Raw genomic sequence first — 144179 nt, 5'->3', positions numbered from 1 at the left:
GTTCTGTTGTGTTTTGACAACCCAGTAACTTAAGTTTTTCCTCTGTTATCTAGTATCATCAAGAATTCGAAGAACAGAGTCTGTACCATCTGATATAAACAATTCTATAGATAGATCTGCGGAGCCGCAGTTTGGCACTCTTCCAAAAGCACTAAAAAAGGTAACACAAACCAGCTTTGTTGAATTGAGCGTGGACAACTTTGTAGCTTTTCAAAAATAGTGTAATGTTGATTTGTAGACAGCTTACATTGGTAATAAATGTCATGCTTTAGTGCATAATTTACTTCTGTTCAAACCTCAAACCATGCAGTACAGAAGGTGGTCACTTGGCCCATCGTGCCAAAGAGCTATCCAATTAGTTCCACTCATTTGCAGGACAATGGGAAGAGCAGACTAATGTATTTTCAAGAGTATATACTTTTTATGTACGATCCGACCCTTCCAAGCACACTGTTTCTGTTAAACAACTTTACCTAGGTTTTATTCTGTGATAATGGCCTATTCACCAACAAGTTTAAAAAAGAAAACAAGACTTGCATCTATATAGCGCCTTTCACAACTACCGGATATATCTAAGCTTTTACAGCCAATGCAGTACTTTTGAAGTGTGGTCACTGTTGTAATGCAGGAAACCGGACAACCAATTTTCACACAGCAAGCTCCCCCAAACAGCAGTGTGGTAATGACCAGATAATCTATTTTTGTGATATCGATGGGATAAATATTGGCCAGGACACTGGGGTTAACTTCCCTGCTCCTCTTCAAAATAGTGCCATGAGATCGTTTGTGTCCACCTGAGAGAGAAGACGATGCCTTATCCGAAAGACAACGCCTCTGACAGTGCAGCCCTCCTTCAGTATTCCACTGAAGTGTCAGCCTTGATTTTTGTGCTCCTTTGCTTGAACCCACAATCCTCTGACTCAGAGGCGAGAGTGCTACCATCTGAACCATGGCTGACACTAATGCAACATAAACATGTTCAGGACCAGAAAAAACAACTGCTGTCTATTTGGCTGGTCCCAAAGATTTTGTAAAAAAAAAAGTTATACCTTCAATTGCTTCTTTAACCATCTCCCTCTTGAATTTGTTGAACTAGGAACATAGGAGTAGGCCCGCCATTCAATATGATTATGGCTGATCATCCATTTCAATGCCGTTTTCCCACGCTATCCTCATATCCCTTCATGTCATTGGTATTTAGAAATCTGTCAATCTCTGCTTTAAACATACTCAATGACTGAGCTTCCACAGCCCTCTGGGGTAAGGAATTCCAAAGATTCACAACCCTCTGAGTCAAGAAATTTCTCATTTCTGTCTTAAGTGGCTTCCCCTTTATTTTGAAATTGTGTCCCCTGGTTCTAGAATCCCCAACCAGGGGAAACATAGAGTCATAGAGTCATACAGCATAGAAACAGGCCCTTCGGCCCACCGCGTCCATGCTGACCAAAATGACAATCTATACTAATCCCACCTGCCTGCATGAATATCATATCCCTCTTTGCCTTGCTCATTCAAGTACCTGTCCAGATGCCTCTTAAATGTTGCTCCTGTTCCTGCCTCCACCACCACCTCTGGCAGCTCATTCCAGATACCCACTATTCTTTGTGTGAAAAATTTACCCCTTTGATCCCCTTTAAACCTCCTCCCTCTCACCTTAAATCTATGCCCTCTAGTTTTAGTCACCCCTACCATGAGAAACAGACTCTGGCTATCTACCCTATCTATGCTTCTCATAATTTTATATACCTCTATCATGTCCACTCTCAGCCTCCTTCGCTCCAGGGAAAACAGACCCAGCCTATCCAATCTCTCTTTATAACTCAAACCCTCCAAACCAGGCAACATCCTTGTGAATTTTTTCTACACCCTCTTTAGCTTAATCACATCTTACCTGCATCTACCCTGTCTATCCATTTAAAATATTTTGCAGGTTTCAATGAAATCATCTCTCATTCTCCGACACTCTAGTGAATATAGGCCCAGTTTTCCTCAATATCTCTTCGTAGGACAGTCCCGCCATCCCGGGAACAAGTCTGGTGAACCTTTGTTGCACTCCCTCTATCTCCATAATATCCTCCCTAAGGTAAGGGGACCAAAACTACACACAGTACTCCAGGTGTAGTCTAACCAAGGTTCTATACAATTGAAGCAAGACTTCACTACTCATACTCAGATCCTCTTGTGATAAAGGCTAACATACCATTAGCCGCCTTAATTACTTGCTGCACCTGCATGTTCGCTTTAAGTGACTTATTGACCAGGACACCCAGGTCCCTTTGTACATCTACACTTTCTAATCTCTTACCATTTAAGAAATACTCTGCACATCTATTCCTCCTACCAAAGTGGATAACCACACATTTTTCCACATTATAATTCCATCTGCCACATTCTTGCCCACTCATTAAGTCTGTCCAAATCCCCTTGAAGCCTCTTTGCATCTTCCTCACGACACACATTCCCACCTAGGTTTGTGTCATCTGTGAACTTGGAAATATTACATTTGGTCCCCACATCCAAATCATTGATTTTTATTGTGAACAGCTGGGGCCCAAGCACCGATCCGTGCAGTACCCCACTAGTCACAACCTGCCAATGTGAGAATGACCAGCTTATTCCTATTCTTTGCTTTCTGTCTGTTAACCAATCCTTAATCCATACCAGTATATTACCTCCTATCCCATGTGCTTTAATTTTGCTGACCAACCTCCTGTGGAGGACTTTATCAAAAGCCTTTTGAAAATCCAAGTATACAACGTCCACCGACTCTCCTTTATCAATTCTGTTAGCAACATCCTCAAAAACCTCCAACATGTTCTTCAAACATGATTTCCCATTCATAAATCCATGTTGACTATGCCCAATCAGATCATTATTATCCAAGTGTCCATTTATCACATCTTTTAGAATAGATTCTAGCATTTTCCCAATGATTGACGTAAGGCTAGCAGGTCTGTAATTTCCTTCTTTTCTCTCTCCCTCCCTTCTTAAATAGTGGGGTGACATTTGCTACCTTCCAATGAGCAGGAACCATTCCAGAATTTATAGCATTTTGGAAGATGATCAATGCATTCACTATCTCCATAGCTACATCTTTCAACACTCTGTGATGTAGAATATCAGGTCTCAGGGACTTGGTAACCTTCAGCCCTATCAATTTCTCAAATGCAACCTTCTTACTAATTTCCTTCAATTGCTCATTTTCCCTAATCCCTTGGATCTCTAATTCTGGGAGATTTCTTGTATCTTCCTTAGTGAAGACAGACACAAAGCAATCATTTAACTTCTCTGCCATTTCTTTATTCCCTGACTCCTTGGACAGTTCCACACATTCATTGCAGTCTCTGAAATACTTAAATTTGAGCTGTCTTTTCATGTTCCCTCTTCTGAGTTTGGGTTCTCTGCTTTCAGTTGAAGATTTCTTCAAAAAGGAAAGTGCTATATGAGACATGAACCCACATTCCTCAAATTTAAAGGTTTCTACCCCGAAATGTCAGGGTAGCATCTGTTTATGTGCCCATCGCATTAGAAATGCATTGAAAAAGCAAATAGCTATACCCCATTTTTGTTAGGTCCTATAAGACTGAATACTAAAAAAGGATTTTAAACAAGTTTTTAAAAATTCCTTCATGGGATGTGGGTGTCGCTAGCAAGGCCAGCATTTGTTGCCTATCCCTAATTGCCCTTGAATACTGAATGGCTTGCTGGACTATTTCAAAGGGAAGTTAAGAGTCAACCACATTGCTGGGAGTCTGGAGTCCAATGTAGGCCAGACCAGGTAAGGACTGCAGATTTCCTTCGCTAAAGGACAGTAGTGAACCAGATGGGTTTTTATGATAATAGTTTCATGGCACCATTACTGAGACAAGCTATCAGTTCCAAATTTTTATTAATCATTTGCATTTATCAATTCATTGCCTTTAAATTCCAGCAGCTGCCATGGTGAGATTTGAAGTCATGGCCCCAGGGCGTTAGCCTGGGTCTCTGGATTACTAATCCAGTGACATTACCACTATGCCACAATTTCTAATGCATGGTAATAACACTGAAATTAAATTTTTTTTGAACATCTGTATCATTTAGACTTGTTATGAACATGAAATTGTGCACTGTTCACAGAAACCTTTAATGTAGCATATTTTGGAAGGTCTCAACAAACAGATGGAAATAAAATTCCAAAGTTGAGCTGTGTTGCAAATCAGTGCTTCTTGTATTGCAAATTAGTAAATATACAATGGTCAAATTGAAGTAGAAACTTTTTTTTGCAGGATCATGCACCAGTTCCTTTGGATTCCAGCAGCAACCCATCTTCAACAACTTCTTCAACTCCTTCTTCTCCAGCACCTTTTCAGTCTTCCAATCCACCCAGTGCTACCCCGCCTCTTAACTCATCACCAAAAGGTCTCAGAGACAGGTTTAAATTTCCAGGTAAGTTTTTAAACAATATGGGTGAAAAGCTCTAGGCCCAGATTTTGTGCTTTTAATGACCGTTTCACTGTCAGCATGTGTCATCGTTACTGTGAATCTGACACAACTTCTGGCATCCACACGTGCACAGTTAAACATGGAAATCTGGAAGTCAGGGGTACCCTGCTCCTCCACAGGTTGTGCTATTTCAATCTTCATATCCAATCAGCACAGAAATAAGTGATTTTGATGCGACCTTTCAACTTTCTACGCAATACTTTCTGTAAAAACAATTGAAAATGTTACATCTTGTTAAATGAGTTGTAATAGAGTTTTTAAACAGTGTACTAAGCCATAATTACTGCTGAACAGCCACTCTAGCTCTGAAAAACTAATTTTAAAAGTCTGGAGTTGTTGTTCCCTCTATTCAATGTTAGTCCCATAGATTTTTAAATGAAAAATTAATTCAATTTTTTTTATAAAGTTTAATATTTAATACCTTAATCCCAATCTCTGTATTTTGCTGTCTGTGAAGTCATTAAAAACTGAAGAATAATCAGTGCTTTTTACTTCCTGGTTTATTGTCTGTGAGAAAGCTTCAGTCTGATTGGCTGCTCAGCCTGCTTGATGATTTTACTGTTCCTGGATGCTGCAGGCCCCTTAAAGCTGGCACCAGAATTAAATTAATATTGTAAGAGGGGAAATCGACACCGTGGAGCTCACTAGGTCTTTGTCGGCAGCTTTCTTTAAGATCAGCGAGCGCCATCCCTTCGCTGCTATATATATATATATATATATATATATCTTGTCATATATGTATCATTCATATAAAGAATGACTACATATATTTCCAATATTAAAAAATAGTTTTCATTTGGATTTTACAATTCCTCAGGTCGTTACGTATTTTGTTTTTAAAATAGCTCTGGGTGGGGGGAGGTGTGTGTGTGCACGAATATATAAAAACACTTTGTTACTTCTCCCCTTGACCTTCCTTGGTCTGCAACCAAACTGTTTTCTTTCAATTAAGAAGCCAAGGTCATGTGGGCTCTGGAATCATCTCAAGCCCAGTATCATCCAACAATAAGTGCTTTTGTAAAATGTATAGAGGACCCAATCTTTGTTTCTCGCCTTTCCCTTTTCCCCACACTCACATCTCCTCTGCCCACCATCTTGATGTAATTCAGGAGCTGTTAATTCCCATTTTGTAACGTTTTCTGACTTGGCACATTAGATAGGGAAACATTTTCTTGCAACAAGTTACAGGTTTTTAAAAAAACCACAAACAAATTTTCCCTTCAAAAATGCAATCCTGTAGTTTAACAGACATTAAGAAGTTGATTGCTGTCCTCCAACAAAGTAGAGTTGGAAGTATCACAGAATTTAAAATGTGCAAATATTAGAAGACTAATATGGGAAAAGATTAAATATGGATGATAAAATGAAGTCTCACCAATTTGTACCAAAAATCATGTGGGAATACTGAATTGATAGGAGGCAGCCTATTAGATTTCTGACAGCCATTCCCCATTATTTCTCGGGTAGATCACAACAGTTTAAATATGCGGTTGAAACAAAAAGTTGTCTTTTTAGAGATGATCAGTAAGAAATGCACAGTGAGACTATTTAATAAGAAAGGTGAATGCTGGCTACTATCCTACAGTTTCTGAACTGATTTGTAATCTATTCTTCTGCCTGTGTGACCTTTTCCCCAAGCTGCATACTACTTTCATCATAGACAACAGTTTATCTTTCCAGGTGAGTAACAAACCTAGTCTTTTCTACCAATGTCCGTTCTCCCTTCACCTTTTTTTCAGTCTTTATACTTGTTTCTTAAGGGGGGGGGGGGAACAAAAACCTCAACACAAGACTAACCTGTATGAAGTAGTAGTAACAGCACACTGTTAGTATTTAGTTTAGTCATTTTCACTTAGCTATTTTAGTGGCTCAGCTTATGTAGAACCATACAATCAAACAAGTGTTGCATCTTACTGACTGTTATTTTAACTTTTTGTCATTTAGATGTTCCTAGCCCATCGTTGCCTGTCTCTTCACAACACGACAGCTCTGAAGACACTAAGTAAGGATTTACTTTCTCCTTTATTTCTGCAAAGTAGTATGCAAAAGTTTAAAAGATTAGACAGCAAAATTCAATGCATTGATAACTAAGCTGTGCCACAGAGTGCAAGGCAGGAGGCTTATACCAATTATTTCCCTGTATTGCATGTTTCTAGTACCAGTCGTGTGTGGCAGAACTGAAAATAGCCAGCACAGCAACTCATTTGCTTTCCTATAACAAATATCAGTTGCATATTGGCAGAGGCCTGGGAATAGGTTTTGCCCTGTCCGGCTTCCCGACCAGAGAATGTTAGATCATGATGTGGGAAGAAGTTTCCGCAAAAAACAAAATAACTTTTTTTAAAAACTGCTAGTTTAAATGTTTACTATTGAATTTTATTAATTTTTTTGAAGGTGAAATAAAAGTGCAAAATTTTGTTCAAAGCAAACAGTTCCAGTGTGTTTGTTTTTTTTTGCCTTTTTTGTTTTGCTCCTTCACCTCTCCAATATTATTGCCCTATTATAAAGGGAGGCACAGTATATACAAATCTCCATCAATATCACTTCTTTGTAACAAGTGTTTTGTCTAATGCCTTTCTCGGATTGCTAATTATGCTCCAGTCCATTATATTGGTTAGACATCTATGCAGACGTCAATATTGTTGATGTTGACCGTGAACTGGAAACAGAACCAAATCGAGATTTACTGTCGGTTTGAGATGCAACAGGCTTTTTGCTGTCGGGTTGCTTGCATATGATCAATTCTGTAATGGGATGGAGTATTGGATTTCAACTTTGACCAATTCGGAAGTTGAGTTTCATTGCACTGTTTGTTTTTATTTTAAAGATTACAGTAAGTTTTTTCTCAATGTTAAGAATCATGCACCGAGTCACGACAGAGTTTACTTATAGTCCATCAAACATTATAGTGTTCCACATTGCTGCCTATAGTGCTGGACATAAATATTGTTGCCATGGGTTAAATATTAGGAAAGTTTTGGATAACTTTGTTGTGTGAAGGTGGATCATTTTAAAACATTCACAAATTTCAGTGTTGCACAGTTGAACTGTGTTTCTAACTAGGTAAACAAGATGAAAAAGTTATTCAGAGTTATTGCTAAGCACATTGAATTTAAGTGTAAAAATAGTTTTTATGCCCTATAGCATGGTGCGGCTGTTCAGTTTCAAATATCCAATCAGAGTTAGATTTTTGGTTCTGCTTGCCTGCTCCTCATTCAGATTTGAGTAGAATTAGACTTTCAGCCCCTCTATTTCCAGGTTGTTATACAGGTATGAAAGTACAGATTATGTTCTTTCTCTTGCAGTACTGTCGAGGAAACTGAGCCAGAAGCAGCTGAAGATCTCTATGTGGAGGTATGTTGGCATGAAATAATCAGGACAATGTAGTATTTTTGTATGCTGCTGTGAAATTTTGTTGTGCAAAAATCTGGTCTTGTTTTTGGATGCATCTGCACTTAAAAATGAAGCTTACACCCGCATCTAAGCTGCCAGGAAAAATAACATTTCATTTAGACTTTTTCTGAAGGCTTTGCAAAAAGTATAATTAAAATGACTAATTCTATCCAGATTGGGAATTACTGGAAATAATTAATTTGTAACTGCAGAATTTAAACGTTGCTCAAAATATGCATAACTGATCAACAGTTGCTGTCATACATGTTATTTTTGCTTGAAATAAAATGGTGAATGATGGAGTCATATTAAAACTAAACATAAAGCTTAATGCAAGAGGCAGTAACTCTGTGTTGTAGTGTTCCTGTGCTGCAGTTTGGTGGATTGCAGGTTTAATGTTAAGAATTTTGCTTGGCACGTTTACTGATTGCTGTATGATTGATGAGGAATAAAGAGACTGAGCACTGCTGCTCAGGAAGTGAGAAAATAAATTCATGTACGCTTCTTGATCGATTCAAGTCAGGTTAGTGAAAGCCTTAGAGTGGACTATCCAGTAGCCTTCACCACAGTACTAGGAGTACTGGAGAGGCGGGGGGGGGGGTTGCCAAAGTGCATTACAAATAATTAATTTAAAATTAGTTCAATACTTCATTCACATTAAGTTGTTTTGCTTCTATTTCCTTTCAGAATGAAGATCAAGCACTTGAGGATGAGGAGGCTAATAAATCAGAATCAGAGTGTGAGACTGATGAGGTGGATGACTTGCCAAATACTAGGTCCCATTGCAAAGGACCAATGTCTCGCAAGCCCAGCCAAACAAGTGTCTTCCTACAGGAATGGGACATCCCGTTTCATGAATTGGAAGTTGGAGAGCTGATTGGCAAAGGGCGATGGGGCAAAGTTCATAAAGGACGCTGGCATGGAGAAGTGGCAATTAGGTTGTTAGAGATTGATGGGAACAATCAGGATCACCTGAAATTGTTCAAAAAAGAAGTCATGACATACCGGCAAACGAGGCATGAAAATGTGGTACTTTTCATGGGAGCTTGTATGCATCCTCCTCATTTAGCCATTATTACAAGGTAAATAAAATGTGAACGGTCTCGATATATTTTGTATTGTAATCTGCTGTGTATGCATCAATATACAAGAATTCAGACACTGCATGGAGTTTATTTGTGCAAAATAGCACTTATTTTCTAATACCCTCCCAAAAGTACTCATTAGCTGAGCAGGGTAAAAATACATGGCAGTCATGTCTCACGAAATGTAGGTGTAGTGCACTTGCATGACGCTGATCCTAACTGATGTTGCTCCATCTTAATGGAAAGTTCCCTTGTCCCGGTGCTGAGTAGAGGAATATCTCGAGCTCTGCGTGGCATGGTGTTTTGGGATGTCCTACTCGCTGCCCACAAAGAGATATTACCAGAAGCTTTAGGAGAATTTTGCAATTGTGTGCCTCCTCTCTGCCATAGTACATGGCTAGACAGAACTGAGCATTTAGCATGTTTAACCCACCTTCTCTTGCTTGAACAATTCAAAGTCTAAAAGTTAATTGAAGAAATCAGAATATTGTTTAGCTAAACATACATGCTTGTAGTTAATAATCTTCATCCTTGTTTAGTTTGCTTTCCCAAAAAGCCTAATTCCTAATTTTAAGTGATCCATGATAATTTCTGATTATTTGGTATCTAACCAAATATGTTTGTATGTTTTAGCTTCTGTAAAGGTCGAACACTCTTCTCATTTGTCAGAGATTCCAAAATCACACTGGATATTAACAAGATGAGACAAATTGCACAGGAAATTATAAAGGTAAGTTTATGTAAAAGGCTTTTAATGGAAATTTTTCTCTGTTGAAGTAAATTTTTTTTTGCATTTTTTAAAACTATTTCAAGAATTAAAATTCTGTCCCTTTGATAAAAGTGGTCACTGTCCGTGTTCAGTGCTTGAAGAGGGGGCCTCAGCTTCTTATCCAAGAGCCGATCTATAATGAGTTTTACCAAAGGACTAGGATTGCCATTCTACTAAAACAGTGGGTGTGATTTCTGTTCTCGAACAGTGTGGTGATCATTCCACATATTCATAACTTTTTGAAAAGGGCATACTTGTGTTTTGCCATGGAATGGTTAGACTACTGATTGCATTGGCGTAGCTACCCGAAGTGATTTCATTGTCTTAGGGGTCTGCATTCATTCTCCATCTGCTTCAATGTTTGTGCTTCTGCCATAGTCTTGCATCATTGTCCCTTTCCTTATTTCCTGCAGATCTCTTCCAATTTAACAAAGCAGAACTCTTGTAGTGCTTTAAAGCAAGAAGTATTTTTCTATCCAAGTAATAACACTAAATTCTTCAATCTACTTTTATAGGTTTTATGTTACAGAAGTCTCCAGTTGACTGCTATTTTATTCCTTTCTCTTTATTATACAATTTAAAGCACCTCCTCTGCTCCTCATGCCTGGAGGACCAGACCGAATGAGCTCCATGCATCAGTTCGTTGCTTTCACAAGCACTCTTGATGTTTTACATTTGTGTTCTACCAAACACTTATACTCTTGTTTTGGTATTTGTATTTATTTATCTATGCAGTTAATTTCCTCCCTTATAAATCAAATTCCGCCACTGTACAATTGTAAATTCTTTTATTCTAGGGAATGGGGTACCTTCATGCAAGGGGTATTGTGCACAAGGATTTGAAGTCAAAGAATATTTTTTATGACAATGGAAAGGTTGTAATCACAGACTTTGGACTATTTGGAATATCTGGTGTGGTACAAGAGGACAGGTGAGACAAGAATTCACTTACTTGGACAGTAATTGTCAGCTGTACAAAGGATGTGTTTATTTTCTTGAAACTTTCGTCTACTAATTCTTTTCCTTCTCCCTCATTTTTCACGTTGGCTTCTTGTAAGGATATGGTTCCACAGGCACTGGCTTCCTCTGGTATCTAACTTACATTGCTAATATTCATGCGTGAGCCTCAGTTGTAAGTGTGAGAGTCTGTTCTTGCAGAATGGGCAATGCTGAGTTCGATCCTGTCCTCACCTGATTCCCATGCATGTTCTCCCAACGGCGGATATTGGATAGTGATTTGGGAGTGTAAGCATTAGGTGATTTCCCAAACGGGAATGTTGCAACAATCGTAGGACCTCTATGATGACTCCAAATGGACTGGAGATGTACGGTTTAGCTACAAAGGATAATATTTTGAAGACATCAGGGGCCCATGTGCCAACAGTTAAACAGTAGTCTCCTTAAGCAGTCCAATTAATATTTTGAATCAAGTCTATCAACCAAAGTTGATGAGCTTAAATGCAAGTTCAGATGAAATGTTGGAATGCATTAATTAATAAAAAATGCAAAGTTTCCTTAATTCAGCATGATTTAGCTCCTAAATTTTTGTGTTTTGAAAGAAAGTTATTTTAATTGGTCGTGGATGACGAGGTTTCTTTAGATCAATTGAAACCATTGGCCAATATTTCAAGATGGCTGTGAATCACAGCCATGTGATGGGCAGAGGGTAATTTTCATCCTTGTGACTAAGAGGACAATAATGTTGACCCCTGAAGGACGGCAGTAATATTTCTGAGCTACAAGATTAGACTATTGCAGAAGTCCTATCCCACACTGTTCCTTCTGAACATGAATCCACATGTTTATTGTGGCAAAGGTTTCACTGCCTGTAATTTTTTCTCTGAAAATTGCAGGTTTATTTATCTCATTGAAGTACCATTTTTTGTATCTTGCTGTGATGAGGTCAGATTTAATTAAAGTCATTTGTTTGATTTCTTTGATTATTTGGATAAAAGCATTGTACTGAATAAGACCAAAACCCTCCCATGTTATGTGCTGATTTTGGATGGAATGGCGATGAGGGCACTACAATTGGGTTTTGTATCACTTTTCTGACATCTAGTGGTTTGGGAATCTTGCAGAGGTATTGTTCCTAACATTAGCCCGCTGGAAAATCTTTGTTTCAGCATTGGGTATGGATGGGATGGTGCTTGACAGTGATGGCTCATGTTGTCAGATATCCTCAAGTTTGCATTTATTAATGAACACTTGAAAAAGGTTCAGAGGATCACTAGTGCTTATTAAATTGTATCCTACCATGAGTTGGTGCTTTCAAAAGAGGGGGAATCTTAAATATCTCTCTTTCTTATTTGGACTTACCAGGGTATTCAAAGCTAGTAATTTTAAGAGAAAATAAACTTCTAATTTTATTATGAAATCATGACAGGAGAGAGAATGAGTTGAAGCTGCCAAATGGATGGTTGTGCTATGTAGCTCCTGAAATAGTCCAAGAAATGTATTCAGGCAAGGATGAAGACAAACTCCCATTTTCAAAGGCAGGAGATGTATATGCATTTGGGTAAGATATATTATGCCTTTATATTGTAGCTGATATTAGAAAAATAAATGATTTCTATTTTTAAGGTGTGTTTCTAAAGCTTATAATTTTTGGGGGGGAAAATGTTAATTTCCTGCAAAGCAAGGCCCCACAGTTTTATCCATGGATCTTTGTACTTCATGAGGTTTGTAATTTTATGAGGTGTAATTGGGATATATTCTAAGTAAAATAGTTAGTTCAATGTTTCAATATAACCTACAGTATTGATATAGAATGGGATAGGGAATTTTTTTAAACCGATGCAATTTTATGTAATGTACATTTTGGATATTCAGTTAATTTCCTAATTCTTGCAGGACTATTTGGTATGAACTTCAAGCAAGGGATTGGCCATTTAAGAACCAACCTGTAGAGGCAATTATCTGGCAAGTTGGTAGTGGGGAAGGAGTTCAAAATCTTCTTGCTCAGATTTCCTTGGGAAAGGAAGTGACGGTGAGTAAGGATTATCATGGAACAGCAATTGGTTTGTGCCAAGTGTTACATTAAGTTAATACAAAAATAGTAGAATCTCTGCCTTTTAGTTTTATTTAAAAAAAACTTCCAGTATAGAAAACATTTTGAAGTTGTAGGGACTTGAGCCTCCTATTAATATGACTCCTTTTATCTGAATGAAGAAATGTAAGGAGAAATTGGATAAATGTATTTGAAAACCTATGCTTTATAGTTAGAGTTCTGTGCTCACTATTTTGGGATCACTAAAATTGCAATCATGTCATCTTTTCCATGTTATGAATAATGGTCCGCCTTCCTCCAATGGCTTCATGGGTAAACCACTAAACCCATGGGGAGCAGAGGATCCAAGGTTCATTTCCTGCACTCTGCACAGTTAGCTGATCTCCCAGTTGGAGCACTAAAATTAGCCTCAATGACACACACAACCTTCAACCCATCACTAACTTTTTAGAAATAAAAACAGAAAATGCTCAAAACACTCACTAGGTTTGCTGTGAACAGAAGTTCACTTTACAGGTGTAAACTCTTGGTCAGAGCCGAAAGAGATTACAGACGAATAGCAATTAAAAGAACAGAACAAAGGGAAGTGGGAGGGAAATACACACACATGTATCAAAAACAAGGTGATTAAATGGCTGAAATGATATTGAAGATGTTTTGGTGACAGGGAACATATGAAGAACTCTGGCATTGGGATATAAGTCGAGTAGTAATTGAAGTGGTTTAAAAACTCCAGGAGCCTGGGAGTAGAAAAAAGCTCATCGACACTGGGGGTCCATGGTGTTCTGATGGTGGGTTCCCACCTCAAGGACCAACCCCTCCCCACTGATCAAAATCTCATCAACAAAGGAGTAACTGAAACACTGAAAACTTGTTTTGCTTGCTCTTAGGAAATTCTGTCTGCATGTTGGTCTTATGATCAAAACGAAAGGCCAACTTTTACTCAGCTGATGGACATGCTTGAAAAACTGCCAAAACTCAACAGGCGACTTTCTCATCCAGGTCACTTCTGGAAATCTGCAGAGTTAGTATCTCATAATTTTCAGTTTTTTGCCTTACTTTGTCATGATTTAATCTGCTTGGGTAGCATTCAATTTTTATCCCGCAACTCAATTGGTAGTTGTCTGTGCCTGTGCTTACTGGGAAAACAAACAGAAAATGCTTGAAATCTCAGGTCTGGCAGTATCTATGGAGTGGGCAACAAAGTTAATGTTTGGAGTCTGTGACCTCTCATTAGAAGTGGGAAAAGTTAGAAATGTAATAGATTTTAAGTGAGTGAAAGGGGGGGAGGGTGGGAAAAAGAACAAAAAGGAAGGTCAGTGATAGGGTGGAGGGCAGGAGAGATTAAATGACACAAGGTTTCATGCTGCAAGACCAAAGGGAGTGATATATAAGGTGATTTAAGGGGATTGACAAAATAGACGTAGAGAGGATGTTTCTTCTGGTGGGGAAATCTAGAATGAGAGGTCATTGTTTTAAATCTGCTACCCCTTATCCTAAAACTGAGATGAGGAGAAATTACTTCTCTCAAAAGTCTGTGGAATTCACTACCCCAGAGTGCAGTGGATGCCGGGACATTGAGTAAATTTAAGGAGGAGATTTTTAATTAGTAATGGGTTGAAGGGTTATGAAATCTGGGCAGTAAAGTGGAGTTGAGCCCAAGATGAGATCAGCCATGATCGTATTGAATGGCGGAGCAGGCTCGAGGGGCTGAATTGCCTACTCCTGCTCCTAGTTCTTATGTTCTAAAGATGTATCTAGAGGAGGTGTGAATGGCAGGATCCTGAATAGCTGCTGTCCAAAAGCGGAGGAAAAGAAATGAGAGAGAAAAACTAAACCAGCAAAGAAAAATGAAACAGAATAGGGCAGACGTCGATATCTAAAATTGTTGAACTCCGTGCTCAGTTCAGAAGACTGTAAAGTGGCTAGTCAAAAGATGAGTTGCTATTCCTCGAGCTTGCATTGAGCTTCATTGGAACATTGTAGGATGTCAAGGACAGAAAGGTCAGACTGGGAGCAAGGTGGAGAATTAAAACAATTGGAATGTGATAGCTCAGGGTCACACTTGTGGACTGAAAGGTGCTTCACAAAGCAGTCACTCAGCCTGCATTTGATTTCCCCAATGTAGAGACTACATTGTGAGCAGCGAATATAGTACACTAAATTGAAAGAAGTATACGTAAATTGCTGCTTCACCTAGAAGGAATGTTTGGAGCCTTGGACAGTGAGAAGGGAGGAGATAAAAGGGCAGGAGTTGCATTCCCTGCGCTTGTGTGAAAAGGTGCCTTAGGAGAGAGAGGGGGTGTTGAGGGTGATTAAGTAGTCAACTAGGGTATCGTGGTGGGGGGAGAGGGGAATATGTGTTTGCTGCTGGCATCAAGTTGGACGTGGCGGACATGGTGGAACATGATGCATTGAATACGGAGGCTAGTGGGGTGGAAGATGAGGACAAGGGGGAGCCCTATTTGTGGTTCTGGGAGGGAGGGGAAGGGGTGATATAGAATGGACGTAGTTAAGGCCACCGTAACCACAGTGGGGGGTGCGGGGGGGAGAGGCGGGAGGAGGAATCTTTGGTTGAGGAAAAACGAAGACAGATCGGAAGTGCTAGTATGGAAGGCTGGAAGGTTGCATTGGTGGAACAGATAAAATGGAGATGGAGAAACTGGGAGAGTGGAATAGAGTCCTGTGCTTACTGGTCTAGCTTTTCAGTCCTTTTGCTGTTGGCATATATTTAGATTTCTTTGGGCTGAAAGTGAGCATTTAAACTGCAGATGTTTAATTTTGAGTTTTGTAACTTTGCTTTAAGCACTTGTTTATCAGCAAATCAAAGTGGGTTACTTAATCTTTTAATTACTTTATTTGCTTTGTTTATAACGAAATTAACTTTCTGTGCTGGCACAGTCATAAGCTTAAAGGGCAGGCGGTATGGTATGGTACCAGGTCTCTCTTAACACTGCTCTCCATACAGTTACTGGGCAGTCTGAGAGAGGGGCTCACAGTGACACTTTTTTGTTACTTCCCATACCGAGGCATCCGGCTTTTGACATTCTGCCAATGTCCCAGCTGAGATTGATAACCATTAAGAATCAAAATTGGGTACTTCATAGTGTGTCATGTTAAGTTATGTAAAAACTTTTTGTCCATTGGTCCTTTTCATACTAATATTGCTTTAGTTGCAGAAATCAAATATAAAACTCTGATAATATGTATATAATCATTTTTCTAAAAATCTCAAACGTGGGACTTATTTTGGGCATGAGTGTATGCCATATAATTGGTACTATTTGTTTTCAACCTAATTGCTTTCTCTGGTATTTTATCATTTCCATAGCAGTCTTAGAGTTGTTACAACCGACCGCTCCTGTCAAAGCCCCCACTCAAAATATATGATTCTGATTGTGGTGGGAAAAACGCACTGATAATTCAATCCCGTTGCTCCACAGGTCACCTAACATACCATTTAAAACTTTCCAAATTAAAGAAAGACCCAACCAAATTGTACCATCTATTAACCCCCTGAATGAGGCTAACCAAACCAGGTGTCTTTAGGTCAACAAATTAACACTTTAATTAGAAGAACTAAATTCTTAAACACTATGAAGATATAAACAACATTTAAAATAGAAAAAATTAGAGTCCTTGCCAATTTACAGTCCAATGTTGCTTGAAGTCCTCACGGAATGTTGCTTTCCTTCTCCAGGTAATTTCAACAATTAATGACTTGCAAACACTTTCAACAGAATCAATCTGGAGTTTTGAGGCATAAAAGTCTAACTTGCCTTTCTTCAATTTAAATTACCAGAGATCTCTGTTTTGGTTTGGTGTTTTAGAATTTTGAGATTTAAAAATTAAACAGATTAAAATCCTCTTCCTTCAGTTTAAATGGTTGGGTGCTCATTTTCCAGGTGCTGTCATCACAGCTCTGTGTCTGTTAGAACAAACTATCTTCAACTAAAAGACCGTTCAAGAATGAATTGTAACAAATGTATCGCATGAGACTCACTCCCAGTGGTTGTATCTATGGTAACGAGAACACATCCTTTGATTCGCAGACTCCAAATGGCTGTTTCTAACGGCAACCGAAAATGTACCTTTCTAGAATTCCTGAGGCTTGCCGGTTCTTAAAGCAATACTGATCCTTGGCAAGCCTTAAAGGCAAACTGCATATTCCCGAAAAAAAAACACTACAGCACCATGACAGAGTATTTAGATAAATAGACATGTCTTAACACTTGCACTGAGAGACTTTAAATTTAAAGTGACCTCCTACTCATCAGTCCCAACAATGAATCAATGGCACCAATGTTTCAACCTGACAACTCAAGCCACATTTTATAGTGCAGATTTTTCAGTCATTAGAAGGTTGATAAATCGTCACCTCACAAACCTAAAATAATGCACAGCCAGAATGTAGATAAGCTGATGTTTGTTGTGGCAAATTTCATTGTGTGCTACTTGAATGAAATATTTTTCTTGGGCATTCAATAGTCACAAGAAACAATTAGGTCATTTTTTGTTTTCAGCACACATTGGGTGGGCAGTGGCGGAATGATGGGGTTGCCTGCCCGTTGGCATCGCTGTGAGGTCCAATCCACTTTTCTGGTCTTAAAACGCTAATATTGACCAGCTGCCAGTGCTGGTCAGCAGTATGTGCTCATTCAGCAACTCGCCATTTGAAGGCATGGGAAATCTGGTGGCTGCTCCACGTAGCCAAGCTAGAAGTGGGACCTTAAGGGGAAGGAGGGAATCTGGGGGTGGGGGTGATGGGGAGATGACACAGAGAGACCAGTAGCTGATGTGAACTTTGAGGGCAGGAGGAGAGTGACACCACAAAATTTCTTGGAAAGTGAATTTTAAACTTTTTTGGAGTGGCCGGCAACAATTCCTTTAAGGACTGCTGGCTCAGTCACTTAGTTTCGCTGGTCTAGCTCACTCTATACCTCGCGGAAGACTGCAATTGCATCGTAGGAACCAGAGTTCTATGTTTTAATGAGGTTCCTGCCTGTTTTGGGTGGGAGTGCTGACCGCCAATTTTGAGGCCTGCTCAAAAATTGCTGAATCAGTTTAATGTTTCAAAAATATCAACTTCAAATATTCCAGAGAAGGACGAGTGTAAATCTCTAAGTGGTATGAATTGTACATGTTCAGCAATGTGCCACTCGTCCAGAAAGTGTCATTTCGAATGCTTTTTTTAATGCTTGCTTTTCCACAAATTGTGCCAGTGTGTGACAAAGCTTCCACCAACTGGGTTCTGCTTGAGAGCTGACATCACATATCTGTACTCTGGAATGTGTAACTGATATGTATGAATGTGAAAGAGTTGAGATTTGGCTACTTTATTTATCTTTTTTAACTGTATTTTTTTTATGACTAAGTTATTTCTAATACTTATTTTCTCTCTCTCTTTTTGGTTTGTTCATTGTCTTTCTCCATCTCTCTTCCTGTACTTGTGTGAACACTCTGGTATCCTGTTGAAACTCCTTGGACATCCATTACCCTGGCCTATTAACCTACGACATCTGATCTTTTATTTGAACACCTCACCATTCACCTTGTATTTAAACTTTGAATACTGTTGAACCTTGATATTTCTATTGTCCTTTTATCTTCAATGCTTTTGTGAATATTTGAATCTTGGTGACTGAATCATATTCTCTAAGATGTTGGTACCCTTATTCCTTCCACAGCCACCACTGGCACCAAGCCTTGCATCACCACCCTGCTTTGTGATTTTCAGTGAAATCTTTGAAAGACTAACTTGGATCTTATGTACCTTCTACTGTTTATCTGGAGTATTTCTCTTTCTGATAAAAGTAGCCTTCCTTTTGATTAGTGTCATTTTTCTGGTGGTGGCAGTAAATAAAATGCTTTGGCAAGGCTGTAACCAAGCTACAACAATGGAACTCCTTTCTAAAACGTTTTGGCTGTTTTTCTATGAGTCTCCTTGGGATTCGGGTGAAATTACCAAATATTACACTTATTATATAGATCTATACATGTGTTCGTCAACCCTGCCGACAGAGGTCTCCAGTGGTATTTTTCTCCATGTTATGATGCTGTAAGGCAGGAAAATAATTTTAAAAGCTAATGGAATGTCAGCCTTTATCTCAAGGGGGGAAGTTATGTTAGTTATGTAAAGCTCTGGTTAGACCCCATTTAGCATACTGAGTTCAGTTCTGGGCACCACACCTCAGGAAGGATGTACTGGCTTTGGAGGGGGTGCAGCCCAGGTTCACCACAATGATAACAGGGCTGAAAGGCTTGGACTATGAGAACAGGATGCATAGACTAGGCTTGTATTCCCTTGAGTATAGAAGATTGAGGTGATCCAGTCGTGGTGTTCGAGATGATTAAAGGAGCTGGTGAGGTAGTTAGAGAAAGACTGTTTTCTCTGGTGGGGAAATCCAGAACAAAGGGCCATAACCTCACAATTAGAGCTCGGCCATTCAGGGGTTATGTCAGGAGGAACTTCTTCCCACAATGGGAGGTGGAAATCTGGAACACTCTCCCTCAGAAAGCCATTGAGGCCAGGTCAATTGAAAATTTCAAAACTGAGATTGATTTTATTAGGCAAGGATGTTAAGGGATATGGAGCCAAGACAGATAGAGTCAAGATACAGATCAGCCACGATCTAATTGAATGACGGATCAGGCTCAAGAGGCTAAATGGCCTACTTCTGTTCCTGCGTAGTAGGATGGCGCCCCTAGTGTATTACACCATGGAGTGTTTGGGTACAGGTTTGCACCCACAGGTCCCTGTGCATCGTGTGCCAACATGGCAGGAAGAGCACAAAGGAGAGGCCAAGTGCTTCCCCACAAGGAGGAAGGGAAAGTTTTCGGGAGCATTACCCAGGCCACATTTGGACAACCCGCCTCCTAGATGTTCATTATAGAGCATAATTGGGATAAGGTATAGGCACAGGTCTCCAAAGCCATGAAGGTTCGGAGCAGACAGACTCCAAAGATAGGTTGTCCAAATGTGGCCAAAGATAGGTGAAAAAGCTTACAGAAATATTTAAATCCTAGAAAACACAGTAACCTGTTGCATAATTCTACATTCTCTTGAACATTGGAAAAAAAATTATCTGATATTGTGTACTATTTTGAAATATTGTAAATAGCAAGTTCTAAACAGGTTATTGTGAAGCCCAGTTTAAAAAAAAAACTTCATCCCAGTCTCCCAACACAATTTGTTCTAGTTAGTGCAGAGCCTATTAATTAGAACACTTGCTTAGTTGATTCATTATTTGCGTGATTTGAATAACTGAATAAAGAGGTTGCTCTCTCCAAGGATATTTCTTTTGAGAGGTTTCTAATTTTGATAGTTTGAAGGCTGAGGCAAGCACAGGACACTGGGGTTTACATTGAGAAGGAATAGCCTCTGACTTATCTTGACATTAAAGAAAAGGTAATGTAAACATTTTAATTTGAGAACAATATAAAATACCTCCATGGCTTGTTTACTGTTTAGTGGTACAGTGAAAGATTTGAAATGGTTTCCATCACCTGTATGTACAAAGTTTAGGAAAAAGTAGTTAACTTACTGTTTAACAAAGCTGTTATTCCACTAACTATAGTTTAATGCTATAATAGTATAAAGAAATGGTGTATTTGAATATGTTGCTGATCAATATTTTGGAACTATGCAAATATAGAACTAGGGCCAATTTGTTAGTTGAAAAATGCCATGTGACTGGTATTAATTTGTAATAAACTGTAATTGGGAAAGATTTTAAAATGTGTTGCTATTACATTTGGCTTCAAACATCTGTCTCTTCATTCTAAACAATGTACTGTATCTCATTTAGGTTGTCATTCTGAAAAAAAGAGACCGCAGCAAGTAGTGAGTAACTGCTTTCACTTTTAGATACACTACCTTCCTTCCCAGTTTCAAAATTTTATGTAATTTTAATGTATCCGATTCTTCCTTGTAACCTGTGATCCAACACATAATCTATAACTGATTCAAATATTTATTACAATAAAAAAGTTTTTTTTTAGTTAAGCAGTCATTTCCAGTGGCAGGATACCAAAATGAAGTTTTCAGTGTTTCAAAACTCATTACAGGAATTTACCCAACATTTACAAGTTGATTATTTGGTCTATATTTACCTGGGCTAAAATATTCCAGTAATATGACTTTTGATTTATGGTTTTTGGATGGTCCAGCTTTGTTGAACAGTAAGACAGCAAACACCTCTTCCACTCATATAGGAATGTGCAACAAAGATTTTACTTCAAAATAGTTTGTATGCCATGGTCAAAATTGTGTTGTAAATGTGCCAATGCACCACTTTATTACAGTGCTAAAATCATCAGAAGAGTTGAAATTTAAAAAAATCAGTTACCCAAAGCTAACACTGTTACTTGGGTTTAAAGATATGGTTTCTAAAATGATCATATCGCTGAATCTGTCTTCCCATAGTATACCCAAATCATTCTCAATCTATTCTTTCTTCAGCCTTTCCTGTATATAGTGTGCTTTGACACCTTGTATGCTATATTGCCCCCAATTGTAGAGCTATTGCTGCTCACTAACCCTGAAAATAAACACAGTAAACCTGTATACTACCAAGTTTCCATGCCTTTCCTCTGTCCTTCAGTATGCATACTGAAGAGGTAACTTTCCAGATCGAGCAGCAGTACTCAAGACAATTGCATAGGGCTTGTTTAGCATTCCAAGTTATAAGTCTGTCTGCAGTGTGTTTTCAAAGAACTATTGGGCTTTGTATGGAAGATCATATTTAATTTGAAGTCTTGGGTTTGTTGTGATTGAAATCTAGAAACCGATGTATGCATTAATTTATCCATTTGCAGAAAAGTACAAAAATTATATACTTGAAAACATAATCCTTAGGTCTTGATTAGAGCATGGGTGATTGTAGTAGTGTGGAAAATGGGACAATATTGTTCAACCTTTTCCTATTTCCTATTCCTGAAGATGCTTTTATTGTATGACCCTAAAAGTGAAGTTCTCCACTTCCAGGTAAATTTGGTGGTAGGATTTTCGAACACAGTTGGCATTAGAGCTGGTCTTGTATTCAGGATTGAGCATGTTTTTCCTTGCTACTCTATTACCAGTACTAATGAAGGAAATTAATACTGAAAGCTTGTGATTTGCAGTTTTTCACCATGCATGGTTTGAATTGGTTTCTTTTATCTTAACTGATTAACTTTGAATTCTCCTGTGTTTTTCCCTTTCCAGGTTGTAGCTGTGGGTGCAATATCTGGGCCTGCCTTGCATGCATCCAAGCTTTCTCCCCTGTGCTGCAACAACTTTGGCAATCATTTCCATCGTTCAATCTTTCAAACTTAACCCTTGGACACAATATAACAGTAATCCCTAACTCTCCCAAGCTTCTTTGTCTTTGATTTCCTTTCTCTGGGCTATTGGCTTCAAAGATAACATCGTTGTCAGAAAACCACCCTTCATACTAACGAATGAGCCTGGTTACTTGGAAGTACTTCAAACAAAACACCTGCCACTGAACTGGGTCTGATTTTTACTGCTGACTGTATTAATACTACACACATGCTGAAGAAACAAAAAAACATTTTCACTGTGATTTTCTACTTTTGAAGTCTTTATTTGACCATTTAGCTCTGGTCCAGATTTTAATTTTTATCTGGGCTACGCAGTGACAGTTTGTAGGTAGGAATACAGTTGACTTGTTTTTTTCTGCGCAGTCACTATCCCTGCTGTGATGGAATTGGAAAAAGAAGTTAACCTGTTTTATTTCTCCTGTTTTCTTTTCAGCATTAATAGTAGCAAAGGTCTTGCAAGGTTCGAAAGACTTGACCTGGGAATTCTGGAACAGCAAAGCAATCAAAAGCTTTAATGGGGTTTCTCACTTTGTTTTCATGGGCTGTATTGCAGTGATACGTCGAGTTCTGTTCCTCAGAATATTTCCAAAAAAGTTTCAAGATTCACCAAATTTTTCTGCGACAGTTGAGGTGCCCAGTGAAAGAGGAAAGGATAAGGCTGTTGAGTATTGGGAGACCAGAGGCTTAACTCTTGGTCACCTACTTATAAAATTGTTCATTAAATAAGTAGTATAAAAAGAGCTGTCTCATATGCCTTTTAATTGCTGGAGAATTTGCAGCTTCAGTTCATCAGAACTTGCATGCACACTTAAACATAGTGCTTCATAAAAGCTCCTGTTGAATCCACAGAGAACTAATCTAGTCAAAGAGCAGAACCTTAGTTTAGATATTTATGTAAAACTATTTCACATTGATTGGAGACTCTTGCATGTTGGATTGTTCACAATATGCTGCTGATGGTGAAAATATGAAAGGCAAGTTATGGACAGCTTGGATGTAAGTCTTATAATCAGGGCCAAATTTCTTTATCCTGTAAATTTGTAGGTACTGTGGGTACAGAATTAAAAGGGGAACGGGAAAGGTGGGGTTAATTCTTCATCCAATTCACAATTTGAGCATAAAGCAGTAAGTGCTTTTGATAAAACAATAAGTAACAAAATGTTAGCAGAACATCTATTAAAATGCATGCACATGGAATCAAAATTAAAGTGATAGAACCATCAAGGAACAGGTGATGCAAGTAACTGGTCTGCACAAAAACTTCCTGTAGGAGAGAGAGCAGCACAGTGAAGACTTGCTGAAATGCTTTAAGTGGAACATTGTACCAGTCACAGCGTCATCGCTGGTCTCTTGCTAAATGTACTGATCTTGATCTAATGGGCCATTGTTACTTCCAAGTCTCACATGAGCTATATTGACACAAGATTGTGTCATTTTAATGCAGTCTATTTAGTTTACCTTTGTTAGCTAATAGAGGAGAAATTTTAAGTATGTAACCCCCAAAAATCCTAAATGTGTATTATTCTCTCACAAGTGCAGTTATTACAAGAAATGAAGAGAAAATGGAAGAAAAGCATTCTGCTTAGACCCTGTTTCCTCTATTAGCACAACTATGAGATAAACTACAGTTGAGAATGTGGGTTTTGTTTTCTTTATTTTATCTTAATTTGTGCCCCTTTTTGAACTATTTATGCCTAACTAGTTACTAAAGGAAAATCCTTGGACCTTGTTTGCTGACTGAATCCATGTAAAGATCCTTCATCTCACTCTGCCCTCTTTGCCACCCACTTAGTTGACCAGGGGAGGAGGAGAAGGAGACAGCTTGAGAAATCCCTTGTCTGACTCTGTGTTGCCCAATGTGTACTTTGTCAGAGATTGTCTAGTTTACACAAACACGAGGCTGCATGAATCCTGGTCCCTGGATGAAGAGTTCTAACATAAAAAAGCTCTGCATCCTGGTGAGCTATTCAGGTTGCGGAGTCAAACCCTTTTGTATTTAACATGCACTCAAGGTTCCATCCAAATAGCCTACATTTGATTTAGGTGTCCAGGAAAAGCCCTCTAGTAATTGGATCCTGTATCTTTGGTCCAGGCTGATGCTGAGGACCACTCTGTAAATAGAGCTGCATTCTATGAGTGTTTACATACAAACTGAATTCTTGCTAATGTGAAACAGACAATTGTTTGGATAATGTTTTTCATAGATTTTTGAACTACAAAGAAGTGGTAATTAGAAAAGAGACCTCTGTATTGTAACTACTAATTTGCCATGAAGGCCACAGATTCTGATATTTAAGTTCTCCTGTGTTTGCATGAACTTATTGGTTTGAATGAGATTTGCATTGAAATGTGTATGTAACTGAGACGATCGGTATTTCTTAAATAATTCAGATTTTATATAATTAATGGTATATTCCCCTGTACGTGACACCTATAAAAGCCTTTTTTTTAAATTTGCAGTTTAGTTTACGTATTATGCTTACGGTGCATAGTATTGCAAACTGTGTCACTGTATCCAGACAATATGGGTGGAAATATGACTAAGTTGGATAACTGAACAGATGCAGTTTCCCTCAGTAAAAGACATTATGAAAATACCAATCAAAATAACATTGCATTAAATCCAACTGTTCTCAATAAGTCAATGTGCAGTACCATCCATTAATTGTAGAACATTTTTGTGGAATACACATTTAAAAAGTTTTGCACCATGTGTAGAATTTTGGTGTTCAGGCATATAATTGATTACGGTTGAAATTAATTTTAAAAATTAGATGTTGAATGTTGTATTCTATGAAACATATGAATCATTGAACCTTGACTTGTATTTGGAAGCCAGTTCCAAAAGTGGTTATTTCAAACTGACCAGTTTGCTTAGACCTTGAGCTCTTTGTTCATTCGTCATTCTGACACTGTCGATGTGTTGTCATGTTTCAACCAGCAGCTCAAATTATTGGCTATCCCAAGCTATGGCAAGATAACTAGAATCATAACTGGATATAGAAGAAAAATCACCTTGGCACACAAACAAATGGAATGGACTGCCACCAGACACCATGAACAGCTGAGTCAGCTATTGCAAAAGGGAATAGAAACATTTAGTATTAAATACAGTGAACAAGCTCATACAGGGACCAGCAAAACATACAAAATGGTGGAAGTTGTTCTCAACAATAAGGAATTACAGGTTTTGAATGAAGCAGGAAGATATTTTAGGTAGATTTCAGCTTTTTCTTCCAAGGAAATTCAGGGGAAAAAATAAACAAATGCTTCAAATGCTGCCCTTGAGTATTGCTGGAGCATTTGGTGAACAGCACGTAAGAGGCATTATGTGTAACCATCTGCACTAGATGCACTTGTACATTTGTTTCCAGTTTTTCTTGTCCTAACTTGCACAGAGTCATGTTCACCCTTCATCCTTCTGCTCGCTGACCGACATGGGCTACCGGTCCAGCAGTGCCTCTCTTAAAAAATAAATAAAGCCCTCATCAAATCCCTCTGTGGCCTTGCTCCTCCTAACTCTAACTTCCTCCAGGCCTACAACCTGCTGAGTACTCTGCATTCCCCCAACTCTGGCAGCTTGTGCATTTCCCACTTTCTTTGCCCTACCATTGGCAGCTGTGCCTTCAGCTGTCTATGCCCTAAGCAATGGAATTCTCTCCCTAAACTTCGCCACCTCTCAACTTTTAAGATGCTCCTCAAAACCTACTTCTGACTAAGCTTTTGGCCACCTGCCCTAATGCCTCCTGCTTCATATCAGTGCAAATTCTTTTATGCTCCTGCGAAGCACCTTGGGACATTTCTATTATGTTAAAGGTGCTATATAAATACAAGTTGTTGTAACTTTGTATGAAAGTTTGCAAGATTCAAAATTTAGAAACCGTATACCAGTGTGCTGAAATTATTTACCCGGGGTGGGGGTGGGGGGCAGGGCAGGGTTCTGCTGATATTCTCCTCAACCCTGGCAGAAGAATGATGAATGCCCTGGAAAATGGAAGTGATAGTGGAAGTTTTTGACCTGCTATTAAGAGGTGGAATCTCTGCCTGCACCTTAACAAGGAAAATGGCAATGATGTGCAGACACCCTGGGCTGGGAGTTCCTGCTCCATTTGCTAAGTCAGGATCCACTCTCTCTCTGGAGCCCAGCACATTGACCGAGTTGAGCCATCCCCATTGTGGGGCATGGTAGCACAGTGGTTACGTTGCTGAACTAGTAATCCGGAGGCCTGGCCTAATGATCCAGCGATGAGTTCAAATCCCAACCTGGCAGCTAGGGAATTTAAATTCAGTTAATTGAATAAAATCTGGAATAAAAAACTAGTTGTCAGTAATGGTGACCATGATACTACCAAATTGTCATACTGATTCACTAATGTCCTTTAAGGAAGGAAATCTGCTGTTCTTACCTGTTCTGGCCTGTATGTGACTCCCCACAGCTGTCTTCTGAAATGGTTTTGTAAGCCACTCCGTTGTATTCAAGAAGGCAATTCATCTCCACATTCTCAAGAGCAATTAGGGATGCGCAATAAATACTGGCCTTACCACATCACGTGAACGAATTTTTAAAAAGGAGCGAATATAGGCCCCACCCAGGAAGAAAAATAAAATCTTTACTTGGGACTCGGGAGAATGTGGCCTGGGTCAGGAAGGGTGGACCTAGTTAACACATTCCCGTTGCTACAAGTCTTTCGTTACATGGGGCAGGTGGGTGCCAGAGTTGTGCCCATAGTGGTGCTTTTGCATAGTTACCACTATTTTGTTCAAGGGTCCTCTTGCTATCCTTGCAAACTCCAATGGAGTTGGTGCTGGAGAGTATTGGCAGAGATGCAGCCACAGCATTGCATCCAAAGCATTTTTAACTCCCAGCTTTCCAGACTCTTCACTCCTTTCAATGTGTTACGATGTTATAGTTTAAGTTGAACTTATAACGGAAATATAAAGTTAATGACAAAGTACGCAACTTAAAATTGAAGCCTACATTACATCTACATCCTAATCCAATTGTCCCCTGGTCTAACTCTGCTTCACCTGAAGACCATACTTGGTCTCCACTTCCTGTGTGCAACACCATGGATGATTGATCTTAAATATGTGATATCCTGTGGTGGTTTTATGCAATGTGCTTTTAAGAATTACATAGAATATGCAGCATACAAAACAGGCCATTTGAACCAACAAGTCTATGCTGGTGTTTATACTCTACATGAGCCTCCTCTCATCCCTCTTCATTTAACGGTATCATCATAACCTAGCCGCTCTAGTATTAAAATAATCTGTTATTCCTGAAGTAGTTATAAAATCATTGCAACCACCATATTAAGTATTAATCTCACTGAAATACTGTTGCACTGCAGGGCTAAAGATTCCCAGTTTTAACAAGAGTGAAGATCTTAAATTAGAGTTGAGAGTTGCAAACTGTAGTCGCAGGTGCATTGGACTTGAAGTTTTAGCGGTTAGCCCAAAATGAAATTTGGACTCGTCCTCATTGGGTGGCTCCTGCAATTCTTGCTAAACCCTCCCAATGGAGTACTCGTTGGGGTTTTAGTTCTCAAGTCTCTTTTCCCCCATCCCTCCAAAACGATCAAATTTAAAGCCAGTGTTGATAGTTGCAGAGAAATCTGTTCCACCTTCCTGGCTGAATGATGAAGTATGTGACCAGGGGCAGGAGTGGTGGAGTTGAAAGGCAAAAAATAAAAATAACATCTGAGAATTCTGCAGGGTGTGACTACTTGGCATGTCCATTTAGTTCCAGTGATGAGAGAAATTGAAGGTCAGTTGATGCGAGAGAAAATTGAGGAATGTAGGTGAAGAAAGGAAAAAACTTAAAAGTAGAGCAGCTTGAGAAAGGTTATAAAAACCAATAGGAATTTGACGAGTCTTTGTTTGGTACAGATCTTGCATGTAGAAGTAAATGAGAAATCAGGAATAGTGCCATGATTTGTTCTATGAATGATAAACCATGTAACTTGCTAATGCAAAATTTGATTATAATCCAGTGGTTAAGAGCTAACTTGGAGAAATATTTATATTTTTTTCATGGAGATGCATTGATGACCATATCATTCTGGTTCTTGTAGCTCTTTGTTTTAAGCTGGTATAATTTCAGTTAACAAATCCTAGGAATGGGAGGGAGGGACTGTTTATCTCTGATCTGACCATTGTCAGATACGTACTTATTCCATATCCCTGTCTTATTATGTACCATTATGTCTTCCTTTCCGCATTGAATGCGTTTGCAGCTCTTTTCAAATTATGTTATTTCATTAATCTCTGGGTGGCTTCCTATCCCACTTAGTAATTTGTCATATCAACCTAATTATAACTTATTTCCGTTCCATTACTCTGTTTGGATTTAAAAAAAAATAAATGTTTATTTAGAACCACTAAAGGGATTTTCATGGTGTCAGCCTGGTCTCATTGCTCACACTTGCCTCTGTCTCAGAAGGTTGTAACTCGAGCCATGCTGCACAGACCTGAGTGTTGAGGCAGTGCAGCCTCGTTATATTTCAGATGAGATGTTAAACCAAGGCTCTATCTGCCCCCTGAACTAGACACAAAAGATCCTGTGAAACTATTTGAAGGGCCGGGTGTCCTGACCAACATTGATCACCAATCAACATCACTAAAAGAGAGTATCTGGTCATTTATCACATGGCTGTTTGTGGGATTTTTTTTTGGCTCGTTACTTTTCCAGACATTAAACAGTGACACCATTTAAAGAAAGGCTTGCATTTATATAGTAAAGGCCTGCTCGGGTCTGGAAAAAAAAAGCCCGACCCGACCATAGTGCACTCACTGTACTCACCACTTTTGGATAGATGGAATGGAAGGAAGCTGCACTGCTGCTACATGAGCACAATGACATCATCGAGATGCTCACTCGCTCACAGCGCAGACTCAGTCTGTGGAGTACTGTGTGTGTCCGACCCGAGCCCGAAAGCTGGACCCGGAAGAGCAACCCGACCAGAACCTGATACATGTCGGGTTCGGGTCAGGCAGCAGGCCTTTATTATATAGTGCCTTTCACAAGCATCCGATGTCTCAAAGTGCTTAACAACCATTGAAATACTTTTGAGGTGTAGTCACTATTGTAATGTAGGAAACGTGGCATCAATTTGTGCTCCCACAAGCAACTATGATAATGATTAGATAATATGTTTTTGATGTTGCTTGAGGGCTTGCCAAATAACTCCCTTGCTCTTCAAAACTGTGCTATGAGATCTTTTAAGTCCACCAGAGGGGCAGGCAGGGCCTCGGTTTAACATCTCATCCGAAAGAACTGCAGAACTGCACTGGAGTATCAGCCTTGATTTTTGTGCTCAACTGAGCCACAGCTGACACACTTAATTGGCTCACCTAATTGGCTGTGATGAGTTTTGGGATCTGCCAAGGATGAGAAAAGTGCTATATAGATATCAGTTTTCTTTCAATTATTAAAATAATCTCTGTCACGGCCTTAGTTTTGCAAGCTATTAATCTCTGCACTGTTCACCACTGGAAAATGGAAGATGCTTGGTTTGCAGGTCTTTGCCAATCTTGAGTTAAACTAAAGCCCAACACCCCTTCCCTCTGGGACAGCACCCCCTTCAAATCGCCCAATTGGAATTAGGAACGCGTATACAGAATTGCAATCTCGATGGGACTGCAAAAGTACATCTTTGCACAGGGTCCTTTAAATAATATATTAATCAGAGAATGCAGAGCAGGTCAGGCAGCATCTGAAAGGGAAACAAATGTTTGTGTAGGATCCTCTGTCAGACCCATCCTGAAATGTTGAGGTTGCCACTTTGTTTCGGATACTGACTTATCCGTAGTGTGACTCCAGCATTTTCTGGGTTTTTGTTCATTTTCTGGTTCTTTTTCATGTTCAGAATTATAATTTTTAAAATGAATGTTTTATTGATACGCTGGTAAAACTGATAACACAAGCTACTTTCCAAGTTCTGAAAACAAATGATCCCATTGAATGTAGCCATATTAAGGTATGAGTGCAACAATAATTGAAAACCATTCTAAGTTCATAGTGTTCATACGGTACTATAGTATAGTTGTTGTGTTACTAGACTAGTAATCCAAAGTCCTGGACTAATAATTTGGAGACTTGAGTTCAAATCCCACTAAATCTGAAATAAAAACTAGTCTCAGTAATGGTGACTATGAAACCACCAGATTATGGTTTAAAAAAAAAATAAATTCATCTGGTTCACTAAGTTCCTTTAGGGAACTAAATCTGCTGTCCTTACCTAGTCTGCCCTATATGTGACTCCAGACAACTGCCCTCTGAAATGGCCCTGCAAGCTACATAATTGTATGAAAAAAAAAATCCTGGCACTGTGGGAATACCTTCACCATATGGACTGCAGTGGTTCAAGAAGGCAGCTCGTCACCACCTTCTCAAGGGCAATTAGAGATGGGTAATAAGGAATGGGCAGTAAATGCTGGGCCTTGTTAGTGATATGCACATCCTCTGAATGAACGAAAAAAAGTAAAAGCAAAATCGGGATTGAAAAGATGTGTACTATTTGGAGTGGGTTCTATATTTTGGTCTATCTCTGTTCATAAATAAAACAATATTAATTGCTCTCATGGTTCAAAGATTCTCTCAGTTACACACATGACGCATTTTTTATTTTTATTTTTGTAACAATTGTGGAGGATTCCTTCAGCTACTTTTCTTTGTACTGCACCTGAGATTGAATGTAATGCAAATGTGTTATAGTGGCACCGAAGTATATTGAAGCAGAGTAGCATTGTAAGCACGCTGGTTTCAGTGCAATCTTAAACATGTATTATGAATGTAAATTACATTTTATATTGGCTTCCTGAAGCTAGGTGTAGCATTTTGGTACTTTAGAAATTCTGTACATGGATTCTTTTTTTGTGTGTGTGTGTGTGTGTGTGTGTGTGTGTGTGTATGTATGTGTGTTTTTAAAAGGGGAGTTTTCGATAATTTATTGGTGGCTTAAACTTTAAGGATTGGGTGTTTTAGTGTTGGATTCTTGCACCTTGTACACTGGTGCTGTTTAAGTTTAGTGCTTCCTTTGAAAAATATTATGTATGTTGCTAAGTGGAGGACGCCATTCTGCAGTATTTTGCAATAAGTGGTGTGTTTTTTTTAAAAAAATATTATGGGATGGTTACACAAGGGAGCAGATGCAACACAAGTTTTCACCCCCAGAAAATAAATTAAAATGTGAAAGACGGCTGTTCTGATTGTAGAATATTGCAGCAGTAGGTGAAATGCAGTACTATATGTAAATGGTGGCTATTAAAGAAAGCAACACATTTGTGTAAGCAACTTAATTAGATTTGAATGTGATGTAAATTTGTACAGTAAAATTATATTTTCTATAAACTGGGTTTGTCTTCCAGGAAACTGCAATTAATTTATATGAGAATCTGTTAGTATTAACCAAGGTCTATGTTTAGTTTATGCAACCCCAAGAATCTCTGTATGCTGGATGAATCCTGTATCAGACATGTAGGTTTTTGTGTAGACAATATTGTCTTAATGCTCATAATAAAAATTTCTGTTTACCAATTGTGTTGTATTTTATTAAACAGAGGATGCAAAGTAACACTTAATACACCACTGTGACACATACAGGGCTAAAGAGGTGCACAGGAGTCTAGCGTAAGCTGCCATTCAGTGTCAGCTGAGGCTCAGATGGTAGCATTCAGCTCTGAGTTAGAAGGTTGTGTGTTTAAGTCCCACTCCAGGACTACAGCACAAAAATCAAAGCTGGCACTCCATTGCAGTATTGAGGGAGTGCTAAACTGTTGGAGGTGCCATCTTTCAGATGCTCTCAGGTGAATGGAAAAGATTGCATGACACTATTTTGAAGAAGAGTTATCCTTGGTGTCCTGGAAAATATTTATCCCTCAATCAATATTTTAAAAAAAATTATCTGGTCAATATCCCATTGCTGTTTGTAGGCTGCCTAGAACAATCGGCTCCACTCGGCAAAACTCTGCATTGGGAGGCAAGCCTCAGAGGTTTTTGGAAATTCGGAATAATACTGCTTTCCTGTTGGGAAAGTGCCAGAAATCAAGCTTTTTACTTTATATATCAATACTTTAGAGTTAAATGTAGGGGGTATGATTAAGAAGTTTAGGAAAGTGGTCGTGTGGTTGACAGTGAGGAAGAAAGCTGTAGATTGCAGGAAGATACCAATGGACTAATCGAGTCAAGCAACCTCTGTGGAGAGGGAAACAGTTAACGTTTCAGAGGCATCGAAGCCAGTAGCCTGGCACTCAGGAGAGGTGGAGGAAGAGTGATGAGAAGCAATATAGCCCAACACTGACAAGCAACCCACAATCCACCTACATTACCAGGATAGGGGGCAGAGTTTAGAAACACTCACCAACACGATTCCAGTAAAACATCCCAGGAGGAAAAGGGGGACCAGTGTGTGTGCCTGCCTGGTTATCCTGCAGGCCCATCAGTCAAACCCTCCACTCCTCCCAAGCCACAGCTCAGCTTGCAGCTTCCTGCACCTTGAGCCAGCCCTGCCCAGGTGTGGCACAGTTCAAGGGTAGTCTTTGGGGAATCAGGGAGGGGTAACCTCTTGCTCTGTGCTGTGTCCCAAATGGTTCCTCTCCTCCCCTCTGCCTTTAAACTGAACAAAGGAACCAGATTTATGTAACAATGGAAAAACCCACCACAAAAATGGTAAAAAGACAATTAAAGGCTCTGTATCTGCGCACAGCATTCATAGCAAAACTGATGAATTGTCAGCACATATAGAAATAAGTATGTATGACCTGATAGCCATGGTTGCAAGGTGACTGTGGCTGGGACCTGAATATTCAAGGCTATTTGACATTTCACAAGAACAGGAAGCTCGGAAAAGGTGGTGTAGCACTGTTAATGAAGGGTGACATTCATACAGTAGTGAGAGATAGCCTTCATTCGAAAGATACAGATATAGAATCAATTTGGGTAGAAATAAGAAATAGCAAAGGAAAGAAGTCACATGGGAGTAGTTTATAGATCCCCAACTGTAGGACAGAGTATACAGGAAGAAATAATGGGGGCTTGTAAGAAAGGTACTGCAATAATCATGGGTGATTTTAATCTACATCTAGATTGGACAAATCAGATTGGCAAAGGTAGCCTGAAAGATGAGTTCACAAAGTGTATTTGGGACAATTTCTTGGAGCAGTGCGTTCTAGTGCCAACCAGGGAGCGGGCCCTTCTAGACCTGGTAATGTGTAATGAGACAGAACTAATTAATGACCTAGTAAAGGAGCCTTTAGGCAATAGTGATCATAGCATGGTAGAATTTCACATTCACATTGAGGGTGAGAAGTGTGGGTCTATGACTAGTGTCTTAAACTTAAAGCAATTAGTAGGATATGAAGACAGAGGGCTGAATTTTATGAGTGCGCGCAATTTGTGGCGGTGCACTCTGTTGGCGGTGTGCATCTGGATGCGCAGTCCCTGAGCCCCTGTGATATTCTGCGCGGGGGCTCATTTAAATAGAGGAGGCCTGTCAAGGCCTCTAAGGATTTTATACATTTCAATGAGGTCATCTGTTATTCTCTAAACTCTAGAGAATATTTATTTATTTAGAGATATAGCACTGAAACAGGCCCTTCAGCCCAAGTCTGTGCTGACCAACAACCACCCATTTATAATAATCCTACATTAATCCCATATTCTCTACCACATCCCCAGCATTCTCCTACCACCTACCTACACTAGGGCCAATTTACAATGGCCAATTTACCTATCAACCTGCAAGTCTTTGGCTGTGGGAGGAAACCAGAGCACCCGGCTGAAACCCATGCAGTCACAGGGAGAACTTGCAAACTCCACACAGGCAATACCCAGAACTGAACCCGGGTCGCTGGAGCTGTGAGGCTGCGGTGCTAACCACTGTGCCGCCCTAAATAGTGACTCATTCTACTCAATCCTGCCTCACAGAACAACCCTCTGATTCCTGGGAATGAATCTAGTGAACCTTTGTTGCACCCCCTCTAAGGCAAATCTATCATTCCTTAGGTAAGGAGAGCAAAACTGCACAAGTACTCCAGGTGCAGTCTCGCCAAAGCCCTATATAATTGCAGCAAGACTTCCTTACTCTCATACTGCAACTGCCTTGCAATAAATACTCACATGCCATTTGCCTTCCGAATTCCTTGGAACTATCTTACATCTGGCAGCATCCCACCAGAAATTGTGACTGTGGCACTTTATTTGATGCATTTTCAGGCACTTTGAAGTGGACTGTGAAGCAGCAGCTAGTAATGCTATCATTTATTGTAATTATTATCTGGAGCCACTTGTTAGGAGGTTGCATCTAGGCACATTTTTCTGTGCTCTGCTGCTGAGTCTTTACATATATCACTCGCCCATGCCTTATATCTAGGCCAGTAAAGCAAATTATCTAAAGTTTAAGAACACAACACACATGCATGCCAATGATCCCTCTGAATTCTCTTTGCTGTGCGCAGCCTGTTTATTTCAATGTGTGGTACTCTTTTTTTGTGTGTGGCCACACACGTGCGGTGCCTCACTGGGCACAGCTTGTGAGTGGCCTGCGTGGGACCTTCACCATTACACCATGCAAGCAAGCAGCTTGGAGGCAACATGGAAGCATGCTATTTGTGAGGTGTTGTCAGTGGTGAGTGTCGGAGCTCTTAGTCACTCAAACTACAGAACAATTTGAATAAACTGAGAGCTGGGTCCCCGAGTTATAGTTTAGGTTAGTTACTGCCCTCCTTCAATTGATGAAACAGTGCTTCTACAACTTGGAAGAAGCACTGAGGGAAGCAAGGGCACAGAATGTATTCTGGGTCAGGGACTTAGATGTCCATCACCAAGACTGGCTTGGTAGCACCCCTATTGGCCTAGTGCTGAAGGACATATATGCCAGACTGGACCTGTGGCAAGTGCTGAGAGAACCAACAAGAAAGAGGGAAAAACCTACTTGACCTTGTCCTTACCAATCTACCTGTCACAGATGCATCTGTCCATGAAAGTATTGGTAGAAGTGACTGTTGCACAGTCCTTGTGGAAACCCCCTCTTCACGGTGAGGACATTCTCTATCGTGTTGTGTGGCTCTACCACTGTGCTAAATGGAATGGACTCAGAACAGACCTAGCAGCTCAAAACTGGGTATCCATGAGTCGATGTGGGCCATCAGCAGCAGCGGAATTGTATTCAACTACAATTTGTAACCTTATGGCCTGGCATGTCCCCCACTTGACTGTTACCGTCAAACCAGTGGACCAACCCTGTTTCAATCAGGAATATAGGAGAGCATGCCAGGAGCAGCAACAGGCATACTTAAATATGAGGTACCAACCCGGTGAAGCTATAACACAGGACTAAATGCATGCTGAATAACGGAAGCAATATGCTATATAGCCAGAACTAAACAATCCCACAACTCAGATCAGATCAAAGCTCTGTAGTTCTGAGGGAGTGCTATGCTTTTTGAGGTGCTGATTTTCAGATGAGATGTTAAACCAAGGACCTGTCAGACCTCTCTGGTAAAAGATCCCAAAGCACTATTTCAAAGTCCTGGCCAATATTTATCCCTCAACCAAGATCATTAAAACAGATTATGTGGTCATTATCACATTGCTGTTTGTTGGAGCTTACTGTATGTAAATTGGCTGCCGTTTTTCCGACATTACAACAGTCATTACATTTCAAAGGACTGGCTGTAAAACACATTGGGATCTCCTGAGGCTGTGAAAGGTGCAATATAAATGCAAGTCTTTTTTTTCCTTTCAATCCCCCTTATGACAATAATCAATATTAACCTCTTGTTCGATGTTTTAGAAAGTAAGCACCTACATCACCACTGTATAATCTTTCTTCACATACAATCATACAAATTAGGAGCAGGAACCGGCCATTCGGCCCCTTCAAGCCTGCTCCGCCATTTAATAAGATCATGACTGATCCGATTGTGGCCTCAACTCGACTTTCCCGCCTACCCCTGATACCCTTTGACTGTCTTGTTAGTCAAGAATTTATCTACCCTGCCTCCACCACTCTCTGGGGAAGAGAGTTACAAAGACTCACAACCCTCCGAGAAAAGATTTCTCCTCATCTCCATCTTAAATGACTAACCTCTTATTTTTAAACTATGTTGCCTGGTGCTAGTCTCTCCCACAAGGAGAAACATCCTTTCAGCATCTACCCTGTCAAGTCCCCTCAGGATCTTCAATGGTTCAATAAGATCACCTCTCATTCTTCTAAATTCCAATAGATACAGACCCAACCTGTCCAACCTTTCTTCATAAAATAACCCCTCCCCTCCCTGGTATCACACAACTCTTCCTCTTTTCACTGAGACTAAGCATTGTCATTTTTTGTACCTTTTTTGGGAAATGACAACCAGAACTGAAAACAATACACCAGGTTAAAAAAAAACTGCAAATGCTGGGAATATGAAACAAAAACAGTAATGCTGAAAAAAACACAGCAAGCCAATCAACATCTGTGAAGAGAACAAAGTTAAGGTTTGGCGCGGCGGTGCGGAGGAATGGCCCTTCAACATCACTCTTTCAGTTTTCAGTTTCAGTTCTGTAAACTGTAAACTTAAAACATGATTTCCTATTCAGAAATGCTGCCAGACTTTGTGTGCATTTTGAGCATTGCCTGTCTTTTCTACAGTTCCTTCAGGGTTGTGTGTCCACTAACATTACTTAATTTGTAAGCTGAGACTATTTTCTTTCATTGATTGAGACATTGAAAGTTGTCCTATGATTCCTGAGTCACTTTCCAATTATTCTTGTGCCCATTCAGTTCCCTTTATTGTATATGCTTTAATCAACAACCGATGGTGACATGTACAAGGCAGTTCTCGCTGATTAAGTGTAGTTAAGTCTTATTTAGTCACTTGTTCTTAAAGGGACAGAATCCTGGTGATTTCTTTCCACCCCCTCCCCCCAGATCTCTCCACCCACTCCAACATTAGCCTAAGTTGGTCAGTATCAATGATTAAAGTGGGCGGCACAGTGGCGCAGTGGTTAGCATCGCAGCCTCACAGCTCCAGCGACCTGGGTTCAATTCTGGGTACTGCCTGTGTGGAGTTTGCAAGTTCTCCCTGTGTCTGCGTGGGTTTCCTCCGGGTGCTCTGGTTTCCTCCCACAGCCAAAAGACTTGCAGGTTGATAGGCAAATTGGCCATTATAAATTGCCCCTAGTATAGGTAGGTGGTAGGGGAATATAGAGACAGGTGAGGATGTGGTAGGAATATAGGATTAGTGTAGGATTAGTATAAATGGGTGCTTAATGGTCGGCACAGACTCGGTGGGCTGAAGGGCCTGTTTCAGTGCTGTATCTCTAAATCTAAATAAATCTAAAGTGGTTTACTCTAGTGTTTGGGCTCCTACACAGCAGTAAGTTGTATGGTCCAGGTGGAAAGGGTAAGGTGAAAGAACCAAACTGTTACCATGGTGGCTCAGTTGTGCAGGGAGGGAGGAGAAAGGATAAGACAGCAATAGTGATAGGGGATTCTGTAGTTAGGGGAACAGAAAGGTGTTTCTGTGGTCACAGATGTGATTCCAGGATGGTGTGTTGCCTCCCTGGTGCAAGGGTCATGGATAAGACCGAGCGGCTACAGAGTATTCTGGAGGGCGAGGGTGCACAGCCAGAGGCCGTGATCCACATTGGGACCAACGATATAGGAATAAAGAGGGATGAGGTCCTGCAGGCTGAGTTTCGGGAGTTAGGAATGAGATTAGCAAGTATGACCTCAAAGGGAGTAATCTCCGGATTACTCCCATGACCACATGCTAGTGAGTATAGAAACAGGAAAATACACCAGATGAATGTGTGGTTGGAGAGATCGTGCAGGAGGGAGGGCTTCAGATTTCTGGGGCATTGGGACTGTTCTGGAGAAGGTAGGACCTCTACAAGCTGGATGGTCTGCACCTGAACAGGACTGGGACAAATATCCTTGCAGGAAGGTTTGCTAGTGCTGTTGGGGATGGTTTAAACTGGTTTGGCAGGGGAATGGGAACCTGAGCACAATCTTATTTAGGATAATTACAGGGCAGGGAACAGGAGGTAGAAAATTAGTGAAAGACAGAAGGAGCAAAGGTTAAAAAGTGTGCAGCACAGGAATTTGGCAGTGTTAAAGGGTATTTATTTAAATGCAAGAAGTGTGGCAAATAAAACCAATGAGCTGAGGGCACAGATAGACACATGGCAACACGATATCATTGCTATAATGGAAACTTGGCTTAAAGAGGGGCAAGAATGGCAGCTCAACATCCCTGGATATAGAGTTTTAGGTGGGATAGAGAGGGAGATAAAAAAGGAGAGGGTGTAGCATTATTAGTTAAGAAATCTAAGAGGAGTGTACTATAGATGCCTAGGTAGTGAGAGCGAAATAGAAGAACAAATATGTAGGCAAATTTCTGAGTGCAAAAACTATTGGACAATAATAGTTGGGGATTTCAACTACCCCAATATCAGCTGGGATACAAACAGTGTGAAGGGCACAGGAGGGACAAAATTCTTGAACAGCGTTTAAGAGTACTTCTTTAGCCAGCACGTAACAAGCCCAACAAGAGGGGGCACAATTCTAGATTTAGTCTTCAGTTATGAAGCTGGGCAAGTGGACGAAGTAACAGTGGGTGACCATTTTGGAGATAGTGACCATAATACAGTTAGTTTTAGCATAATCATGGAAAAGGACAAAGATAAAACAGGAATAAAAGTTCTAAACTGGGGGAAGGCAAATTTTACAAAACTGCAAGATGACCTGGCATAAGTTGACTGGATACAGCTACTTGAAGGAAAATCAGTGGCAAACCAGTGGGAAGCATTCAAAAGTGAGATACTACAGGTACAGTGTAGGCATGTCCCCACAAAGATAAAGGATGGTACTACCAAATCTAGAGCCCCCTGATTATCTAGAAGCTTACAGGGTAAGTTAAAGCAGAAAATGAAAGCTTATGACGATCACAAAAATCTCAATACTTTAGAAAGCCTCGAGGAGTATGGAAAGTGCAGGGGTGAAGTAAAAAAGGAAATTAGAAAAGCCAAGAGAGGGCATGAAAAATTATTGGCAGGTAAAATCAAGGAAAACCCAAAGATGTTTTATCAGTACATTAAGAGCAAGAGGATAACTAAGGAAAGAGTAAGGCCTATCAGAGATATACAGGGGAACTTATGCGTGGATGGAGAAGATGTGGGCAGGGTTCTTAATGAGTTTTTTGTCTCTGTCTTCACAAAGGACAGGGATGTGCAGACATTGTAGTTAAAGAGGAGGAATGTGAAATTTTAGATACGATAAGCATAATGAGAGAGGAAGTACTAGAGGATCTGACATTCTTGAAAGTGGATAAATCGCCAGGGCCAGAAGGATTGTATTCCAGGTTGTTAAAGGAAGCCAGGGAGGAAATAGCAGATGCGCTGAGGATCATCTTCAAATTCTCAATAGGTACACGCGAGGTACCAGACAATTGGAGATCTCTGAACGTTGTACCATTGTTTAAAAAGGGTGTGAGGGATAGGCCAAATAATTATAGGCCTATCAGTGATGTGTAAGTTGTTAGAATCAATTCTGAGGGACAGGATAAACTGCCACTTAGAAAAGCATGGATTAATCAGGGATAGTCAGCATGGATTTGTTAAGGGGAAGGTCATGTCTTACTAACTTAATTGAGTTTTTTGAGGAAGTAACAAGGAGGATTGATGAGGGTAGTGCAGTGGATGTGGTCTACATGGATTTTAGTAAGGCATTTGACAAGGTCCCGCATGACAGACTGGTCAGTAAAATGAAAGCCCATGGGATACAGGGGAATGTGGTGAGTTGGATCCAGAAATGGCTCAGGGACAGGAAATAAAGAGTAGTAATCGATGGATGTTTTTGCGAATGGAAAACTGTTTCCAGTGGCGTTCCACAGGGCTCAGTGTTGGGTCCCTTGCTGTTTGTGGTATATATTAATGATTGGACTTAAATGTGGGAGGCATGATTGGAAAATTTGCTGATGACACAAAAATTAGCCGTGTAGTTGATCGTGATGAGGATAACCGTAGACTCCAGAATGATATCAATGGTTTGGTTGAGTGGGCGGAAAAGTGGCAAATGAAATTCAATCCAGAGAAGTGTGGGGAGGACAAATAAAGTAAGGGAATACACAATAAAGGGGAGGATATTGAGAGGGGTAGAAGAAGTGAAAGACCTAGGAGTGCATGTCCACAGGTCTCTGAAGGTGGCAGGACAGGTAGATAAAGTGGTGAAGAAGGCATATGGAATGCTTTCCTTTATTGGCTGAGGTATAGAATACAAAAGCAGGGATGTAATGCTAGAACAGTATAAAACACTGGTTATGCCACAGTTGGAGTATTGCTTACAGTTCTGGTCACCACATTACAGGCAGAACATAATTGCTCTGGAGAGAGTACAGAGGAGATTTGCAAGAATGTTGCCAGGGCTTGAAAGTTGCAGGTATGAAGAAAGATTGGATAGTCTAGGGTTCTTTTCCTAAGAACAGAGGAGGCTGAGGGGTGACAATTGAGGTGTACAAAATTATGAGGGGCCTAGATAGAGTAAACAGGAAGGACCTGTTTCCCCTAGCAGAGAGATCAATTACCAGGGGGCACAGATTTAAGGTGATTGGTAGAAGGATTTGAGGGGACATGAAGAAAAACCTTTTCACCCAGAGGGCGATGGGTGTCTGGAATTCACTGTCAGGAATGGTGGTGGAGGCAGAAACCCTCAACTCATTTAAAAGCTACCTGGACATACACCTGAAGTGCTGTAACCTGCAAGGCTATGGACCAGGTGCTGGAAGGTGGGATTAGATTGGGCGGCTAGTTTCTTTGGCTGGCACGGACATGACGGGCTGAATGGCCTCCTTCTGTGCCGTAAGTTTTCTATGTTTACCTTTTCTTAAACAGCTAAACTGAAGAAGTATTTTGAATCAAGGACAAACGGGCACATTCTACCCTTGTGTACACTTCATCACATGTTACACCACAGTTAAGGAACTATAAAAGAGCTGACAGTCTGACATTATACTCAGATGTTTGAGAAATTCAGCAATCTCTTAATTGTTCTCTCTAAAATATTGCAACAGCTCATGAAACCAAATATCCTTTCTTGGTTTGGGAGTGCGGTGAGGGGGAGGGGGAGGGGAGATGATTCTTAAAGGAGCACCATCTGCTTTTTTTGGTTAGAGTGACAGAGAATTACAGAATGGTACATCACAGAAGGAAGCCCTTCGGCCCATCATGCCAGTGCCGGAACAGGTTGCTTCAATCCATTTTTTCTCAGACTGGTGGAAAAATATTTTGCTTAATATTTTCGCCTGAACGCAATTCCCCTTCAACTGCCATCCTCCCCTCAACCAGAGGACACTCTCAGATGTGGAACGAGAAGTACAAAGTGTTTTGATGCAGTTTCATTGCGTACAACTTTATGGAAGAAAAATGGTTGTTAAACGAGATATGAAAGCACACTACAGGCTAAAGAATTATTGGAGTGAATCTTGCTGGGAAAATAACAGTGTGTTAATGTGCACATTATTATTAATATGCAAATTGGCCAGAAAATTCTGGGGGGTTTCCCAGAGATGAGCTTCCGAACTCATATTCGCGCCATCACTAAGACCGCCTATTTCCACCTCTGTAACATCATGTGAGATTGTCCCTGTCTCAGTTCATCTGCTGCTGAAACTTTAATTCATCCCAGAAATAGCTGTAAGTCAGGAAATGGAACAGAAGGAGGAACTCAAGAAAATTACAATCACCAGGGAAGTGGTACAGAGCAAATTGTTGGAGCTGTGGGCTGACAAGTCCCCGGGTCCTGATGGATTTCATCTAAGGATCTTAAAAGAAGTGGCTAGTGAGATAGTTGATAGTTGATGCGTTGGTTTTAATTTTCCAAAATTCCCTAGATTCGGGAAAGTTTCCATTAAATTTTAAAATAGCAAATGTAACTCCTTTGTTCAAAGAGGGAGACAGAAAGAAGGAAATTACAGGCCAGTTAACTTAATATCTGTCATAGGGAAAACATTAGAAACTATTATTCAAGCCATTATAGCAGGGCATTTAGAAAAAATCAATGTAATCAGGCAGCGTCAACATGGTTTTGTGAAAGGGAAATCATGTTTAATCAATTTATTGGAGTTCTTTGAAGAAGTAACATGTGCTGTGGATAAAGGGGAACCAGAGGATGTACTGTACTTAGATTTCCAGATGGCATTTGATAAGGTGCCACATCAAAGGTTATTTAGGAAAATAAAAGCTCATGGTGTAGGGTGTAACATATTGACATGGATTGAAGATTGTATAGCTAACAGGAAACAGAGAGTAGGCATAAATGGGTCATTTTCTGGTTGGCAAGATATAACAAGTGGTGTGTCGCAGGGATCAGTGCTGGGGCCTCAACTTTTTACAATTTATATAAATAACTTGGATGAAGGGACCGAAGGTATGGTTGCTAAATTTGCTGATGACACAAAGATAGGTAGGAAAGTAACTTGTGAAGAGGACATAAGACATAAGCTACAAAGGGATATAGATAGGTTAAGTGAGTGGGCAAAGATCTGGCAAATGGAGTATAATGTGGGAAATTGTCCATTTGACAAGAAGAATAAAAAAGTATATTATCTAAATGGTGAGAGATTGCAGAGCTGAGATGCAGAAGGATCTGGGTGTCCTAGTGCATGAATTTCAAAAGGTTAGTATGCAGGTCGAGCAAGTAGTTAGGAAAGTTAATAGAATGTTATCATGGGGAACTGAATACAAAAGTAGGGAAGTTATGCTTCAGCTATACAGAGCATTGGTGAGACCACATCTGGAGTATTGTGTACAGTATTGGTCTCCTTTTTAAGGAAGGATGTAAATGCATTGGAAGCAGTTCAGAGAAGGTTTACTAGACTAATACCTGGAATGGGTGGGTTGTCTTATGAGGAAAGGTTGGACAGGCTAGGCTTCTATCTGCTAGAGTTTAGAAGAGTAAGAGGTGACTTGATTGAAACATATAAGATCCTGAGGGGTCTTGACAGGGTGGATGTGGAAAGGATGTTTCCTCTTGTCGGAGAATCTAGAACTAGGGGTCTGTTTAAAAATAAGGGGTTGCCCATTTAAGACAGAGATGAGGAAAATTTTTTTCTCTCAGAGGGTCCTGAGTCTTTGGAACTCTCTTCCTCAAAAGGCAGTGGAAGCAGATTCTTTGAATATTTTTAAGGCAGAGGTAGATAGATTCTTGATAAGAACGGAGATGAAAGGTTATTGGGGGTAGGCGGGAATGTGGAGTTGAGGTTACAATCAGATCGTCCATGATCTTATTGAATGGCGGAGCAGGCTTGAGGGGCTGACTGGCTTACTCCTGCTCCTAATTCTTATGCTTGTATGTTACCTCTAGACCTGACTATTCCAATGCATTCCTGGCTGGCCTCCCACATTCCACCCTCTGTTATGCACAGGTGGTAAGTGGTGTGGGTGGCTTCCACTTTTCACCTCCCAACTGACTGCAATCGTGTTTTGTTAAAATGGTGTGTTAGTCTCTGAGTGTTTTTAGGGTCGAATAAAAAGACAAATGACAGATTGTCTCATAGGTTAAAAAAAGGAAGATAACTATTTTTAAACATTTCCCAAAATGGTTGCAATCTTCACCCATTCACACATTTACACACATACATGCATACACAGGAATATAAATTAGAGAGAAAAGGGTAGGATGCAATTTAAGCCCAAGGTAATATAAGAGTTTGTGGTTCACAAAGTACTGTTGGGCCTTTTTGGGAGGAAAGTCTTTTTAAAGGTGCAGGCCTGGATGTCTGCAGTCTTGAACTTGCTGCGGTTTTGTAGAGTTCTTGTGGTAAAAACTCAGTTTAAAGTCTTTGCAAATGGAGAGTCTCAAAGTTCTCTAATTTCTCTGCTATAGTGGTTGTTCAGTTCTTGTGCAGCAAGATTCTTCTGTTTAGCTGGATCTCTCCCTCATAGTCTCTGGCTGAAAAACTGGCATTCTGTGGTCTTGGCTTGATCGCCCCTCTCTCTCTCTCCAGAGGACTACCTTTTAAGGTCAAAAACCATCACATTTGTTTTTCTGTAGGTGACACATGGCCCTTTCCCCTGGTGTAACCACACAATGGACCAGGATAGGGAAACCATGACGATCTATTGTTGTCTGAATGGGGAACCATTCTGTTATAATGGTGCTACTTTACACCTATTGATTTTGGTTTGGGCTGTGAGTTAGTCTGTCTCCAGAACCTTTTGTTAATCCATTCATGTCGATTGGAGTCATCAATATGCAATGGTGCTCCTTTCAATTTCAGTGGGTTCTCCCAGAGCTATTTCAGATGAGGTTAATAAGTTTCATCCTCAACAGATGGAGGTGAGTATTTTCAGTACAGGGGGGTCACGTGACTGCTTCTCCATTTTGTCTGTGGTACAAGTGACCATGTTATTGTGGTTCAGTTTAACAGTTGACTTTTAATTTTCATAATTGCTTCAATTCATTATTTCATCACGGTTCCTTTCAAGCATGACACCTCTGAAAAATTGATGTCATCCAAAACTCTGCTGCTCATGTCTTAACTTGCACCATGTCCTGTTCCCCGATCATCCCTATGCTCACTGACCTACCTTGGCTCCTGGTGAAGCAACGTCTTAATTTTAAAATTCTCATCCTCGTTTTCAAATCCCTCCATGGCCTCACCCCTCCTGATTTCCTGATATATATTAATGACCTAGACCTTGGTGTACAGGGTACAATTACAAAGTTTGCAGATGATACAAAACTTGGAAGCATTGTGAATTGTGAGGACGATAGTGTAGAACTTCAAAAGGGTATAGACAAGCTGGTGGAGTGGGCAGACAGGTGGCAGATAAAGTTCAATGTAGAAGAACACGGAGAGACAATATAGAATAAAGGGAACAATTCTAAAGTGGGGTGCAGGAGCAGTGGGACCTGGGTGTATATGTGCATAAGTCATTAAAGGTGGCAGGACAGGTTGAGAGAGTGGTTAATAAAGCATACAGTATCCTCGGCTTTATTAATAGGGGCATAGAGTACAAGAGCAAGGATGTTATGTGAAACTTGTATAAGACACTAGTTTGTCCTTGTTTGGAGTATTGCGTCCAATTCTGGGCACCACACCTTAGGAAAGATATGAGGGCATTGGAGAGAGTTTAGGAAAGATTCACAAAAATGGTTCCAGGATGAGGAATGTCACTTATGAAGATAGATTGGAGAAGTTAGGTCTGTTTTCCTTGGAGAAGAGAAGGCGGAGAGTTGATTTGATAGAGGTATTCAAAATCATGAGGGGTCTGGATAGAGTAGATAGAGAGAAACGGTTCACACTCAAGAAAGGATCAAAAACAAGAGGGCACAGACTTAAAGTATTTGGTAAGAGAAACAAAAGTGACATGAGGAAAAACTTTTTCACGCAGCGAGTGGTTAAGGTCTGGAATGCGCTTCCTGAGAACGCGGTGGAGGCAGGTTCAATTGAAGCATTCAAAAGGGAACTAGACAGTTATATGAAAAGGAAGAATGTGCAAGGTTACGGGAAGAAGGCGGAGGAATGGAACTGAGGGAATTGCTCTTTCAGAGAGCTGGTGTGGACACGATGGGCTGAACGGCCTCCTTCTGCACTGTAACATTTCTGTGATTCTGTGATCTTCTCCAGCCCCACACCGAGATATCTGTGCTCATCTAATTCTGATCTCTTGAGCATCCCCGATTTTAATTGCTCCACCATTGGTGCTATGCCTTCAGTTGCCTAGGCCCTAAACTCTGGAATTCTCTCGGCTCTCTACCTCTCTCTCCTCCTTTAAGGCACTCCTTAAAAGCGACCTCTTTAAAGAAACTTTTGATCATCTGATCAAATATCCCCTTATGTGGCTGGGTATCAAATGTTGTTTTATAACGCTTCTCTGAAGCACTTTGAGACGTTTTAATTACAATGAAGGAGCTATATAAATATAAATTGTTGGGATTAAGACATACACATTGAGATGCAAATCTTCACTACTTGTTGCTGGATTAACAATTTACTACACAAACACAATCTCGAACCCAGTTTCCCCGTTATCTCGGAACCGACTGGATTTTCACATTAATTGTCCATTAAACTTACCGTAGGAAGTTACAGCTGGTATTTAACAGCGTAAAGACTTTATTAACATGCTGATAATTATTAATGTATAAATTCCCCGATCAGTATCTGTGACTAGAAAGGGGACAATTTATAATCTTCAGTCTCTCCTGCAAATGGTGAATTGTTGAGCACGGTCTTAAAAAACGTCACATTTTACATTTTTAAAAACTTTTCCTTTCTGACTCCTTTTTTTTCGCTGCTAAAAACTGAAAAGCAAATTTGATTCTTCCCTCCAAAACAGAAATATCTGAATTTAAAAGCAAATGTACAGAAAAACAAAAAGTAAAACACATGCTGAAAGTTCTTTTTCCTTTCCATTCTTAGGGTTTTCTTTTGCTTTGGGCTTTTATTACCCTCCCCCTCGATTAATTATTAATTCTGTAACCCGAAAAATTATTTTTAACTTCAATAACCACAGTAGACAATCCGCTTTCCAGATGCAATCCTGCCAGGAAATGTTTTATTTGTTGTTCAGGGAAAGAGAGACGATTACCAGTTTCAGTTCAGCTGTTTTTGAACTGACACGAGCTTGTGTTTCCTTTTTTCAATGTTTCAAACGAGCTCTGGGCAGTTTTTTTCCACCAGAAAAAAAACGAACGCTGTAAAAAAAAAAGCTACTTTCTACAAATAAAGGTCGGATCTTTTTATATTAAACTCCCTTCCATAAGTAGCTGTTGCCCTATTATTTTTAAAAATAATAATTTTAAAAGGTACAAACTTAAAAAGTTCCTCTCCTCTCTACACCTCCCCCTCAATGCCAAAAGGAAATTACGACAGCGCTTGCTGTTTCAGGAGCTGTGTCAGTATCTGCAGTTTAGAAGCGGATCTGCTCCGGATCAGACTTGATTATGGATTTCTTTCCAGCTCCACAACCCGTCTATAACCCAGTAAGTACTTTGGCTCATTAAACACCATTTATCCGCAGTGTCTCTGTTCAGGATTAAACCAGGCTTTGAAATAGGCGTTGACTTTACTCGATTAAAGCAGACAGCTACATTTAATTTTGTTCTTAGTTCCTGTACTTTGGAATTTTTTTCCCCTCTCTATCTTTCAGTTTCAGGCACTTTGGAGACAAAGAATAGACTTTAGTTAGCCCATGGGCCAAGGGAATGGGAGGGTTAAGTTCAGGGCCAGTTTTTGACTTTATGCCAAGGAGGAATTTTAATTGTATAAAGATGTCAGTTAGATGGAGGGCTGTAATTTTGAAATGGCGATGGGGATGCTGTTCATGACAGTTGTTGTGGTATTATCTCCAGTTTGTGTTTAAATATATATTTGGTGTTAGGCAAGTTGTTGGGCGGGGGGGAGTTTGCATTCCTAAGCAGACAAATCGATGCTTTACTCATGCTGCTGTCTCTGTAGTTTGGTCATAATGCAGCATCCTTCTGAAATCTTCTTTCTTTGCTTGGAAGCTTCTCGGTTTGTCTCGTAAATTAAAAAAGGACATTTTTTTTAAATCTGTGGGGAGACAGGATGGCCGAAGTGGGATTCTGTAAAAGATAAATAACAATTCCTGGATTGATGTGCTTTGGTTCACATTCACGAGTTACAAATTTCCCAACTTTGGACATTTGACCTACATGTTGCCAGTCTCTGATAATAAACATGAGGCAGGCCATTCAGTCCATCTAAATTTGTTACTCGAGAAAGATATCTTTTTATTCATTTATGGGATGTGGGTATCGCTGAAAAGGCCAGCATTTATTGCCCATGCCTAATTGCCCTTGAACTGGTAGTGGTGGTGAGCTGCCTTCTTGAACTGCTGCAGTCCGTGTGGTGAAGGTGCTCCCACAGTGCTGTTAAGTAAGAGTTCTCGGATTTTGACACAGCAACGACAAATGTACAGTAATATATTTCCAAGTCAGGACGGTGTGTGACTGCTAAATGTTTACAGGGTTTTTGCCTTCGCTATGATGCTGACTATGCAAAGAAGTTCCTGATTTCAGTCCTAAATTTACCTTTTGCCAGTTTGAACTTTTTGTCCTATTCTAACAATTTAATGAAAAGTAATATTCCAAATTTATCTTTTCCATATTGTTTACTCTCTTTCTACAGCTTTGGAATGTTCTGAGGTGATGCTATATAAATGCAAGTTTGTTCTATCTTTACAAAAATCACCTCACAACCACCATTATCCAGGCTGACGAACTCACATTTCTCTAGAGTGCAGTGTGATGTATGAAGCTATGTAAGGCAGCTTATGATACATCAGTTAACTTTATGCTCTAGACGCCCAAGCCCAGTGTCACATGTTTGTCCCCAGATGCTAAATCCATGTTCTTGTGTTTGACAAAGAATCATTTCTGCCTTGAGGTTGACTCACCCTCTAGGGCGTAAGTGAAACCAATGGTACTGAGGAGGATTTCGTCGCTCCTTGCCTGTTTTGTTTTGCCATGGATTATGCCTTCCTATCTGCTCTGATAGGGGGGAAATTTCAGGCTATCTCCCCAACTCAGTCTCTGTGATTGGACCTGAGCCATGGTTCAGTGTGTTGCACTCTCGCTACTGACTTAAGGTCGTAGGTTCAAATCACACTCCAGAGTCTTGAGCACCAAATCTAGGCTGACGCTCCAGTGCAGTACTAGAGGGAGTGCTGCACTGTAGGAGGTAGTATCTTTTGAATGAGTTGTTAAACCCAGCCCCATCTGCCCTTCCAGGTGGAGGTAAAAGATCCCAGGGCACTGTTTTGAAGAAGGGCTGGTGAGTTCTCTCCAGTATTTATCCCCCAACCAACATCAAATCTGATCATTATCACATTGCTGTGTGTGGGAGCTTGCTGTGCACAAATTGGCTGCCACGTTTCCTACATTACAACAGTGACTGCACTTTAGAAAAACGGCATTGGCAGTAAGGCATTTTGGGACGTCCTGAGGTTGTGAAAGATGCTATAGAAATGCAAGTTCTTTTGATTGCACCCTGCCTCACCACCTCCCACCTCCCCCCCCCCCCCCCCCCCACAAAGGCTGGAAACATCTGCCCACAATTCCCTGCTCTGTATGGCTCAGGAGTTCATTTACTGCAACACTGATGATTCTGTGTTCATCATTAAAACACAATGAATGTGTTATATTCTAGTTTCATCCTCTCTTATATGATCTAGAAATGTAGAAAAAAAGAGAAAATGATATGGTGGCTGAAAATGTCAGAAAATCGAAAATGGTGTAGATACACAACATATCAGTCAGTGTCTGAAGGGGAGATGGGTTAACCTATCGATTGTAACATTTCAGATGTTGTTCTTCACCAGAGCCAAGTTATATCCTGACCAATCATCTAATTTCTCCAGTCCCCAAAACATTAACAAGGGGGAAATTAACAGGGCTATGGGAAAAGAGGAGGGGAGTGGGATAAATTGGATTGCTTTACATTTTTTTTGCACTTCGGGAAGGATGTGCGAGTCCTTGAGAGGATTCCGAGGAGATTTACCAGAATGGTTCCAGGGATGAGGGATTTTAGCTACAAGGTTAGGTTGGAAAAGCTGGGGTTGTTCTCCTTACAGCAAAGGAGATTGAGGGGAGATTTGATAGAGGTGTAGAGATTAAGACAGGCTTAGATAAGTTAGACAAGGAAAAACTGTTCCTACTAACTAATGGTGCAAGGACTAGAGGACACAGATTGAAAGTTTTGGGCAAAAGATGCGGTGGGTGGGGGGTGGGGGGGGGGAGAAATGTGAGGAAGAACTTTTTTATGCTGCGGGTGGTAATGACCTGGAACTCACTGCCTACAGGGGGTGGTGGAAGTGGAGACAATCAATGATTTCAAAAGAAAATTGGATGCTCGCTAAAAGGAAATAAACTTGCAGGGCTATGGGGATTGAATGGGGAAATGGGACTGACTGGATAGCTCTGTGGGAGAGCCAGCGTGGACTCTTGCCTGAATGGCTATCTTCTGTGCGATAAATCACTCTATGACTCTACCACAGGCATGATGGGCTGAATGTCCTCCTTCTGTGCTGATCATTTTATGATTCAATGATTTGATTAGCCTTTCTTTCTTCTTTGGAATAATGCTCAAGAATGTCCACTTCCTGCACAGTCACAGACTGCAGCAGTTCAAGATGGCGGCTCCCCATCGCCACCTTAAGGGTAATTCGGGATGGGCAATAAATGCTGGCCTTGCCAGCGATGCCCACATCCCATGAACGAATAAAAAAAAAAACAATCACTGTAGCAGCTTCAAGCCCTCTTTCACTTACCTTGTCCTACAAGCCTGCGAGGATTTTGGTTCTCTGTAATAATGCCTGCTGTGGTTTTCGGGAGGCTTGTGTGTACTAGCTAAGATTTTATTTCAGAAAATATACTTTATTCATAAAATTTGCTCAAGCACATTACCTAACAGTTCACATTTGACATTGCATAATAGCAATACAGTTCAGTTTCTGTCAGTGCAGTACATGGCACTCTCGGGTGCCTCACTGCACTTACAATTACAGGTTATATTTACATTTTACATTTACATTTCATGTCAAACATTCTCTGGTGCAAATGGCCCAAGGGGTTTTATACAGGTTCCAGTCGCTCAGCGTACTATGGTGGAAGGGCCTTAGACTGTGGTCTTTCCCCATTGATCCTTTGTAGCAGCTGCCCTAAGCTTTAGTGCATCCCTCAGCACGTAGTCCTGAACCTTGGAATGTGCCAGTCTGCAACACTTGGTCGTGGACAACTCTTTGCATTGGAAGACCAGTGAGTTTCAGGTAGAGCAAAGAGCGTCTTTCACCAAATTGATGGTCCTCCAGCAGCAATTGATGTTTGGCTCAGTGTACGTCCCTGGGAACAGCCCGTAGAGTCCTCGGTAGGAAATGCCCACTCAATTAGCATGTCGACTAATGGGAGCTGGCATCAATCCTGTAGAAGCGTGATGAATGAGAGGCGAAGAATTGCTGTGCTCGAACACAGCAAGGTATTTCTGACTGCATACTAACCACCAACACTCTGAATAGCATGGAAGGAATCTAAATCAACAGATCTTAGTTTTTTTTATGAACACTAACATAAGGAATTGATACTCATATCTACTCAAAAATATATCAACAAAAATTTCAATTAGCTTCTTTATTGAAAGGCAATGAGAGTTTCAACTTCCTCTCTCTCTTTTGCTGGTGCTGACAGTTTACAGATGAGACCTGTCCTTGCTGTTGCCTCTTGAGTACAACTCCAACCGCCAACACCTCCCCACTCCTACACCCAACACCTCAGTCATGTGGTCAGTCTTTTGGCTGGAACCCAGTGAATGTTGACTGGCTATTCAGCTCTGGGGAGCTTTACAGCCAAGCCCAATCCTGATGTCTACATTTGTGCAGACTTGCCGACAGAGGCCCTGCAAAGTGATGAGAAGCAGGGATGCTATTTTTCCCTGTTCTTCTTCCCCACCCCCATGCATCCCAGCTCCAAGCACTAAGAGCAGCCTGCCTCATCACCACTGCTGCAGCCCTGCCTGACGTCAGCTCAATCAGCACAGGCTGCACATTGTATCAGGGCACCTTCCTCATAACACAAGAGCAGGAGTCGGCCCTATGGCCTCTTGCGACTGCATCATCGTTCAATAAGATCGTGGCTGGTCTTCCTCAACTCCACTGTCATGCCCTATCCCCAGATCCCTTGATTGCAGCTGTGTACCTAAGTCAATCTCTGCCTTAACAATACTCCAACAACTGAACATTTACAACTCTGAGGTAAAGAATTCCAAATTCACAACCCTCTGAAGGAATTTCTCCTCGTCTCATCCGAAATGGCCAACCCCTTTATTCTGAGACTGACCCCTAGTTTTAGACTCTCCAGCTAGAGAAAACAACTGCAGTCTCTACTCTATCAAGTCCTCTAAGATCCTCAATTAGTTTCCTAATTGAGCCAATTGGGGAAGTGGAGAGTGAGTCTCTCTTTCTCAAATGCTCTGTTCAGACAGAACCTGCTTTGGTCCAACTGGACTGGATTCTCCACATGTGCTTCATAAGAACATAAGAAATAGGAGCAGGAGTAGGCCATTCAGCCCCTCAAGCCTGCCCCGCCATTCAATACGATCATGGCTGATCTGTCCCAGGCCTCAACTCCTCTTTTGGACCTGCTCTGCCTAACCCTCGACTCCTCGAGATTTCAAAAATCTATCTACCTCCTCCTTCAATACATTTAGTGACCTAGCCTCCACATCTCTCTGAGGCAGAGAATTCCAGAGATTCACCACCCTCTAAGAGAAGAAATTCCTTCGCATCTCAGTTTTAAATGTGTGCCCCCTTATTCTGTAACTATGTCCCCTAGTTCGAGAATCCCCCACTAGTGGAAACATCTTCTCAGCATCTACTCTGTCAAGCCCCCTTAAAATCTTATATGTTTCGATAAGATCACCTCTCATTCTTCTAAACGCCAATGAATAAAGACCTAACCTGTTTAGCTGTTCTTGATAAGACAACCCCTTCATCCCAGGAATCGGCCTCGTGATCCTTTTCTGAACTGCCTCCAACGCCAGTATATCCTTCTTTAAATACGGGGACCAAAACTGTACACAGTACTCCAGGTGTGGCCTCACCAACACCCTGTACAGTTGAAACAAGACTTCCCTATTTTTAAACTCGAACCCCCAATCAATGAAGGCCAAAATTCCATTTGCCTTCCTAATTACTTGCTGCACCTGCATGCTAACCTTTTGTGTTTCATGTACAAGAACACCCAGATCCCTTTGTACTGCAGTATTTTGTAGTCTTTCTCCATCTAAATAGTAATCTGCCTTTTTATTTTTCCTGCCAAAGTGGATTACCTCACACTTTCCCACATTGATCACTGTCTGCCAAATTTTTGCCCACTCACTTAACCTATCTATATCCCTTTGCAGATTCTTTGTGTCCTCATCACAACATGCCTTCCCACTTACTTTTGTATCATCAGCAAATTTGGATACACTACACTTTGTCCCTTCCTCTAAGTCATTAATATAGATAGTAAATAGCTGAGGCCCTAGGACCGATCCTTGTGGCACTCCACTAGTTACGGCTTTCCAACCTGAAAAAGACCCATTGATCCCAACTCTCTGGCTTCTGTGTGTTAGCCAATCCTCAGTCCATGCCAACACATTACCCCCAATACCCTGAGCTCCTATTTTGTGCTATAACCTTTTATGTGGCACCTTATCAAACGCCTTCTGAAAATCCAAATACACAACATCTACTGGTTCTCCTTTATCCACTCTGCTTGTTATATCCTCAAAGAAATCTAACAACTTTGTCAAAGATGATTTCCCTTTCATAAAACCATGTTGACTCTGTTTGATTACATTCTGCTTTTCTAAATGTCCTGCTATTTCTTCCTTAATAATTGACTCAAGCATTTTCCCAATGAAAGATGTTAAGCTAACTGGTCTGTAGTTTCCTGCTTTCTGTCTCCCTCCTTTCTTAAATAGGGGCATCACATTAGTGGTTTTCCAATCCGCTGGTACCCTACAGGAATCCAGTGAGTTTTAGTAAATTGTGACCGATGCCTCCACTATCTCTGCAGCCACTTCTTTTAAAACTCTTGGGTGCAGGCCATCAGGTCCTGGCAACTTGTCTGCCTTTAGTCCCATCAGTTTGTCCAGCACCTTTTCCCTTGTATTAAAGATTGTTACAAATTCCTCCCTCCCATTTACACCTTGTTCATCTATTATTGTTGGGATGTTTATAGTGTCCTCCACCGTGAGGACCAATGCAAAATATTGGTTTAAATTATCTGCCATTTCCCTGTTCCCTGTTGTTAATTCCCCATTCTCATCCTCTAAGGGTCCCACACTTACTTTAGCTACTCTCTTCCTTTTAATATACCATAGAAGCTCTTACTGTTTGTTTTTATATTTCTTGCCAATTTAAACTCGTAATCAATTTTCTCCCTCTTTATTAGTTTTTTAGTCATCCGCTGCTGGTTTCTAAAAGCTTCCCAATCCCCTGGCCTACCACTCGTTTTTGCCGCATTGTATGCCTTTGCTTTAGACTTGATACTCTCCTTAACTTCCTTTGTTATCCACGGATGGTTCACCATTCTCTTCGAATCCTTCCTTCTGACCGGAATAAATATTTGCTGAGTGTTATGAAATATCTGCTTAAACGTCTACCATTGCTCATCTACTGACATCCCCTGTAGTCTATCTTCCCAGCCCGCTTTAGACAACTCTTTCTTCGTAATTGCCCTTGTTTAAGTTGAAGACATTGGTTTGAGACCCGAGTTGCTCTCCTTCAAATTCAATTTGAAATTTTACCATGTTATGATCCCTTCCCCCTAAAGGATCCTTCACAATTAGATCTCTTATTAATCCTACCTCATAACATTCATGCTTAAGAGGTGCCTACATTCTAGCTATATGCTGCCAACTGCAAGTCTCCTTGTCCCTGTGCTGCCTTCTAATGACCCTGTTTTGTGTTTCAGCCAATTCCTTACACTGGGCCCATTCCCGGGGGTTTACAGAATGGTAAGATGATCATGATTAAAGGACGAGTGCTTCCCCACAGCAACAGGTATTCCACAGAGAATTTGTTTTAAAATCATGAGTGCGGTTGTATTAATTATCCAGCTTTGAAAATCTTTGAATAAATCTTAATCTACATATAGATTGGGCAAACCAAATTAGCAATAATACTGAAGAGGAGGAATTCCTGGAGTGCGTACGTGATGGTTTTTTGGAGCAATGCGTTGAGGAACCAACTAGAGAATAGGCCATCCTAGACTGGGTATTGTGTAATGAGAAAGGATTAGTTAACAATCTTGTTGTGTGGGTTCCCTTGGGGAAGAGTGACCATAACATGATAGAATTCCCCATTCAGATGGAGAGTGAGAGAGTTGATTCCGAGACTAGGGTCCTGAATCTAAATAAAGGAAACTATGAAGGTATGAGGCGCGAGTTGGCTATGATAGTTTGGGGGAACGTTACTTAAAGGGTTGAAAGTGGGGATAGGCAATGGTTAGCATTTAAAGAGCGCATGGATGAATTACAACAATTGTTCATTCCTGTCTGGCGCAAAAATAAAACAGGAAGGGTGGCTCAACCGTGGCTTACAAAAGAAATTAGGGATAGTGTTAGATCCAAAGAGGAGAAATATAAAATGGCCAGAACAAGCGGCAAACCTGAGGATTGGGAGCAGTTTAGAATTCAGCAAAGGAGGACAAAGGGATTGATTAAGAAGGGGAAAATAGAGTATGAGAGGAAGCTTGCAGAGAACATAAAAACTGACTGTAAAAGCTTCTCTAGGTATGTGAAGAGAAAAAGATTAGTGAAGGCAAATGTGGGTCCCTTACAGTCAGAAACGAGGGAATTTATAATGGGGAACAAAGAAATGGCAGACCAATTAAATACATACTTTGGTTCTGTCTTCACAAAGGAGGACACAAATTACATCCCAGAAATGTTGGGGAACATAGGATCTAGTGAGAAGGAGGAACTGTATGAAATCAGTATTAGTAGGGAAATGGTGTTAGGGAAATTGATGGGATTGAAGGCCGATAAATCCCCAGGGCCTGATAATCTACATCCCAGAGTACTTCAGGAAGTGGCCCTAGAAATAGTAGATGCATTGCTGGTCATTTCTCAAAATTCTGTAGACTCTGGAACAGTTCCAATGGATTGGAGGATAGCTAATGTAACCCCACTATTTAAAAAAAGGAGGTAGAGAGAAAACAGGGAATTATATATTGGTTAGCCTGTCATTAGTAGTGGGGGAAATGCTGGAGTCCATTATAAAAGTTGTAATCACAGAGCACTTGGAAAACAGTGACAGGATCAGACACAGTTAACATGGGTTTACGAAAGGGAAATCATGCTTGACAAATCTACTAGAATTTTTTGAGGAGTTAACTAGTAGAATAGATAAGGGAGAACCAGTGGATGTGGTGTATTTGTACTTTCAGAAGGCTTTCGATAAGGTCCCATATAAGAGATTAGTGTGCAAAATTAAAGCACATGGGATTGGGGGTAAGGTACTGACATGGATAGAGAACTGGTTGGCAGACAGGAAACAAAGAGTAGGACTAAATGGGTCTTTTTCCGAGTGACAGGCAGTGACTAGTGGGGTACCACAGGGCTCAGTGCTAGCACTGCTATTCACAAGATGTATATTAATGATATAGATGAGGGAATTAAATGTAATATATCCAAGTTTGCAGATGACACAAAGCTGGGTGGGAGTGTGAGCTGTGAGGAGGATGCAGAGAAGCTCCAGTGTAATTTGGACAGGTTGAGTGAGTGGGCAAATACATGGCAGATGCAGTATAATGTGGATAAATGTGAGGTTATCGACTTTGGTGGCAAAAACAGAAAGGCAGATTATTATCTGAACGACGATAGATTGGGAAAGTGGGAGGTGCAGTGAGACCTGGGTGTCCTTGTGCACCAGTCGTTGAAAGTAAGCATGCAGGTGCAGCAGGCAATTAAGAAGGCAAATGGTATGTTGGCCTTCATAGCGAGAGGATTCGAGTACAGGAGCAAGGATGTCTTGCTGCAATTATACAAAGCCTTGGTGAGACCACATCTGGAGTATTGTGTCCTTATCTGAGGAAGGATGTTCCTGCTATGGAGGAAGTGCAGCAAAGGTTCACCAGACTGATTCCTGGGATGGCAGGACTAACGTATGAAGAGAGATTGGGTCAATTAGGCTTGTACTCACTAGAGTTTAGAAGAATGAGAGGGGATCTCATAGAAACCTACAAAATTCTAACAGGACTGGACAAACTAGATGCAGGAAGGATGTTCCCGATGGCGGGAGAGTCCAGGACCAGGGGTCACAGTCTAAGGATAAGGGATGCGGAGGGATTTCTTCACCCAGAGAGTGGTGAACCTGTGGAATTCTCTACCACGGAAAGTAGTTGAGGCCAAATCATTAAATATATTCAAGAAAGAGTTAGATATGGTTCTTGGGCTAAAGGGATCAAGGGATACGGGGAGAAAGCGGGACGAGGGTACTGAGTTTGGATGATCAGACGAATGGCCTACTCCTGCTCCTATTTTTTTTTTCTATGTTAATGCCTCCAGTGTAGAGGAAACTGTGAACACAAACATCATGCCAGCTCTGAGTTCCCAATATCATTCCAGTATCTTGTCATTATTTAAAAGGGGGCAATTTCAACCAACCTCTTCTGTTAGTTAACTGATAGGATTGGGTGCAGTGCTGGTTTTATACCCCTTTAGATTTCACTCTTCATTGAAGTCAACTGTAATATTAGACTGGGTATAAATCTGGTGGTCCATGCCTGGCGAGTTAGGATAAAATTAGATTGGAATTATTTTTTTCTCCCTTGCCACTGGCGAACCATAAATGAAAATACAACACCTGATGTTGTTTATTGGTCTCGGAATATAAATCAATAACATTTCACACCATAACCACCCTCGGCCAATAATTGCACATGATTACAAAGTAAGTCAAAAGGCTCCTTGTGTTAATTGTTTGGTAGTTAGGTTTAATTGCATGCTGGTGATAGGCATTAACTGGGGATTCACTTGAGCCCCTATAATTAAACAAAGACTGAAACTGTGCTTGTTGGGTTAGGAGGTTTATGCTTGTAGTGTGTAACTCTGTAAATACATCTGTAAGTGTGTAAAGATTGGTTCTAGTTCTATCCTTTACCAATTAGCTTTCTGCAATAGAATACCTTGGCCACTTGCATCAACCCTACCATCTTGTGTGTATTTCTAAAATATCCAACTCAACAGGTAGGATATGGTCTTGGACTAAAATATCATCTAAAGGAAAGTACCTGCAACATTTCAGCACCACCTCTTCACTGCACTGGAGTGTTGGTTAGATCATTATTGGACACATTAACACTTTTGAGCCGGTTCCCTTGATTTTGATTGCTTGAGCCTGGTTGAATATGCATCTTTTAGCACGGCTGTTATTAACCATGTTAGGAACTGAATGGGACCCCCAGTATCTCTGTACTTTGAAGGGGACAATTGTACCTCCCCAGGTTGTTTTTATTTTGGTAGGTGAGGCTTCACATGACCCCTATTTCCCTCCTGTTCTCTTTCCTCAGATTTCACGTGAACCTTCAGTGTGGCTTGATGGCACAGCATTGTGATATTGCCTTTCACTTCAACCCACGGTTTGAATGTCCAGGCTATGTTGTTTGCAACACCTTTGAGAATCAGAGATGGTGCTCCGAGGAGAGAAAGCATGAAGTGCCAATCCAGAAGGGAGAAACTTTCCAACTTCTGATACTTGTCCAGAATGATTCTTATAAGGTAATTTATACAATTTTAGGAGTTTTTAACAAAGTTCAATAATCTTTAAATTCACAGTGCACTCACAGTCACTTGTTACAGTTTGGGAGCAATACATGATTGGGAGGTTGGCTTGTGGGAGCTGTGACTGTGTTGCTATGGGACCCACGGAAAAGTATGGAGGTTGAAGCTTCCCAGCCCACTTCCATCTCTTCTATTGAACCTACCCTTCATATTCCACAGCAAGAGAGCAAAGGGGTAAGGAATTGTCCTATTGTTGAGCTAATGGTGTCAATCAGGAGATAAGTCAGCAGGTCTAGAAACATGGGAGCAGGAATAGGACATTCAATCCCTCGAGCTGGTTCCATCATTCAGTTAGATCATGGCTAATCTGTACCTCGGCTCCATTTACCCACCTAAGCTCCATATCCCTTGATACCCTTGCCTCATAAAAATGTATCTATCTTGGTTTTGTAAGCTTCATTTGTCCCGGTATCAACAGATTTTTGGAAGTGAGTCTTCTGATGCAACAATGAGCTCCCTGATCCTTTTACAAGCAGTACATTCTGAGCCTGGCATAAAAAGAGCATGTACAGGGTGGGCCAGCTTCTCCAGAGGAAGACCCTGTCCTTTCAGTAACTAATAGGCAAATTCCCAGCAGCAACTGTTCAGATATCCCCAAGTCACACATTACTCCTGGGACTGTCTGATACCTGAATTCCAGCAGAAGCCAAATTCCCTTCCTGCATATCCAACATCATGTCCTCAACCTCAACGAAACATCTAAACATACCTCTGCCTCCACTTGGACTGACTCCTGAAGAAAGGTGCCTACAAGCAAGAAGTTTCCAACCACATAAAGATAGTTTGAACAAATCTTCCTAGTGAAATGAGTTACTCAGTTTAGATTCTTGGACCACAAGCTTTGCAGAATACACCCCTGCATCTGCTGAATGTTAGCCAACAGCCAGACTGGCACAATTCTACATACCTACTCCTGTCTCCAAAAAAAACAGCCATGGGCAGTGATTGGTGATGCCACATCAGGCCAAAACCAGCCTTGTGATCCCTCAGCTCCACTTTCCTCAACAGAGGACTCCCAAATTCAGCTGAGCAAGGAAAGATCTATTGGTCTTGGGGAAGGGAGCGGGTACAGCATCGATTCACCAGAACGATACTTGGGCTTTAAAGGGTTAAAATACAAGGCCCGATTGTATAAAGTTTTGGTTTGTATTCCCTTGAGTTTATAAAGTTGAGGGTGATCTAAATGATTCAAAATGATTAAGGGATTCAATAAGGTAGATACAGAGAAACTAAGTGGATGAATCCACAACAAAAGGCATTATCTTGAACGTAGAGCTCGACAAGTTACAAGTTAAATTAGGAAGCAGTTTCACACACAGGATAGTGGAAATCCTGATCTCTCTTCTCCAAAAAGCTGTGGATGCTGATGGGGGAGGGGAGGGGGGGGGGAAGGGTGTTGAAGAGAGGGGAAATGTTGTCCGTTGAAACTTTCAAGACTGAGATTTCTTTTGGGGTCTTGAGGGATATGAAGCTAAGGTGGGTAAATTGAGTTGAGATACAGATCAGTCATGAACTAATTGTTTATTATTTATTCATGGGATGTGGGTGTCACTGGCTGGGACAGTATTTGTTGGCAATCCCTAATTACTCTTGAGAAGATGGCGGCCTTCTTGAACCTCTGCAGGCCATGTGGTGAAGTTGCTCCCACAGAGGTGGTAGGAAGGAAGTTCCAGGATTTTGACCCAGTAACAGTGAAGGGACAGTGGTATAGTTCCGAGTCAGGATGATTTATGACATAAAGGGAAACTTACAGGTGATGTTCCCGTGCAACAGCTGCTCTTGAACAGTGGAACAGGCTCAAGGGGCTGAATGGCCTACTCCTGTTCCGATTTCCCAACTTCTGGTAAGTTCTGAGTGCATCAGCGTGGTTGGCAATAGAGATGAAGGAGTCAGGGCTTGGAGGGAAGGCATGGTGAGTGGGAATGGGGTAGGGGCAGCATCAGTGGGGGTATGGGTGTTTTTTTTTTGTGTGTCAATGTTGAAACATAGATTCTGGGAAACACTTGTGATCCAGATGTAATGCACACATGACTTTGTGAATTGTGGGTTATCTGGTCAGTCACCACTGGCATGTTTTCCATACAACTTGGCATTGATGTTTCATTTGTGTACCTCTAGCTAAAGGACACATTGCTCCAAGGCAGGCTGTTCATTTTCGATAAAACCAGCACTCGGGGCCTGCTCTTCCACCTGCAGTGACTCTGCGCTGTGCAGCTAAGCCGTCCTTGGCCTGTGTTTTCACGGCTCATGGGGTTTTGTCTCAGTGCAGACCTCCTGTAGAACATTCTAGGTGGGGAGGGAGAGGTTTAGTGATGTTCTAAATGTGTGTTAATTCAATGTGACCTTTGAAGTCAGAATTGCCTTGCTGTACTAAAATGAGGAATTTGTAAATAAATAGCAAGCATGCCACAGCTCTTTAAGATGGTGTCATGTTGAAATTGTGTTTTTATTCATCTACTGATCCAAATTAAGGACCTTCTCAAGGGCAATTTGGGATGGGCAATAAATGCTGGCCTTTCCAGTGATGCCCACATCCCCTGAGAGAATTTTTTAAAATTGTTGCTGGTTAAAAATGGCATTGGGAGAATGGGGTAAATCTAATATCTTGTTGGTTTTTGGTTTCTGGCACTACTGTTGTCTTATCTGAGCTTTGTTTATTTTCCTACGGCAGGATTTTTGTACTTGCTGAAGGATCTCCATGTTCCAATACGGCAGTTGCATTTGCTGGTGCATTTGTGTGATGCCACTGAGATTGGTCAGTATCTGGCTCGCCCTGCAAGTAATTGCAGTCAGAGGGGTGCATATTAATACAGACTGGGTAAATCCCAGGTTTGATCACTGCTCTATGTTGATCTCAGCTTGGGCCACTACCGTTGGCATTAGCAATACCCTATGTGGGAGAGACAGGATTCCAGCTCCTGGCTCCCATTCACGGACCGTTGCTTGGAAGTGCAGAGGCTTGACTGCTGGGGAAGGATGACGTGGGGCTTCATTAACTCCTTCCATCCCATGGTCAAGGAACCTGCGGTCATTCCCTATTTGAGTTGTAGCTGGAGAGTGGGTGAGATAGCAGAGGTCTGGCAGTGCACAGACAATTGTGCCCCTGCAAAGATCAGCACTCCCAGGAGAGGAAGAGGAGAAACTCAAAACAAAAAGAAAAGTCAAACTCTTATTACCCTGTTTAAAAAGTTGGAACAGTCCAGTCCAGGATTTAGTCTGGCGTCGTATGAATTATCAGAGGATTTGTAAATGATGGTTTTGCCAGTTATTTTTGAGTGTTCTGTGTTGTGTTGTCAAGGTGGCGGTGAATGATCGACACTTCCTGGAATTTAAGCACCGGATCCCAGTCTCCAGAGTGAACACCATTACTATAGATGGCCAAGTAGAGGTCGTCTCCCTCAGCTTCACAAACAATGTAAGTAGAGCACCATATTGTAACTTGGTGTGGGGGAAGTGTTTGATTGAGAGGGTGATTACCTTTAGCAAGTGACAATCTACACAGTACCTCCATGAATTTAGTGTAAATCCCCTGCCCTTCGCAGTATATGTGTTTGGAAAGTTCCCCCGTGTGTATCTAGTCAGGCAGCCTAGAGTGCAGTGGATACTTTTTGTCAAAGGGTCCTCTTGTCCAGTGTGGTTGTGATGAGCCCACTCAACATGGTTACATCTGAAATGATGCATTCAAAAGGAAACTAGACAAGAACATGAGAGAAAAGGGGATAGAAAGATATGTTGAAAGGCTGAGATGAGATTGATGGAATGGGAGGAGACTCATGTCAAGTATAAACACCAGCACTGGTGTTGAGCTGGATGTCCTGTTTTTGTGCTGTATATTGTATGTAATTTAAGACGGGCACATGAGGTTTGTTCTTTCCAATTGCCACCTTTGCTGAGCGTGGAGATTCGGGGCAAGTGAGGAGAGGAATGATGGAGTTCCATGTGGGAATCTTTGCTGAGTTAACTGATCACAATCAGATTGTTACAATTGGGGCAAGGAATGCGGGGTGGGGAGCGGGGAGGGGGGATGTGGAGACAATCACCCAAGCTTCCTACTCCTGTAGTAATGGATAAGGGGCAAGCACAGGATTGGATTCTGTTCTGATGCCAGCTCCCCAATACTTGTGCCAACTGGGACCCAAAGAGTGGCCACCATGGTAGTTTCCAAAGGATTCCTCTTCGCGTGATCCTTTAGGAAAGTGTAAATGGTTTTCAGGGAGAATTGCAAACGCCTCCCCTTCCAATCCTGCCCTGGTCACAGACTCTTCTCTCTCAGTTGTTCGTCCTGTTAATGCTGAGTCAATAAATCATTTTGAGTTGTCGGTGAGAACTGAAAATCAGATTTGTTTCAAATTTTTTCTTCCTAGTATTTGTTGTTTGGTGACTTATTGCAGATAATGGGGGTAATTTTAGCATAAGTCCACTGGTGGGAAGTTAACAGGATTGGATCAGCTGCTTAATCTACTCCTCGCTCTGTTTTTAATTTCTAGTGAAGTGGAAGGAATCGGCTGGCGTGTAAAATGGGCAGCAGAACTGAACCCATCAATTTCCTGGCCATCAGCTTAGATTAAAATAACTCCAATCACTTCAGGAGGTCTTAAACTTGGGTGTAATTTGCTGCTGACCTCTGACCTTTGCCTTGGGTTCCTGCCAATCGTGGAGCCAGAACTTGAGGGTGGTGCGGGAAACATAAAATCAGATCATTTGTACAAACAGAATTAGTGAGGGTGCCTTCTGGGTGAAGGAATGGGAAGGGAGCTTTGTATGTTGAATGTAACTAACTGTGGGCCTTGTTTGTGTGCATCACTGCTCCCTAGTGGCCTTTTGTTGTATTGTATCCTCCCAACAACAATCAAGGCCACTGATGTTTAAAGGTTTCATGGCTGGGAAATGACCAGAATCTGCTCCCTGCACACTGGTATAAAGTCCCATACAATGATCAGATATTGACTTATTCACATAGAGTGAGACAACGGCTGTGACAATCGTGAGATCAGTGGAGATGAGAATCAGCAGCTTCTGCTTGGGATGAGGGCAGTTGAAATGTTTCTGCTATCTTCTTTCAAACTGACACTTATTCTGTTTCAATTCCAGTTCCAACCAGCAGCACCAGCCGGAAATGCAAATAATGTGAGTTTGGGATCACTATAGTTATCCCTTCAACCCATTTCTGCTGTCTGTTACAATGTCCTTCCCAATAATTTACTCCACATGCCTGTTACTCATTGTGTGAAGTAGTTTAAGATTTATCTGTAGAGGGGAGTTTAGGCAGAATTATTTCCACTAGCTTTTGGAGCTATTGGTGTCAGTCTCCCTTTTTTGAAATCATTTTGAAACGACTATTGAGTTGCTTCAGGCTCTTCTGACCACCCCGAGAAGAGGCCCAACTTGCTCAGCCTTTCCTCATTGGTTGGAATCCTGAGCACAAACAGACAGAAAGATTACCACAGACGCCGGAAATACAAGGCAGGTCTGTAGGGGCAGTAAAGCAAGGTCTTCAGAACAGAGACTGCAGGATGAGTCTTGATCTCCTGGCTCTCAGCTCTGAAGGTTCTCCACCCAAAATACTAACCTGTCTCATCTGTTTCCAGATGTGGATGGGCCTATTGTTCCTGCCTCCCTTTTCCCTGTTTTCCTCCTGAGTGCCCTATCCTTGATATAGCACAGTGACCAAGTACTGCACTTGATACAACAGTTAGAGTCGAACTAGTGTCTTCCACTGTGGGTGAGGTGGTGCGTAGGCCATTATTGTACATCCATGGTATGCTGGCGGTAGAGTGGTATTAGCTTGGGCTGGGCAGAGATTGCCTGCCTGCTCTACCCAAAGGACATTAAGTGGAAAGGTTCATTAGAAGCAAAATGTCCCTGAATTTTTCACCTCCCCCTGTAACCAGTTCCCTTCTGCTGGGCACTTCAGAAGTCAAGACGGTGCCTCATCTGTGCCCCTGTGCATGGCACTTACCCATTAAAACAATTCAAAATAGGTGAACTTTGTGACGTGTATTGAAAGGGCCTTGATGGAACTGGCATACTTAGTGCTGCATGTATGTAAAAAGAACATTTTTGTTTGAATTCCAGTTCAATCCCAGCTTTCCTGCATTTCCACCCTCTGCTTATCCCATTGGAAATGCCTGTCCGGTAAGTTTCTAGTTGTTGCTGTTTCTGTTGCATTGTGGGATTGCAACCTTTGTTTCAAGCTTGTCCTAAACCCACTTTAAAAAGGGGCATTTTATATGGTGTTGGCTTTCGGGATGTTCTGTGTCAGAGGACATGAATACATAGTCATAACCAGAGGCATGCTGAGAGTTTGGTACTTTCTTGCATTATTGCCTCAGTCTACTTGAAGATTATAAATAATAGGTCTTTAGGTAGCGGGTCTGGATGATTTTCTTTTCTTCCCAATTCTGTCACCTCCTCTGCTGAAAGCAATCAAGGGTACAACTTTTGCGAGCCCCGATTTCCCCTCATCACCTCAAGTATCTTACCCAAGTGGTCATTTTAAAAAAAACATTGTGGGCATTGTTGACGAGGCTATGCCGAGATGTCCTGAGGTTTAATACAAGTGGCTTACTCGGCTACTTCAGAGGACAGTTGAGAGTCAACCACATTGGTCCAAGACTGGAGTCACATAAGGGTCAGCGTAAACATGGCAAGTTTCCTTCCCTAAAGGGCATTAGCGAACCATTTGGGTTTTTTGTGGTCACTTTTACTGGTACCAGCTTTTTTATTGCTAGATTTTTTTGAACAGAGTTCACGTTCTCCAGCTCCCACAGTGGGATTTGAACTCCTGTTCCCAAGACTAGTAATATAACCCCTGCAACTATTACACAAAGCATCTTTTTCCCTCCTTGGCTTTCTGAGGCATCCCCCTGAATGGCTTCAGGGAGCTCTCTGTGTGGGGTAGCCAGCTAAAGGGTCAAAGACCAAGGGGGAAAAAAAATAGGAGTTATTAGTGACATCAAACCGGTTAGTTCATCCAGAGTTTAGGAGAATTCCTGTCAGTGTCCTCTTTACATATAAATCACCATACAGCAAGTAGCACCTTGCCTGGCCTGGTGCTTTTTAACCTTAGTCCCATTTTCCACGTCCTTTTAATATTTCTCTCTGACTTTGTTTTGAATAATGTTTGTTTATAGTCTCTGGCTGGATAGTCACTATTCAACTAACCCTGTGTGTGAAAATAACTTCCAACGGGGGTGAAAGGCTATCTGGGGTAGGCGGGAATGTGGAGTCGAGGTTACAATCAGATCATCCATGATCCTACTGAATGGTGCAGAAGGCTCGAGGGGCCGAGTGGCCTCTTCTTGCTCCTAATTTGTATGTTTGTATCCTCCGTCTATATCCCTTTGATTTAATGACCAGTGGCAACAACATTTTCATTGTTTACCCTGTTTACCCTCTTCAAACCTTTCATCATTTTGAAAGCCTCTTAGACTCTCTCTTCACCTCTGGTCTTCCAGTGAGGAAAGGAAAACTTCAAAAAAAAACCCCATCTCAACAGCTATAATCTTTCATTTCTGGTATCCTTCATCCAGTGAATCTTTGGCATTCCATGCTGTTTCTCCTGTCAGTTTTCTGAGAATGTTCTATCAATAATTTGAGTTATTTAAAGTGTCCAGATGTTGTTGTATTAACCCATCTCTTCACTTCCAGGCTGGTTTCATGTTTGGCCCACCTGCCTTTGCCAATCCGGTAAGTTTTGACCTTTTGGCTGAACTCTAAACTCTATTCCCTAGCTACCAACTCCATCCCTCTCCTTGGCAACAATCTGAGATTAAACCAGTCTGTTCATAACCTTGGTGTCATATTTGACCCTGAGATGAGCTACTAACCAACCACATGTCATCTATCGCCACGACCGCCTCTTTCCAACTCCGTAACATCACCCAATTCCTTGCCTGTCTCCGCTCATCTGCTGAAACCCTCATTCATGCATTTGTTACCTCTTGACTCGACTATTCCAACACACTCCTAGCTGGTCTCTCACATTCTACCCTCCGTAAACCTGAGGTTATCCAAAACTCTGCCGCCAGTGTCTTAACTCGCTCCAAGTCCCGTTCCCCATCGCCCCTTTGCTCTCTGACCTCCATTGGCTCCCGGTCAAGTGATGTCTTGAATTTTAAATTCTCATCCTTGTCTTCAAATCCCTCCATGGCCTCGCCCCTCCCTATCTCTGTAATCTCCTCCAGCCCCACAACCCTCCGAGATATCTGCACTCCTCTAATTCTGGTCTTTTGAGCATCTCTGATTTTCAACGCCATTGGTCGCCATGTTTTCAGTTGCCCAGGCCCTAAACTCTGGTGTACCCTCCCTACACCTTTCTACCTCGCTTTCCTCCTTTCAACCTTTCTGCTTCATGTCTGATTAATTCTCTCTCCAATTGCAGGCTGGTTCCATGTTTTCCCCACCTGGCTCAGCCAATCCGGTAAGTTCTGGCAGCTCTGCTAATAGCTACATAGGTCAATCCTGTCCTAATGGCTCCAACAACCTTTCTTTTCACTTCGTGCCTGATTAATCTCTCTTCACTTCCAGGCTGGTTCCATGTTTGCCCCACCTGCCTTTGCCAATCCGGTAAGTTTCAACCTATTTCCAGTGGTTGTGCTGATGAATGCTTTGGAATTTTTGAATTGTTGCATAATTTTCATGCTGTGATAATCTCCCTCTCCAATTCCAGGCTGGTTCCATGTTTGCCCCACCTGCCTTTACCAATTTGGTAAGTTCCAATTTGTTGCTAGTGGTTACGTCGACCAATCCACTGAATCATCATCGCCTTTCTCAATGCCTCCACTGTCTCTGATTTGTTATGCTGCTGTACTGACATCCAGTACTGGATGAGCAGCAATTTCCTTCAGTTAAGTATTGGGAAGACTGAAGGCATTGTCCTCAGCCCCCGTCACAAACTCTATTCCCTAGCCACTGATTCCACCCCATCCTCACCCTGAGTCCTATTTTGATCCTCACTGAGCTTCTGACTCCATTTCCTCTCCACCTCCGCAACATCACCCGTCTCCTTCCCTACCTCAGCTCATCTGCTGAAACCCTCAGCCATGCTTTTGTTACCTCCAGCTATGACTATTCCAATGATCTCCTGGCCGCCCTCCCATCCTCACCCTTTGTAAACTTGAGCTCAACCATAGTTCTGCTGCTTGTATCCTAACTCGCACCAAGTCTCTCGTTCACCCATCACCCCTGTGCTCGCTGACCTACATTGGCTCCTGGGCAGGCAACATCTCAATTTCTAAAGTTCTCATCCTTGTTTTCAAAACTCTCCATGGCCTCATCCCTCCCTATCTCTGTAACCTCCTGCAGCCCCAAAACTGTCCAAGATCTCTGTGCTCCTCCAATTCTGGCATCTTGCACATGCCCGATTTTAATCGCTCCACTGTGGGCAACCATACCCTCTGCTCCCTAGGCCCTAAGCTCTGGAATTCCCTCCTTAAATCTCGCCACCTCTCTCTCCTCCTTAAAACCTACCTTTTTGACCAAGATTTTGGTCATCTGTCCTAATATCTCTTTATGTGGTTCAGTGTCAAATTTTGTTTGATAACTCTGTAGTGAAGCACCTTGGGATGTTTTACTGTATTAAAGGCACTATATAAATGCAGGTTGTTGATTTAACGACCCTGAGACTACTCTACCACATTCATTCTCCCTGTCCTTTTCCCTCCCTGTTCAATATTTCCCATCTTCTCCCACTTTCAGCGATTCAGTCAGGAGCAACTCCTTGTGTGGCCTCACCAGCACCACCCAAGTGGCTCCTTGTGAAGTAGACCTATAATTGTTGACAGGCTGTTTGAACTGAGGAGAGCACCGGAGCTGTACCCAGTCCTGCTCGTGCCTCGTACCCAGTCCTGCTCGTGCCTCTTGCCCAACACTTTCTAGCAGGTAGTGATTGAGTGGGAAAACTTACTGACTTTTATTCTGTCTTTTCCACCCTGTGGCAAGAAGTCGATTCTGGTTTGTGGGATCTTGCTGTGTGCAAGTTGTATACCCACATTCACCTACATAACAACAGTCTGAACACTTCAAAAGTAATTCACTGGCTGTATAATATTGAGAATATAAAAGTTGCAAAACAATTGCGATAATCTTTTTCAACAGCTTATTTGTTCTTTCAGTAGAATACACATTCCCCTTTCAGTGTATTGCACGTTTTAAGTGTGAGGTTCACGTGGAAACTAATGAATGAATTGAGTTCAATAAAATTGATGTCTTGGACCAGTTATTTATCACACTAGGAATAAAGGATTGAAATCCTTGCATTTATATATTGCACTTTGTCAAAATCTCTTTGAATTGTGTTTACTTCCATTGTAGCAGTCACTGTACTCTGAGGTTTATTAATGTGGCTGTTGGACTGCAGAAGGCATGTAAGCAAGCACCAGAATTGAGCTCAGCCCAATGCTAGGAATTATAATCAGGAATTCACAATCCATTCTCTCTCTGTGATGGAGGTTTCTAAGATTTCTCCCTCCAATTGCAGGCCAGTTCTTCATTCTCCTTACTAACATTTTCCTCGAGAATGTTCACTCCAGTATGTATCAAACTGGCATTTTCGAGACTAGAATGTTTCCTTGTAGAAGCTTTCGGTGAAGCACTTTTTGCATCTTTCACAAAGTTATTATTTAAGACATGGAACAGCTCACACTGTTACTTCCCTCCTCTTCTCTATCTCTTCCACCATTCCCCACCCGAGCCCTCGCCCTCATTTTCACCCGCATCTCTTCTGAAGGCACCGGCCCCATTCTGGTATATCATCTAATTGTCTAGCGGGAATGGTGTCAGGCTATTCAGCTGCAGGAGCATCACCGCCTAGACTATAAGGTTCTTCCAACTGCACTTTGTAACCAGGCTCCGTGAATGGCACTCAGCAGTTGGAGTCTAGTTGATCTAACTAATGTGTTGTGACGTTGAATAAAGCTTCCCCCACTGCAGCAGCTGGTGAAACTAGCTAGCATGACACATGCAGGGGATCGAGCCGTGTACCTTCCCAGTCTTTATAACAAGCAGAGACACTTACCAAGTGTCACTGGGAGAGCTCCTTTTGTTCCTTTGCTGGTTTGGTGTTAATTCCTTGTCCTGTGACACAACAGTGGCTGAACCCTGTGGAGAGACCCTGATAAGTCACTCTGGAAAACGGGCAGCTCCTTTCCAGGCTGATTTGGAAGTATTTGCCCAGTGCCCTCTTCCTGGGATGTGCTGGGGAGAAAGAACCAGGCAGATAGCTGGCTGCAGGCTCCCTCTAATGGAGAAAGGGGGAAAGAGCCTGACAGTTCAAACAATTATTGTCGAATTACATGGAATTTACAGCACAGAAACTGGCCATTCGGCCCAACTAGACCATGCTGGTGATTATACTTCACACGAGCCTACTCCCACCCTACTCCATCTCACCTTATCAGCATATCCTTCTATTTTCTCCCTTGTGTTTATCTAACTTCCCCTTAAAGGCATCTATGCTATACACTGAACTGCTTCTTGTGGTTGCGAGTTCCACGTTCTCACCACTCTATAGGCAAAGAAGTTTTTCCTGAATTCCTTGTTGGATTTATTAGTGACTATCTTATACTGTATCTGAATGCACGTAGCATTCAAAACAAAACCGATGAGCTCAGAGCGCAAATAGAAATAAATAAGTACGACCTGATAGCCGTTACAGAGACATGGCTGCAGGATGACCTAGATTGGGACCTGACTATTGAAGGGTATATGGCATTTAGGAAGGGCAGGAAGCTAGGAAAAGGTGGAGGGGTAGCTCTGTTAACTAATGATGGTATTAGTGCAATAGAGAGGGATGACTTAAGTTCAGGAAACCAGGATGTAGAAGCAGTTTGGGTAGAGCTGAGAAATCATAAAGGCAAGAAGTCACTTGTGGGAGTGGAGTACAGGCCACCTAACATTTACCACACTGTAGGACGGAGTATAAATGAAGAAATAATGGCAGCTTGTCCGAAAGGTAAAATGATAATTATGGGGCATTTTAACCTGCATATAGATTGGAAAAATCAGATGGGCAGAGGTAGCCTAGATGAGGAGTACATAGAATGTTTTTGGGATAATTTCTTGGAGCAGTATGTTCTGGAGCCAACCAGAGAGCAGGCTATACTAGACTTGGTATTGTGCAACGCGATAGGATTAATTAATGACCTCATAGTTAAGGCACCCCTAGGTAGCAGCGATCATAACATGATTGAATTTTACATTCAGTTTGAGGGAGAGAAGAGTGGGTCCAAGACTAGTATTTTAAACTTAAATAAAGGCAATTATGAGGGCATGAAAGCAGAGCTAGCTAAAGTGAATTGGCAAATTAGGTTAAGGGATAGGTTAATAGAGATGCAGTGGCAGACATTTAAGGGGATATTTCAGAATGCACAGAATAGATACATTTCAAAGAGAAAGAAAAATTCCAAGGGTGGGACCCACCATCCGTGGTTAACTAAAACAGTTAATGATAATATCAAACTTAAAGAAAAAGCATATATTTGTGCAAAGATGGGAGGCAGGTCAGAAGATTAGACAGAATATAAAAAGCAGCAAAGAATGACTAAAAGATTGATGAGGAAGGTAAAATTAGAGTACGGGAGAAAGCTAGCTAGAAATATAAAGACAGATAGTAAGTTTCTATGGATATTTTAAAAAGAAAAGTTAACAAAGTGAGCGTTTGTCCTATAGAAAGTGAGTCTGGGGAATTAATAATGGATAATAAGGAGATGGCAGATGAATTTAACAGGTATTTTGCATCGGTCTTCACTATTGAGGATACAAGTAACATCCCAGTATTAGCTGTAAGTCAGGAAATGGAAGGGAGGGAGGAACTCAAGAAAATTACAGTACCTGGGAAGTGGTAATGAACAAACTGTTGGAGCTGCGGGCTGACAAGTCCCTGGGTCCTGATGGACTTCATCCTAGGATGTTAAAAGAGGTGACTAGTGAGATAGTTGATGCATTAGTTTTAATTTTCCAAAATTCCCTAGATTCGGGGAAGGTTCCGTTAGATTGGAAAATAGCGAATGTAACTCCTATATTCAAAAAGGGAGGGAGACAGAAAGCAGGAAACTACAGGCCAGTTAGCTTAACATCTGTCTTAGGGAAAATGTTAGAAGCTATTATTAAAGACGTTATAGCTGGGCATTTAGAAAAATTCAAGGTAATCAGGCAGAGTCAACATGGTTTTGTGAAAGGGAAATCAAGTTTAACCAATTTATTGGAGTTTTTGAGGGAGTTACTTGGCCATGGATCAAGGGGAACCGGTGGATGTATTGGACTTAGATTTTCAGATGGCATTTGATAAGGTGCCACATCAAACGTTATTGCAGAAAATAAAAGCTTATGGTGTAGGGGGTAACATATTGGCATGGATAGAAGATTGGCTAGCTAACAGGAAACGGAGAGTAGGCATAAATGGGTCATTTTCTGGTTGGTAAGATGTAACGAATGGTGTGCCACAGGGATCTGTGCTGGGGCCTCAACTTTTTACAATTTATATAAATGACTTAGATGAAGGGACTGAAGGTATGGTTGCTAAATTTGCTGATGACACAAAGATAGGTAGGAAAGTAACTTGTGAAGAGGAGATAAGGGGGCTACAAAGGGATATAGATAGGTGAGGTGAATGGGCAAAGACCTGGCAAATGGAGTATAATGTGGGCGAGTATGAAATTGTCCATTTTGGCAGGAAGAATTTTAAAAAAGCATATTATCTAAATTGCAGCTCTGAGATGCAGAGGGATCTGGGTGTCCTAGTGCATGAATCGCAAAAAGTTAGTATGCAGGTACAGTATGTAATTAGGAAAGCTAATAGAATGTTATTATTTATCGCGAGGGAAATTAAATACAAAAGTAGGGAGGTTATGCTTCATCTATGCAAGGCATTGGTGAGACCACATCTGGAGTACTGTGTACAGTACTGGTCTCCTTATTTAAGGAAGGATGTAAATGCGTTGGAGGCAGTACAGAGAAGGTTTACTAGACTAATACCTGGAATAGGCAGGCTGTCTTATGAGGAAATGTTTGTATCCGCTGGAATTTAGAAGTGTAAGAGGCGACTTGATTGAAACATATAAGATCCTGAGGGGTCTTGACAGGGTGGATGTGGAAAGGATGTTTTCCCTTGTGGGTGAATCTCGAACTAGGGGTCACTGTTTAAAAATAAGGGGTCGCCCATTTAAAACAGAGATGAGAATTTTTTTTCTCTGAGGGTCCTGAGTCTTTGGAATTCTCTTCCTCAAAAGGCGGTGGAAGCAGAGTCTTTGAATGTTTTTAAGGCAGAGGTAGATAGATTCTTGATAAGCAAGGGGGTGAAAGGTTATCGGGGGTAGGTGGAAATGTGGAGAAATCAGTTCAGCCATGAACATATTGAATGACGGAGCAGGTTCTAGGGGTCGAGTGGCCTACTCCTGCTCCTAATTTGTATGTTCGTACATATGGCCCCTTGTTTTGGACTCCCCCCGACAAATGGAAACATCTTCTCACTGTTGACTCTATCAGACCCTTTCTTAATTTTCAAGACAGGGTGAAGGGTGTCAGTGTCACGCAAGGTCCAGTGACCTGGTTAGGAGCTGCACTGAGATAAAGTCCTGATACATTGAGGATGGAGCAAGAAATCAAATAAATTAAGACTTTTTTTGTTTTTATGATCTAAAAAGTAAAAGTGGCGATTAAAAACAATATGCTGGAGTATAAACAGACCTCCTGTAAAGGAAAAAGACCGGTCAATTTGATTTTTGTGGGCCCTTTGCGTAGCGTTATGTCAGATTGCTTCCTGCTTGTAAAGTTGAAGTGGGACGATGGCTGGATATTTTTCACTGGGCTGCTCCATTTGGGAGTCGGGACTTTGTGAGGGTCCTTTCCCCTCCCTCTCCAACCCACCACAAGGGACATGTGGGCCATGTTACTAAAACTGGAAAGAAATTAAAACAATAGACACCTATATAATAATCTCTCTGATAATGAACATCTAAAGTGAAACCAGGTGACGAGGGGAATGACTTTTCTGCTTTTCCGACCCAAGTCTGGGTAGAGGCTGAACACAGCAGGCCTCAGTGTTAAGTTTGCTGCGAAATTTTAGAAGGAACTGATTTTAACTGACGCCAGGCTGAAGTTGTGTTCACGTTACCCTGTGCACTGCTGTGCACCCGCTGCAGGTCATGAGGTTTCATTTTACAGCATCCTGAGTGATTAAAAACCTCTACCTACCCATAGTGCAAATTATTAAAAAGTGCGAACAACATCTTAAAACTATGTACAGCAGCCCGACTGTCAGTATTTCAGCCAGTTTCTATTCCATAAATCCAAGCCAATATCTACGTGGGTGGCAGTGCCAGCCTTGCATTACTATACGGACCCTCTCGCAGGATAATTATGGATGAGGATCCCACCTAGGAAGTCTTCCAGTCCTTGCCCCTCTTTCATCACAGTCTTCAGTTCTGTCTCGAAATGAATCCCAGGGTTTTTCACCGTGCCATAATGAATGCCCAGCAGTCCGTTCTATGTGTCAAAGAATAACTTCCTGACGTCAGTCCCAACCTTTGCCTTCTAATTGTTTAAACTTGTGTCTCCTTGCTCTCGCATCACTGTTTAACAAGCAGCAGTGCTCCAGATCAACCCTTCTTATACCACTTACTGCTGTTGTGTACCTTTGTGAGGTCCCTTCACATTTGAACTGCCCAGGTGTGGAAGAATTATGATCACAATATGAATATTTGATTTTTAATTTTCCAAAACTTGTTTTTTTTCCCAGCAAGTTCCGTACAAGGCTCCAATCCCTGGAGGGCTCTTTGTCTCGAGGTCTCTTGTGATCCAGGGGACTGTCAAACCGAATTGCGACAAGTAGGTGACCTCTGACATTCTCCGTTTAAATGAGCAGGGGCCGGATCAGCTGTTAACGTGGGAATGTCGAGGGTGATTCCATGACCTGGATTTTCTCTGTTATTCTCCTGGGGTGCATCTTTGGATCTTTAAACTTGGTAGTTCAACAGAGGATCTTTTAGAGTTGGTTCTCAGCAAGGTGAGGGCCTGTATTACTCTGTACAGGCTCCGATACCAGACTAGCTAGGACCTGAGAGGCTGGAGAAGGCCCCGAATTCTCCTCTTTGATTCAGTGGTGGAGGAGATGCATAGTTGGGAGTGAGAATGAGGAGAAACTAGATCCAGGTTATGGGTTACAGATCAGTAATGAAGTCCGCTCTTCTCTGTTGCATGGCGCTGTGAAAAGGCTCCATTGCTGCCTGCTTTGATACTCTTTTTTTTTGTTTTCTTCCACTCTGCCAGTTTTGTAATTAACCTGAAGCCCAGCAATTCTACTGACATCGCTTTTCACATCAGTTCTCGATTCCGCAGTGAGCATGCTGTTGTGCGAAACAGCCACATTCAGAATTCCTGGGGTACTGAGGAGAGGGGTTTGGCTGAAAATCCATTTTCTCCTGGACAGCTATTCGAGGTGAGTGCCATTCCTGTGTGTTCCTGAACCAGTTTTCAGCTGAGAGACAGGAGAAGGGAAGCTCTGCTCCCACTTGGAACTGCATTTTAAGACTCCACTGCTGTAATAGGTAGTGGGCATAAATTTTTTAAAAGTGCGGCCCGCGCACGCAGGGACCACGCCGTGGAGCTGCCAAGATTTCAAACACTGCGGCTCATTTGCATGGCCACATTGCCCGACTCCCACAATGATGTGGAGGGGGCAGACGAGCCATCGTCGGCAATGGCGTCCGGTGCCAATGCACAGGTGCCGGCGCCATTTTTAAAGGACTGACAGACCTCAATGTACATTTAAAATTTAAAGGGCCAGTTAATGTGAAGTGTTGCAAAAGTGAGTGAAATGACATTACTATGCATTCTCCCATTTCTCCCCCGTCCCCCACCACAAAATTCAGTACCTTTGTCCTTTACCCCTTCCCATCACCCCCCTGACCAATCAGAGGCATTCTAACCCTGCTGCCACCTCCTGCACAGAGGAAAAAACCTCGCCCCCACCCCCACCCCCCCACCCCCCCCAAACCAGGTGTGGTGCCACGTTTCCCTGAACAGGGATTCGAAGGCGCGGCATTGTCGGCTGCCATAATAAAGATTGGAATGTGGAGGCTGGATTGCTGTGGCCTACATGGTAAATAGGCATTAACGTGGGTCCTGTCACCGAACGGTGGGGTGGCCGCCATGAGGTCTTGCCACTGCTGCCGAGTTTGGTACAGGGCCTGCCACCGTCAGGGTCGGTGGTGGGCCTCTGCTGTACCGATCTTCATTTCCCTCATGCCACTGTTCCTGGCGGCGGAGGGGCTTTAACATCCAGCCCTTGGTGTTTGCAGTGCATACTTATTGCTGTAGTTCAGTGACCATAAAGCTATTGGGTTGTTGTAAAATAACAACTTATTCACTAATGACCTTGAGGGAAGGGAACCTGCCATCCTTACCCGATCTGACCTATATGTGACTCCAGATGTACAGCAATGTGATTGACTCCTAACTGCCCTCTGAAATGACCTAACAAGTCACTCCGTTCTATCAGACTGCTACAAAGTATAATCACCACATGGACTACAGAGGTTCAAGAAGGCAGCTCACCACCACCACCACCACCTTGTCAAAGAAAACTAGGGATGGGCAATACATGGTCTTGCAAATGGCACCCACATCTAGGAAATTAATTTTATTTTTAAGGTTCTTGGGAGGCCAGAAACATTTCCTTGTTTGTCTCCGCTTTGAAGGTCAATATATTTTTCAATGTATTGATCTAGTCAGGACATGGTGGAACCGCCAGCCGGAAGATGAGATGATGCTGGTCATTTCTCTGAGACATTGGGGGTCAATCTGCAAACTCCTCAGTCTGGTTTGGCTGGTAGATGTTATTTGGAACTGGCTTTCAGCCAGTCATTGGTGATTGTTATTCTGTTATAGGCTCCATCACCGAAATAGATGGTGGGATCCAGAATGCCAAGGAATTCGTAGCTTTAATTTCCTGCATGCTTGTTATTTCAATAACTGCTTAATGCGTTGTCAATGTTTTTCACTTGTCTGAAATCAATTAACATTATCATGTTAGACTTTTGAAACAAATGAATGCAAACAAGTAAATCTTGGAAGGTTTTAATAGAGTAAATAACAAGAAACTGCTTCCAGTAGCAGATGGGTCAGTTACCAGAGGACACAACTTTAGGATGATGGGCAAAAGAAGCAGAGGCGACATGAGGAAATATGAGGGTGGTGAAAGCAGATTCAATAGTAACTTTCAGAAGGGAATTAAGTAAATACTTAAAGGGAAAAATATTACAGGGCTATAGGGAAAGAGTAGGAGCGTGGGACTAATTGGATGGCTCTACCAAAGAGCAAGCACAGGCACGATGGGTCAAATGACCACCTCCTGTGCTGTATCGTTCTATGAAATCCCAAAGTGTTGTCAACTAGAGGGCATTGTCGATGTACTTGGCTGCATTAACAAGTGGCTCAGTGTGTTCCACAGTGTATTGTCCAAGAGTGTCCGATTGAATGAGAAAGTCCATCAGACATGATGCAGCCAGTTCTGCCATTTACCATCCCCTCCACACCCAGGCCATGCAAAATCCTGGAGTTTAAAAAACACTGAAGCCTATTTGGGACATTTTGTTTAGGAAATTCCTCTCCGACTCACTCATGTAATTGTGTAAAGCCCCCGGAGATGGCAAGTGATGCATCAATCCTCTAATCCCAACTTATTTTCTGTAACTGGGAATGTCCTCCCCTCTCGGGAGCTTCTGCTTCCTATCTGAAGTATTGCGTGAAATCTATTCCTGTTTTTGAGTGTGTCGGCACTCTATAACAACTACAACAACTTGCATTTGTCTAATGTCTTAAACATTTGTCTAATGCCTTAAACACAGTAAAACATGAACAGTGCAGTGAGAATGGCTCCAGAAAATCTTTCAATACGACAGCTCCAGTCTGCCTCATGTCCTGATGTGTACCAACCCTGAGCTTGAAAGAATGCTCCATTCCCAGTTGGTTGCCGGGAGGACCTCAGATGCAACACAAACACGTCCTATTATTGATGACGAGGTTTAAAACAATATCCCAATTATCAGACACGGAAAAAGAATTAAAACTGAAAGATTGTGGCTAAGGTCCTGATTTCCAATCTTAGCTTTTTGATTCTCTCGATACTTACTCTTTGTGACTCCCTTCCAGAGGTCACAGCTTGGCCCGTGTGAAATGGACACCCACCACATTGGAATATAGGAATGGCTGTAGGTCATTCCGCCCCTTGAGCCTATTCCACCATTCAATGAGATCATATACCTGCCTTTTCCCCATATCCCTTAATATCTTTGTCAAACAAAATTTTAAAACCGATTGATAAATTTAACAACTGACCTAGCATTAAGTCCGACCACCCTTTGCATGTCAAAGTATTTCCTAACTTCCTGAAAGGTTTGACTCTAATTTTTAGGTTATGTCCTGTAGTCCTTGACTCCCCAACCAGCAGAAATAGTTTCTCTCTATCTATCCTATCAGTTCCTCTTAAGATCTGGAAAACTTAAAAAAAAACACCCCTTAGCCTTCTAATTTCCAAGGAATACACCCCTAGTTTGTCTAATCTCGATGCATAATTTAACTCTTGAAGTCCAGATATCATCATCCACAAATAAAAATGCAATTGAGCCACACTATAAATGGGTCATTAGCGCTCACCACCCCTCTCACTGTTTGCCACTGTATGGGAAAGGGTAGACAGCCATGACTACTTACTTTGTTGCGTGGTTGCTTTCATTTTGTCCCCGGATAGGGGAAGGGTGCAGAAAGGCAGGGGCATGAGTGAATCCCACTAGTCGCTAACCTGAGCATTCATTGGTGTCCTCCTTACTCTGTTAGGTTACCATTCTGTGTGAGGCCCTCTTCTTCAAGGTGGATGTAAACGGATGTCACGCCTTTGATTTCAAATATCGCTACCAACCCATCCAGCAGATCAACGAGCTGCAAATTGAAGGAGATGTGACTCTCTCCAACATCCGCACTTAAAGCCCAGCCTTCGAATCCCACTCGAGTTCAGTGATTGTCTGCCTGTGGTGTTTTGTCATATCCCACTTGCTTTTGCAGTGATTATGTGGGGTTGTGAACCCAGTGAAATTCTGAGCAGGCAATACATCTGCTTCAGGGATTTCGAGCCATCTAACAGGGAGTGTTTGTAAAGGATTACAGACTGAGTAATACATGTGCTAAAAGCTTATATCTTTGAATCTTTTCTTATGGGCATTTCTTCATATCAGATCTACTATATTATTAACCCCCCCCTTAAAAAAAAAATATGAAAAATACCAGCTTTATACAACCCAGCTTCTGTGTCCTTGGGGTGAAATTTCTCTTTTTAATGAGAAAAGGAGATTCTTATTTTTCAATAATTAATGAGTTTGTGTATTTCAAGGTTGCGTGTTTGTTAGCCACATAAGTAGATCATTACTCACGGAGACAAATTATTGCTAAGCTCTCACCTTTTGCTGAGAGAGATTTCACCCATGCCATTTTTGTTGAAGTGCATTTGGATGGTGCTGATCTAGTCTAACTCTCTCCCTCCAACCTTGTGTTTGGCTTCATTTCTGAGATTTTTAAGCTTTCCATTTTAGCCGTGTCATCCCTTTATTTACCGAACAGTATGTTAAAAATTCTCTCCATATTCCAGAGGTCTTTATGTAATAAATAGAAAAATCCACCTACTCCCAGTAACTGCTGCAGACTGTGTGATTAGTCTGATTTACCACTGAATTGTATTACTGTAATAAATCTTTCAGGAAATGGAAGACGCTGGCTGTGTTTTTCTGTATTTCAATGTAATTTAATGGATTATCTTTTCATAGGTAATATCTGTACTTGTCTACCAGATGCCCAGAGCACCAAACTTCACCTCAGTACAGGGTAGTAATGAGCTGAACAAATGACATTTTTTTGTTGAGCTCAAATGCTGGGCTGAATTAGTGTCTGGTGTTGGGGTAAGACCCTCCTCTTCTTAGGCAGTCCCTCGAGATCGAGGATGACTTGCTTCCACTCTGGTTCGATGGGTTCTGAGATCTGCAGACTCTGCCACATGAGGGGCAGGTGGTGCTTGAAGAGTCAGGTAGATGAGTAGTTTAGAGGTTTGTACACTCCCTCCAATGTCTAGACTTCGCCTCCACATGTTCCCAACAAAGTCCCTCGAGGTGTACATGCCTTCCTGAAAGAGCTTTCTCCATCGAATCTAGGACAGTGACGAACCAGGTAAGAAACTAACATTGTCAGAACGACAAAAGAGCTTTTAGACCCAACAAGCCTGTCTCTTTTTGATGGATCTCAGTCCCTACCTACCAGCCTTCTCACCATGACACTCAACCCCTTCTCTTTTCAGAAACCTATCCTATTCTATGCATATCAATAGCCATCACTCTGATACCCAATCTGTAACAGTAAAACACATTCCTTCCTATTGCAAATTCTATCAAAAGCCCTCTCTACAGTGAAGAATTCCCATCAACTTTATCTATCTTCGCACTATTAACATTTGGCTATTCATTTCAAATTTTCTCACTGATCTTTATTATTGTAGTTAGAGCTCTCTGTATTTTACAGTCCCTCTCCGTCTAACTCCATTTCTTGTTATCTTTGCTTTGGTGCCAGTGCCCCTCTCATTCATTGATTTAGATTGATTCTGCCACTTTCCCTTTCCTTTTCCCTTCTGCCTCCTGGTGTCATGGCAGGAGTTACTTCTCTGGAGTCTAAATGGGATAAAAGTGACAGCAATTAGAACCATTTTCAAAGGAAAAGAATGAGAAAGGATCCTGGTCGAAGATGAAATTGAAAAGACACATGGAGTGAAGGCTGGATTAAGGATGATTTAAAAGTAAAGGCATATTTATTGCCTTATCGCCTTCTCCTGCAATAGCACCTTCCAAGCCCCTAAAAGAGCAAGGACACATGGAAACACCCAAACCTGCAGGTTCCCCTCCAAGTCTCACACTGGTGTCATGCAGGCCCCCACTTATCAAGAATGGGGCACAGATATTTCACCACATGGACATTAAATTTTAAAATTGTTGCTGGGAAGAAAAGAAGGCCTATAACGAGGGGTTGCCAGGCCCCTGACTGGAAAGACATTTGCATAGTAACAGACAGTGGCTGGAAAGGACAAAGGGACCACTCCCTGCTCCAATTTAATCCACAATGGGCTTTTGATTACGAGCCATTGAAGGTGGAGAGGCGAGCATTCCAGGTATACTGCTAAGATGGCCGAATACACAAACAGACATGGTCAGACCAGTTTAGTCACATGACTAAGTGGCTGTTGGAGTTTTTTGAATTTGAACTTGCCACAGCAAATTTGATCTCAGAAAGCTGTTTGCTCCTGGACTGAAAAGACCTCTCTCCTGTCTGCTCTCATCTCGCTCTCACCAGCTTCGGAAACCATTGAAGACATACGAACACCCAAGAGAGAGAAGTCTCCTACAGTGCACAAGGTTTAAGAAGAATACTGGGCCCCAACGAAAAGCAAAATTACCTACAATCAAGGACTCTACAGCGAGCTTGAAGCACAGTTTTAAAAAAAAAAACCCTCCTCAGAGATTGCCTCGAACCTCTCCACTATTTTTCTTCTCTTTTTCTGTCTCTATTTTGCTTGTGCATATCGTATATGCATGCTAGTGTGGGGCGCGGCATGCATTCGTAGGTGCTAACCGAATTTAGAGGTTAAATTTAAATTTTATAAAATTTCACTTTTCTTTAAAACTAAGAAAGCCTGTTTATGCTCATTTCTTTGCCTTATAATTGGAAAGTGGTGAACAAAGATTCACCAAGGGGGAGCTCAAAACACTGTGTGTTTAAAAATTAAATCCTGTTACAATAAGACCAGGTGCAGGTTGAAAGAGACCCCTAGCCACCTTTCTCACCTGGTCGTAACACCGTCCTGACTTGGAACTATATCGCCGTTCCTTCACTGTCGCTGGGTCAAAATCCTGGAACTCCCTCCCAAACACCATTGTGGGTATACCTGCAAAATATGGACTGCAGCGGTTCAAAAAGGCAGGTCACCACCACTTTCTCAGGGGCAATTAGGGATGGACAATAAATGCCAGCATTGCTAGAAATGATTACATTTTGCAAAGTATTTCACATCCAATAAATTCTTTGAATTGTAGCGACTGCTCTGTAGGGAAACGCAGTAGCCAAGATCCAATTAACAGCAGAGTTTACTTTTTTGACTGTGTTGGTTGAGAATGTTGACTAGGAATCCAGGCCAACTCCCTGCTCTCTCGCTCGGTTGCCCAGGCTAGCTTTAGTTTATTATCCATATTTTCACACGCTTCCCTTTGCGCATGTTGTGAAGTCGTGGAAGGATTCAGAGGCTAATTAGCAGCTCATTCCATGTCCGTAGCCATCTTTATTCCAGCCAATGGGGTGCTTAGTCCTATATTGTGGGAGGGGTTTTTGAGTTCCCACAATCCATGCGATGAAGGAGGGCCACCCACACCCACTATCTAGCTGGATGAAATGGAGGTGCTCAGAATGATGAAGGGTTTTGATGGAGAAACTGTTTCCACTGGTAGAAGGGTTGATAGCCAGAGGACACAGAGTTAAGGTAATTGGCAAAACAATCAGAGGCAACATGAGGATTTTTTTTTTACAAAGTGAGTTATGATTCAGTTTGAGGGTGAGCAACTTAGGTCTCAAACCAGTGTCCTCAACTTAAACAAGGGCAATTACGGAGATGTGAAGAAAGGATTGTCTAAAGTGGGCTGGGAAAATAGACTAAGGGGAAGGTCAGTGGATGAGCAGCAAAAATTTATCCCGGTCAAAAAGGACTCGATGAAAAGGATGAACCACCCGTGGTTAACAAAGGAGGTCAAGGAGAGTATCCAATCAAAAACTAAGGCATACAAAGCGGCAAAAACTTGTGGTAGGCCAGAGGATTGGGAATTTTTTAGGAACCAGCAGCAGATGACTAAAAAGCTAATAAAGAGGGAGAAAATTAATTATGAAAGTAAATTGGCAAGAAATATAAAACAAGCAACAAGAGCTTCTACAGGTATATAAAAAGAGATTACCTAAAGTGAGCATGGGACCCTTGGAGGATGCAACTTGAGAATTGATAACCGGGAAATGGCAGATAATTTAAACCAATATTTTGCATCGGTCTTTAGGGTGGAGGACACTATAAACATCCCACAGATATCAGATAAGTAAGGAACTAATGGGAGGAAAGATCTTTTAACAGTCTCTATCACGAGGGACAAAGTATTTGACAAACTAATGGGACTAAAGGCAGACAAGTCACCAGGACCTGATGGCCTGCATCCAAGGGTTTTAAAGGAAGTGGCTGCAGAAATAATGGAAGCATTGGTCGAAATATTCCAGAACTCACTGGATTCCGGGAGGGACCCAGCGGATTGGAAAACCGCTAATGTGACACCTGTTCAAGAAGGGAGGGAGACAAAAAGCAGGAAACTATAGGCCAGTCAGCCTAACATTGGTCATTGGGAAAATGCTAGAGTCCATTATTAAGGAAGAAATAGCAGGACATTTAGAAAAACTTAACACAATCAAACAGAGTCAACATGATTTTGTGAAAGGGAAATCATATTTGACAAATTTGCTAGAGTTTTATGAGGATTTAACAAGCAGAGTTGATAAAGGGGAACCGGTAGATGTAATGTATTTAGATTTCCAGAAGGTATTCGATAAGGTGCCACATAAAAGATTATTGCACAAGATAGGAGCTCATAGTATTGAGGGTAATGTATTAGCATGGATTGAGGATTGGTTAACTCACAGAAGACAGAGAGTCAGGATTAATGGATCTTTTTCAGGTTGGAAAGACATAACTAGTGGAGTGCCACAAGGATCAGTCCTAGGTCTCAATTATTTACTATCTATATTAATGACTTGGAGGAGGGGGCAGAGTGTAATATATCCAAATTTGATGACAATACAAAAATAGGTGGGAGAGCATGTTGTGATGAGGACATAAGGAATCTGCAAAGGGATATAGATAGGTTGAGTGGGTGGGCAAAAACTTGACATGGAGTTTAATGTAGGAAAGCGTGAGGTCATGCACTTTGGTAGGAAGATTCAAAAGGCAGACTATTATTTAAATGGAGAGAGACTCCAAAAAAGTGCAGCACAGAGGGATCTGGGTGTTCTTGTGCATGAAACACAAAAAGTTAGCATGCAGGTGCAGGAAGTAATTAAGAAGGCAAATGGAATTTTGGCCTTTATTGCTAGGGGGTTGGAGTTTAAAATTAGGGAAGTCTTGTTACAACTGCACAGGGTGCTGGTGAGGCTGTACCTGGAGTATGAAGTTTTGGTCCCCGTATTTAAGAAAGGAAATACTGGCATTGGAGATAGTTCAAAAGAGATTCACTAGGCTGATATAAAAAAAACAAGAAATGCTGGAAATACTCAGCAGGTCTGGCAGCATCTGGAGAGAGAAGCAGAGTTAACGTTTCAGGTCAGTGACCCTTCATCAGAACCCTGATGGTACTATTCAGGTCACTGACCTGAAACGTTAACTCTGCTTCTCTCTCCAGATGCTGCCAGACCTGCTGAGTATTTCCAGCATTTCTTGTTTTTATTTCAGATTTCCAGCATCTGCAGTATTTTTCTTTCACTAGGCTGATTCCTGGGATGAAGGGGTTGACTTATCAAGAACGGCTAAATAGGTTAGGCCTTTATTCATTAGTGTTTAGAAGAATGAAGGGTGATCTTATTGAAACGTACAAGATTCTGAGGGGGCTTGATAGCGTAGATGTTGAGAAGATGTTTCCACTAGTGGGGGTATCTCGAACTGGGGGACATAGTTACAGAATAAGGGGAAACTCATTTAAAACTGAGATGTGAAGGAATTTCTTCTCTCAGAAGGCAGTGAATGTCTGTAATTCTCTACCCCAGAGAGTTATGGAGGCTAGATCACTGAAAGTATTTAGAGGAGGTAGATAGATTTTTGAAATATTGGGGAGTTGAGGGTTATGAGGAGCTAGCACGAAAGAAAAGTTGAGGTCTGGGGCAGATCAGCCATGATCTTGTTGAATGGTGGGGCAGGCCTGAGGGGCTGAATGGCCTACTCCTGCTCCTATTTCTTGTGTTCTTATGTGGAATGCTCTGCCTGAAAGAATAGTTGAAGTACATTCAATAGTAACTTTCAAAAGGGACTTGGATAAATAATCAAAGGAAAAACATTTTCAGGGCTATAGGGAGTGGGCCTAATTGGAGAGTTCTACCAAAGAGCCAGCACAGGAACGATGGGCAGAATGGACCCCTCCTGCGCTGTAACAGTTTATGATCCTATGTCAACCCAGAGTTCAGAGCCAGAGCTCCAGTCTGCACTTGCTGGGACAGTTTGGAGTGACGTTTAAAATCCCTCGAGCCTCAGCTGGGAATAGTACCAATAAGCCAAAGGCTTGCTCCATTAGTGAGGGGGAAATATGAAGTCCTGGTGTTGTTACAGAGTGCTGTTTTGTGGATGGGTTTTAATACCTGTTCACACAGTTTAGAGGGAACTTTATTCTTCGAACCCATGCTCTACCTGAGCAGCATTTGATGCTGATATAGCTCACTGTGTGAGCACAAACCTAATTCAAATACTTCATAGATGAGTTGCTGTAGTAATAGGACATTGTAACAGAGAAACTGCACCTTTCATGACCTCCCAACATCCCAAAGCACTTTACAGCCAATAAAATACTTTTGAAGTGTCGTTGCTGTTGTTTTGTCGGAAATATGGCAGCCAAATTGCACACAGCAAGATCCCACAGGCAGCAATGAGATGAAGTAATCTGTCTTGGTGATGTTGGTTGAAGGATAAATATTGACCAGGACACGGGGGAGAACTCCCCCGATCATCTTCGAAATAATGATGTGGGATCTTTTACATCTAACTGCGAGAGTGCAGGTCTTAAAGTCTCATCTGAAAGATGACACCTTTGACGATGCAGCACTGGGCATGCCAGTTTGGATTATGTGCTCAAATCTCTGGGGTGGAACTTGAACCCACAACTTTCTGACTTCGCTGCAAGAGTGCAACGCACTGAAGCATGCCTGATTCAAACCTAGTTATCTCCATTTTTGATGGTGCTGACTTGTTTCTTTATCTTTTTACCCAAAATCTTAGCAGGAGTCCCTTTCTCATTCCCCACCCACTCTCTCCCGGGAGAAGTACTGTCCCTTAAATCTGATGATATAATGCTTGCAGATGCAGGTGAACATGAGACTGGTTTTAATAAAGTGTTGATAGAAACACAAAGCAAAACAGTTACAATTCATACTTTTTTTTAAAATTCATAATTTATTATATGTTAATTACACAAATAGCAGCCAGCTGCCACTCACAATCCCTAAATCTTAACCAGTTTCAATCTGTCAGTCGGAATGGGATATTGCACTCTTAGCTACAATGTATTTTTATTAAAGTGCATGGTAAATCTGGATTTTGCCAGCTGTTTCTTGCAATGTTCTGGCTGTTGTAAACAGCGATCAGACTAACCTGCCTTCCACTGGCTCAATATCAATTTGTGGGCCTAATAGTACATCCTTAATAAGCGCTGTGCAAAAGTCCTGTTCGGTAATGTTGTGATATTGTTTGATGCAATCACAATAGTTTGCAGCTACAACTACATTTGGAACTATCAAGCACACACTGGAGGCTTCATTCGCTATTTTGAAATGTGACAAGCGAAGACCAGGAAATAATTTATTTCTGGCTAGAAATGTAGATTTGTTTTTTCTCAATGATAAATTATGAGGAGTTTTTTAAACAAACTAAATGCCCTGTTGGTGATTTCTGACATGGCTGCACTCTTGCGCTACATTACTATTGATGCTCAAAATGGGCAACATTATTGATTGACGCTCTCCAATGATGTGCTTCCCTGCACAAACTGGTTTCTGATACAATTAAGTCATAATTAATCTTCTACAAGAATACAGATTTCCAGAACTTATCCCAAAATTAATAACTGCACATTTAAAAGAAAAAAACTATTGCTGCAGACGTCACTGCAATATAAAGAAAAAGTGCTGTGCTTAAACTTTTTGGATTTCCACTTGTGTTTATAAAAGCGAATATGAAATTGAATGCTATAAGTTACAATAAAAATTTGGTCCATTTTAGTCCATATGTTAGCCAGCAGATACATGGTAACAGCAGCACAAGATTCAAGCCTTGTTAATGTATTCCTTCCTTCATTCTTAATATCTGTTGGCATAATTGTCTCTTTGACGCCATTTGATCCTGTAATCAGGAATCTATTTCTGAAATGTTGCCCCAAAGATGTCTTCGTGATATCGCTTCTGGTTCTGTCAAGTAAATGAGAGATTGGAGTTAGCACAAAAAAAAATGACAATATAGGACAATCAAGTATAATATTGTGGAAACATTGTGTGACTAAAAAAAAATTTATTGGGGACGATAATAAGGGCCTCACATCACGTCCTATACTGTAAGAATGCTTTACATCTATCTGAACCTTTAGTTCATCCTTGGAATGGCTCCTGTGCACCCATTTAATCTTGTAATATATACAGTCAATTCCATGAGACATTTTTATTTTCATTTATTTATTCCAGCGCCTATTACTTGGGGTTCTCCAAGCATTCTTGTCAATTGGTGCCCAAGCTCCCTGGACCTTGCAAATTGGGGTGTGGCCTATGGGGTGAGCATGTGGGCCCCTTATCAGGCAAAGACAAACTCTAGCTGTATGCATTTCTCAGCTTCTATGATGGTGATGGGTTTCAGCAACTGTCAGACACAAGACTAACCAAAAAGAAACAGCTTCTTGGGCACTTACTACATGTAGTGGTATAGAATATGTGGTTGGGGAAATGCATTTGTGAATAGTTCCTGAACCTTTTAAGGAGACATATTCCTGGCCCCAGACCTACCTTCAGCTCTGAGAGGAACTCCTCGGCATCCTCGATACTCATGCCACCCTGCTTCGCAATGATGCCTTTCAGGGTTTCGGTGACATCTTGTGCCATCTTGATTTCACCACAGATATAGATGTGCCCATTCCCTTCATGCAACATCTTGAAGACTTCAGTTGCCAGCTGTTCCCGAAGAATATCTTGCACATAAGTCTAGTTGGATGGAAGCAAACGTAGGAATGTAAGGAGACATCAACGTAGTATTGGAGTGCAGTGAAAATAAGACCTTGTATTTACATAGTGCCTTGTTCATCCTCAGAACATAAGTAGCAGGAGTGGGCCATATGGCTTCTCAAGCTTGGACTACCATTCGATAAGATCATGGCCGATCTTCTACCTCAACTCCACTTTCCTGCATATCCCTTGACTTTCTTACAGTCAAAAAATTTATTGATCTTCGTCTTGAATATAATCAACAATTGAGCTTTGGGGCAGAGCATTCCAAAGATATCAGGATGTCCCTAAGTACTTTGCAGCCAGTGAATTACTTTTGACATGCAGACATTGTTGCTTTGTAGGTAAGTGAGGTAGCCAATTCGCACGCAGCAAGATTTCACACATAGCTATGAGATGAATAACCAGTGAATCTGTTATTGGTGGTTCTGGTTGAAGGATAAATGTTGGCCAGGAAACCAGGAGAATTCACCTGCTCTTTTTTTTACAGGGCTGGTATTAAAATATTTTAGCATTAAAAATGACTTCTTCCCTGCCCACAAAGGCACCAATCATTCCTGGGTTCTGGCTTTAGAAGTCCTCCAGTAATTCAGCCAAGCTGGTTAGCTAATTGGGCCCTTGCAGGTCTGTGTGGCTCAGGACCACACCGTATGGTGCCCAGTACCACCGGGGAGCCCGCGACAGTTTAAAAATAAACAAAACATATTTTCGCTACTGACTGGGAAGTGGTTTAACTTACCTTTTGTTTGTCTGGCTCTCTGGAGTAAGCTGTGTAAACGCCCTTCAGGATACCCTTTTCTTTAAGTGCAAGTGTTTCTTCTTTATAAATATGATCCATTTCTGAGTTCCGACAGCCAAACACCAAAGTCATGGGACCAGCTTTGATTCCTAGATATCACAAAAACATTCAAATTGAATGGAAATCCAGCATCACCTCATGCATATTGACAATATAATAACTTTGAGAATGTGTGGGAAGCGGAGGTAGTTTAAACGTCTGATAGACCACTGAGGAGAGCGGGAGTTGGCTACGATTATTTTTACTGTTGGAATGGTGTGAATGGATCAGCCTGAGATGTTAGTGAGGTCTTGAGCATTGATTCCTAAATACTGAAGAAATGGTGTTGGCTGCCTCATAGAATATGGTGAGTAATAGATATATAATGGAACTGTTAGAAGGGTGGAAGCAGAAGTCTGGGAATTGGCACAGCCTTGAACCAGCCTGTCCCAATGCTGGTTGTCCAAAGGAGATATCTACTCTCTCTCATTTCTCCACCGTTTCCCCTTTCATAGCTATCTTCTTCAAATGTTTATGCAATTCTCCCTTTTTTACGATAGGAGTAAGACGCATCATCATCTGTTGATCAGACGTTGCTTAGGATCTGTCCGAGTGAGACAAAAATCAACCACTTTGAACCTTGATCTTTCTACGTTAACATAGTTGGTAACTGTAACTGGGTAGTGGGGCCAGACATCAGCAGTACTCTGTTACATGTCAACAGTTCACTGGTGCAAACCATAATAAGTAGGAATCTCAGGAAGGAACATCAGGAGTTTGAGTGTACCTCGTTTCTCAAAGTCATGCTGTCGCTGTTGCCAGAAGCTTCTAAATGGAGCGATTCCTGTTCCTGGGCCGACCAGTATGCAGGGTTTTGATTGGTTCTTTGGAAGATGGAATCCGGCGGTGCTGTAATCGTGACATGAAATCGATTATTAATTTTGAGCCATTTTTGTGCTAAGGGTGTCTAGAGCAGATTGTGAGCTTGCAAGCCATAATTCGAAGGATGGGATCAGATTGACCTACCTCCGCACGTAACATGGAACCAGTTCACCTGTTTCCATTGTGTCGAACCAGGTACTGCAGACACCATGATGCATGGGACCTTGGCCATCTAAATACAAAGAAAAATATTAGTTCCTGTTTGTGCATCACAGTAATGTGTGTCTATAACCTATTCAAAATAAGTCAGAATGCTGATACAGCATTGAAACTCCTCGAAATCTATGTGTATCTTATGTTATGTCTCTTCATGACCTATGCAAGGGTTTGATCTCACATTTAAATGGGGTGAGGCCTGATTCACATAGAATAAGTAAAAGAGCTGTTTCATCTGCATAGTTCAAGTGCCTGAATGGTGCTGTGCTCCATGAAGAGGAGGAAACCGCTCGATAAATTACTGTTCCACTGAAATAAATTTGTGCCCCTCTAGAGTTCTCCCGGTTAGAAACTTGACTCTAAGGTCTGAACAGCAGATACGTCCTAATGTTAAGATATATGCTAACGTTCCTGCTGGTCCTGTAACCAAGCCCCATTTAAGACAAGCAAGCCAACTGAATGAAAGTTGACTCTCTTTACCTCTTGTCCTGTAATTCACCACTGCGATTGTCAGATGGATTTCTCCCGGGTTCATATCTAAGGATGAACTGATGGAGTAATATCGGGGCTTCAACAGCAGTAGCTGGGTGAGGAGGAACAAGGAAGGACATTGGATGGACTGAAATTCCTCCAGGACTTCCAGGATGGTGGGGTTGTGGAATGATTTCCACTTCTCGTACTCCTGGGAATTCTGCAGAGGGACAAAATAGCAGGATTAAAAATTAAATAGTTTAAAGCATAATCTGATAAACAACATTTACCTGCTCTACTTGAACATAATGAATCTTTAATTGCTGCCTTCACAAAGTTCAGCCTCACTAGAATATATCCTAAAGGCAAAATACATTCCAGGAAATTTCGCAACATTCAGGCTCATTAAGCCCAAAAAGCCAAGTGCTTTCTTACCCATGTGTGATCTATTTACTCACCTGTCCCTGCTTTCTCCCTCATTTATTCTATTTCCAAATACAATTCTACAATTCTAATCATAATCCCGCCATGACAAGATGTGAAACTGAATTCAACAAACCCTGTAATTTGTGGACTGTATCCAGAAGCAATTGGGGTCAATTTTAACCAGATTTGTCAGGCAGGAATCCAATGGGATCAGGTGGAACGCTGGTTTCACAACACCTGTCAAAATGCCTTCCAATGGAGAGTGTGTAAAACCAACATTGTTCCCAATCAATGACGACGAAAGCAGCTGGATTGTCACAGAAACCCCAACTACTTCACTAATGTCCTTCTAAGAAGGGATCCTACCACCCCTACCCAGTCTGACCTACATGTGGCACACATTTGGCCATTTTTCCTTTTGCTGTCTGTGGGATCTTGCTATGCGCACATTTGCTGTCATGTTTCCCAGCATTACAGCAGTGTAAAAGTTCAAAAGTTAACAGCATTGCCTATGAAGCAGAATGTATAAGGAGGTGGAAGATCCACAGCCTGTCTGCCTGCACCCAAGGTTAAACTGACCGCTGTATACAAGGCTGATAACAATGGGGTCCACACTCACCTGGCTCAACTCCAGCAGTCGATTCTTCTCTGATTCCTCTGTTGCCAACTGGGCGAACTTCTTTAGGAGCTGTTGAGCAGGTGGGGTGGTGATGTCCAGAAAATGGGTAAAAGCCTGCGTGAGAGTGCAAGCTGGGATTCTCTCATCCACCTTCCAGTCTGCGGGCAACAAAGAACATTGTGTCAATTAGTTTAAAATACGCAGGACAGAAATAGGTTTGAAATTTCCTCTTTTTCAGGATTGCAGGAGAATTTTGATAACTGAAGGAGCAAAGGAATAGAATTCCAGGTGGCCATATAGATGAGATACTGGAGGGTTACTGGTGCTCAGGTGAGCACCTTTCGGAGTTACAGGGATAGAATTGGAGAATCGAATTATTTGCTTGAAGGGAGTTCAGATTTAACCCAACCTTGTGATCAAAAATGAAGATTACACTGTGTAAGGTCTAGGGCAAGGGTGGATATTTGCACCAGGGGCTTTTAATTATATCTGTTTAATCCACTTGAAGGGAGCTAGCAAGGGAATGAAAACATTTGAATAATTCTACTTACCCCTCACACTATTGCCATTGTTAACCTCCACTTGGATAGACTGATGAAGACTTGGCGTCTCTTTGAGCCTCTTGATCAGGGCATTGACGAGGGTATCTTGATTCTGAGGGAAAACTCCAATGTGCTCTCCGGGCAGATACTGGAGCTCCTTGGAGTCCTTGCAGGACAGCTCAACCAGAATGGTAGAACGACTGTGATCAGAGAGACTCGAATAAGTATGTGATAGTGAAGAGTTTGAAGAGAGTTGTAAATGAAAGGCTAGCTCTTCTTCAAAAACAAAATAATGGACCAGCATACCTGGATTTTGAGCTCTGAAGATTCTTCTTCAATTTGAACTTCATTGGAAGAATTTTCTTTCCTTGCATTTTAGAGAGAGCTGAGAAAATGAGAAAATCAAATATTGTTAATCTATAGAATGGACACTTTTTAATTATAAAAACACAAATGTGGTGTCAGAAGGGTAACCATTACAGCAAAAAGTCTGTAAGTGAACAGTACCTGCACACAGGTCCAGTGGTCTCATCTCTGTCGCAAACCTGTATCTGCTGGGATCCCACACGTCACTTTTGATTGCAGACTTGAATTGACCCAGTTCCACTTTCCCTCGCACACTGAAGACTTTGCAGGCCATCTGTTTAAAAAAATGGAGAAAAGGAAAACATATTTAAAAGCTGTACACTTCTCAATACTTCAGCTGGTAGTCTTCAAGGGAATTTGGATACTGGGCACAAGATGACTACATGGATACAATTGATATCAGAGTTTGTGTAGCTAAGCAGATGATTGATGACCAAAAGCACCATATCACAAAGTGGCAGAATGTAAGTTTGTAGTAAAAGTTATTCCCCATTTTCTGAGATCTGTTCAGGGTTCAGGAGGCCAGATGCTTCCATAGAAAGCTAAGGAGGAAAAAAACGCTAGGTGTAGTAGTGCGGTGGAGAATTTGAATTTAGTTTCCAAAAATCAGTAAATATGACCATGAAACTGTCAGATTCTCTTTAAAAACCCAAATGATTCATTAATGTCTTTTATGGAAGGAAACCTGTTGATTTTACCTAGTCTGACCTATATGTGACTTCAATCCCACACCAACATGGGTGACTTTTAACTGCTTTCTGAAGTGGCCTAGCAAGTCACTCAGTTGTATCAAACTGCTACCAAGAAGGTGGTCCACTACCTACTCAGGACAACTGGGGATGAATAATAAATGCCAAGTCTTGCCTATGATGCTGATGTCCCGAGAATTGGATGTAATAAAAAATCACATTGATAGTCACCCCAGACGATGCTTGAACTCTCCTAAGTTGTTGATGCTAGGCACAGAAATAGACTTGTTGTGCCTTATTCTCAGCTGTTGGTAGCCATGGGAGATTTCAAGGATGGAAAGGTGCAAATAACAAGAGTGAGAGAAGACTTAATGGTAATCAACTCATCTGAGTTTTCAGTGAAAGAGGCTCACGAGCGACTTAAAATGTATTAAAATGGTTTTTCATGATTTTTCTCCTTTCCAAGACCTCTTTAATTGGTTGTCCCCCCCTCCACCCCCTCTACATCACTCACAATGAAGAAGTAGAGAAACTTGGTACTTTCACTTTTTCGTAAGCAATATAACTCCCTCCTCCCAAGTTAGCTGGGGATGTAGAAAGCTTTCTTGGAAATAAATAGTTGCTTTGCCAAACACAACTGCAACCCACCTTGAAGGTAGTTATAGCCCAGTCTACAAAGGATTCCTCCTGGCCGCCAAGTTCATCTCCTTCTCCTGTTTGGGACATCTTAGTCGCCCCAAGCTGATCCAGCTTCTTATCGAGTGCATGAGCGAAAGCACAGAATTGTGGGTACATGCGGGAGCCGAGCCCAAAGATGGAGTAACTGCAAAAAATTTGCATAAGAAGCCAAATTAACTTTTAGTTTGGAAGAACAAGATTCTTTCTTAAATCTAAAGCTGCCCATTTTATAAGTTGCAGCTCTCTTTTACGATCCCTGCAGCATGTCACACATCCTGTCCAAATCACCTATGTTCCCAGGTATTTATATATATAATATATACTTTGCACTGCTCTTAATCTGGCTATGTTAGAGCGACCAAGTGTGTCTAGTCTGCTGATTTTTTCTTTTTCCATCCTGATGGGCTCTAGCAAGCAACCCTGGTAGACAATCCTAACTTGCTACATGAGGAAATCGCAGGCAGATCCCTATATCTCATGATCAGGGGGTAGATCGCGGGTACAGTAATGAGCAATACTGTGAGGCCACCTATCCTGAGCTTCTTTCCATAATGCATTACAACAAATTCTGGCATAATTAGGAACATATGAGCTGTAATTTACTGTGCCGATTTCGAATTGTGGAATATTGCATGTATTTGGGGTTCATATTTCATATTAACTGGCACACTAAGGTCAGAAAGAATTCCAGATTTTCTCTAACTGATGGCATACTCTGTCTTGAAACAGTGAATTTGCATTTATATAATGTCTTTCACAGTCTTAGGGCATCGGTAAATGTTTCACAGCCAAAGGATTCCTTTTCGATGTGCAGTCATAGCTGTTACGTCAGCAAATGCAGCAACCAATTTGCATGCAGCAAGTTCCACAAACAGCAGTGAGATACATGAGCAAATGGTGGTTGAGAGATAAATGTTGGCCAGAACATGAGGGAAACTCTAATGCTGTACTGTACTGAAGGATGAACTTAGACTGTGCTCTATGAGACCTTCAGATTAAACAGCGAGAGTGCCACTAACTCAACCAAACTGATATATGTAGTAAATGGAGCTGTAAAATTGAGTATACAACAGCAAAGGAAACACATGCTTACCTGAATTTATATGGTTTCACTGGCTTCTTGGTAAACAAGGATTTCTTAAACATCTGTAACATAAAATGTCATTGTTTACTAAAAAAAAATTTGATTCTGCACCATTACCTAAGATTCTTTTTTGAAGAAAATTTATAACATTGCTTCAGGAGTTCCTTTGCCACTTTTTGTTTCCAATTTGACATGAAATCCTGTTTCAGAGACTTCTCTTGTTCTATGCTTTTCGGTATTAAAGTATTTACTGATCATTCACTCTCCTCCCCCACTTGAAAGAAGATTACCCCATTCTCAAAATAATTCCTGTTGCACAATTTCTGACCCGTCCATCCAACCTTGAGGGTTCCTTTCCGTTCAATTTTCCTGATGGTGAAGAGTTTTACCTCCTGAATCTAAGGCCCTGATCCCATCTCCTGCCCATGGAATCACCCTGCCTCCAATTTGACTTTGGCGTTGGCAAATGCTGGCATCCCCAAAATAACAGACTTTGAAACTGCGGACTTTGATTATGACGTATGTTATTAATTCAAAGCCCAGATGAGATGAATTAATTTGGCTCAATTTAACTAAATCTGCTCTTTTCATGTTGTGAGTTGCTAAGGGATTGAATTTCTTCCAGTAACAGACAGCATACCTCTCCATTTCCAGGTGAATCTCCATTTCCAAAGGTACTTGTCACCACCAAGACCAGCGACTCCTCATTCAGGTCATTCAGATCATAGTCATCCATGCAGACAATCTGATAGTAAAGAACAGCACAACCAAACAACCATTAGATTATGATGGATGAGTAGAATGGCTTTAAAATAAAGCAGTCTTTAAAGTCCCTTATTACGGAAGGTATCAAAACAATTATAGCATATTTGTGTACACATAAAAGCAATGTGATAGAAGCTAATAGTGCCTCAACAAGGTGTGCACCGGGGAATGGAATATTTTCCTATGTTTTCTGCCCAACAGCAATATTGACCACTTGCAGGTCAGGCCTAGCTCAGACAGGGTTAAAGTTCCCTCAATTCTGCCTCATCAAAGTCTCAGAAGAGCGTTTCCATTTGCCACATCAGGCATTTTTATGGCCCTTGCCAATCACTGGTGAATTATGGGCAGTTTTGTAAAGTAAACCTCAGTTTTAAGATTTCCCAAAGTTATTTTGACCCAATAGCAAGAGACATTAGGAGCTGAGGTGAACTGATATGAGCGGTTGTGTTTCTACAGGAATACTATGCGCTCAAATTGGCTGCCACTATTTGTACATTACAAAAGTGACTATACTTCTAAATACTTCATTAGCTGTCAAACACGTTGGGACGTCCTGATGTCATGAAAGGGGCTATATAAATGCAAGTCTATCTGTCTTCTTTTTATTTACCTTAGCATTGAAGGCACCATTGAACAATGTGCACAGCTTTTTGGCGAAGGTTTCTGATTTTCCTGTTTCTGTGGCGTACAGAATTGTTGCCTTTGTCCTTTTGGCCATGGTCTTCCGCATCAGAACAGAGCTGAAGAACGCTGCCCTAAAAGAAAAGCAACAATATTTCATATTTAACAATCGTTCATGTCTCTAAATGAACTGAAATCATTTAAATTTTTCAGCAAGCTTGTATATTTACTCTGTATTTGAGAGGTCCGTGGAGACAATGTCAAAGTTGAAAAGAATAGAAGGCAAAAACAAACCAAGAAGCAGTATTGCACTGGGTTTTAGAGAGAGAGAGAGAGGGGGACAGAGAGAGAGGGGGTGGGGGGGGAGAGGGGACAGAAAGAGAGAGGTGGAGACAGAGAGAAAGAGAGAAGGGGGGACAGAGAGAGAGAGAGAGAGAGGGAGAGAGGGGGCACAGAGAAGAGAGAGGGGCACAGAGACAGAGAGAGAGTGAGGGGGGTGCACAGAGAGAGAAAGTGAGGGGGGAGGGGACAGAGAGGGAGGGAGGGAGGGGGGTCCAAGAGAAAGAGTGGTGAACCAGTGGAATTCTCTACCGCAGAAGGCAGTGGAGGCCAAATCATTAAATATATTCAAGAAGGAGATAGATATATTTCTTAATGCCAAAGGGATCAAGGAATAAGGGGAAAAAGTGAGAACAAGGTACTGAATTAGACGATCAGCCACAACCTTTTTTGAATGGTGGAGCAGGCCCGAAGGGCCGAATGGCCAACTCCTGCTCCTATTTTCTATATTTCTATGTTTATGTTTTATAAGTCCGTAGACTGTAGGAGGAAGGAAAGACTAAAGGAGAGAAGAAAGACTGAAGAGCACAAAGAGGCAAGTTTTGAGGTCCTAGGAATGAATAAGTTAGAGTAAGATATGGTGCAGTGAGTTTTTATTGAATCTGGGCAAAGGCATACAAAGAAAAATTGGGGGAAAAGTTTCATTTTAAGAAGAATGAACTTTTTTTCGATGCACTTACTTCGCTAAATGTTTGAATTTGATCTCATTCTTCTTCGGTCTCATGCTTTCATCGTGCCAGACATGTGTTTTCCAAGCGTCAGTCTGTGATTACAGAACATTGATAGGAGATTAGATTAAGGTATACTGACTCAATGCTGAACATCAGTATCTTTCAGTTTCAGAACAGCTTACAGATAGCGGGCACTGATTGTATGATACCTTTCATAAGGACATGAAAAATAGGAGCAGGTGTAGGCCATACAGCCCCTCGAGCCTGATCCTCCATTCAATACAATCATAGCTGATCTTCTACCTCAACTCTACTTTCCCATTCTATCCCACTTGCCCTTAATTCCCTTAGTGTCCAAAAATATGACAATCATAGTCTTGAATACACACAATGACTGAGCATCCATAGCCCTCTGGGGTAGAGATGGGATTCATTCTTAGGGGGGTCTGTGCCATACCTTGGATTAATGCAAAACAGGTGCTCGGTCCCCTGATCCATTTTACACATCCATTTTGAGACAGAAATCGCTGAATGGTGATTGAGAGTGGAAATCTTGGCTTCTTACTTCCCTCCTTACCCTGAAGGTACTGGGTCCAACTATAGCACCCCACTGGTACCACAACTGAGATCAACTAATTCAGGCCAGGAACTTGGGAACTTTATGATCTGCTTGGCTCTATTTTACTAAGCCATTTATCAACACTTACCAACTGGGGCCTTGACATTTGTATTTTATTATATGGAGTCAGTTACCTGATAATAAAAGAAGGGGCTGAGGATGTAATTCAGTATCTCCTGATGGAACACTCGTGTGATGCTTCCAGAGATTGGTGGGACAAGCCACACCCAGTCCCCAGGGCAGCCTCCTCTCAGCCGAAACTCATTCTCCATGTGCTTCATGAAGGACTCTGCAGCAGTGTGATGGTCCATAAGCGTTACGTTCTTTTTCTGCAACAAGAAAATGACATCATGTAATCAAAGTTCAAGGCTATGGGAACATTTAATGAATGAAGGGAAAATCTGACGCCACGTAGACGAGTCTACAGATAGTGTCGATGTAATGATCCTAAACTGCGGGAACTATCTTTAAGACAACATGGCTTACTTTGTACACTAATTCCCAGAACAATGAAGAGTTACCATGTGTATTGGTCAACAGTGCTTTGGGCAATTGAACTTTACAACATCTACTTCCACGAGGTAAAACATCACCTCTGAGGACAAAGAGGGCTTTATATGTCAAGTGACCTGGGCTGGGGGAATCACCGGTGAGGGGGAGGGTGGGAATTCAGCAGCTTTCCTTCAAAGAGTTTAGACTTGTGGAGGGGATCATGAACTTCTTCTGCACTCACAGTGTCTATGCTATTAAGTGACATCATGTGATTGGTTCTTCCCATTTTAATGGGCTCTTCTAGAAGCTTCTATCAGAAGAGGGAACAGGGAATACCAGTTTTGAATTCAAAAGTTTTCTGAATCCAGACCTCCAATCAGCAAAAAATAGTGGAATAGTGAAATGATCTGAATTCTACTTTTCAGTCAGTTTTGCTTCTAGCTCAGCTTAAATGAAAGAGAAATCCCATTAAAAGCTCATTACTGTTTAAGTGTTTATGATCTTCTTCAAACTAAAAGCTTGCTCCTAAGTGATGAAAATCCTCCTAAACTTCTAATAGGCTATTAAATCATTTATCTAATGGGAGGGTTGTCTGGACAGTCTTCTGAATGTAATAGGTTTGCTTCTATCCAAAATGACTACATGATGCTTTTTTTTAAAAAGAAAAGGTCTTGAAATTCAACAACAAATTCTTCCCCTCACCTGGAAACTGTGGAGCACTGCAATGTTGATTTCCACCACTGCTTGGTCTTTCCATAGAGATGCCAGATTTTTTGTCTCTAATCCCATTTTCTTTCCCACTTCCTGCATTGCAAAAAACGAACAAGAAATTAATTTCAACCAAACTTAAAAATTGGACAAAAGCTCTTGAAGTACTTCAGCTTTCTACATTGATCACTTAACCAATGAGAAAAAAAATCACATTTATTAATTTATTTTAAAAGCTTTTGTTAACTGTTTGTTCCTAACTTTGCTTGCAATCTGTTAATTATCATGTGATATGTGAATACCATTAACCTTTGAACATTTTCTCTGTTCGAATCACCTTGTCTGTCTCTATTTTACCGATACAACTATTGTTATTAACTGTTGAACTTTCTTCTCATTCCTTATGAGCTCCAAATTTGCCTTCTCTCTGCATATTTACTCTGTTGAAATCAAGACCCACTCATTGTCTCCTACATCAATTCACTCTTTCCTTGTGGCTCAAAATGATCCACCTCTTCCTCTCCCTCGGTCTTTCTTTCTTCCTGCAATCTAGAAGTTTTTAAAACCTGGGTCAGACTTCACCTGACCTTAATGAATCTCATCTTCTCTTTTACTCTTTTTAACTTTGCTGGAATCCCTTACTAAGGGCCTTGACCCAGAGCTTTCCCAATTCGTAGTGTGACTCAATCCCTTAATTAAAAAATGTAGGAAAAATCTCTCTGTGCAGCTGGTGCCTGTGACACTCTGCGTTGGTGTCCTGTTGATTGTTAGGGTCTAGATTTACAATCTGTAGTGTTTGCATGATCTTGATTTTAGAGAGACCACTGTGGGGCATAGGGGAAAGCACTCAACAATGATAAGTTGCTTCCTGACTGTTCTGCTCCCAGGTCCCTTTATTGTACACAACCATTAATGCAGCTTACAAAAGACCTAACCAGATAACTGTACCCCTTTGGATTGACTATCAGAAAATGTTCTTATGTAGCTAATGTATCAATGAAAATTGTCTGTACCTCTAGTACATTGTATCGTTGAACATCACAGAAGTCTCGAACACCAATCTCAGAGCTCATGTACCAGCCATTGAAAGGGCATCCAGGAAACTCCAGGCCTCCAACTTCCAGTAGCATGTTGGCAACAGCAGGCAGAGAATACCATCTGAGACCCAATTCTTTAAACCACTCAAACCTGCAAGTCCAAGCAGAAGTATTAGTTATGTGAATCATTGCATTGCAGCATATAAAACAAACAAGTTTTGCATCAGTGTGTTTAGTAGTCTTTTGTCTACTGTTGTGCAGGTAGATGGACATTTAATAGGAAGGTTGGGATTTTGCATTTGGGACCATGTTACACATAAGTGATTGAGAGTTTGAAGGTTATAATGAACTTACTTTGGATGCTCAATTTCTACTTCAAGAATCAGCTCTGGTGGAATTTCAAACATTTCTGGATCCTGGCCATTGGCCTGAATGATTAATGGAAGCACATCATAGCGCCCGAAGCGGGGTTTCCAGCCAAGGTCAATGCACACCTGAAAAAAAGGCAGATACAACTCATTTTAATGCAATGCAATATCTTACAGCAATCTGGCAAAGAACACCAGGATGGAACCACATAACATTGACATTATACATCAGGTCTACTGGAGATCATGCTTTCTTTGAGACACTTAACCAAAATGGGTAGTAGAGACTGAGAGCGACAATATATCGCTTGGGTATCAAGGAATAAAGAACAAAGATGGGTAAATGGAGTTGATTTACTGATTAGCCATGCACTAAACAAATGGTGGTGGAACAGGGTTGAGGGGTTGAATGGCCTAATCCTGTTCCTAAATAATTGATCTGAGAACAAAGTGACAACAACAAGAAGTAGACACAGTTTAGCATTTCTTAATCATGTGGTCTTCATTGCATTACTAGAAAAGTGGGGATTTTACAGAATTCTGCAAGGGAATTCTATTAATGAGATTATTTAGGAAACTAACATAGAATCATGTGCCACAGGAGGAGGCCATTGGTCTGTTGTGCCAGTGCCAGCTCTTTGAAAGAACCATTTAATTAGTCCCACACCCCTGCTCTTTCCCCTTTCCTGCAATGTTTTCCCCTTCAAGTATTTATCCAATTCCATTCTTTCAAGTAGCTGCCCAAGGGATCTGGAGAGCAAATTACCTTTGAAATAGGTACAGACAATAACAATATTTGAATTTTAGGAATAGTAAAAGACCAAAAGAAGCCTGCCTTTTTTTTTTGCCAGATCTCAACCTCCCGTCCTTTACACACCACCTCCTGCAGTCAGGTCTCTCACTGGAAAAGCATCTTCATGCCCCCCTGTTGTCTATTCAATTCAAAGGGCTCTCCTGGAAACTTATTCCACAGCTCAAATGTTCCCTTATCTAAAAAGCTCAGCCTTACTTCTTTTCTTATTTCTAACATTCTCATTTTAACTCCTGTTTCCCCTGCACGCACCACCCCCCCCCCCTCCACCCCCCCCCACCCCCCCCCGCCAATCCTGTTTTGGAATCATTTGCTAAAGTTGACACCCCACTACTTACAAATTAAATCAGTTCTTGTTGCAGATATGAATTAAAAGGAACAGATTTCTAAGGGTTGAAGATGACTTTAAGTTCCCTTGAGGGGCAACAGACTTTAAGAGGTGTGGCCTTTTCTCTTAGTGGTTTAGCACTTATCTGCAGTGATATAAAGATAACTTAATCCATTGGACGTAATGCTAGCAACTGCAGTGGCTTACCTGTGTAAATGTGACTGCAACTGGATCTCCAATGGTGGAGCCATCAGGCAACTGATACCCTGCATATCGGACCAACTGGCTGTTCCAGATTCTGAAGTCATGTTGTCCATCAGTTCTTTGAGGGAAGACAGTGATGGTAGATCTGCAGAGCAAATTATCCAGTGAGTAAGTTACAGAAAAAAAATAAACTTTTTTCTACAACAGTGACTACATTCCAACAGTCCTTCATTGCCTGTAAAGCACTTTGGAATGTCTTATGGTTGTGAAAGGCACTATATAAATGTAAGTGCTTTTTCTTTCTTGTGATTAATGCTGTTAACACAGCATCCTGTAATATCTATTCCAATTGTTTTTTTGACGCAATGCAAAATCTTACAATGGTCAATCATGTTTTTAAAACAGTTTGAATAAAGCCTTCAGTTAAAGGGGCAGTGTATTGAATATAAAAATTTGGCAAACTGTTTTTGGTTGGTGGGCAGAGGAAAAGCCAAACTGTATTTTCCTGAAGGCATATAGATGTGACTTGTTTACAATACATATTGGTGGACTGAAAAAAACAGATTGATGAAGGCAGCCTCTCCCTGTGTCTCCCTCTCTCTCTTCCACACGAAAATATACAATAATAAAGTTCTTGCTTTGTAAATATAATGAGGTATTCAATTTCAATTTACCCTTTTGCTAAATTATTATATTAACTTTTCATTCTCCCCATTCTATGGTACAAAGAAATATGTCAAAACGTTGGCACATATTGGTGCTGAACACTTAATGTCATTCCCTTACCACAGGCATTAATTAATCTATTTATAAGTATTGTCTCCATTAAGAGAGCAGGCACAAGAATTGCATGTAAATGTGTTAAAAGTTCTGGCCTTCAAATGATGCTATACAAATATTAATGTGTACGTTTATTCACTAATATTCACATGGTGTCATTTCAAGGCCAACATTACATGGTCTATGAAATCTTAGTGGATCTGCATACCTTAAATTGCCATCGTTGGTTGCGTACTTAATGTGTGTGCACATGTGTTCGAACATTTCCTTTGCGGTGGTGCATTTCCGAGCGTCAAATACCTACAGAGACACAAACGTGGATAGGGAGAAATGAGTGGGCTTCATTTGCCATTCCGAAGGGTAAAGGAAAACAAAGTTGAAAGTGGCAGTGAGAAGGGGAAGGGTGCCTACCTGAAGGTTGGACCACTGAATGCGGCCAATGCACCGAGGGGCGTTGCGCCAGGCTTGCTTGGCTGCGAATACCAGCTCGTCATAAGTCAGATCATACGTGCCCGTGCCTGTGATGCTTTTGGTAACCTGCTCAATTCGGGCCAGATGCTCTTCAGTCCGAGGGCTGGGGTTGGGAAGAGGAAGTTCAATATGATTAACCCAGAGGCTTGACTCCACCCGGGCTCCCATAGTAGCTGGCCATTTCTTCAGTGCAACTGAACTTGACCCTATTAACAGTCCGCAGCGAATTTCTGTAACATCTTACATCGTCATGCCCTTCCTGACAACCTTTCTCATTTAAAATCGCCATGTATATAATGAAAGCTGCCTATGTAAATTTGTCATATTGTCATTATACCCATCCTCCAGTGGAGGCTGGACAACTGATTCTCCCTAACCCATGAGAACTTGCTTGACTGCCATGTCACTCGTTGCCATATCGTCAACTAAGTCAATGCAAGAATTTCTACCACTCCAACTGGTAAAAATATCAACCAACAGTCATAGCAGAAAATAGGAGGAGAAATTACTGGCATCTAGAAGACTGTTAACTCCATATATTAAGAACAAGGTTTCCCTTACCTTTTGAAGGATTGATAATATTGATTGATGAATTCTATAGCCTGAGTCAACACTTCCTCCGGTGGGATAGGCTTATCTCGAGTTTCTCTGGTCATTGCTTTCGGGGTCATGAGAGCGCCCCGGCAGGTTGCAGACTGACAGGGCATGTTCTAAATCAGATAGTGAAGAATAGACGGAGCTTAGTATCAATGTATCGTTTCAATGAGACTTTATTTCTCTACATTCCTCTTTTTCAAACAGAGATTGAGGTATATTATCATTTTCAGGTGGAATGGACCTGTCATATATTTTAAAACAGCGCCCGAGTGGGGAAGATCAATATTTATCTCCCACTGTCAAAACCTTTTCAGAGCAAATGTAGGATTTGGTTTTTTTTTAAAAAACGAATCACAGTTAACTCTCCCGGCTGTGTTTGCGATGCCTAACACCCGCTCGCCGAAGCAGGTTTGAATAATCTTACCTTGACTGCTTTTTGATGCAGCGTGTCCTGTAGAATGGCCCCGTTTTCTACATTGATCAACTTGACAAACTTCGGAGCGTAAGGACAACGCATGGGCTCCTTCGCCGGAAGCGGCTAGTAGCAAATAATAGAGAAAAACATTTAGTTTGCAGAAATGATTAGTTCCCGGCCATTAATCCGATTTTTAAAATTAAAACACACGGTGTTCGTTACTGAAATAATTTGAAACTGTAATATTTCTCCTTTCTGCATAAAAGAAAGCAACTAATCTAAATATACATGTCTATAACATGGGCAAAATTTCAAAATGCACGCCCTTGCTGGCAACTTTTCATTAGAGGATTCCCGTATTCACATTTGTAACGAAAATAGGTTGTTTCAAAAAGCAGGCACCGAATTTCAATTTTGCTCTCGGTCCAACTAACTCGCCCATCCTGTTTCCCTCGAAAATTATCCTCAACCTTGAATTCTGGATTGTAAGACTGCGGCATGTGTACCAGTTGTGTATATGTATATTGTACTAAATCCTGCCTCTCTCAGTAACTTATGATGTAATAGCATCACTGGTAAGAATTTCTCCTTGTCAATAAACTGTAAGATTATTGGAGATATACATCTTTAAATATAGTCTATTTTCAAACTTCCCTTTATCCAAAAATTGCTCATTTCAAATGGTCTGATATTTCAATGTTTTGGAAGAATTTTGCTCTGTTATTGATGTATAATTCTAGTTACCCGATTTAAAAACATTTCAGTACAAATTAAGTCCATTTGAAATTAGCCAGAGCTGGGAGCTATGCAGCAACGGATTTTTCTGTTTAATGTTGCAATGCACCAGACTGGGACCGAGTTTTCACTCACCTCAGGGCTAGTATTATTGCTCTTAAAATTCGGAATGTGTCCATTGATGAGGCTGGAGAGAGAATCAGATCGACATTCATTATAACAGCTAAAGGTTTATTCCTAAATCTGGGCACACTTTTCCAACTGTAATCATGAGAACAAATTATTTTAAATCTCATCAAACCTTGAGAAACAGCAATATAAAAACACCCAATCGTTATGGTGGCGCCTGCTCAGCTTAATTTGAGGAGGCAAAATAAAAACGGACAAGGGATTGGTTTAAAGAGAATAATTCGTTAAATATCCGTTGTTATCGACAATTTTGCATTTCGTTCATTAGGCATCTTTTTCTAATGTCGTTGAAGCCGCCAATTATTAAATAATTTTTAAAAATACTGAAATGATCAAATTTGCGGGGTTATCAGGAAAAGACGGGGGAGTGGGACTAAATGAGTTGCTCTGGCGGAGAGCCCAGCGCGGATATGAGGGGCCGAATGGCCGCCTGTTGTGCTGTAATCATTCTATGATAATATGATTCTAAGCAGAAAGATTTAACGCTTCCAATTCAATGTTAAAATGAATTCCTCCTTCCCTCCAAACACTTGTTTCAGAAACTTGTCAGTTTCAGGGTCCTGCTGGCTTTATGTGACCCACTTGCACTTTTCTAGTCGAATTAAGTCCTCTAAATGTTTCGTTCCCTTAAGTTGATCCTCTTACCCTTTTCCTTTGCCGATGTCCTTTTCATTGTTGTTAAGATCCGCCGCTGGGCTCACACCAGTTTCATACCTGCCCCTGTACTTCGGTCTCTGTAGAAAGCTCCAAGGACACAACATCTTTGCTTTCTCTTTCTTGAGTGTTTATTTTCCTGATCGAGACTGTCACACTGCACTGTTCTTCACTCGAGCAGACTTCTTAACAATCAAGAAACGAAATTTGCAGAAATAAAACTGCACTGTTCTCACTCGGTAAAGTTTAAAACTTTTCTTTTGAAATTCTCCAAGTCGTTGTGACTATGTCCCTGTCACACTGCACTGTTCTTCACTCGAGCCGTCTTATTTATATACAAATAGACGTCCAAACGTTTACACCTATTATGCAAAAACACCGCAGGGTCAAGTCCTGCAATGCAGGAAAGCCCCATATTATTGCCAAGCTTCCTTGCTGGATCTTTGACGAAAACATCAAACCACAGAGATTGCAACACTCCTGCTGCAATAGCAGCGTCACGGAAAGATTCCCATTTCAGTCGTCTGAGCTCACACTTTCTCTAGCGTACTGAGGTGCCGTCTTGCAGGTGAGATGTTAAACCCGGACCCCGGTGACGGTAATATCTCAGTGAGACTGTTTTGACGAAGAGCAGGGGAGTTCTCCCAGATTCCTGGCCAACATTCAACACCCCACCCAATCAATGCCACCAAAAGCAGTTAACCAACCAGTCATGGCATTGCTGTTTCTGGGATCTTGCTGTGCACCCAAATGACTGCCTACTCGTTGTCAATGAAATGGCATTGAGAGATGAGATAAAATGCGACATAGAGTTAATTCTTCCTCTCCTTACCTAAATGAGTGTGTGTGCCTTGACCAGTACCCAACAGTAACTGTGAACTGGCCATTTAAAGGACTGTTCAAAGTGAAGTAGGGGGTGAACCCCTTTCATCCTCTCCCTGGGGAAGCACCTCACCCGAACTCTGCCCTTTACCTGACAGCCAGGCCAAGATCAGGCACTCGTCATGTGGGTAATAATCGGTTGTGTGTCTACTTTTTAGAAAGCAGCCTATTCCACACAAGACCTTGTGTCACTTGCTGCTGTTAATAATGTCAGAGAATTCATTGAAAATCGTTGCACTTTTTGACTTGAATGCACCACTTTCAAATGTTTTGCGGTGATGTCATAAATAAATTAAACATCATATTAATAAGTTTGACATTCATTGGCCAATGCTTTGAGCAGAAATATTTTCTCCCCCTTCTCCCTTGGCCTCCCCCTTCTTTTCTGAAGACAGTAGTTATACTAAACTTCTGTTCCACAAGTGATCAGCATCCTCTCGTGCCTTACTCAGGGTTGTTCTTTAAGTGGGCTGTGGACAGTGAATAGAGAGCCTGCCCACACCCGCTATCTACACACATGCTTCTCCAGGTGGAAGAGCTCATCAGCAACTGAGGATGATTTCATTGCACCACAGCCGTCCCCTCCCCACCCCCCTTTACCAATCTGAGGTCAGTCACAGTAATCCTCCATTCCTCGTTGGAGATCAGATTCTTCAGTGATCCAGAGCTGGTCTTAAAGTGCAATGTCATGTTTAATCCAAGGGAAAGGGAGCACAATCACTGGAGAAAACTGCAGTAAATCTTCAACAGAGAGCCCAATTTTGACACATTATAATTAAAGCATGAGAATCACCTACTTCTGCATATATAGAATATCGAAAACTGTGAAGGGATTTACAAAGCTGCTGTATATGTTGGGTGAGGCTATGGGGAGGAAGGCCAGCTGGCATCACAACCCATATGTACATATTAATTGAATGATGCAGTGATTCCAGAGATATATGCCCACAGAGAACCCTTTCTGGCCTCTATAAATATTAACTTGCTAGTGTTGCCCATGTCCCAAGAAACAATTCGAAAAACAAAAATTATAGAGTTAATTGGAGATCCATTGGAAGGAACCGGAAAAAAAGTTGCCTTGTTTTGTGTTTAAGATGATGGAATGAGCCGATAGGGTAGACAGAGTGAAACTCTGACAGAGTGAACACGGCTGGTTTTATAACAACAATGCACCTTTTATTAGGCAATGCTTTCCCCTTGTATTAGGTTTATTAAATCCAATTTCAAACTTACCAGGAAGGGATTTGAACTCCTGATCTCTATACATATGCAATATTTATACCTATGCTAGTCTGGTACCATAACCACTAGTTTACTATATCCACACTGTATAATTCTTAACAAATAACAGTACTTTGGAAGAGTTTAATTAAAAGTCATGTCCTGGAAAAGGTCAGGGTTTGAGGCTGGGGTGGGGGGGGGGGGGGGGTGGGGAGCAGAAATTAAATTGCAGCAATTCATTCAGTCATTAAAAATATTGCTAACTCATGAGCGTAACAGGTTTCAGTGGGTTGTGAGCATACGGAAAACTTTAAAATCAGTTATATATTAAGTTAACTATTCTGTGGATGGTATTTTAGTAAATAATATCTTATCTTCAAGTACCCACCACCTCATTCTCTGCATCAGGGTTCCCATCAATTGATGTCAGGTGGATGACGTGCATACTAACTTCTGATTCCGCCCACCCCATCCAATGTAGGAGGGTAATGAAAAGTCTTTTGTTTTGTTCAAGGCCCTTGTGGGTGTGGTTCTTCAGATGAGATGCTTATTTGAATCCCTGTCTGTTTGTTCAGATGGACCCTAAAGATCACCTTATTCAAGAAAGGGCAGTGAGTTCTCCCAGTGTCCTGGCCAACATTCCTCCCTCAATCAACACCACCAGCACAGATAAACAGTCATCCGAGGGATCTTGCTGTGCACAAATTGGTCATCAAAGTTTGTCTACATAACAACTGCATCTACATTTCCCAAGGTATTTCACTGGTCGAGAATCGCTTTGGGATGTGCTGAGGATGTGAATAGCACTGTGTAAATTCAAATTCTTTTTTCCCTTGCCAAATCTGAAACTAGACACAGTTGAAGGATTGGTGCAAGTCTGTGGCGTCACTGATGATGCTTATATTAATGAGTAACTAAAGCTCAGTAAAAACTTTATAATAAAAATGTGAGTGTATCAGGAGATAGAAACTAGACTGGAAAATGATGACTTCTTTTTAAGAAACACAGTTTTTGAGCAGTATCTTAGGGGGACTGTGCTACTGTGCCGAGGTGTGGGAAACACATTATTGGGGATATAGTGTTGGTAGCCCTTTACTCTGACCCACACTCATGTCTAGTGAGGCCCTGGGTTAGCCGCAGAGTCTTGCCAAAATACACCTTTGATGTCTTCCTTACATTATCAAAAGCTCAAGATATGAACAAAAACTGGTCTTCACCAGACAGATTGTGATCTTACAAATCCTGAGTTTTTTTTTGAGAGAGAGAGAGAGTGTTTAATCAAATCCAAAGCAATCAAACTCATTTGCCCAGGATCAGATGACACTAAGATAATGTCCCAAGTTCATGAGCTTCTGTAGCCTCTGAAAGAATATTTATTGGACATGAAGACCATGTTCCAATACTATCATTATTGAGCATGAAATCTGATTCTAATCCAGCTCAGTGACAGCCACAAAGATAAGCACAGCTGAGGAACACTTCTTTCACTCATGTTGACGCAGTCAAACCGTGGCCCTGTCAGTCCCAAAAAAGCAAGACTGAAATGAATTGTTCTTAGACCACTGTTCGCTGACTGTTCATCTTGCTTTATGACATTTGTCATTTGGAACACAGAAGCAGTGAATTTCACTGCTGCCCTTTGAAAGAAAGAGAAGGGTTTGCATTTTTGCAAGCTGAGTGAATATTTCCATCACAGGCTGCACAATTTCTCTCGAAACTCCCTGGGGGTGAAATTGGTCCTGGTCTACGCCTCTTACTCTCAATGGTTGCTGAGAGCCCACAGGGAAAAAATGATAAATGTGGCCACTCGGGGGCGCAAGATCCCAGCGATGAACACTTTGCCCTTTTATTGCTCATTGCTCAGTGGTTCACATTCTAACAGGAGGACAAAAGATTTGTTATCATCCACCTCCAATGAGAAACTGGGCCTTTCAGTGCCCCTGACACAAATCACATGGCATTCAGTAGGTTCACAAGATTTGTTGTGAGATTTAGGAAATTACATAAGCAACCAAGCAAATAAAAGAGATACCTTGCATTTATACAGCGCCTTTCGAAACCTCAGGACATGTCCTGGCGCTTTGCAATTTGTACTACCCACTGAGTCACAGCTGCAACCTAAGTAGTATAATATAATTAACTGTGACTGACGTTGCATGCCCATTACCTCGCCAGAATCATTATTTTGCAGGTGAACAGTCTGACATTGTTTCACAGAGACTGAGAACTATGTTGACAGGGCCCTCTATTGTGTCTGTCAGTGTGATCAAAATGGAAGCAATGCAGGAGAGGGGAGGAGAAAAAATTGGCTGGATGAAGAGATTTTACCATCATTCTGTAATGAGACTAGTGCCAAAAGATCTGTTGCTTGCACCATTAGTCCACAGATTTTTAGTCGTCTGTACTGGCAGTTGTGCATAAAAAATCAACTTTGATCTGATGTTGGCAAGGATGGCCGACCAGTCTGTTAACATTGCTCAGCCACAGGTGGACTGCAGTGCACAGGTGGACTGTCTCTCTGCACCTTGTTGGTGTCAGTTTCCATGACCTTACATATAGTTCTGGTGCCTTTGAGAGACTGAACAGGCTGGGGCAATTTTCTCCAGAAAAGTGAAGACTGAGAGGTGACCTAATAGCGATCTTTAAAATTATGAAGAGGTTTGATACGGTTGACGTAGATAAGATGTTTCTATTTGTGGGGGAAACTGAATCTGGGGGCCATAAATATAAAATGGTCACCAATAAATCCAATAGGGAATTTAGGAGAAACGTCTTTACACAAAGAATGGTAAGAACGTGGAATATGCAATCACCAGGAGTATTTGAGACAAGTAGCATAGATGCAATTAAGGGAAAGCTAGATAAGCACGTGATGGGGAAAGGAATAGAAAGATATGCTGATAGGGTTAGGTGAAGATGGGGTGGGTGGAGGCTCATGTGAACATAACTGCTGGCATTGACCAGTTGGGCCGAATGGCCTATTTCTTTGCAGTAAATTCTGTGTAATTTTATAATCAGGGTGTAGAGTCAGGTTGAACCCTATCACTGGAGGTAGCTGGCTTTATGGGCCAATCACATCATCTTTATACTTCCTTGTGTCTGTCTTCTCAGGTGGATGTAAAAGATCCCAGGGAACTATTCTGAGGACAAGCAGGAGAGTTCTCCCTAATGTCATGACCCTCGACCAACATCATTAAAAAACAAATCTGGTTATTATCTTATTGTCGGTTGTGGGAGCTTACTGTGCACAAATTGGCTGTCACATTTCCCTACAGTTATATTATGTGAAGGTATATCTGGATGGTTGAGTTGTGATTGGCATATGGCTATTCTTTTCATGATCTATCCACTGACATAAATCACATTGAGCCTTTTAGATCATCTATGATTCCATTGGTCTAGTGTTATCTTCAGTGTATCTGTAATTTAATGATTCAAGTTAATTCAGCAATCGATGCTCAAACTGAATTGTTAAATAATCAGCTACAGTTGTTGTGTGTAAATGGAAAAGTCCTGGGGAAAATTGATGTACAGAGAGATTTGGGTGTTCAGGTCCATTGTTCCCTGAAGGTGGCAACGCAGGTCAATAGAGTGGTCAAGAAGGCATACGGTATGCTTTCCTTCATCGGACGGGGTATTGAGTACAAGGGTTGGCAGGTCATGTTACAGTTGTATAGGACTTTGGTTCGGCCACATTTGGAATACTGCGTGCAGTTCTGGTCGCCACATTACCAAAAGGATGTGGATGCTTTGGAGAGGGTGCAGAGGAGGTTCACCAGGATGTTGCCTGGTATGGAGGGCGCTAGCTATGAAGAGAGGTTGAGTAGATTAGGATTATTTTCATTAGAAAGACAGAGGTTGAGGGGGGACCTGATTGAGGTGTACAAAATCATGAGAGGTATAGACAGGTTGGATAGCAAGAAGCTTTTTCCCAGAGTGGGGGATTCAATTACTAGGGGTCACGAGTTCAAAGTGAAAGGGGAAAAGTTTAGGGGGATATGCATGGAAAGTTCTTTACGCAGAGGGTGGTGGGTGCCTGGAACGCGTTGCCAGCAGAGGTGGTAGACGCGGGCACGATAGCGTCTTTTAAGATGTATCTAGACAGATACATGAATGGGCAGGAAGTAAAGAGATACAGACCCTGAGAAAATAGGCGACATGTTTAGATAGAGGATCTGGATCGGCGCAGGCTTGGAGGGCCGAAGGGCCTGTTCCTGTGCTGTAATTTTCTGTGTTCTTTGTTCTTTGTAACACCTGCTCTGTCTATATGAGCACTCAGTGTTGAACTGGTCTTGAGATTCCTGTTGAATAAATCTGCATCCTGACTGCTGAGATTTAGTGGACTCATAAAATGTAGCATTCATATGAAGCTCTGGAATTCCTTCCTTAAACATCTCCATCTCTCCACTTCTCTCTGCTCCTTTAAGATCCCTCTTAAAATCTACCTCTTTGACTAAGATTTTAGTCACCCATCTTATCATCTCCTTCTTTGGCTTTGTGCTAGTCTTTGTTTGATTATGCCCCCATGTTGCACCTTGGGATATTCTCCTACGTTTATGGCACTATATAAATGCAAGTTGTTGTTGTTGGAAAGTACATTCTGGGGGGCATCAAGCAGCAATAGGTTTCGGCTCATCCCTTGTGACCTCTCCCCACAGTCAATTGTCTTCCCTTCATTCATTCATTGTCCAGCAAGCTTGACTTTACCCCTGGAACTGTACCCTGGCAATCAGACTGCTACTTCAGGAGAGGAAGGATGATAAGTAACGTCAATTGGAAAAAATAACATAAAAGTTAATTTATAGAGCAAATAACAGCACATAGAAAATGTTTTCAAACCCAAACACTGGGAAAGATTCTATTTTTATAAAAGCAAAATACTGCGGATGCTGGAAATCTGAAATAAAAACAAGACGTGCTGGAAATACTCAGCAGGTCTGGCAGCATCTGTGGAGAGAGAAGCAGAGTTAATGTTTCAGGTCAGTGACCCTTCATCAGAACTAGCAGATATTAGAAATGTGAAAGGTTATAAGCAAGTAAAGCGGGGGTGGGGCAAGAGATAACAAAGGAGAAGGTGTAGATAGGACAAGGTCACAGAGAATAACCGGATCAGAAGGTCATGGAGCAAAGGCAAACAATATGTTAATGGTGTGTTGAAAGACAAAGCATTAGTACAGATAGGGTGTTAACGGACTGAAAACTGAAGAGCCGCAAGTACAAACATGAAAAAAAAACAGTGGATAGGCAAACTGAACAAACTAAGATAACATAAAATAAAATAAACACAAAAAAAAACAAAAAAGAAAGAATAAGTAAAAATAAAAGTAAAATGGGGGGGCCCATCATGCTCTGAAATTATTGAACACAATGTTCAGTCCGGCAGGCTGTAGTATGCATAAATGGGAAATGAGATGCTGTTCCTCGAGCTTGCATTGATGCTCACTGGAACACTGCAGCAATCCCAGCACAGAGATGTGAGCATGAGAGCAGAGAGGAGTGCTGAAATGGCTCTATTCTATTTTTATTGTTCCCTTTTTTTGTGAACATGTTTAATAATAAGAGCTGTGTCATCGGGAGAAATGACCAACAATGTGAGAAATCTGAATGAATACGTGGATCAGGATGACACAGTCTGGTTGGTTTGCTGGTTTAATGACTGGACATCAGCTGATATTATGAATTCTGCTGTGAAATTAAGTCAAAAACTCCCCAGTGTTGCCTACTAGTGATTAAAGGTAAAAAAATCAACAATAATATACAACAGAAACAAGAAATGCTGGAATCACTCAGCAGGTCTGGCAGCATCTGTGGAAAGAGAAGCAGAGTTAACGTTTCGGGTCGTTAACTCTGCTTCTCTTTCCACAGATGCTGCCAGACCTGCTGAGTGATTCCAGCATTTCTTGTTTCTGTTTCAGATTTCCAGCATCCGCAGTATTTTGCTTTTACAATAATATACAACATATGCCAGGAATAGAGCAAAGGTTTGATTAGACAGCCAAGGCTACTATATGTTGAAAATGTAGAATTAAAGTTTGAATTTAAACAAAACAAAGAAAGAATAGGCAAGAAAAAGAGCGAATAGAAAGGAAAAGAGAAAAAGAGGAGAAAGAGAGAAAATAGGAGAGAAATGGGAAACCAGAATGGTGGAGAAAAAAATCAGAGAATCGGTGCGAAAAACAGAAATTAAGAGCAAAAAGAGAGAGAACAGGAGGTAAAGAAAGAATGAAGACGAAAACAAGACAGTAGAAGAAAATGGGAGAGAAAAATAGAGAATAGGGAAAAGGGGGGGAGAGGAAAGGGAAGAAATAGGAGAAAAAAGAGAGAACAGGAGAGAAAAGAGAGGAAAGGAGAGCTAAAGAGACAACAGGTGAAAAAGAGAGAAATTAGTGCAAAGAATATAAGGAAAAGGACGAAGAGGAGGGGAAAGAGAATAGGACTGAGAAAGAGAAGAGGATAGAAAAGGGAAGTTTAGGAGAAAGAATAAGAGAGAACAGAAAGAATAGGAGAGCAAAGGGAAGAGAAAAAGAGAAAAAGAGAAACAGGAAATGAAACAGTGAGGAGAGAAAAATTAAAAGAGAAAATGAGAGACTAGGAGAGCAGAGGAGCAATTTATTGAAAAAAAAATTTAAATGGGAGGAAAATGGAAAGAATGTGAACGTAACTTGTTCTTGCTTGTTGAATTGCCTTGAGGGCGGCACAGTGGCGCAGTGGTTAGCACTGCAGCCTCACAGCTCCAGGGACCCGGGTTCGATTCCGGGTACTGCCTGTGTGGAGTTTGCAAGTTCTCCCTGTGTCTGCGTGGGTTTTCTCCGGGTGCTCCGGTTTCCTCCCACAAGCCAAAAGACTTGCAGGTTGATAGGTAAATTGGCCATTATAAATTGTCACTAGTATAGGTAGGTGGTAGGGAAATATAGGAACAGGTGGGGATGTTTGGTAGGAATATGGGATTAGTGTAGGATTAGTATAAATGGATGGTTGATGGTCGGCACAGACTCGGTGGGCCGAAGGGCCTGTTTCAGTGCTGTATCTCTAATCTAATTCTCATTACATTACAGGAACTATAAAAATCCAAGTAGTATTTGGTGTAATGGGAACACTTCCAAGTACCTCCAAGTAGCATGAACTCCAGTTCTATGGAGTACTTCTTCTACAGGGTATTAAACTTGGGGAAGTTTGTACTGTGAGGGAAGAGGTGCCATTCTGGTATTTTAAAGAAAGCAAGGTGCAGTCCGAGAGAAGAAATGGGTGGCAGTGAGGTTTTAGAGCTGAGGTTTAGAGGTAGTAATTAAAATTTAATAGTTTAAACTAGATACTGACTAGATTCTAAACAAGGGAATAGATTGTTTTTAAGATCTTGGATGGGCACCTGAGACCTGTTGCTTGCAATTCCTGCACCATATGGGAATTCCATGACACTTCATGTGTCTTGGACTCCATGAGGTGTCAGCAGCTGCTTGAGCTCAAGTTTTCTGAGCTTGAGGAGCAGCTGGAGTCACTGCAGAACATCAGGGAAGCTGAGCGTTTCCTGGATCAGATGTTCCAGGAGATGGCCACCCCACAGGCAGAGAGAGTTCAGGACAGCCGATGGGTGGCCATCCAGAAGAGCAGAAAGTGGCAGGAAGCGCAGGAGTCTTTGGGGCGTGTGCCACTCTCAAACTGGCACTCAGCATTGGAGACTGCTGGGAATGACGACACCTTGAAGAAGTGCAGTCCAGACCATGGCACCAAATGGGCAAGGGACAGCAAAGGGTGGAACAGCAAAGCATAGAAATGTAGTCATTAAAGAAGATTCTATATTTAGGGGGACGGGCAAGCATTTCAGTAACTGTCATAGTGAGTCCCACATGGTGGGTTGCCTCCCTGGTGCCAGGGTAAAGGACATCACAATGAGGGTGCAGAATATTGAGAGAGTAGTTAGCCAAGCATAGGAAATCTTGGGCTTCATAAATAAAGGTATTGAGTACAAAAGCAGGGAAATTATGCTGAACTTTTAGAAAGATCTGGTTAGGCCATAACTAGAGTATTGCATCCAACTGTGGTCACCACACATTGGGCTGAATAGTCTTTGCCCACTGCTGATGTCAGTGACGGGCGAAAAAATTGGCGGCCTGCCTGTGCATAGCCGGGGCGGGCTGCCCCCTGGCCCCGATCACGTGGAGGGGGTGGGCTGTCCGCCCCCGCCAATGGCGTCAGCTGCCTGTGCAGAGGTGCTGACGCCATCTTTTAATTATCAGGGCAGGGGGAGGCGGGGAAAACTATTCCTATTGGTTGTGGGGATGGTGGGAAAGGGTTGAGGGTCAAAGATACTGAAGTTCAGGGGTAAGGGGGGAAGTTCAGAATTTCATTAAGTGTATTTTTGGGGGATAGGTCAATTGATGTGTTTAGGACTCAGTGGGGGGTGGGACAGGGGATTCAATGTTACATTAAAAGGTTATTAATTTTTTAAAGCTCACTGGCACCTTTAAATATTTAAATATATCCTGAAGGCCTTGAAGCCCTTTAAAAATGGTGTGGTGCCGACGCGATGGTGCCAGACGCCATTGTCAGGGATGCGGCGGCTGCCCGCTCTATATCATTGAGGCGGCTGCTCCGCCACCTCCATTTAAATCAGCACCCGCGACACTACCAGCCCATCCTTTCATACTGCGGGAACTGGACTGGTACACCATATTCTAATTGTGGTCACATCAATTATTGATAAAATGACCGGATTACCTCACTATTTCGGCTCAGTGTTGGCCTTTCAGTACATCCCAAATCTGATGTGTTTTACTTGCTGGAGCCGAAAGCTTCCATTTATTGTCAATCAGCAGCCCCAGAACTCTCTCATTTTACATACGCATGATTTTATTTTCATTTACAAAATAATTTGCTGGATTTTCTGTTGCCATGTGAAGCACTTTGCCTTTCCCTGAATTGAATTTCATCTGCCTCCTGTCAGTTCAAATTCCCAAGTATATTCAAATCTTCCTGTAGCTTATCCTGATCAGCTTTGGAGACTACCACCTTCATCTGGACGTTTAGCCATAGTGTTTGTGACTCCTATCTCCAGATCATTTATAAAGAGTAAGTTTATAAACAGACCTCTGTGGGACCCAACTGGTAACATTCTCCCAGGCTGAAGACAATCCCTGTACCACTACCCCTGGAGTTCCGGCAGTCAATCAATTATGCATCAGCTTTGAAGTATTTCCACTGTATCCCACCTTTTTTATTTTCGCCTCCCTTTTCTCTTTGAGGCATGGCTGTGTGTTTCTAGCAGCTTCTGGAGTCATGTCAAGGTTCAGAATTTTTTCTTTATTACTGTGCCTCTGGGTCAAAATGGTTCACATTCTTGTTTGGCCAGGTACCAAAATATCTGGTTGTGAATGCGATAAAACAATTTGAGTTAATTACCTTGCATTACTGGAAATGAATCACTTGTTTCCATCAACACTATTGCTGACAGTGATATGAGGAAATGAATGAGGAACAAAGTTGGCAATTAAGGCGTGTGTTCAGGAAACCCAACCGGACATTTCTCAAATCAGCTCTTGAAATGAAAAGAAACCAAGCAGCTGTTAGTCATACAGTGATAGGGTCATTGCAGCAGAGAAGGAGGCCATTCGGCCCATCAAGTCCATGCAGCTCTCTGTACAGCAATCCAATCAGTCCCATTCCCCCTGCTGTCTCCCCATAGCCCTGCAAGTTTATTTCCCTCAAGTGCCTATCCAATTTCATTTTGAAATTGTTCATCATCTCTGCTTCTAGCATCCTCGGAGGCAGCAAGTTCTGGGTCATTGTGGCATTGTGGTAATGTCGCTGAACTGGCAATCCAGAGGCCTAGGCTAATGCCCTGGGGATGTGGGTTCAAATCCCACCATGGCAGCTGGTGTAATTTAAATTCAATTAATTAATAACAATCTGGAATTGAAACTAGTCTCAGTAACAGTTTCATGAAACTATCATCAATTGTCATAAAAACCCATCTGGTTTACTAATGTTCTTCAGGGAAGGAAATCTGCCGTCCTTACCTGGTCTGGCCTACATGTGACTCCAGACCCACAGCAATGTGGTTGACTCTTAACTGCCCTCTGAAGTGGCCTAGCAAGCCACTCAGTTGTCAAGGGCGATTAGTGTTGGGCAACAAATGCTGGTCTTGCCAGTGACACCCACATCCCGTGAATTAATTTTTTTTTTTAAATCACTCTATAAAAAAGTTCTTACTTGGGTCCCCCCTACAGCTGCTGTCCAAAACCTTAAATCTGGGTCCTGTACCTAATGGGAACAGCTTTTCTTTGTCTACCTTATCCAAAGCTATCATAATCTTGTAAAACTCTATCAGAACTCCACTCAACCACCTTTTCTCCAAGAAGAACAAACCCAGTTTCTCCAACCTTATCTTGTAGCTAAATTCCCTCATTCCTGGAACCATTCTGGTAAATCTCCTCTGCATCCTCTCAGGGGCCTTCACATACTCCCTAAATGCTGGATTTAGTTCTCCCCAAATGTCAGGTTCCATGGCAGGTTGGGGGGGTGCCTGAAGATGCTTCTGGGAGAGGGCCGCAACACAACCAGACACCAGGAGGGCCCAGCCCGATATTACTGGCAGCGGCGAGCCATGTGGTGCCCCCCCCCTGCCCCCCACCCCGCCGCTTGGTGACGGGACCCCCATTTGAATATTTAAATAAGTTAAAATGAATGAATTAATGATACTTAATCGCCGCCTTACGTCCCACTGCGATCTTCGGCCTGGTGGCCAGCACTCCCGCACCTTCAGATCCCTGTCCGGGGAAATGAAGCACCACACTGGTGGGGAGGGGGGAGGATGTAGATTCCTGAGGCTGGGAACGAGGTCACAGTAATGTCATGGGCGTAGGGATGGTGGGAAGGGTTGGAGTTTGTGGGGGGAAGGTCAGATTGGTAGGAGGGGGGGTTGCAGAAGAAGCAAAATAAATGTATTTAATAATTTTTATTCATTTTATCTTTAAATATTTAAATATCCCGGTAGGGCTGACAGCCCTTTAAAAAGGGCATCAGTGCCTGTGCAGAGGCAGCTGACACCGTTGCTGGGGATGGACAGCCTGCCTGATCTGGGGGGGGGGGGGGGTGCAAGGAGGTGTGGCTCGCCTCGGCTATGTTAATGATCCGCCACATGGAAGATTGCGGTGACTCTGTGACATGCAGCCCGCACAGGCGGGCTACTGTTTTTTTTTACGCTCGCTGCTGACATCGGCAGTGGGCACAGAAGATTCAGACCAATCTTTCAGTCAGTGTGTGTTCAGTCTATGGAACTGTGTCCCTAAAGAGACGATGGAAGCAGCTCGCCTTGATTCATTCAAATTAAAATTGCATTATATTTTTTCATGCACTGGGATATAGTATATAACTAATTGTAGCAATTAGTGTAAGTGTATCATACTTGTGAGGAATAGGATGACTGAACCTGTGGTTCCCAAAGCTCTCCACCACTGGGTTTTCCTCAAGTCATGCCTAGGTCCGTTGCAGACTAATTGATGGAAAATGATGGCTATGATTAGTCAACTACTCCATTACTGTTTAATCCTGCAACTACTAATTGGTAGAAGGTTAACTAGATTAATTTTTTTTGCCTCCTGTCAATTCCTATGTTCCTATGTTGTGGACATTGCAATTAAAACTCCCACTTAAAAAATGATCTTCCAGATTCTGATGACTTGCTGTAGGTTTTCAGCATTTTTTTTCTCATGATTCCAGATTTCCAGTACTCCCCACCTTTTCTTTCTTTAAGTACTCTAAATCCGAGCTTTTATTAAAAAAAATGTTACTTTTGTAATACTTTATTTTCGTAAAACTTTGGTTTTGCTGTTCCTTTACTGCAATGCCAGGAAAGTATTGAGAAATAGTTATCGGGCTGCTACTGAGAGGAGGCTGTAGCTTTAGTTCAGTTACTCAATGCCCAGGGTGGGTAGAGATTCATAGTGGACATGGCATGTTGTTGAATCTATTCCCTACCGGGTGCTCCGGTTTCCTCCCACAGACAAAGACTTGCAGGTTGATAGGTAAATTGGCCATTGCAAATTGCCCCTAGTGTAGGTAGGTGGTGGGAGAATTGAGGGAAGGTGGGGATGTGGTAAGGAATATGGGATTAATGTAGGATTAGTATAAATGGGTGGTTGATGGTTGGCACAGACTCAGTGGGCTGTAGGGCCTGTTTCAGTGCTGTATCTCTCTATGACTCTATAATCTATGATTAACAAGGGAAGCTGAACTCCTACACCAGTATGTGTTCAATGTGATTGTGTTGCTGACGTTATTAAATTGTTTCTCAACCATGTGACATGAAGATTAATGTGAGTTTTTGTTTCCTTAATTGCATGGTGACATGACCTATAATTCTGCAGTGTATTCTAATCAATACAGCTCTTCCGTATGGCTAATTCCTTCAATATTTGTGTTTCTTAAACATCTGAAAAAGGGTCTGTGTTTTTGCAAGTGTTCTTAGTGCCAGTATATATACTTCTACAAAATATACTCGCCGTACAAGCTCCTGGTAGTTCAGTGTATGCTTATATTTTAAATAATAGATTTTATTGTACAAAAAGTTTGTGTACCACTTTACAGGAAATCAGCATTCCATAGAGGGCAGGACATTGACACGTTCTTCCAAAAGAAAAAGAAAGACTTGCAATTATATAACACCTTTCATAATCTCAGGGCTTCCCAAAGAAAAGCCAATACAGTACTTTTGAAGTGTAGTCACTGTTGTAATGTAGGAAAACATGGCAGCCAATTTGTGCTCAGCAAGATCCCACAAACAGCAATATTGGCCAGGACACAGGGGAAAACTTCACTGCTCTTCTTCAAAACAGTGCCATGGGATCTTTTACATACACCTACGACTGCAGATAAGGCTTTGGCTTAATGAATGGTAGCATAGTAGTAATGTTGCTAGATTAGATATGAGTCATGAGTTCAATTCCCATCATAGCAGCTGGTGGGATTTAAATTAAATTCAACTAATTAATAAATATGGAATAAAATGCTAATCTCATTAATAACAATCATGAACCTACCAGCTTGTTGTAAAAACCCACCTGGTTCACTAATATCCTTCACAGGAGGAAATCTGCCCTCTTGACTTGGTCATGCCTACATGTGATCTCAGACCCACCCCAATGCCTCACTCCATTATGTGACCCATGTCTGTTTTTAATTAAACTGTCTCTGTTTTACTAAATATAAGGAGTGGCTTCAGGAGACACCACATGCCTACATAGTTCACTTCAGCAAGGATACTTAGTGAGTTTGTTCCACTCCAAAGAGAGTTGTGTAGGCAGTTCCATCTCTCCACTTTGGCCTCTATTTTGTACACAAAAGGCCTTGACTTGCAGATCGGTAAACCCCACCCTGAGCACCTCTTTGGAATTTGATAGTCTGCCCAGAATTGGCATCTGTCAAAAATGTATCCAGCCATTATTTTTAACATTTCAAATTATGTAGGATTCTGAATAATCTCCTAAATATCAGACGATATCAATCTTTATTTCACTATTTTTGAATAGTTCAATCTATACTCGCTAAACTACAAAATTAATTGTAATATTTTTAATTCTTTTTTGGATTGCTGTTGTTGCCTCAATATTATCGATAAGATAATTGACTTTAATATATTTAAAAAGCTTCCCTAAAAAGTCAGCATGTGCACTCTCGTCTTTGAATTAAAAGGCTAGTTCAAGCCCCGCTCCAGTATGTGACCCATGTATGTTCTCATTTTCTATAGGAGGTGTCAATAACATCATATCCACCTATTCTGGGGCATAATATGAAATGGTGATAAACTGCATGTTTGTTCGAGAGAAATGAACTGCCCCTTCCTAAGGGTCACATTGAAAACTCCAGTTGAATGTAATCCTGGAGGTTTCATCACATGACTGCCTCCTTGCAACAGCTGCACACACCGATGCTCCTGTCATTGGTTGACCAACACGTCCATTCATCGTCCCACACCAATTAGAAAATGCAAAGACTCTTTATTACCCAGTTAGATGATTCTTGACTGTCAACCAAACAGCTATTTCCCATCTCCAATATCTATAAATTAATTAATAAATGTAATAAATTAATAAATGGCGGGTTTTAAAAAATCAATTTTTTATAATGCCTCTGTGAATTTTCTCCTGGGGATTAATCTTCAATGCAGAGAGTCTCCAGGCCAATCCTGAAGAGTTGGAAACCCTATTTGTGGGCTCTGTGTGATGCAATGATATCCTAGAGCCAACCTCTCTCATCCTTTCATAAAGCAGAATGGAAACCTCCAGAAATGAACCAAGATGTAGAAATTCTTTTCTGCAAGAGCCTTTCCTTTTGCTTAAAATATTGGTATTAAGAATACTTCAATCAAAACTGCAATAAAATGGTTGCCTGTTGCTCCACCGCTAATGCAGATGGCTCATTTGTCGCAAGTATGTAATGACTCAAGTAACATCACCAACGTGGACAGAGGTGGGGCGCACGACAGCAATTCCCAGTGGTTCAGTGAATGCCCATTTCTTGCTGTCATTATAAATATCTCTAGAAGTTGTATGTATCAGGTGCATGCTGCGAATTGTTGGCTGTTGCCATGGCCCTGCAGCCAATCCGATATTACTTTCTTCCAGTATTTGCTGAGCTCAAACTTGCAGCAAAAAACAAACCTAAAATGAGCTGTCGGTTTCTGAGAGTTCCATTTACAGGTCTGTTTGTTCAGTTAATTTGCTTAATGTTTGTCCACAGTGAAGTTATACATAACAAATAAACTGCTGAAATGCATTTTTAATAGGCATTCGATAAGGTGCCATACAAGAGCTTGTTACTCCAAGATTAAAGCTCATGGGATTGAGGATTGGTTAATGGACAGAAAACAAGGATAAACAGGTCATTTTTGGATTGGCAGGCTGTAACTAGTGGCGTGTCATAAGAATCAGTACTTGGGCCTCAGCTATTTACAATCTATATCAATAGTTTAGATGAGGAAGCCAACTTTAATGAATGCAAGTTTTCTGTAACAAAGCTCGGTGGGACAGTAAGCTGTGAGACGGATGCAAAATGCCTGCAAAGGGATGTAGGCAGATTAAGTGAATGGGCAAAAAGTGGCAGATGGAGTATAATTTTTTTTTATTCATTCATGGGAAGTGGGCGTCACTGGCTATGCCAGCATTTATTGCCCATCCCTAATTGCCCTTGAGAAGGTGGTGGTGAGCTGCCTTCTTAAACCACTGCAGTCCATGTGGGGTAGGTACACCCACAATGCTGTTAGGAAGGGAGTTCCAGAATTTTGACCCAGCGACAGTGAAGGAACGGCGATATAGTTCCAAGTCAGGATGGTGTGTGACTTGGACAGGAACTTGCAGGTGGTGATGTTCCCATGATTCTGCTGCTCTTGTCCTTTGAGGTGGTAGAGGTCACGGGTTTGGAAGGTGCTGTCTAAGGAGCTTTGGTGCATTGCTGCAGTGCATCTTGTAGATGGTATACACTGCTGCTGCTGGTGGAGGGAGTGAATGTTTGTAGATGGGATGCCAGCCAAGCGGGCTGCTTTTTCCTGGATGGTGTCGAGCTTCTTGAGTGTTGTTGGAGCTGCACCCATCCAGGCAAGTAGAGAGTATTCCATCACACTCCTGACTTGTGCCTTTTGGATGGTGGACAGGCTTTGGGGAGTGAGGTGGTGAGTTACTCGCCGCAGGATTCCTAGCCTCGGACCTGCTCTTGTAGCCACGGTATTTATATGGCTACTCCATTTCAGTTTCTGGTCAATGGTAGCCCCGAGGATGTTGATAGTGGGGGCTTCAGTGATGGTAATGCCATTGAATGTCAAGGGGAGATGGTTAGATTCTCTCTTGTTGGAGATGGTCATTGCCTGGCACTTGTGTGGAATGTGAGGAAATAGAAAGAATAGAAAAGTAGAATATTTTTTAGAGGTGAATGACTAGTAAATGTTGGTATGCAAAGGGATTTGGGGGTCCTTGCACATGAATCACTGAAAGTTAACATGGAGGTACAGCAAGCAATGATGAAGGCAAATGGTATGTTTAGTATGTAAGAGTAAAGAAGTCTTGCTGAAATTATATAGAGTTTTAGTGAGGCCACACCTGTTCAGTTTTGGCCTCCATACCTAAGAAAGGATATATTTGCCTTAGAAGGGTGCAACATTGTTTTACAAGATTGATTCCTAGGATCATATGAGGAGAGACTGAGGAGAATGGGCCTGATTCTCTGGAATTTAGAAGAATGAGAGGTGACCTTGTTGAAACGTATAAAATTCTTAGAGGGCTTGACAGAGGAGAGGCTGAGCGGCTGTTTCCCCAGCTGGAGAGTCTAGAACTAGGGGTCGTACTTTTGGGTTAAGGGGTCGGCTATTTCGGACTGAGATATGGAGATATTTCTTCACTCAGAGATTGTAATTCTTTAGAATTCTCTTACCAGAGAGCTGTGGATGCTCTGTCGTTGAGTATATTCAAGACAGAAATTGATAGATTTTTGGACTTTTGAGGAGATCAAGGGATATGGAGATATTGTTGGAAAGTGAAGCTGAGGTAGAAGAGCAGCCCTAATCTTATTGAATGGAGAAGTAGGCTGAAGAGGCTGAATGGCCTACTCCTGCTCCTATTTCTCATGTCCTTATGTTCTTCCTGTGGCATACCTGAATGTTTGCTGTCTTTTGTGAAGATTTACTTTCTTCAATATTGGTCGTAGCAGTCTTTTGAGATAAGGTGAACATTTTCAGGTATGAATTTATTAATTGACTTTATGGAACAATTCCTTTTCTGCAATTGGTTTGGAAATACAATAGGGTTATTGTTTTTGTTGGAGTAAAGGGGGATGGTGACTTTTCTGAATTAAAAACATATATACAAATAATATACAAGCCTCCAAAATGCCAATAAATCTACCAAATGAGGTCAAAACATCAATAAATGTACCAAAGCAGGTGTCAAAAATCTAAATGTTTGTGAAAGGCTTGCCCAATAGCAAGTAATTGGCATGTCTTCAGCAATCATATCATCCTTCAGCAATATATAGGTTACCCCTTCTGCTAACCAGAATGTTTTATAATGCAATAATAACGATTTAATAATACTGTAGGTTATACAACCCCCATGTCTCACTGCCTTTTTTAGTGTAACTCCTGAGGCTCGACATTCTGGGATGTCTGCTCTGCTGGAACATGTATGATGGAGCAAAACTCCCAGCTGCCCACAGCAAATGATGCAGACCCCTCTCAATATGCAAGGATGAAGAAGAAGAAGTTGCATTTAATTAGCACCTTTCACAACCTCCAGGCATCCCAAAGTGCTTTATAGCCAATGGGGTACTTTTTGCAGTGCAATCACTGTTGTGAGAAATGCAGCAGCCAATTTGCATACAGCAATGTGATAGTGACTAGATAATCTGCTTTATTAGTAATGTTGTGTGATAAATATTGGCCAGCACACCGTGGGGAAATCCCTTGCATTTCCTCAAAGTAGTGCCAACGGATCTGTTATGTCCACCTGAGAGAGAAGACGGAGCCTCGGTTTAATGTCTCATTCAAATGGTGGGTCAGTAGCATAATCTGGATGTGCAGCCTGCACTCGTAAGGGGCTTTCAATAACACTCATGCCAATCCATTAGTGAAAGGCAGAGCAGTTTACTGCAGCAAACCATAAACTCTTCCAAAGGTGGCAAGAGATCATTCCCAGAGTCAATTACCTTAGTCCTGTTATCATTTGCAACATTTCAAGAGCATCATCAGAACTCGCACACGTTCTCAGCTGATGAGTGTTCTATTGAGGCCTTATAAGGGCGTAATAGGTGCCCTGAGTAGCCAAGGAGCTCGTCCCACTTCCCCAACACAGCTGCTGACATGGAGGGATGGGCAAAAGGCTCACCCATTCCCACCCCAGCTGGAATTTGGAGCAGGAGTTAAAAGAAGCAGAATCCAGATTCCATCTCAAATCCTGGCCGCCCAGTAGCTGATGTATCCAAGTCTCCAACATCTCAGCCCCAGGAATGAGCTTGTGTTCAAAGTCATTTTTTGAGCTGATAGTTTCTACGAAGCTGTTACAAAAACAGAAAATGTTTGAAATACTCAGCGGGTCAGGCACTATCTGAAGAGAGAGAAAGAGAGAGACACACACACAAACTCAGTTAATGTTTCAGGTCAATGACCTTTCCTCAAAACAGGAAATATTTAGAGATGTTAGAGTTTTTAAGCAATTACAGAGGCAGGGAAAGGGAGAGGGGAGAAAAGAACAAAAGGGAAGGTCTGTAATAGGGTGGAAGGCAGGAGTGATTAAATGACAAAATGGAGTGGTAATGGGACAATAAAAGAAACTAAATATGGGTCAAGAGGTGCAGGAAATGACAAAATTCTGTGAAGCTGTTGGTCAGCTTATGCTGGTTCACCAGGTGGCACATATTAGAGACAGGTTAAAGAATTGAATGCAGTTCAATGATTGTTTATGTTGTGGGACAACCTTAAGAAAAGACTATCTTAAGAGCTGACTACCTTAAGAAATGTAAGTGAAGATCATCAGCAGACGTGATGTCATGTCACAACTGACCAGGTGTTTTGGGGTGGAGCCCGGCAGAGCGAGAGGTGTTCAAAACTAGCTCATGCAGTAACTCATACTATCTTTATTCCTATCTTGACTCTATCTTTTCCCCCCTGGTCCAGTCTCTTCCCACCGACATCCATGACTCTTCTGACACTCTACATCATTTTGACAATTTCCAGTTTCCTGCCCCAACTGTCTCCTATTCACTAGGGACGTCCAATTTCTCTATACCGCCATCCTCCACCAGGATGGTTTGAGGGCTCTCCACTTCTTCCTTGAACAGAGGCTCAACCAGTCCCCATCCACCACTACCCTCCTGTGCTTGGCTGAACTTGTTCTCACATTGAACAACTTCTCCTTCAACTCCACTCACTTCCTCCAAGTAAAAGGTGTTGCTATGGGTACCCACATGGGTCCTAGTTATGCCTGTCTTTTTGTGGGATATGTCGAACATTCCTTGTTCCAGTCCTACTCAGGCCCCCTCCCCCACTCTTTTTCCGGTACATTGATGACTGTATCGGTGCCATTTCCTGCTCCTGCCTAGAATTGGAAAACGTTATCAACTTTGCTTCTAATTTCCACCCTTCTCTCACCTTTACATGGTCCATCTCCAACACTTCCCTTCCCTTCCTCGACTTCTCTGTTTCCATCTCTGGGGATAGGCTGTCTACTAATATTCATTATAAACCCACCGACTCCCACAGCTACCTCGACTACACTTCTTCACACCCTACCTCTTGTAAAGACTCCATTCCATTCTCCCAGTTTCTCCATCTTCTACGCATCTGCTCTGATGGCAAATGAAATTTTGGCATTTATTGATAAAGGAATAGAGTATAAAAGTAGGGAAGTGTAGCTGCAACTGTACAAGGCATTAGTGAGACTGCACCTGGAGTATTGCATACAGTTTTGGTCACCTTACTTGAGGAGGGATGTAGTTGCATTGGAGGCAGTTCAGAGGAGGTTCACTAGATTGATTCTAGAGATGAGGGGTTTGTCTTATGAAGACAGATTGAGCAGTTTAGGCCTTTACACTCTAGAGTTTAGAAGAATGAGAGGAGATCTAATTGAGGTATAGAAGATGATTAAGGGGATTGACAAAGTAGACATAAAGAGGATATTTCCTCTGGTGGGATAATCTAGAACAAGAGGTCATAGTTTTAGGATGAGGGGTAGCAGATTTAAAACAGAGATGAGGAGAAATTACTTCTCTCAAAGGATCGTGAGTCTGTGGAATTCACTATCCCAGAGTGTGGTGGATGCGGGACAGTGAGTAAATTTGAGGAGATAGACAGATTTTTAATTAGTAATGGGTTGAAGGGTTATGGAGAACGGGCAGGAAAGTGGAGTTGAGGCTGAGATGCACAGGAGGGGAGGAAAAGGAGTGGAAGAGCTATAGTGATAGGGGATTCTATTGTAAGCAGTAGAGATAGGCATTTCTGTGGCCGCAAACGTGACTCCAGGATTGTATGTTGCCTTCCTGGTGCTAGGGTCAAGGATGTCACGGAGTGGCTGCAGGACATTCTGAAGGGGGAGGGTGAACAGTCAGAGGTCATGGTACACATTGGTACCAACGACATAGGTAGAAAGAGCGATGAGGTCCTGCAACAGGAATTTAGGGAGCTAGGTAGCAGAATAAAAAGCAGGACTTCAAAGGTTGTAATCTCTGGATTACTCCCGGTGCCACGTACTAGTGAGTATAGGAATAGGAGGATAGAGCAGATGAATGCGTGGCTGAAGAGATGGTGCAGGAGGGAGGGCTTTAGTTTCCTGGATCACTGGGTCTGTTTCTGGCAAAGATGGGACCTGTACAAGTTGGACGGGTTGCACCTGAACCAGAACGGGACCAACATCCTTGCTGGGAGGATTGCTAGTGCTGTTGTGGGGTTGGGGGGGTGGGGGGGGGGGTGGTTTAAACTAATTTGGCAGGGGGATGGGATACAGAGTGGAGGTACAGTAGGGGGTGATGCACACTCAAATATAAAAGAGAAACTGAGTCAGTCTGGAAAGCAGAGCAAATATAGACCTTTAAAGGCACAAGTGAAAAATGCAAGGCCGGATTGCATCTATTTTAATGCAAGCAGTCTTACTAGTAAGGCAAATGAATTGAGGGCAATGATTAGCACATGGGATTATGATATCATTGCTATCACAGAGACATGGTTGAGGGAGTGGCAGGATTGGCAGCTCAATATTCCAGGGTATAGAATCTACAGGCGGGACAGGGGAGGGGGTAAAAGAGGAGGTGGCATTATACTGTTGATCAAGGAGTCAATTACTGCAGTAAGGAAGGATGATCTCTTAGAAGGTTGCTCAAATGAGGCCATTTGGGTAGAACTTAAAAACAAAAAGGGGGCAATCGCTTGGCTGTGTGTCTACTACAGGCCTTCAAACTGTCAGGGAGAGATAGAGGAGCAGATATGTAGGCAAATCTCAGAGAGGTGTAAAAATAATAGGGTAATAATAGTAGGGGATTTCAACTTCCCCAATATCAACTGGGACAGTCTTAGTGCAAAAGGCTTAAAGGGGGCGGAATTCTTAAAATGCATACGGGAGAGCTTTTTGAGCCAGTACGTAGAAAGTCTCACAAGAGAAGGGGCAGTACTGGACCTAATCCTAGGGAATGAAGCTGGACAAGTGGTACAAGTGTCAATGGGGGAGCATTTCGGAGATAGTGACCATAACTCTGTAAGATTTAAGGCAGTTATGGAAAAGGACAAAGATGGACCAGAAATACAGGTACTGAATTGGGGGAAGGCCGATTTCAATATGATAAAAGAGGATCTGGCCAAAGTTGACTGGGAGCAGCTACTTGTAGGAAAATCTACATCAGACCAGTGGGAGTCATTTAAAGAGGAAATAGTGAGAGTCCAGAGCCAACATGTACCCGTTAAAGGTGAAGGGGAGGACTAAAAAGTCCAGGGAACCCTGAATGTCAAAGGATATAGAATATTGGATCAAGAAAAAAAGGAGGCTTATGGCAGATTCAGAGCGCTGAAAACAGTGGAGGCACTAGAGGAGTATAGAAAGTGTAGGGGGGTACTTAAAAAAAGTAATTAGGAGAGCGAAGAGGAGACATGAATAAACACTGGTGGGCAAAATAAAGGAAAATCCTAAGGCATTTTATAAGTCTTTTAAGGGCAAGGGGATAATCAGGGAAAGAGTAGGGCCCGTTAGGGACCAGAGTGTGTGGAGCCGGAGGACAGAGGTGAGGTTTTAAATGATTATATTTCATCTGTGTTCACTATGGAGAAGGATGATGTAGGTGGAGAGGTCAGGGAGGGGGATTGTGATATACTTGAACATATTAACATTGAAAGGGAGGAAGTATTCGCTGTTTTAGCGGGCTTAAAAGTTGATAAATCTACAGGTCCAGATGAGATGTATCCCAGGCTGTTATGTGTGGCAAGGGAGGAGATAGCAGGGGCTCTGACACAAATTTTCAAATCCTCTCTGGCCAAAGGAGAGGTACCAGAGGATTGGAGGACGGCGAATGTGGTACCATTATTCAAAAAGGGTAGCAGGGATAAACCAGGTAATTACAGGTCAGTGAATCTAACATCAGTGGTACGGAAACTATTGGAAAAAATTCTGAGGGACAGGATTAATCTCCACTTGGAGAGGCAGGGATTAATCAGGGATAGTCAGCACAGCTTTGTCAGGGGGAGATCGTGTCTAACTAACTTGATTGAATTTTTTGAGGAGGTGACTAGATGTGTAGATGAGGGTAAAGCAGTTGATGTAGTATACATGGACTTCAGTAAGGCTTTTGATAAGGTCCCGCATACGAGATTGGTCAAGAAGCTAAGAGCCCTCGGGATCCAGGGCAATTTGGCAAACTGGATCCAAAATTGACTTAATGGCAGGAGGCAGAGGGTAAGGGTTGAGGGTTGTTTTTGCGAGTGGAAGCCTGTGACCAGTGGTGTACCATGGGGATTGGTGCTGGGACCCTTCCTGTTTGTAGTGTACATTAATGATTTAAACGTGAATATAGGAGGTATGATCAATAAGTTCGCAGATGACACGAAAATTGGTGGTGTTGTAAATAGTGAGGAGGAAAGCCTTAGATTACAGGACGATATAGATGGGTAGGTAAGATGGGTGGAGCTGTGGCAAATGGAATTTAATCCTGAGAAGTGTGAGGTGATGCATTTTGGGAGGACTAACAAGGCAAGGGAATATACAATGGATGGTAGAGCCCTAGGAAGTACAGAGGGTCAGGGGGACCTTGGTGTACTTGTCCTAGATCACTGAAAGCAGCAGCACAGGTAGATAAGGTGGTTAGGAAGGCATATGGAATACTTGCCTTTATTAGCTGAGGCATAGAATATAAGAGCAGGGAGGTTATGATGGAGCTGTATAAAATGCTAGTTGGGCCACAGCTGGAGTACTGTGTACAGTTCTGGGCACCACACTATAGGAAGGATGTGATTGCACTGGAGAGGGTGCAGAGGAGATTCACCAGGATATTGCCTGGGCTGGAGCATTTCAGCTATGAAGAGAGACTGAAAAGGCTGGGGTTATTTTCCATAGAGCAGAGAAGGCTGGGGTTGGGGGGTGGGGGGGGAGATGATTGAGGTATACAAAATTATGAGGGGTATTGATAGGTAAGATAGGAAGAAACTTTTTTCCTTAGTGGAGGGGTCGATAACCAGGGGGCATAGATTTAAGGTAAGGGGCAGGAGGTTTAGAGGGGATTTGAGGAAAAATTTTTTCACTCAGAGAGTGGTTGGAATCTGGAATACACTGCTTGGAGAGGTGGTGGAGGCAGGAACCCTCACAACATTTAAGAAGTATTTAGATGAGCGCTTGAAACGCCACAGCATACAAGGCTACGGGCCAAGTGCTGGAAAATGGGATTAGAATAGTTAGGTGCTTAATGGCCGGCACAGACACGATGGGCTGAATGGCCTGTTCCTGTGCTGTATAACTCTATGACTCTATCTATGAGACCAGCCATGATTGCATTGAACGGCGGAGCAGCTCGAGGGGCTGAATTGCCTACTCCTTCTCCTAGTTCTTATATTCATGTGTTCTTATGTTACGATGCAACCTTCCATGACAGCGCTTCTGATATGTCTTCCTTTTTCCTCAGTCAAGGAATCCCCCCCACTGTGGTTGACAGGGCCCTCAACCGTGTCCGGCCCATTTCCCACACCTCTACCCTCACCCCTTCCCCTCCCTCCCAGAACCGCGACAGGGTTCCCCTTGTCCTCACTTTCCACCCCATCAGCCTCCACATCCAAAGGATCATCCTCCGCCATTTCTGCCACCTCCAGCGTGATTCCACTACCAAACGCATCTTCCCCTCCCTTCCACTGTCAGCATTCCGAAGGGATCGTTCCCTCCGCGGCACCCTGGTCCACTCCTCCATTACCCCCATCACCTTGTCCCCTTCCCATGGCACCTTCCCCTGCAATCGCAGGAGGTGTAACACCTGCCCATTTACCTCCTCTCTCCTCACTATCCAAGGCCCCAAACGCTCCCTTCAGGTGAAGCAGCGATTTACTTGTACTTCTTTCAATGCAGTATACTGTATTCGCTGCTCACAATGCGGTCTCCCCTACATTGGGGAGACCAAATGCAGACTGGGTGACCGCTTTGCAGAACACCTCCGCTCAGTCTGAAAGCAGGACCCCGAGCTTCTGGTTGCTTGCCATTTCAACACTCCCCCCTGCTCTCATGCTCACATCTCTGTCCTGGGATTGCTGCAATGTTCCAGTGAACACCAATGCAAGCTCGAGGAACAGCATCTCATTTACCGATTAGGCATGCTGCAGCCTGCCGGACTGAGTTCAATAATTTCAGGGCATGATGGGCCCCCCTTTTTATTTTTACTTTTAGTTATTTTTTATTTTTTATTTATTAGCTTATTTTATTTTCGTTTGTTTAGTTTGTTTCTACTGTGCCTACTCACTGTTTTTTTCATGTTTGTGCTTGGGGCCAAGCTGCTCAATTTTCTGTCAATTAACACCTTCTCTGCATTCACACTTTGTCTTTCAGCACACCATTAACATACCATTTGCCTTTGCTCCATGACCTTCTGGTCAGTTATTCTCTGTGACCTTGACTTCTCTTTTGTTATCACTTGCCCCACTCCCGCTTTACTTGCTTAAAACCAATTACATTTCTAACATTTGCCAGTTCTGATGAAGGGTCACTGACCTGAAATGTTAACTCTGCTTCTCTCTCCACAGATGCTGCCAGACCTGCTGAGTTTTTTTTTATTCATTCATGGGATGTGGGCATCGCTGGCCAGGACAGCATTTATTGCCCATCCCTAATTGCCCTTGAGAAGGTGGTGGTGAGCTGCCTTCTTGAACCGCTGCAGTCCATGTGGGGTAGGTACACCCACAGTGCTGTTAGGAAGGGAGTTCCAGGATTTCCAGCATTTCTTGTTTGTGTTATATATATATCAATCTATGTTCCAGTTCAGTTATAATAAAACACATGTTTATTTTGGATATTACTTACAGTCCTGTGAGTCTTACAACAGATCACACACCAAAAGGATCAAGTAATATTACAGTTTATTTATTCACTCCAGGGGGAAAAGCAGATTAATGTCCTGGCCAGCTTCTTTATGCGGCCGTCACTCAGCTCAGTGCTGCAATGCTGAATTTCGTGAACTTGCAAAGTACCACATTGGGCTGAAAATCGCGCCAGCGTACTCTCATCTCGGCGATCCGATCACGAGGAGGCGCTGTCGCTGAGCCCCTGTGATATTTTGCGCGGGGGGCTCATTTAAATGGAGGGGGCGGAGCGGCCGCCCCCTGTGACGTAGAGGGGGTGGCTGCTCCATCCCCAGCAATGACATCCGTCGCCACTGCACCGGCACCAGCGCCATTTTTAAAGGGCTGCAAGCCCTTCCTGGCCATTTCAATTTTTAAAGGGGCATGGAGGGCAAATTAAAATTTTAAACTTTATTAACCAATCGAATCCCCTCTCCCACAGCCCCAATGACCATCAAATGAATTTAGGACACATAGAAAACTTTTCTTCCCATCACCAACTTTGCCCCCTGAACTTTGCTACCTTTCCCCTTCAACCCTTCCCAACATTCCCTCAGCTAATACAAAGTGTTTTCCCCGCTCCCCCTTGCCCTGATAATTTCGCTCCTCCCCCCTCCCCACCAGTGTCATGCCTCGGAACTCCGAAAGGCGTGTGAGTTCTGGCCGACAGCTGGAATATTGGTGTGGGACAGCCGCCAGGACAAGGTAAGTTAATTTGCATTTATTTTACTTCATTTTAATATTTAAATGAAGGTCCTGCCGCTGAGTGGCAGGGGGACCGCACTGAGGTTTCGCCGTGGCTGGTAAAATGCGACGGGGCCTTTTCGGCATCGGAGGTCATGGCGGGCCTCTCCTGAAAGAATTTTCCGGGCCCATCCACCACGACCCCCGCACCAGAGGGCTCATAAAATTCAGCCCATTATCTTGCAAAATTGAAAATCCTCTATTTGTAGCACACACTTAGTTATATCCTGTTGACATCTAAGCATGAAATGCTGCCATAACAGGTCGTGACTTCGTCACGTCTCGGAGTCACAACTGTCCTTACATGGGAGTGGGTGGAATTCCTAACTGCCAAAAGACCATTGCAAGACTCTGGTCTGTGATGGTATAAAATTTGCCATGTTTTTAACATATAAGGCAGCTTATATCTTATTTGAAAACCTCTTTGCATCAGCATTTAATTAAGAATATGTATTTTGACTGTTTAAAAACGGAACTAAGGTTGGCATCCTTCCATCTATGAAAGATGATGGACACGCAGCAAACAATCCATTTAGGTGGGGTGTCTTCTCTTGGCGCACCTTTGTTGATGGCTGTGAAGGTATGTGACGGTCTTCCAAACTGCACTGGCAATATCTATGTACGCACAGAATCGCACAGCAAGGGAGGCCATTCAGTCCATTGTGCATGTGAAACAGCTCCCCAATTAGTCCCACTGCCCCTGTTCTTTCCCTCTCGCCCTCAAATTATTTCTTTTTAATTATATATCCACTTGCATTTTGAAAGTTTCGATTGCACCTGGTCCCAAGAGCTTTTCAGGTAGTGCATTCCATGTTCATAATAATTATTACATTATACTGCTGTTTTAGCGACTAGTGGACTGCAATAGCATTATACATTGATAAATGGACAGGTGCTTTTCGAAATACACGTTTAAACTGGCCCGTCTTCATCAAATGAAATCAACAGAATGGTTAAAAGTTGGCCAGCTGGTCAGTATGAAATTCCAACATTCTCAGAAACTGATTTGGATTTTGAAAGCTTTATCTATTGGCTGCAGTGAATGATTCAGCAGGTGCCATACAAAGCTGGTCCATTCACTACATCCTCAGAAGATGAAAGCTTATTGAAATGACAAGATCTGATCAGCTGTTCAGAGGTCCTTCGACTCTAAGGATGTTATCTGAATTTTGAAGCATTGCATCATGGCCTCATAAGTAAAAAGAGAGATGTGCATTTTTATAGTGTTACGACAGGTGAGAAAGGGGTCTAGGGCTCCCCTCTCAGCCTCTTCCTGGTTTGGCCATAACAGGGTTACACTTTTAAAACACCGTGTTTTAGCTTCCCTCTCAGTGAGTCCTTGCTCACTGCTCTCTAATTGTAATAGCAAAGAAATGAACCAGACAGGTTTTCTCAGATTTACACAAGAAAGGTGTAAGTTTACTAACCTTAAAACTCTAATTCAGTTAAAACTACTATGCTAGCATGCATACACGATAATCACACACGCAAATAGCGACAGAAAAGGAGAAAGAATCAAAGGGGAAAGGTTTGAAGCAATAGCTGGAGTTCAGTTACTCACTTTGGGTTTGATGTAAAGTCTTTGATTGAACTTAAGTCTTGCAGTTCTCACTGGGGCCCAGTGCACACTTTCAAAGTTGTTCGCTGGTCTTCTGTCTTGAGGCTTAAGTTACTTCCGTGGGTCCCTGGAACTTTGCATGAGAGAGAGAGAAAGAGACAGAGAGAGAGATCTTCCTTCTCTTTTGTCTTCAAATTGCAGTCTGTCCCTTTCTGTGTGGCACAATTCAAACAACCTCAGGTTGCCCAGCAGGTTAGTAATGCAACTAGCTGCTTATTTGGAAGAGTCTCTCCTGTGAAGTTTGTGGATTCCCCCAAGCTTACTCGACGCGCTCAGTGGGGCGGGGGGTGGAAAGCTGGCTCTTACACATTCAATATCTCTTGATCAAAATCCATCTGGCTAATTGAATCAGGAAGGCACTCCCATTGTCTTCTTCATGCAACTGTCTTTTAGGATGCAAATGTGCGGTCATGTTTTCAGCCACTGATGTGGTTTTTTTAAACAAGTTATTTCAAATCCAGTAACAATTCAAAAATGATATTTCATACGACAAAATTAATATGTCTCATTTTGACAGATGTGGTTTCCATCACACCTCCATATCCAGTGGAATGAAATACGATATTAGAACAAAGAACAAAGAACAGTACAGCACAGGAACAGGCCATTCGGCCCTCCAAGCCTGCGCCGATCTTGATGTCTGCCTAAACTAAAGCCTTCTGCACTTCCAGGGTCCGTATTCCCATCCTATTCATGTATTTGTCAAGATGCCTCTTAAACGTCTCTTCCACCACCTCCCCCGGCAACAAGTTCCAGGCACTCACCACCCTCTGTGTAAAGAACTTGCCTCGCACATCCCCTCTAAACTTTGCCCCTCTCACCTTTAAACCTATGTCCCCTAGTAACTGACTCTTCCACCCTGGGAAAAAGCTTCTGACTATCCACTCTGTCCATGCCGCTTATAACTTTGTAAACCTCGATCATGTCGCCCCTCCACCTCTGTCGTTCCAGTGAAAACAATCCCAGTTTATCCAACCTCTCCTCATAGCTAATGTCCTCCAGACCAGGCAACATCCTGGTAAACCTCTTCTGTACCCTCTCCAAAGCCTCCACATCCTTCTGGTAGTGTGGCGAGCAGAATTGCACGCAATATTCTAAGTGTGGCCTAACTAAGGTTCTGTACAGCTGCAGCATGACTTGCCTATTTTTATACTCTATGCCCCGACCAATGAAGGCAAGCATGCCGTATGCCTTCTTGACAACCTTATCCACCTGCATTGCCACTTTCAGTGACCTGTGGATCTGTACGCCTAGATTTCTCTGCCTGTCAATACTCCTAAGGGTTCTGCCATTTACTGTATACTTCCCACCTGCATTAGACCTTCCAAAATGCATTACCTCACATTTGTCCGAATTAAACTCCATCTGCCATTTCTCCGCCCAAGTCTCCAACCGATCTATATTATCCTGCTGTATCCTCTGACAATCCTCATCTCTGTCCGCAACTCCACCAACCTTTGTGTCGTCTGCAAACTTACTAATCAAACCACCTACATTTTCCTCCAAATCATTTATATATACTACAAACAGCAAAGGTCCCAGCACTGATCCCTGCGGAACACCACTAGTCACATCCCTCCATTCAGAATAGCACCCTTCCACTGCTACCCTCTGTCTTCTATGACCGAGCCAGTTCTGTATCCATCTTGCCAACTCCCCTCTGATCCCATGTGACTTCACCTTTTGTATCAGTCTGCCATGAGGGACCTTGTCAAAGGCTTTTACTGAAGTCCATATAGATAACATCCACTGCCCTTCCTTCATCAATCATCTTTGTCACTTCCTCAAAAAACTCAATCAAATTAGTGAGACACGACCTCCCCTTCACAAAACCATGCTGCCTCTCGCTAATAAGTCCATTTGTTTCCAAATGGGAGTAAATCCTGTCCCGAAGAATCCTCTCTCATAATTTCCCTACCACTGATGTAAGGCTCACCGGCCTATAATTTCCTGGATTATCCTTGCTACCCTTCTTAAACAAAAGAACAACATTGGGTATTCTCCAGTCCTCTGGGACCTCACCTGTAGCCAATGAGGATGCAAAGATTTCTGTCAAGGCCCCAGCAATTTCTTCCCTTACCTCCCTCAGTATTCTGGGGTAGATCCCATCAGGCCCTGGGGACTTATCTACCTTAATGCTTTGCAAGACACCCAACACCGCCTCCTTTTTGATAATGAGATGACTGAGACTATCTACACTCCCTTCCCGATGCTCATCATCCACCAAGTCCTTCTCCTTGGTGAATACTGATGTAAAGTATTCATTTAGTACCTCGCCCATTTCCTCTGGCTCCACACATAGATTCCCTTCTCTGTCCTTGAGTGGGCCAACCCTTTCCCTGGTTACCCTCTTGCTCTTTATCAACGTATAAAAAGCCTTGGGATTTTCCTTAATCCTGTTTGCCAATGACTTCTCATAACCCCTTTTAGCCCTCCTGACTCCTTGCTTAAGTTCCTTCCTACTGTCTTTATATTCCTCAAGGGATTCGTCTGTTCCTAGCCTTACAGCCCTTACGAATGCTTCCTTTTTCTTTTTGACGACGCTCACAATATCTCGCGTTATCCAAGGTTCCCGAAACTTGCCAAACTTATCCTTCTTCCTCACAGGAACATGCTGGTCCAGGATGCTAATCAACTGACATTTGAAAGACTCCCACATGTCAGATGTTGATTTACCCTCAAACAGCCGTCCCCAATCTAAATTCTTCAGTACCTGCCTAATATTGTTATAATTAGCCTTCCCCCAATTTAGCACCTTCACCTGAGGACTGCTCTTACCCTTATCCACAAGTATCTTAAAACTTATGGAATTATGGTCACTGTTCCCGAAATGCTCCCCTACTGAAACTTCGACCACTTGGCCGGGCTCATTCCCCAATACCAGGACCAGTACGGCCGCATCCCTAGTTGGACTATCTACGTATTGTTTCAAGAAGCCCTCCTGGATGCTCCTTACAAATTCTGCCCCATCCAAGCCCCTAGCACTAAGTGAGTCCCAGTCAATATAGGGGAAGTTAAAATCACCCACCACCACAACCCTGTTACCTTTACATCTTTCCAAAATCTGTCTACATATGTGCTCCTCTACCTCCCACTGGCTGTTGGGAGGCCTGTAGTAAACCCCCAACATCGTGACTGCACCCTTCCTATTCCTGAGCTCCACCCATATTGCCTCACTGCATGACCCCTCCGAGGTGTCCTCCCACAGTACAGCTGTGATATTCTCCTTAATCAGTAATGCAACTCCCCCACCCCTTTTACATCCCCCTCTATCCCACCTGAAGCTTCTAAATCCTGGAACATTTAGCTGCCAATCCTGTCCTTCCCTCAACCAAGTCTCTGTAATAGCAACAGCATCATAGTTCCAAGTACTAATCCAAGCTCTAAATTCATCTGCCTTACCTGTTATACTTCTTGCATTGAAACAAATGCACTTCAGACCACCAGTCCCGCTGTTCTCCGCAACATCTCCCTGCCTGCTCTTCCTCTGAGTCTTACTGGCCTTATTTACTAGTTCCCCTTCATTTATTTCACTTGCTGTCCTACTGCTCTGGTTCCCACCCCCGCCACACTAGTTTAAACCCTCCCGAGTGACGCTAGCAAACCTCGCAGCCAGGATATTTGTGCCCCTCCTGTTTAGATGCAACCTGTCCTTCTTGTACAGGTCCCATCTGTCCCTGAAGAGATCCCAATGGTCCAGATATCTGAAACCCACCCTTCTACACCAGCTGTTCAGCCATGTGTTTAGCTGCACTATCTTCCTATTTCTAGCTTCACTGGCACGTGGCACAGGGAGTAATCCCGAGATTACAACCCTAGAGGTCCTGTTTTTTAACTTTCTACCTAACTCCCTAAACTCCCCCTGCAGGACCTCATCACTCTTCCTGCCTATGTCGTTGGTACCGATGTGTACCACAACGTCTGCCTGTTCACCCTCCCCCTTCAGAATGCCCTCTGTCCGTTCAGAGACATCCTTGACCCTGACACCAGGGAGGCAACATACCATCCTGGAGTCTCTTTCACATCCACAGAAGCGCCTATCTGTGCCCCTGACTACAGAGTCCCCTATAACTATTGCTCTTCTGCGCTTTGTCCCTCCCTGCTGAACAACAGTGCCAGCCGTGGTGCCACTGCTCTGGCTGCTGCTGTTTTCCCCTGATAGGCCATCTCCCCCAACAGTATCCAAAATGGTATACTTGTTAGAGAGGGGGATAGCCACAGGGGATTCCTGCACTGACTACCTGCCCCTTCTAGCGGTTACCCATCTATCTCCCTGCACCTTGGGTATAACCACGTTTCTAAAACACCTGTCTATGACACTTTCTGCCATTTGCATGCTCCTAAGTGCATCCAGTTGCCGCTCCAACCGATCCATGCGGTCTGTGAGGAGCTGCAACTGGGTGCAGTAGTCCTCCGGAACGCTGGAAGCGTCACGGACTTCCCACATCTCACAGGTGAAGCACTTCACCCCTCTAAATGTCATTTCTAGCACTAATTAGTTAATTAATATAAAATAAATAAATACTTATTAAATCCTTACTAAATTGTTATAATTGACTATATGGTCCCTAGTGCTAGATTTCTACTATAAATATTAAATGCTAACTAAATACAGTAATCTCCTCCCTCTGGTTTAGTTACTCTACTTATTAATTAGTTAATTAGTGTTTTAATCAATTTTTATCAGTTTTATTTTCAAATTCGATACAGATTCCCTACCAGCCAATCAGGTCACAGCTTTCCTGTGACGTCACTTTTTCAGTCTTTTTTCCCCACCCGAGGTAAGTTACTGCTCCGGAACTCCGCCCTCCGAGTTTGCTCCGTGAATCCCCGAGATAAGTTTTTTATACTTACCGCTCTGGAACTCCACTCGCAGAGTCTGCGAGTTAGAAGAGCATTTCATTATAAAAATAGAAAGAAGAGAAAGTACAGGATAAAACACACGCATTTCTCTCATTCATTCTCATTCATTCAGAAATCTTAAAATTGTTACAGTCTGTCTTTCCTTTGTAGAGGTGCTGCTTTAAACTGCTCCTTTTCCCCTGAGATAGTTATGTGTTGCCAAAGGAGTTTGAAATTTCTTCACTATCAGCCTGCAATACGTTGAAAATGGGCATTCCAATAAAAATGTGATTTTTGGGGAGGTTTCCAGTTTGCACATTTTCATGACTGCCTCGGGTGCCTTTGTTCCTGTTGAGGTCCACAGGGGGAGGGTTAGATTTAATTAGCCCCAGTTTGGAGTTCTGCTCATGAGAGTCGGCAGTGGGTGGATCCACTCTGATCTCTCTTTCAGTCCTCTGGCGAATCTCACTTTAGGGTATTGTTGGTTGCCTTTCTCCTGATTGTGGGGGAGGATTCTTTGCTAACCTTCTCTTTGTCCTCTGGGACATTCCTGCTTGCAGGTATTTGTCCAGATTCTACTGCACTCCCTTGCGGCACTTTGACTAGGTGAGGCATCACCCTCACAGTTTCTCTGCCCTCTTGAGGACTTTCTTTGTCTTTGCACGTTTCTGTAAATGCTGTGAGCAACTCTGGTGGGGTGCTTCTAGTGTCTGCATTTACATAGGAGGATGTGGGGTTTAATCTTTCCAACATTTTGGGGTTGGCTGACCGGACAGTAGGGGTTTCCATCGAGGAATCCTCTTGAATCTCCTTTAACCTGTCCTCTTTGTACCTTTTTCCCTTTTCTTCTCTAATTTTTTGCCAGCCCTGTGCCAGTTTGTAAAGGCCTGCTACCCGACACGAACCCGACAGGACCCGATGACGTGTCAGGTTCGGGTTGGGTCGGGCCCCTCTTCTGGGTTAGCATTTCATCCAAAAAGGCAACACCTCTGACAGTGCAGCCCTCCCTCAGTACTGCACTGGAGTGTCAGCCTAGAGTTTCTGCTCATGTGTCCAACTGAGAATTGAATCCACAATCTCCTGACTCAGAGGCTAGGTTGCTATCACTGAGCCAAGGCTGAGCACCTCTCTCAGTTAATTAGTATATTTAAATAAGAGCAGAATGTGTCTGGTTAACATATCTGGATGCTGTCTTTCAGCTTCTGAATAATAGGGTCATATAGATTTATGCAACGATATATTCTATATGCCTGGAATTAGATGCTCAAATTGTCAAACTCATTATGATAACATTTGTTTCATCTCTCCGCATCTCCTAAACTAATACAAAGACGAAAGCCTGCATTTCTTTCGTCTCATATTCTTCTGAATTATGATTTCTTTGTTTTGCTTCAGCTATGTAACAAGTGTTCTTGATGAACTCTGCCTCTTTTTTTTGAACATTTCTAACTAAAGCACAGCAATTTTTGTTCAGAAAATTTTATTACTTCAGTTCCTTAAAAAAAACCTGCTAAAATTGCAAGAAAGCATTTTCCACCTGGTATTTTGTCGTTACTATTATAATGATAGCAACATTCTCTCCCCCTCAAAATACTTACCTTGTGTACCTCACCTCCCCACCCCAAAGTTCACAAACTTTTACCTTTAACCCTTACCACCATCCCCTACACCAATCATATTAGTTTGATCCCCGTGCCCCCCTCCTGCACTGAAATATTTTCCTGCTCCTCCATCCCCACCAGTGTTTCGCCTCAGATCCCTAGACGGAGATCCGAAGGCTGCGGGAGTGTGGGCCACCAGTAACAATATCAGAGTGAAACGGAGGACGGGAGTGGGTAAGTCATTAATTTGTTAATTTGCATATTTTTGATTATGTAAATTCCGCACCCATCGCCATCTGAAGGGGGGGCGGTTTCCACGAGGCCTCGCGCCACTGGCAATATCGGGCCTGGCCTTCCTGGTGTCGAGGCCCATGGTGGCATTTTCCAGCCCCACCCCACCACGACCCCCAATGTCGGGGGGGTTGCTTTAAAATCCAGCCCAGTGAATGGAAACAGCTGGTTTGTCAGAAGCTGCTGAGGATAAAAGCCGACTCCAGTCTCACCTGCCGCCCTGCAGAACAGCTGCCCAGGGGCTGTTTCCATTTACGAGACATGATGCATATCTCTCTGGCTCTGGAGCAACCCCTGCGCACTGTGAAGCTCACCAGAGCTTGTTTTCTGGGGTGACTGAATGGAATCGCAGGAAAAGCAAACATTTCTATTGTTGCATCAACAGTGAGGAAAGTGCTATTCCAAACTCGCAGCAGTCCTTCAAAATGTGGATGGTAGGCAGCTCTTTGTCAAGATTTCCCAGAGATAGTGGGAGATGGGGAGAATCGGACCCCATAACAAAGACATTTTCCATCTTCTGAGATCACAACTGCCCTCCTCCTTTCTAAATCCACCATTGCTTAAAAAACACTTTAATTTTACCCCAATTTTACATTTGGAAAAGAATTTAAGGATGGCAATTTTGACCAGTTTTTATAGGACATAGATAAATATATGTCACAGACGACAAATTGAACTTTCAATTCTGGAGCTGGTAAATGGTAAAGGAAAGATTTTACAGCATAACAGAATAATGATGTTGATGTTAATGTCTTTCATGACTTGAGTATTGCAGAAAAATGAGACATGCTGTCGAAGCTTTTCATCTTGAACTCATCAGGACAGATGCAAGAATGCCAGATTTCAAAGGGAGCAACAATTTATACTGCATGAGAAAAGGGTGCTGATTGGTATAAATTGTTGCTCCCTTTGAAATTTGACATGCTTGCATCTGTCCTGATGAGTGCTAGATGAAAAGTTTTGACAGCATGACTTTTTTCGGCAATACTCAAGTTCTGTACTACCAAATGGCAGTCTTTCATGACTTTAATTCCTGTAGCTAAGAACTGATAAAGGAAAGATTGTATGGTATAAAGGAATGATCATGATATAAATGTGTTTACTGTTGAATCAATCCAATAAACTCACAGAAGCTCAGTGATAGCAGTCTCATTTCCTGGGGTGTAGAGTCAAGCCCCCTCCCACCCCTTCCAGGTGGGCACTGTAAAAGATCCCATTGCACTAATGAGAATAAGGATCGGGGAACTCCCCTGATAAGCCTGGATTTATCCCTCAACAAGCACATGAACTGATTGTCCATTTCATTGCTGTTTGTGGAATCAGGCTGTGAGTAAATTGGCTGCTGCGTTTCCTATATTACAAGAATGACTACACTCCTGAAGTTTAACTCAACAGCATTTCCTGCTTATTATGGGCGTGGCACTTCAGGAGATACTCAAAAAGTTTTTGAACTTATTAATATAGCTGTAAAGCACTTTGGGATTTTGTGGAAAGCAGAGTCAATACAGTTTTATGAAAGGAAATGGTGTTTGACAAATCTATTGGAGTTTTTGAGGGTATAACTAGCAGGGTATATAAAGGGGAACCAGTGAACCATAGAACCGTCGAACCATAGAAAAGTTACGGCACAGAAGGAGGCCATTCAGCCCGTCATGTCCGTGCCAGCTGAAAAAACTAGCCACCCAATCTAATCCCACCTTCCAGCACCTGGCCCATAGCTTTGCCGGTTACAGCACTTCAGGTGCATGTCCAGGTACTTTAGAACAGAGCAGGCTGAAGTGTGACTTAATAGAGGTGTACAAAATTCTGAGGGGCCTAGATAGAGTAAACATGAAGGACCTGTTTCCCCTATTGGAGAGGTCAATTACCAGGGGGCACAGATTTAAGGAGATGGTAGAAGGATTAGAGGGGACATGAGAAAAAACGTTTTCATCCAAAGGGTGGTGGGTTTTTGGAATTCACTGCCAGGAATGGAGGTGGAGGCAGAAACCCTCAATTCTTTTAAAAGGTACCTGGACATGCACCTGAAGTGCTGTAATATAGGAAACGCAGCAGCCAATTTACTCACAGCCTGATTCCACAAACAGCAATGAAATAGACAATCAGTTCATGTGCTTTTTGAGGGATAAATCTAGGCTTATCGGGGGAGCTCCCCGATCCTTATCCTCATTAGTGCAATGGGATCTTTTACCGTGCCCACCTGGAAGGGGTGGGAGGGGGCTTGACTCTACAACCCCAGGAAATGAGACTGCTATCACTGAGCTTCTGTGAGTTTATTGGATTGATTCAACAGTAAACACATTTATATCATGATCATTCCTTTATAGCGTACATCCAAGTCACTTATATACGTATATATCTAAAAAGCAATGTTCCTAGCTGTGGCCTAACCAGTATTTTATACAGTTCCAGCATTACATCCCTGCTTTTGAATTCTATACCTCGGCCAATAAAGGAAAGCACTCCATATGCATTCTTCACCACTCTATCTACCTGTCCTGCCACCTTCAGGGACCTGTGGGCATGCATTCCTAGGTCTCTCACTGGGTGTAGTATATTTGAATTTTCTGAAGGCATTTCAAGTGAGGAGGGGTCGAAGGGCTTTCCTCTTTTCCCTCTACATGTTAGACCACAACAAAGTTTAATTCTTTCTTAAAGTGGATATACTGGCCAATTCAGAATGTGTTTTATTACTTACTTGCTGTGATCATAACAAGAACCAATCAAACAGGTTTTCTCGAATTAACTAAGAAAATGGTTAACTTTATTATACCTAAACTGAAGTAATAAAATAATAAGCAATGTGCCAACTTTCACTCACACACACACACACTAGAGGTTTGCACATATACAAATAGGTTACAGAGTGGAAAAAGGTAGATTGGTTGAGTTAGAGTCCATA

At 42.0% G+C, this 144179-nt stretch overlaps 3 protein-coding genes across 17 annotated transcripts in view; 2 read left to right on the top strand and 1 right to left on the bottom strand.

Annotated features, from left to right (window-relative positions):
* The window catches only part of ksr1a (kinase suppressor of ras 1a), a 200603-nt gene extending 176090 nt beyond the window's left edge, over nucleotides 1–24513 (top strand). For 8 of the 12 annotated variants that reach the window (XM_068010573.1, XM_068010568.1, XM_068010575.1 and 5 more), the window contains 12 exons: nucleotides 54–160; nucleotides 4269–4428; nucleotides 6124–6165; nucleotides 6430–6487; nucleotides 7791–7839; nucleotides 8566–8960; nucleotides 9597–9693; nucleotides 10530–10663; nucleotides 12119–12250; nucleotides 12586–12721; nucleotides 13633–13766; nucleotides 22500–24513. In XM_068010573.1, coding sequence (XP_067866674.1) covers nucleotides 54–160; nucleotides 4269–4428; nucleotides 6124–6165; nucleotides 6430–6487; nucleotides 7791–7839; nucleotides 8566–8960; nucleotides 9597–9693; nucleotides 10530–10663; nucleotides 12119–12250; nucleotides 12586–12721; nucleotides 13633–13766; nucleotides 22500–22581 — 1526 coding nt within the window. In that variant the 3' untranslated portion in view covers nucleotides 22582–24513. Of the gene's footprint in view, nucleotides 1–53; nucleotides 161–4268; nucleotides 4429–6123; nucleotides 6166–6429; nucleotides 6488–7790; nucleotides 7840–8565; nucleotides 8961–9596; nucleotides 9694–10529; nucleotides 10664–12118; nucleotides 12251–12585; nucleotides 12722–13632; nucleotides 13767–20550; nucleotides 20586–21947; nucleotides 22450–22499 lie in introns of those variants that run through there. The other 4 variants (XM_068010571.1, XM_068010570.1, XM_068010572.1 and 1 more) reach the window with 4 other exon arrangements.
* A 22079-nt stretch (nucleotides 24514–46592) lies between these two features.
* LOC137346767 (galectin-4-like) lies at nucleotides 46593–79161 on the top strand. Of its 4 annotated transcripts, XM_068010563.1 has the most exons (13): nucleotides 46593–47040; nucleotides 54535–54623; nucleotides 58135–58342; nucleotides 61704–61820; nucleotides 63497–63532; nucleotides 64481–64540; nucleotides 66056–66094; nucleotides 66789–66827; nucleotides 66935–66973; nucleotides 67077–67115; nucleotides 74142–74230; nucleotides 74672–74840; nucleotides 78239–79161. In XM_068010563.1, the coding sequence occupies exons 1-13, from the start codon at nucleotides 47002–47004 to the stop codon at nucleotides 78383–78385; spliced, it is 1110 nt and encodes a 369-aa protein (XP_067866664.1). In that variant the 5' UTR covers nucleotides 46593–47001; the 3' UTR covers nucleotides 78386–79161. The 4 variants fall into 4 exon arrangements, with proteins under 4 accessions (XP_067866664.1, XP_067866665.1, XP_067866666.1 ...); XM_068010564.1 differs by lacking the exon at nucleotides 64481–64540; XM_068010565.1 differs by lacking the exons at nucleotides 66789–66827; nucleotides 66935–66973.
* Nucleotides 79162–86410: 7249 nt separating this feature from the next.
* On the bottom strand, nucleotides 86411–105324 carry nos2b (nitric oxide synthase 2b, inducible). Its single transcript, XM_068010562.1, has 26 exons — nucleotides 105025–105324; nucleotides 104326–104377; nucleotides 103465–103578; nucleotides 103005–103153; nucleotides 102384–102546; nucleotides 102181–102272; nucleotides 101196–101337; nucleotides 99836–99975; nucleotides 99458–99632; nucleotides 98439–98540; nucleotides 97379–97573; nucleotides 96635–96717; nucleotides 95605–95749; nucleotides 94870–94974; nucleotides 94239–94291; nucleotides 93116–93290; nucleotides 91920–92052; nucleotides 91719–91797; nucleotides 91422–91612; nucleotides 90871–91028; nucleotides 89835–90045; nucleotides 89283–89370; nucleotides 89044–89165; nucleotides 88218–88366; nucleotides 87263–87457; nucleotides 86411–86677 (listed from the first exon to the last, which is right to left on the bottom strand). Exons 1-26 carry the CDS (start codon nucleotides 105138–105140, stop codon nucleotides 86627–86629), a joined length of 3378 nt encoding a protein of 1125 aa, XP_067866663.1. The 5' UTR covers nucleotides 105141–105324; the 3' UTR covers nucleotides 86411–86626.
* Between the last annotated feature and the right edge of the window lie 38855 nt (nucleotides 105325–144179).

This window comes from Heterodontus francisci, chromosome 30, assembly GCF_036365525.1.
Source record: "Heterodontus francisci isolate sHetFra1 chromosome 30, sHetFra1.hap1, whole genome shotgun sequence".
NCBI lineage: Eukaryota > Metazoa > Chordata > Chondrichthyes > Heterodontiformes > Heterodontidae > Heterodontus > Heterodontus francisci.
The sequence above is the reverse complement of the archived record's forward strand: the minus strand, read 5'-3'. Positions and strand labels throughout refer to the sequence as shown.

Bases quoted from the DNA above. Each gene is read 5' to 3' on its own strand.
- nos2b (XM_068010562.1), bottom strand. From the start codon at position 105,140: ATGTTGTGTCCTTGGAGCTTTCTACAGAGACCGAAGTACAGGGGCAGG. The intron at 99,633-99,835 runs GTAAGTTCATTA...TTGGACTTGCAG, and splicing joins GTAGAAATTGAGCATCCAAA to GTTTGAGTGGTTTAAAGAAT. The intron at 94,975-95,604 runs GTAAATAAAAAG...CTTTACTATCAG, and splicing joins ATGGTGCCTTCAATGCTAAG to ATTGTCTGCATGGATGACTA.
- LOC137346767 (XM_068010563.1), top strand. From the start codon at position 47,002: ATGGATTTCTTTCCAGCTCCACAACCCGTCTATAACCCA. The intron at 66,828-66,934 runs GTAAGTTCTGGC...CTTCACTTCCAG, and splicing joins CACCTGGCTCAGCCAATCCG to GCTGGTTCCATGTTTGCCCC. The intron at 74,231-74,671 runs GTAGGTGACCTC...CCACTCTGCCAG, and splicing joins GTCAAACCGAATTGCGACAA to TTTTGTAATTAACCTGAAGC.